Source organism: Antechinus flavipes, chromosome 2 (genome assembly GCF_016432865.1).
Source record: "Antechinus flavipes isolate AdamAnt ecotype Samford, QLD, Australia chromosome 2, AdamAnt_v2, whole genome shotgun sequence".
Taxonomy (NCBI): Eukaryota; Metazoa; Chordata; class Mammalia; order Dasyuromorphia; family Dasyuridae; genus Antechinus; species Antechinus flavipes.
Window position 1 is genome coordinate 132,777,873 of NC_067399.1, and position 133,331 is coordinate 132,911,203.

The window sequence follows — 133,331 nt, forward strand, 5'->3', positions numbered from 1 at the left end:
TAAGACCTTTTTAAAAGCTAAACTCCCCTTTCTGGAAGCAGAAAAAAGTAGGATTGACTAAAGATTAAGTTTCTCTTTCCAGTTGTAGTGGATAAGTTCCCCTATTTTCTTGAGCTACACATTAAGTATAAATTAGGCAGTGTAATCTGAGGTTGGGTTTTCCTTTCTGACAGTTGAAGGATGGAGAATAAATATTAACAACCCACTACAAATCACAAGTTTCCCTTTCCCAATCTTAGTTACCCTTTATTTGAACTCAAGTAGATTTTCCTCTTTGGTAGCTGAAAAATAAGTTATTTTTAAATGTGAGATGCTACAACTGCAGGGCAGATTCCTAAAGGCAATCTTACTTTGACAGACAAATTGATAGATATGGGCCCTAATCCAATAGGATATCAGATTTAATAGTTGTCCTACTCTAGGAACTTTTCATTACACTTCCAAAATGTCTAGCAGCCAAACATTGCAAACTATACTTCCCTTTTCTTGTAAATCACATACCTCTTTTCTGTTATAAAAATAAGCTCGGTAAATCACTCTATAGTCTCTGACATTTGAGGAATTAGATTACTTGATTTGATGTGCAAATGCTAGCTTTGCAAATTAAATCATAATACTCAGAAATCTTGTTCCTCTGATTCTTTTTTTGTTTCAAATAATTGATGTTACTCATATTAAAGTTCCATAAGCAAGATATTTCTAGAATAGTTTTCTGTTCCATGCATTGATTCAAACTAACATTCATGCCTGGAATGCTCACCATTTTCATCTATCAGAATTCTTATCTTCCTTTAAATGTCAGATCAGGGTCCACCTCCAAGAAGCCCTCTTTGATTGATGCCCCCAGTGGTTTGTACTCTCCACTTCTTCAAATTATCTTTTTTCTATTTATCTCTTTACATGTTTCTTTCTTCCTCCCTTCAGCTCTCAAAGGGAAGGCCTATCTTTTTTTTTTTTTTTTTAATTACCTGTAGTCATTTGATAAAGAGAGGGGAGTCTTGTAGTCTCTTGGTACAAGATCTAGAAGAGGAAACAGGTGGACCCATGTTGGTTCTGAGTTAGGGGCAAAGGACATAGGAGGGACATTGTTAAGGTATGTATAATAGATTGAATATGTTGTGTGAGTTAAAGTAAGAAATTTAATATGAATCCAAGATGAAACTAGGTGACTAGCATGATTATAATGTTCTTGACAATAATAGGAAAGTTGAAAATAGGGAATGGTTTTGAGGGAACAACAATGAATTCTATTTGGGACATAGGGAGTTTTCAGATGCTTACAGAACATCCAGTTCCATATGTCCAAAAGGTAGTGGATGATTTGGGATGATTGCTTAGGAGAGAAATCTCCTGAATATATGGACTGATTATGTGTATAGACATATGACTACATATAGATATGAGAATAATCTACAGAGAAATGATGATTAAAGCCATGGAAGTAGATGATACTTCTAATAACAGTGTTTATGTAGTGCTTTGAGATTACAAAATGGTTTACACCTTTGGTAGTTGTTATCCATTTTACAGATGAGGAAACTGAGGCAAACAAAATTAAATGACTTGCCCAAAGTGACATGCCTAGTGTCTGGGGTTAGATTTCAACTTATTTTATGGACTCAAAGCTTAGTGCTTTATCTACTGTACAATCTAACTATCTCTAAATGATATAGTAAAAAAGGAAAAGGAAAAGAGGACCTGGAAATGAATTGTGAGATTCCACCTACTGGGAATGACCTGAGGCTGAGACAGATTAGACAAGTGAGGGAAAGTGAGGAAAGTAGGAGCTAATGGTGTCATAAAAACATTGAGAAGAAAATATCCAGAGAGGATGAGTTAATGTGAAAGACTGCAGAAAGAACAAGAGAGATACGGATCAAGAAAGAGCTATCACGTTTGTCATTTAAAAAGTCATTGGTAATTTTGGAAAAGAAAAGAAATTTGAAAGCCAAATTACAAAGAGTTTAGAAATCAGTAAGAGGTGAGTAAATGAAGCATTCTGTATAGATAGATTTGACAAGGACTTTAACCAAAGGAAGCAGATGTATGACAGCTAGCAGAAAAAGTCCCAAGTAAGAGTTGTGTACAAATGAAGAAGACTTGGGCATGTTTGTAGACAGTGATTAGAAAGAAATTGAAAATGAGAGAGCTAATGAAGATGATAGAGGTAGTGATCTACTGGATAAGACCAGAGGTGATGGGATTAGGATGTTAATTGAGAGGTTTTGCCTTGGCAAGAAGAAAGGCCACCACCTTTTTATCAGAGGTAGTGTGAAGGAGGTAGGTAAAGATGTCTGAGTAAAGAGGACATAGATTAAACCACTGTGGAGAAAAAAGGCTTTAAGGAGAAGAAAACACGAGAAGATGACAAAGTAAAAGGAAGTAGTATTGCCAATCTACCCTCCACAAACTTCACCAAATAGATCTAGAAAATAGTACAGACTGAATCTTGATGGGAAATCCAGAAAAAAGTCATAAAGGAGTAAGGAGGTTGGAATATACTATTCCAGAGGCAAAGGATAAAAGGTTTAAAATTATGAATAACTTATTCAACAAAACTAAGTATAATCATATAAGGAAGAAAAAATGAAAAGACCCAAGTTATGTAGAAAGTTTAAAGTTCAATCACTGGAGCTAAGAGACAAAAAAAAAAAAAAAAAAAAAAAAAAAAGATACATATGAGTGAACAATAATAAAGGCCTAAACAAAGACCAACCACTTACATTAAAAAATAAGAGGGAGATGATATATCCCCCTTTTTATCTTAATCATCAAGGAGTCCAGTTAAACAAAGTCTAGGAGTGATTCTATTATGTCTTGATGATCTTAAGGAAAAAAAATGAAAAAAAAGAGAAAAGAAATACATTGAAATGGGACCAGAGTAACAGAATTTTAAGGAAAATTATCTCACATAATCAGGCTGCACAAACCAGGGTGGTGCGATGGGATAAGGAGGAGCATCTGACACCTGAGCCTCTCATAAATGGGCCAAAGGAAAAAAAAAAATGAGAGCTTCCATATTCGTACACTCCACTATCACCATCACCATCACCACCACCACCACCACCACTACCACACACACACACACACACACACACACACACACGTAAAGAAATACATTTCATTTAATAGAAAAGAAGGAAAGAAAATAAGCAGGAAAGGTAGGTTGAGGGAGGAATTACTTTTAAAATTGCAAAGAATTAGAAAGAATGCTGAATTATTTCATTTGGTTTCAAAAGCTGCCACTGTCACTCATTGCTTATATGAACTGGGAAAATGATTGAACTTCTTTGGAATGCAATTTCTTTATGTAAAATGAAGGGCTTGGATTAAGTCTATGAATAAAGCCACATTCACCTTAACCAATTTAGTTAGCAGACATACAAAGGTCTCACATATAAAAATATATCAGTAAACTGACAAGCATTTATTAAAACCTCATTTTTTGGCACTAGGGCTACAAACACAAAAGTGAAGTATGGAATTCATATTTGATTGGAATGGACAACATGTACATTTATAGATACAAAAATAAATATGATTTTGGATGGAGGTCACAAACTGAATCTGGAAGGAAAGTAGGGCTCCATGAGACAAAAGAATACTTTAAGAGCATAATTTATCATTTTCATTAATAAAAATGAGAAACAATCAATCAGTGAATTGGACATATAACTAAAAAAATATTAGAGAACACCAACCAAAGCTAAAAAATAGAAATTCTGAAATCAAAAAGGTAACAAAATTGAAAACCAAAACCAAGCTAAACCAAATCAAAATATTGAATTGATACAACTAGAGGCTATTTTTAACAATAAAACATTAGCTAACCTGATTTTTATTATCAACATTTAAAAAAATTCAGAACATGAAATTTAAAATGTATATTAGAAGTTATTTTACCCTTTCTCTGCGAAAGCAAATGCAATAGAATAATATTTACACAATTTTGAAAAATCTAAATTAGAATATAAAAATAGAGAATTATAAATCTCAGATTTTCTTCCAAAAGATTGTATTACCCTTTTTACATTTAGTCTGGATTAACAGTTTCACCATCACTTTATTAAATGTAGACAATCAACTAAACAACAAATCAAACTTCATTTGTAACAATTGCTGATTGCCAAAGTATAAATGCTCATGATGAAAATTCAAGAACTGGGCTGAGCTAATTCTGAACTGATTCCAGTGCATCTTGACAACCAAAGGATTTGGGTTTAAACTCTGCTTCTGCCATTTACCAACTGTGTGATAATGGACAAATACCTTTACTTGGGCTTTAGACTCCTCATCTATAAAATGAAGGAAATTAAGCTCAAGAACCATTGAAGTCCTTTCTAGCTCAGCTAGAAAAATCTAATGTTTTATACTTATTTTCCTTTTATTTCACAAGGTAAGGTACTTTATCTGATATCTTTTTTAAATTTTTTATTATAATTTTTTATATACAAAACATATGCATGGGTAATTTTTCAACATTGACTCTTGCAAAAATTTCTGTTCCACCTTTCCCCCCCACTCCCTTCCCTAGATTCTCTAGGTAGTCCCATACATGTTAAATAAGTTAAAGTATATGTTAAATACAATAAATGTATACATATTTCTATAGTTATATTGTTGCATAGGAAAGATCGTATTTAGAAAGAAGGTAAAAATAACCTGAGAAGAAAAAAACAAAAATGCAAGCAAACAGTAACAGAAAGCGTAGAAATGCTATGTTGTGATCCATACTCATTTCCCAGTGTTCTTTTTCTGGGTGTAGCTGGTTCTGTTCATTACAGATCAATTGGAACTGATTTGGATCCTCTCATTGTTGAAGAGAGCCATGTCCATCAGAATTGATCCTCCTATAGTATTGTTGAAATGTATAATGATCTCCTGGTTCTGCTGATTTCACTTAAGTTCATGTATGTCTCTCCAAGCCTCTCTGTATTCAACCTGCTGGTCATTTCTTATAGAACAATAATATTCCATAACATTCAATTTATTCAACCATTCTCCAATTGATGGGCATTCATTCAATTTCCAGTTTCATAGTCCACTATGAAAAGGACTGCCACAAACATTTTGGCACATACAGGTCCCTTTCCCTTCTTTAGTATCTCTTTGGGGTATAAGCCCAGTCAGAACACTGATGGATCAAAGGGTAGCACAGTTTGATAACTTTTTGAGTATAGCTCCAAATTACTCTCCAGAATGGTTGGATTCATTCATAACTCCACCAACAATGCATCAGTGTCCCAGTTTTCCTACATTCCCTCCAATATTCGTCATTATCTTTTCCTGTCACCTTAACCAATCACTTTATCTGATTTCACCTTGATGTATCACCTCCCCAGATGAGGTACTTACTAAATTTAATTAGATCAATAGTTCTTAACCCTTTTGTATGTCACAGATCCCTTTGATAGGATGGTGAAGCTCATGGATCCCTCCTCAAATAACATTTTTAGTAATTGAAGGAAGTGCTAAATTTCAGGTTAAAATTAGTTAAAATAAGATGCATTTTCCCCACCTCATTCTTGCCAATTAAAGGAGGTCTTATCTCCTCTTCATATAGTTTGCTATTCCTTGTTCACTGTCAGCTTCAGGATGCAACTAAGTCCTACAGATTCACAAAACATTCTTTTAAGATGGAAACAGGTGGCTTTCATCCCTCATATGTGCTTGCCTTTAACATAATCAATCATGATCTATCAATCCCATAATATTGCCAGTTCTATAACCAATAATACAGTGTTCTTTATTTTCTGCTTATAAAAGCAAATTACATCTTCACTTCAAGGTCTTTGGCATAAATGGAGGCAAGCCAATGATCCTTTCATAAAATGTATGGCCATGATCTGAAAGGTAATTTCTTTTTTTGATCCTATAATTTCTTTATGATGTTATCTTTTATGGCTGTCACATATGCATTTGAAGCTTATTTTGATATACTATGTGAGACATTCCTTTCTATCTAGTTTCTGCAAGGTTTTTTTCTAGTTTTCCCAACAATTTTTTCAGAGTCTTTTAAATTTTTTTTTAGTTAAGGCTTTTTATTTTCAAAACATATATATATAGTTTTCAACATTCATTGTTGCAAAACCTCGTATTTCAATTTTTTTTCTCCCTCCCTTTCTCCTACCCCCTAAAAGGCAAGTAATCCAATATATGTTATATGTGCAGTTCTATACATCCACAATTATCATGCTGCACAAGAAAAATCAGATCAAAAAGGAAAAAAAAATGAAAAAGAAAACAAAATGCAAGCAAACAACAATAAAAAGGTGAAAGTACTATGTTGTAAACCACACTCAGTCCTCACAGTCCTCTCTCTAGGTGCAGATAACTCTATCACAAGTCCATTGGAACTGGCCTGAATCACCTCATTATTGAGAAGAGCTGCGTCCATCAAAATTAATCATTGTATAATCTTGCTGTTGCAGTGTATAATGATTTCCTGGTGCTGCTCATTTCACTCAGCATCAGTTCATGAAAGTCTCTCCAGGCCTCTCTGAAATCATCTTGCTGATCATTTCTTATAGAACAATAATATTCCCTAACATTCATATACCAGGACTTCTTATTCAACCATTCCCCAACTAATGGGCATCCACTCAGTTTCTAATTCTATGCCAACACATAAAGGGCTGCCACAAACATTTTTTGCACATGTGGGTCCTTTTACCTTTTATATGATCTCTTTTGAATACAGGCCTGGTAAAGATACTGGCCTTATTCCCATGCATTTAGGATAACCTCTATTTCCATGTATTTTTCACTGAGTTTGTGAACCCTTGTTATAGAGTAGCTGGAGAATACCAGCCCTGAAATCAAGAGGATCTGAGTTCAGGTCAGACCTCAGGCACTTAACACCTCCTAGCTATGTAAGCTAGGCAAGTCACTTAGCCCCATTGCCTCATAAAAAAATCCTTGTCATGCATTTATTCTTTCAAAAAAGATTTATTAAGTATTTTCATTCAATGAACACTGCCTACATAGTACTGTATTTGATGGTAAGAGTCACACAAAGTTTAGTTAAGATATGGTTTCTGTCCTCATGGAATTCACAGCCCAAGAGGTAGAACAGCCATACACATATATGCAGCATTCTATTAGACGAAAGTTAGAAAAATCTGAAGTGTTCTATGATATCCTGGGGAAGTTTGTTACAAAACAGGAGCAGTGAATAAAAATATCAACCAACACAAACTTATGAAGTATATCTTCTATGTAATAGAACCTGGGAATACAAAGACAAAAATGAAAAAGTCCTTGCTCTGTAGGTACTTAGTTTCTCTTGGAAGAGATAGTATGGACATATAGAAGCAAATAAATAAATAAATAAAATAAATAAAAAATAACGGGTAGCGCAATGTACTTTGGCTAAAGATCCAGGGAAAGTATTATCCAGAAGGTGATGTTTTGAATTGAATCCTAAAGAAAGGATTCTAAGAAATAGAAGAAAGAAAAAGTACTTTTTAGGCATGGTATAATCAACAACAAAAAGACAGAGATAATAGATTAAACATTATGAGGAATGTCAAGAATGCTAATTTGACTAGATCATAGAATATGAGATGTGAGTAGTTGGAGATTTGCATCTTTAATTGCCTATTGAACATCGTACAGTAGTTATTTATTGTATCAATTTTAATAAATTCAACAGGTCTATTGTATGGAACTATCTGCATCCAGAGAAAGAACTATGGAGACTGAATGTGATTAAGGGGGAAAAAAATCTTTGCATCAAATTTCTGTGACAAAGGTTTTGTATGTGAGATATACATGATTAATAGCTATCATCCAACCGACAGTCAAAGGATATAAAGTTTTCTTTTTTTTTTTCAAAGCATATAGATAGGTTTTTTTAAAAAATTTTTTTTATAAATAACTTTTTATTGATAGAACCCATGCCAGGGTAATTTTTTTTACAGCATTATCCCTTGCATTCATTTCTATTCCGATTTTTCCCCTTCCTCCCTCCACCCCCTCCTCTAGATGGCAAGCAGTTCTTTACATGTTGAATAGGTTACAGTATATTCTAGATACAATATATGTGTGCAGAACTGAACAGTTTTCTTGTTGCACAGGGAGAATTGAATTCAGAAGGAAGAAATAACCCGGGAAGAAAAACAAAAATGCAAGCAGTTTATATTCATTTCCCAGTGTTCTTTCTTTGGGTGTAGCTGCTTCTGTCCATCTTTGATCTGAATTAACTCTCTTTATCGAAGAGATCCACTTCCATCAGAATATATCCTCAAACAGTATCGTTGTTGAGGTATATAATGATCTCCTGGTTGTGCTCATTTCACTTAGCATCAGTTCATGTAAGTCTCACCAGTCCTCTCTGTATTCATCCTGCTGGTCATTCCTTACAGAACAATAATATTCCATAACATTCATATACCACAATTTATTCAACCATTCTCCAATTGATGGGCATCCTTTCATTTTCCAGCTTCTAGCCACTACAAACAGGGCTGCCACAAACATTTTGGCACATACAGGTCCCTTTCCCTTCTTTAGTATCTCTTTGGGGTATAAGCCCAGTAGAAACACTGCTGGATCAAAGGGTATGCACAGTTTGATAACTTTTTGAGCATAGTTCCAAATTGCTCTCCAGAATGTCTGGATGTGTTCACAATTCCACCAACAATATATCAGTGTCCCTGTTTTTCCACATCCCCTCCAATATTCCACATTATCTTTCCCTGTCATTCTAGCCAATCTGATAGGTGTGTAGTGGTATCTCAGAGTTGTCTTAATTTGCATTTCTCTGATTAATAATGATTTGGATCATATTTTCATATGTCTATAAATAGTTTCAATTTCTTCGTCTGAGAATTGTCTGTTCATATCCTTTGACCATTTATCAATTGGAGAATGGTTTGATTTCTTATAAATTAGAGTCAATTCTCTATATATTTTGGAAATGAGGCCTTTATCAGAACCTTTGATTGTAAAAATCTTTTCCCAGTTTATTGTTTCCCTTCTAATCTTGTCTGCATTTGTTTTGTTTGTACAAAAACCTTTCAATTTGATATAATCAAAATTTTCTATTTTGTGGTCAATAGTGATCTCTAGTTCTTCTTTGGTCATAAATTCCTCCCTCTTCCACAGGTCTGTGAGGTAAACTATCCTATGCTCTTCCAATTTATTTATAATCTCATTCTTTATGCCTAGGTCATGAACCCATTTTGATCTTATCTTGGTGTATGGTGTTAAGTGTGGGTCAATGCCTAGTTTCTGCCATACTAATTTCCAATTTTCCCAGCAATTTTTGTCAAATAATGCATTCTTATCCCAGAAACTGGTGTCTTTGGGTTTGTCAAACACTATATTATTAAAGTTATTGGCTGTTTTGTCCTTTGAACCTAACCTATTCCATTGATCAACTAGTTTATTTCTTAGCCAATACCAGATGGTTTTAGTAACTGCTGCCTTATAATATAATTTTAGATCTGGTACAGCTAGGCCACCTTCATTTGATTTTTTTTTCATTAATTCCCTTGAAATTCTTGACCTTTTGTTTTTCCATATGAACTTTGTTGTTATTTTTTCTAGTTCATCAAAGTAGTTTTTGTGGAGTCTGATTGGTATAGCGCTAAATAAATAGATTAATTTAGGTAGTTTTGTCATCTTTATTATATTTGCTCGCCCAATCCAAGAGCATTTAATATTTTTCCAGTTGGTTATATCAGACTTAATTTGGGTGGAAAGTGTTTTGTAGTTTTGCTCATAAAGTTTCTGATTTTCCCTTGGCAGATAGGTTCCTAAATATTTTATACAATCAGTAGTTACTTTAAATGGACTTTCTTTTTGTAACTCTAACTGTTGGGTTTTGTTAGTGATATATAAGAATGCTGATGACTTATGTGGGTTTATTTTATATCCTGCAACTTTGCTGAAGGTGTAGATTTTTTCTAATAACTTTTTGGTAGAGTCTCTGAAGTTCTCTAAGTATACCATCATATCATCAGCAAAGAGTGATAATTTGGTTTCCTCATTGCCTATTCTTATTCCTTTAATCTCTTTCTCAACTCTTATTGCCAAAGCTAGCATTTCTAATACAATATTAAATAGTAATGGTGATAGTGGGCAACCTTGTTTTACTCCTGATCTTATTGGGAATGGTTGCAGTTTGTCCCCGTTACATATGATGCTTACTGCTGGTTTTAAATAGATGCTACTGATTATTTTAAGGAAAAGCCCATTTATTCCTATACTCTCAAGAATTTTTAATAGGAATGGATGTTAGATTTTATCAAATGCTTTTTCTGCATCTATTGAGATGATCATATGGTTTTTGTTAATTTGATTATTAATGTGGCCAATTATACTGATAGTTTTCCTAATATTGAACCAGCCCTGCATTCCTGGTATAAATCCTACTTGATCATGGTGTATTATCCTGGGGATGATTTTCTGTAGTCTTTTTGCTAATATCTTATTTAAGATTTTAGCATCAATATTCATTAGGGAGATTGGTCTATAATTTTCTTTCTCTGTTTTCAACCTACCTGGTTTAGGTATCAGTACCATGTCTGTGTCATAAAAGGAGTTTGGTAGGACTCCTTCATTCCCTATTTTTTCAAATAGTTTATAAAGCATTGGGGCTAATTGTTCTTTGAATGTTTGGTAGAATTCACATGTAAATCCATCTGGTCCCGGGGATTTTTTTTTTTTTTAGGGAGTTGATTAATAGCTTGTTCTATTTCTTTTTCTGAAATGGAACTATTTAAGCAATTTACTTCCTCCTCTGATAATCTGGGAAGCCTATATTTTTGGAGGTAGTCATCCATTTCGCTTAGGTTATCAAATGGCATAAAGTTGGGCAAAGTAACCCCTTATTATTTCTTTAATTTCCTCTTCATCAGTGGAAAGTTCTCCTTTTTCATTTTTAAGACTGCTAATTTGATTTCCCTCTCTCCTTTTTCTAATCAGATTTACCAAAGGTTTATCAATTCTATTGTTTTTTTTCATAAAACCAACTTTTTAGTTTTATTTATTAGTTCAATAGTTTTTTTTTTTTTGCTTTCTATATTATTAATTTCTCCTTTTAATTTTAGAATTTCAAGTTTCGTAATTGATTGGGGGTTTTTAATTTGGTCTTTTTCTAACTTTTTAAGTTCCAGGCCCAATTCATTGATCTTCTCTTTTTCTATTTTATTCAAAGCCTCTAAGGATATAAAATTTCCCCTTATTACTGCTTTGGCTGCATCCCATAAATTTTGATATGATGTCTCATCGTTGTCATTATCTTGAGTGAAATTATTAATTGGGTCTATAATTTGCTGTTTCACCCAATCATTCTTTAAGATGAGATTATTTAGTTTCCAATTACTTTTTGGTCTATTTACACCTAACTTTTTGTTGAATGTAGTTTTTATTGCATTGTGATCTGAAAAGAAAGCATTTACTATTTCTGCCTTCCTGCATTTAATTTTGAGGTCTTTATGTCCTAATATATGGTCAATTTTTGTGTAGGTTCTATGAACTGCTGAGAAGAAAGTATACTCCTTTCTGTCACCATTCAGTTTTCTCCAGAGATCTATCATACCTAATTTTTCTCATATTCTATTTACCTCTTTAATTTCTTTCTTATTTGTTTTGTGATTTGATTTATCTAAATCTGAGAGTGCAAGATTGAGATCTCCTACTATTATAGTTTTGCTGTCTATTTCTTCTCGCAATTCTCTTAACTTCTCTTTAAGGAAGTTAGATGCTATACCACTTGGTGCATATATGTTTAATACTGATATTGCTTCATTGTTTATAGTACCCTTAAGCAAGATATAGTTTCCTTCCTTATCTCTTTTAATTAGATCAATCTTTGCTTTTGCTTGATCTGAGATAAGGATGGCTACCCCTGCTTTTTTGACTTCACCTGAAGCATAATAGATTCTGCTCCAGCCTTTTACTTTTACTCTGTATGTATCTCCCTGTTTTAAATGTGTTTCCTGTAAACAACAGATTGTAGGGTTCTGACTTTTGATCCAGTCTGCTATCTGCCTCCTCTTTGTGGGAGAGTTCATCCCATTCACATTTACAGTCAAAATAACCAATTCTGTATTTCCTGCCATCCTAATATCCCCAGATTATATTTTTCTTTTTCTTGCCCTCCTTCCCTTCTTCCCTAGTATTAAACTTATTGGTCTCACTAATGTCGCACAGCTCTCCCTCTTTAGTATCCCTCCCTCCTCCCTTTGAATCCCTTCCCCTTTTCTTGTTCCCTTCCCTTATTACACTTTTTCCTTCTCCCTTTTCCTCTCCCACTTTTTAATGAAGCGAGAGAAGAATCTGTATAAAACAAATATGTCAATTGTTTCCTCTTTGAGCCAACTCTGATGAGAGTAGGATTCCCACAATGTTCCTCCCCCTCTCTAAGTTCCCTTATATATGATAGGTTTCCTTTGCCTCATTGTCGCATGTAGTTTCCCTCTTTTAATCTCCCCTCTTCCCTTTTTCTGACACTATCCCCTTTCCATTTCTACTTCCCTTTTTTATGTTATATCAGTAAAATCAAATTATACATATGGTTTTTATGTATATCCACAACAGAAATACAGTTCTCAAGAATTCCTTTTACTTTTTTCTACTTCTTTTGATTCCTGTTGTTGGAGATCAAATTTTTTGTTTAAGTCTGTTTTTTTCCTTAGAAACAGATGGAATTCCTCTATTTCATTAAATGTCCATCTTCTTCCGTGGAAAAAAATATTCAGCTTAGCTGGGTAATTTATTCTTGGCTGCATTCCAAGTTCTTTTGCCTTTCGGAGGCAAATATCTGATTCCAGGCCCTTCGATCCTTTAATGTTGAGGCAGTCAGATCTTGCGTGACCCTTATTGTGGTATCTTGGTATTTGAACTGTTTTTTCCTGGCTGCTTGTAAAATTTTTTCTTTAGTCTGAAAATTCTGAAGTTTGGCCACAATATTCCTCGGAGTCTTTATTTTAGGGTCTTTTTCAGAAGGTGTTCGATGAATTCTTTCAACGCCTATTTTCCCTTCTGGTTCTATTACTTCTGGGCAGTTCTCTTTGATGATTTCCTGTAAAATAGTATCTAGGCTCTTTTTTTCATCATAATTTTCTGGTAGCCCGATGATTCTCAGGTTATCTCTCCTAGATCTATTTTCCAGGTCTGTTGTTTTTCCAAGTAAATATTTGATATTTTTTCCAATCTTTCATTTTTTTGGTTTTGCTTGACTGATTCTTGATGTCTCAATGAATCAGTCATTTCTATTTATTCAGTTCTGATTTTTAGTGAGTTATTTTCTTCATTAGCTTTTTTTACTTCTTTTTGTATATATCCAAATTGAGTTGTTTTGCTCTATGGAAATTTTTTCCATTTCACTAATTTTTTTTTTTTTTTAGTGAGTTATTTTCTTTTTCCAATTCACAAATTCTCTTTTCCTGTACTTCTTGGGAGTTTTTTACCTTTTCCAATTCACATTTAAGGAAGTTGTTTTCTTTTTCCACTTTATCAAATTTTTCTTTTAGTGAGTTATGTGCCTTTTCTGTGCTCTCTTGCATAGCTTCTCTTTCCTTTCCCCATTTCTCTTCTAGCTCTCTTTTAAGGTTTTGAATAGTCTCTTCTAGGAGAGCCTTTTGTATTGGAGACCAACAATTGTCTGGAGATTGTCTGCTATAAGTCTCTTCAGGGTTGAAAAGCTGTTCTCTTTCTGTGTAGAAACTATCAATTTTTCTTTTGATTTTTTTACTCATTTTGTTAAAGCCTGTAAGGTCTGCCTTTAGAGCCAGGAGATTACCAGCTTCCTCTGCAGAGCAGTGAAAGGTATATGGACGGGTAGCTGTCCTGCCAACCAACTACAAAAAGCAGCGAGGTACTGGAGTGCTCTGGGAAAGAGTTCCCCACTCAAAAGTAACTCAGGCCTGCAGGGCTGGGCTGGGAAAGTGCCCTTCAAAGAACCCAGCCCTGTGAGATAACAACTGCCCTGAGGCTAGACACTTAGCAGTGAGAGTTTCACTGCCCCAAGCCACACCCTACCTTGGGGCTGTGGGTATTAGCAGCTGAGCAGTGAATGGATTTGCAGGGACCGGATGTGTCTGCCCAGGAAGCACAGTCTGCTGGGGAGGTTCTATTGCCCCAGGCTGAGCCCCACTCTCCAGATTAGAGGCTGTCCAGGCTGTGGCTCCCCCCACCCCCCAGCCGTGCAGATTAGTAACTGCCCCCGCAAAAGCCCCGAACTGCAGGATGTGGCCACAGGGCTACAGTAAAGTCTGTCTTGAGTCACTTCCGGGTTTGAGGGGTTACAGCCAGATCTCGTTAGGTTCTGGCGTTTTTTAGAGTACCCTCTGTTTTAGGCTTTAATTTCTCTGCCAGTTTACTGCTTTGTAATCAAGGCAGAGCAGTTAGCCTATAGCAGAGTCGTCTCTATAACTTCTTTAGCCACAGAGATCACCTCCGCCCCTGGTCTGCCCAGGATGCTAGTCTCTCGCTGCCTGTGCTAGTCTGTTCCTGGCCCCTCAGGACAAACCTTTCCTGGCGAGCTTCCGGATTGACTTTGACTGGTGAGTTGTTGTACTTCCAATCTTCATGAATTTAAGCAGCGAAGAGCTATTTTTGAGGCTGGATTAAATAGTTGGTTATGAGGGTAATGAGAGGAACTTAGAGAGTCGTGTGTGCCTGCTCCACCATCTTGGCTCCGCCCCCAGGATATAAAGTTTTCAAAAGAAATGCAACCATATGAAAAATATTCCAAATTATTAATAATTAGAGAAATGCAGATCAAAAGAACTATGAGTTTTAACTCACATCCTGCAAATTTGTAAAAATGAAAACAAATTTTAACAGTAAATATTGGAGAGGTTATAGTTATGTTAGGCACACTATCTTATATTGTTGTTGAAGCTGCAAAATTATTTTGCAAAGCAATTTGGAATTATGCAAATAAAGTGATCAAAACATCCATACCCTTTGAACTAATAATTTCATTATTAGGCTTTTATCCCAGGGACACTACTGATAAAAAAAGGAGTTGCAATATTTCAAAATACTTATAGCAGCACTTTTTGTGAGAACTAAGAATAGGATACAAATTACATACCCATGCTTTGGCAAATGGCTAAACAAATTGAGATACATGATTATAATAGAACTACAATTCTGTAAAAAATGTTATGTGTATGGAATTCAGAGAAGCATAGAAAGATACATATGAACTGATGCTGAATGAAGTAAACAGAGTCAAGAAAACAATATAAACAGGGACTACAAAAATGTAATTGGAAACAACATCCCTCACCCAAAAGCAAATGTAACAAAATTTACAAAGAACAAGTGGAATGAAGAAATGTGAGAGGATATCCCCAACTTATACCATTGTGTAACTGGAAGATACACAAATGCTACATATTGTACATGTTTTAGTTCTTTCTCAAAGTAATAATCAATTGTGCTGACTTTTTTTCCTCTCTTAAAAATATCCCACCATTTGTCATATGGGAGGGCTCTTAGGGGAGGATAGGAGAAGAATAAATGAGATATAATGATGATATAAGAAATAAAAAATATTAACTTTTTAAAAGATAAAGGTAATTTAGCCAACAACTTCTTAAATGGTTGTGGAGAATTTTCAGTAGTAACTACTATATCCTTCAGGTGATGATTCCCTTCCCCCCAAATAAAGAAAAAAAAAGAAAATGCCCAATTTTGGAAAATAGATTGTTTTGTGCAAGGTACAGCAAGAAGGTGACTGCCACTGAATTACAGACCATTGGAACTGGCCTGAATTACTTCATTGTTCTTATAAAACAAAAGTATTTCATAACATTCATATACCATAACTTAGCCATTCTTTAACAGTAAGTTTTCAGATCTTTGCCACTACAAAAAGGGCTGCCACAAACATGTTTGCACCTGTGGGTTCTTTCCCGTTTTTATGATTTCTTTGGGATACAGACCCTGTAGAGATACTGCTGGATCGAAGGGTATGCACAATTTGATTGTCTTTGGGCAAACTGCTCTCCAGAACAGTTAGGTTAGTTCACAATTCTACCAACAATGTATTAATGTCCCAGTTTCCCCACATCTCCTCCAACATTCATTATCTTTTCCTGTCACCTTAGCCATAATCAGAAACTTTTAACAGGGAGATTAAACATCAGATTGTTGCTATAGTTTAAGAGAAAGGTGATGAGGACTTGTACCTGAGTGGTGACAAGGAGAGATGATGATGAGAGGTGTGTATATAATTGTTTGTCTGTTGTCTTCCCCATTAAGCTCAGAGCTCCTAGAAAGCCCAGACTGACATATGTACCTGACACATAATAGGCTTTTTTTTTTTTTACTAAGAATCTTTATTCTTAATAGTTACATTTGATTATTTTAAAGCATAAGTGACATACAAATAATAAAACAAGAATTTTTACATATACGTAAAAATATTTTCAGGAATACAATCCTCACCATTTGTGAAAAATACAAATTAAAAACAAAACAAACAAAAAAACTCCTCTAAAACCCAATAAAATGTGGACCAGGAAGAGAGAAATACAGACAACAAGCTATTCTCATTTTCTTCTTCCAACACCACTAAAACATCACATGAACCATGGTTTTTAGAATAGCCTATAAAACTCAAAAACTCAGAATTATTTTCACTGGCTTGAAGTAATTCTACTAAAAATTGTACTGGTGAACTACCAAAACTAGTTTCTTCTTTTGCAGTAAGAAATTCTGTTTTGTCCTTTACATGTAATTTGATAGTTTTCTTCTGACTTTTTTTGTTTCTTCCTAATTTAATGTTTACTTTTCTGTGTAACTTCCCAGAAAGTAAGCTCTCTCTACTAACAAAATCCATTTCTTTGGGCTCTTCACCAGGAAAACTATAGAATATTAATCTAACTTGACCTGTAGGTTGTTTTGGTGAATTGCTAATGACTCTAAGATTAGAACTATGTAGGGAACTAGTGCCTTTTTTTCTTCTCGAAAAAGTGTGCTGAGACACATTTTTATTTTGTTTCATTAAAATCAGAAATGTGCATAAATGTCTCTAGGACATATGAACACAATATTTCATTTTTAATTCTTCTAAGTCTTTTTCATTTCTAGTTTCATTATGATCAGAAACTTCAGGAGTATATTCCTGGGTATCAAATTTCAATTCAGAAGTAGCTGTACCAAATCCAACTTAATATCCTTCTCTATTCGATTTATTGTATGATTTTCTGCAATCCAAATGTTCTACAAGTTTGCTTTGAATTGTAAGGACATGGACAAACAAATCCAAGGGCTTTGAACTGAAGGAAACCTTCTGTGAAGAACCTCTGCTTTCTTGATATTGGAAATCCTGTTTTATCATCTGTTTGCTTGGATTTCCCTGAGAGTCATTTGGGGAAACAGTACTGAGGTGGTTTGGCTTCCATAGGAGACAGCAATGATTTTGAGAACCTCTTACCTAAGAGTGTTTTTATTCTAACATTCCTGTTTGGCAATAATTGTAGAGGAATATAATGACATTTCTTTCCTTGGATTTTAGGGAAGATGCATTAATAATCAGAAGGCCCTCTGACCTAAGTCCTCTGGCCTAGGAATGTATTATTTCTTCCCTTAGATTTTAGGCAAGATATATTAGTGATCCTGAAGCCCTCAGACCTAAGGGTGCTCTTGTTCTAACAATCTGTCAATGATTTCAAAGTCTTCTGCTTAAGAATAGTCCTCTAAACATTACTGTCAGATAGATAATCTGTTGGTTAGAAATAAACTAAGTTCCTGAGACAATAGTGAATAAGACCACGCTTCAAACCTACTTGAAAGCCATAAAATTAGCAAAAAAATAACATGAAACTCTGACCAATTTTGCCCTATAAATCTATCCCATGCTCTTAGGTCCCTTGATAATTTCTTTTGGAACTTAGCCCACTGCAATTGGTATTACAATTACAATAAACTTTGCCCCTTCAATTGGATACAGGTTCAAGCCTGCAAATTATTTTGAGACACCTTGCAACACTGATCTATGACAGCACAATTCCAGTTGCTTTTCAGGTTCATTCCTTTTAAAAAATATTTCCAACAATGGAGACAAAAGATACAATACTGCATTTTACTCTTCTGGATTTATTGTTTTTATATGCTACAAAGTCATACATCAACTTGAATGTGATATCATCAACAACTTGATACTGAGTACTTTGTGTAAAGTTTCTGTGTTATTTGCTTAGAAGATGGGTTTGGAATGCCTTGTACTTCTGGGAGCAGCATTCAGAGTAGCCCTTTTTCATCTTGTTCAACTGGAGGTGGGGCTGTGGGATAGAGATCATCTGCTTTACAATTCGTTCTATTCCTTTGTTTAGCTGGTGTTTGATTTTGCAGACTAGAGGTTTTATCCAAATCAGAAGAACTACAGCGCTTAGGAACAGAATATATGTTGGACTTCTGAAGGTAAAATGATCTGTAATGATGGCTTGACTCTTTCACCTTCACAAATGATTTTTTGGGCCTTCAAGCTTTTGTTTTTTGAACACCTAATCATTTTCCCCCTCTCTTAGTCATATGCTTGATTTCTTGATCAGATATAATTCTTTTTTCTTTTGTTCAATATAGTATTTAATATCAATATGAAGAATTTTTACTCCCCAGCATACTATTTGAAGAGACACATTCATGTTCCTTCATAGTTTTTTCAACTAATAAATTTCCTCTGCTAATACATATTGGATCTAGAATCTTACATCACATTTAAGATGAAGTGAGGTATTTCCTCCTGTAGACATTGATTCTGTACTTGGGACAGGAAAAATACACCTCAATGTCTGAGGATACTTTGCTTCATTTTTACTTGAAATTAGGTAACATACCTTTGTTAAAACATTCTTCAACTTTCTTTTCTAATTCCTTGAGATGCTTTTTCAGTTTTTCAGAGATCACAACAGATGGCAAATCAGGATTAAACTTTCCCCCAGAGTAGCTTTATATATTCGACTTTTCTGATTTGTTATCAGATTTCACAGTTTTCAAAGATGGTCTGTTTTCCTCATTTTTTATTTAGATAACCACCAACTGATGGCCTTTGCTGTGGCCTTAGTCCATATGCTAGGGCCCGCTATCCATGCTGCTCTAGCAGGAGACCTGTATCCTAATCGGCTGCCTCCTTTATGGGGCTGGGAAATATTTAATTTAAATAAATGCTATATTGCCAAAACAAACAAAATAAAACAAAAAACCCAAAACACTAATCCCCAACAACAACAAAACACACCCTGGGCAAGAACTAGTCTTCTTTAAAACTACTTTAAAAAAGCCTAATTCTCCATCCCCAACTATTTCATTTTGCAAACAGTTGCATTCAGCATTAACCCTCATTACAGGATCCCAGACTTGGAGGGTTTACTCCATAGTGTACCTTTAGAAAAAGTGGAACAGCTAGAAACACCTCCCCAGTGCACCGCGGGATCATTAACGACTCTAGTGTTTCACTATTTCATGGGCTTTCTGAGTTAGAAGGACTGCCGTGAGGACACCTAGCTGCGAGCCACCACTGCCTTCTAGGACCTGCCGGGATGTTACCAAGGAGACACTACTTACAATCTTTCCCTGTGACCCCGAGCAGCACACTGCCCATTTATACTTAGCCTTGGTCACTTTTGTTAACAATCCCAGAGTCAGTGCTCTGTACCTTCCACGCCCCTTTTCTAACCCAAGTTAACAGTATAGCTAAAACTTCCTCAAAGTCCCTTATCACTAATTAGCTTCCTCAGCTAACCGATCTGAAACCGCCCAGCCCGCTTCTGCAAGTGCCTGGGCTTCGCCTGCGCGCGCAGGTCCCCATGTGCGCAGGCGCCGTGGGGCTGCGCACGGAACTCCCGGCTCGTGCTGGGCGTCGCCCAGCCTTACTCACTTGCGCACGTGCGTATGATCCTGCGAACAGACCCTAGAAAGGGGCCAACGGCTGCATGGTCAGACCTACGGCGTCGCCCCACGGCCACAGCGGCGCCATGTTACTTCTGCTGGTGCTGCTCGGAGTTTTTTATGCTGGGCCAAGTAAGTGTTCCCGTCATCGCCTAAACTTCTCGCAGACTTTCCTTGGGGGCAGCTGGAGGGGGTGAGGGCCGAACCACTCTCTTCGAGCAGGCAGTTTTGCGACCCGAAGAAGAAGGGAACGTTTTACAAATATGATCTCCGTTGATCTGCACCACAGCCCCCTGGGTGAAGGGCGGTGTTATTACACTCATTTTATAGGAAACTGACGCAAAAAAGAGGTCGTCCAGGGTCGCACATGTAATCAGAAACCAACTTTGAGCGCCATTTTATGACCCTTGGTCCAGGAACCTGCTCCATCCAGAGATTTAGCGCAGCCGGGAACTCCAGAGACCCTCTGAGGCCATTTTGCAGAAGAATCAAATGATGCAAATTACAAATGATCCATATTTCATTGAATTGATGCAAATCATGTTATATAAAAGGGGAAAGTGAGGCCCAGAGAGGGTAAAGGTAGTTAGGGTCAGAGTTGGAAGGCAGAGAACCATGTGTGGACCGGGATCACAGTTCCCAGAATCGGAAGGGGTCTTGGAGGAGATCATTTAGGTGCTGACAAGTACCCTGCATATGTGTCTTATGTAAACCTTCTGAGAGAAATCCCATTTCTTCGTCTCTTTTAGGAAAATTACCTTCACTATAAAGCTGAAATCTACCTCCGGTTTGCAGTTTCCACCTGTAATTTTTAGTTCTGAGTTCTGCAGAAGAACATGTGCAGTTCTTTTTCCAAGTGACAGAATTAATAAAAGCTTGATTATAGTTAGGATTCTTCTATCTCTATTCCCACCTTCTATTTTCCAGGCGAGACATTGCTATTTACTCCAGTGATAGGATATTAAGGCATTTTACTGTTTTGGTCTCTGTTCTCTGCATGCACTACAACTTAGTGAACCTACAAAAATATCTGACCACAATCCTAGAGAGTATAATGGGACTGTTTTTCTCCCCCATTCTGGACACTATGCCTCTCTAGTGATTGAATTTAAAAAAAAAAAAAGAATTAAGTATTTGCTATAGGTAAATCAGTATGCTTAGCGTTGCAGATGCAAATTGAAAAATGGAACAAAGAACTTACATGGTATGAGACTATGAGTATATCATATAAAACTGTGAATCATATAGTGGGAAAGCAGGACTAATGATAATATGAAGCAGGAGGAAACAGCATCAGAGAACTGGTTGGTCTGGGGAGGGTAGTTTGGAATGTGTATCTATAAAAGAAGGCAGGGCTAGCACAGAACTTATTGGTTAGACTCTCTAAAGGGAGAGGTTTGTTTCCTCACCGTTTTAGGACCCATAGAATACAAACACAACTAAAACAAAACAATCACTCAAGGAATTTTTATAAGGGGGAGAACAATAACATAAAACAGGGCTAAAATTGGGGAGAGGATGTCTTTGCCATCCAAATTTTTATAAAAACAAGAATAGAAACTTGGAAAAAGATGCAAGCTTCCCTGTATCCGGTTTACCAGGACCCACACTCATTGTACCTAAGTGTGTGGGCATCACATTCTGTTTCATACAACCCAAGTCCCCTGAACCTGTCCTGGTGGACAACAATAGCTTGTTTTTCTGCCCCTGGCCCTTATCTACAAATGGGCTCTATTGTGGCCCATTCCAATATGATGCTATCCTGTGGTTCTTGGAATATAATAGCAAAGTAGATAATAATACGCTTTTAAAAATGTCATTTTCACTGATAAAAACCATTTGTGTTTCTGATGTTGAACCATTTCACAGTACCAAGTTTTCCTTCTTTTCTGGGTCTTTGGTTGCTGTAGTTGTTGAAAGATCTGCTGAAGGTTAGGGCTGAAAAGCACTAATTGCTTTCTTAGATGATGACTGCAAGGGTTGAACTGGAAGCAGGTTTAATGACGCTGAGTACTCATTCCTGAGGCTCTTAAGGCTTCCTGTCAATGAAGGATAGCATTGGTAGTGAGGGAGAAAGTATATTTCTCCACAGAGATTACTCCTTGAATGTTAGCTCTAGGAGACAAGAAGCAGGATAGGTGATTTGGACTGGTATTGCCATTTTGGGGGCTTTTGGAAACTCAGCTACCTCCAGCTGGGTTTGAAGGAAGGTGGTCGTAGTTTGATTTGCCAAGAACATGCCACTTACTTAATGAATCTTCCTTAGGATTCCTCACTGATCCACCCCTAGATCACAACAATCACATTTCTGCATGTGATTTGCATAATTCATAATAAATTTGTACTCCACTAAAACTCCTCTAACTTATATATATATGTGTATATATATTTTCTTAATGAATCTATTATCTAGCCTTATGTCTAACTATAATCTTTGTTTAAACCATTGTTGGTGGTAATGGTGATTGTTTTGAGCTCAATTATGGAATTTATAGTCACAAGTGAAAGCTCTGGATTTCTCTGCTACTTTCTTTACGAGTTGGTTGCCTTCTCCTTTGATTCCTACTCATTTGCATCCAGCTGCCTTTATTTGGAGGAGAAACTGTCTCCTTGAGTTCTTTCTTGATAGTGAACTGTTTCCCTAGTCCACAATTTTAGGAAGAGATTCTGCTATGCTTTCACTTCACTCACTGTTCAGTTCTCCATATTTCTTCTACACAGCCTCCTCTTCCTTTATCAACAGTCTAGCACCCAAAGACATCTTCCCCAATTTTAGCCTTATTTTATGTTACTCCTCTCTTATAATGTAAGTTTTTTGAGTGATTGTTTTGCTTTGGTTTTATTTGTGTCCTGTGAGTTCCAAAATTGTTCAACATGTAAGAAAACCCTTGAGGCAGAACTCCAAGCCAAAAGCATGTTATTAAAGGGTCTGTGGTCCTCCTCTAATGAAGTGGAACTCACAACTTCTTCACTATTTGAGATGTCTCCTTTCTGTGTGGCATTAGTTTTATAGTGCTTGTTATCCAGACAATACAGAAGCCAACTAAAAATACAGAATCTCATTGATTGATTTATCTTATATTTGACTCTTCAGGAGATTCCCATTGACTGGCAAATGATCTGATGAGCAGACCTTGACAGACTCTACAGGACCTTTCAGGAAGTCTGTTAAGCTGAGGAGCAGACAAATGAACTGAGCTGATAAACAGATGTCAAAACATCTATGTGGGCTGATGCACCAGTAGAAATGCAGACTATAAGCTGGCAAATGGGGCAACTTATTGGCCAAATGCTCGTGTCCATCTCCCTATATTGAACAACAGAGAGATGACAAGAAACAGGAGGGCAAAAAAAATGATTAGGGATGGGCGAACTTTCCATGTCATTGAGTCACCTCCATCATATTGGGTTTGTTCATCATAATGGGAAAACAAGAGTGGAGGTTCTCTAGATAGCTTCCTGTGATAAAACATAGAGACCTAATACATATAGATGTTAAATTCACTATCCCCTTAGAATCATATCACACTGATTAATACTGATTGGAATAAAATCGGGGTTTAATTAATCATTTATCCAATACCAGCACTTAGTGCAGCAGCTAGCAAGTAGTAACTGATTAATAAATGTTCTCTATGTGTCTATTCATACATCTGTTCGAATTAAATATCTTCTCTTTTTTTAGATTTAGCTAATAATTTATTTTTGCTGAGGCTATTGAGGTTAAGTGACTTGCCCACAGTCAGATAGTTAGGAAGTAGTGTCTGAGGTTAGATCTGAACTCAAGTCCTCCTGCCATCAGGGCCAATGCTCTATCCGCTGTGCCATCTAACTGCTCTCAGCTAATAATTTAGTTTAATGAGATCTTTATAAATACTAAATGTGTTGGTCAGCATGCTAGTCATACCTTTCAGTTTTCCATCATTGTAGATTTGATAAACATACCTGCTATGTCTTCATTCAAAGTCCCTGATAAAATGTTGAACAGCACAGGGGCAAAGATATTTGCATTGGAACATTCCCCTATCTTCATTCAAGTTGCCAAACTCTAGCATTATCTATCTTTAATTTTGTTTACAAATCATGAAAAACTTTGTCAAATGTTTTGTTGAAATCTAAATATACTATGCTGATTTGAGCTCCTACTGCAGCAAAATAATTCTCCTAAACCTCTCTAATCAATGTGGTGTTCTATTCATCATAAATAATTATTGCATGCATTTTCATCCTTGTTCGAGCCTTTAATGGGATCCTTTCCATCCTCCCCACTTTGGCTTAGGATCCTGACTCATAGTTTATTAAAAAGCTGAGCCTATTCTTTGATACTTCCTTTTTAAAAAATTACATATTTTTCCCCTATTATTTTTTCTTTGCTTCTTTATCTTTTATGAAAAGATGGCTCTTTTCCTTTCCCTCCAGGATCTCATCTCCCATTTTGAGCAGGTGGTTCCTTTTGCTGATATCTAAAATTAGCCTGTACCATCCTTTTCCTTTAAAAAAAAATGCTTCAACTCATCTGACCATCTCCACTAGTTCTTGTTGTATACCTCTATTCTCCTTTTTGAATAAAGTCTTTGAGAAAATTGTGAATACTAGGTATGTCTACCTTATCATTTTAATTACTACTGCCTTCTCCAAATGACCTTTTAATTGCCAAATCTAGTAGTCCTTTCTTAATTCTTGTCCTTATTGGCCTAACATTCTCTCCATACCAATTTTAATGTTACCTAACTTATAGCCATACAGTAACTCTGTTAGGATACTGACATTTAAAAAAAAAACAAAAACAAGCTTTTGTTTCTGAGAAAAGCTTGGGGTTTTGCATCAAAGGAGTTTTGCAAGTTCTATAAGATAATCCAGTCCACGTTCCACTTTTTGTTTGAGGCCATATTCCCCTATAGACAGAGTGCCAAGGCAGGTTATATAAAAAAGAGAATGAGAATTACCTTTTTCAGAAGTGAGATTTAGACATTTTTTAGAAAATTAGGTGAAGAGCTGAGCTACAGAAAATGGAGAGAAATGGTGATTACTTTTACTAATCTTGCAAAAACACCCAAAATACTTTTAAATTCCATTTTGAGGGGGGGAAATCTTGAACTCAGAAAATTAATATGTAGGAAATTAAAAAAATAAAAACCAAACCTACTGTTGTTTCAGTAACAAGCTAATGTGTTTGCTTGTCTTGACAGTTTCAAAAGTCAACTTTTAAAGGAGAGAAGCAGTGCATAGATATGGTAACTTAGCTGGATAACATCAATTGTACAAGTGTAATAGGCATATTAATGCTACCATGGCAACCAGTCCTCATTGCCCTAGCTTAAATTCACTCAGGAGCTCCTGGCAGGCAATTAGCCCCATCTTTCTTTCAGTGCTCCAATACCTTTTCTGTAGTCAAGCCCTTATGGCCCAGTCTAAGTGAATATCAACAGTTACCAATCTAGATATTTTCTTTTCTCTTCATGTAAAGCTATACATGCAACAAGTATATCCCAATTTCGAATATTAGTGTGAAGAAATAGACATTTGCAAGCAGTATTCCATTATAGATGGCATCTTTAGCATCTGAAAAATAAGAGCAAATACAAAGCAAAGATATTAATTAAGCACATCCCATTACCTCATTCCATTTCCCCTCCCTTTTTTTAAGTTAAGAAAAGGGCATGTGCAGAAGATGGAAGTAAGGGCAAATTTTATTATTTCTTAAATAGACCTGTAATTTTACTGGTGTGGGGAGAACAAAGAGCTTGCTTTATTAATCAATCAGCACATTCCTTAAAACTTAGTATTAGATATATAATTCTACCATATTTAACATCTTAGGAAACACAGTGTGGTATAATGTTAAGAGTCCTGGAGTAGGAGTCAGAAAAATCTGGTTCAAATCCTACCTTGCCATCTAGGGGAGGGTGTGGAGGAAGGGAGGGAAAATTGGAACACAAGGTTTTGCAAGGACTAATGTTGAATTGTCTATGCATATATTTTGAAAAACAAAAAGTTTTAATAAAAAAAAAAGAAAAAACCTTAGTGTTAGATCAGGTAGCAGGAAAAAAAGTCAGCATATATATGTGTGTATGTATATATGTATATGTTTATGTGTATTTTAACCATGTATGGCATGGTTCTGTATATCAGGAAGGCTAAAGCTTATGATGAATTAAGTCAGAAGAAAGCTAAGAATAATCAGAAAATGTTTTTAAAAAAGCTTTATTGGGGAAAAAATGAGGGTCAAGGAGGGATAGGATTGCTGCTTTGGGTATATGGACCAGCTTAATGAAAGGAGAGAAGAAACTATTCAACTCTTAATCTGCTTCTGTGTTCATCTTCAAAACATTTTTTTCTATTGGATTGCCTGTTTTGGTTAATATCTCCCTCCTTTCAGTTACTTAGGATGCTAGTCATTTTTGACTTCTCCCTCTCGTCCCTTATCCAGTTATTTATCAAGCCTTATCATCTTTATACCTTGAGTATTTCTTTCCATTCCTACAATGAGCATTCTCACCCAAGTCTTCATCTCTAGATAACTTTTTATTCCTTTGAATACCCTCTTAATTTTTCTTTATTTCAATTTCTCCTTCTCTTGTACTCTTAGGAAACACAGTGTGGTATAATGTTAAGAGTCCTGGAGTAGGAGTCAGAAAAATCTGGTTCAAATCCTACCTTAGACATATACTGGCTATGTGACCCTGGGTGAGTAATTTAACCTGTCTATGTTTCAGCTTCCTCATCTATCAAAAGAGGACAATAATAATATCTGCTTCACATGATTTCTCCGAGGCTAAAAGGATATAATATACACAAAGCAGTTTGCAAACCTAAAAGTATGATAGAATACTACTTTTGTCATGTTTCTGTCTTGCTTAGATAAAATCCCTAAATCTTTTCTACTGTCCACACCAACCATCCCAACAATGTAAATTCCTGCCAAAAGATTAGAATCTCCTCAAAGACAGATGGATCCCCCTTTTCATCTAGGAAATGTTATCCATATAAATCTGTAAATTTTGATTGAATTTTAAATTGAAATGAAATATGCTTGATGAATTACTATAAAAAGAATTAGAAGACAACCAGGACCAATTGAACCATTCATACAATACAATTCCAGTAACTAAAAGAACTGATTTCTTTATTTTTGTCTCTTTTATATCTCCAATATTTAGCCCAATATCTGCCACATAGTAGACACTTAATAAATGTTAATTGATTGGTTCATTGATAAATGTGAGCTGTCCATTTCACTGGGAAGCTAAGATGAAATAGAGGGAAGGGAGAAGGTATTTCTTAGGCACAAAACTAATAAGAGAAGGGAATTCACAAATTAGAACAGACATCTAGTTTTAGTTGGTGTCAAGTAATTTCTGAAGTGAATGCTTCTTAAAAAAAAAAAAAACCTTGGGCTGGAGTGAAAAAATATTAAAGATGTTCAATAAATTATTGTTCAGTTGTTTCAGACTTTTTGTGAGCCTATTTGGTTTTTTTTTGGTAAAGATATTGAAGTGGTTTTACCATTTTCTTCTTCTGCTCATTTTGTGGATGAGGAAACTGAGACAAACAGGGTTAACTCACTCACCCAAGGTTACACAGCCAGTAAGTGAGTTAGATTTGAATCAGAAAGTTGAATCTTTCCGACTCCAGGCCTGACACTCTATTTATTGTACCATCCACCTGCCCCCCCTTTTCAATAAATATAAAATACCTTATCTGAGGGGGAAAGAAAAGAGGAAGGGTCTCGGGAATAGAAGACTTGACTATCCAGTTCAGTGAGGGTATGAGCTATCAACATTTGGTGTCATTTGATAAAACTGGATCAGGTATTAGAAGGGACTAAGTCTAAAAATGTACTCTTGCTATGCTCTCCTTTCCCCTTGGTGAAGTAATTGCAATGTTTCTTTGGTTATCCATGGTGTAGTAGACAAGAGTATTGGACTTGAAATCATGAAGACCTGCATTTGAATGTTGCCCAGGACAGTTATTTTTAGATTGTGAGCTCTTTTAGAGCAGACACTCTTTTTCCTTTTATTCTCATTGCTTAACATTGTCAACCTATAGCAAAGAAAACAACCAAAGTAGCAACAAAGGATCAATGGGATTGCAATTTGGGATACCACTTGGAACCAAAGTATGGGGTATCCAAAAGGGGCAGAAGGTGTGGGGTTTAAATAGTTCAACAGAGAGAAAGTCTCATGGGGGACTTTCAAAGCTATTCAAAGCTTTTTCAGGAGCTGTTTTGCAAAATAGCTGAATATCCATAAAGAAGTTTTTTGGGGCTGTTTGGGAATCTTGGGTAGTGGTGACATCTGATCAAAATAGTGGCTCTGGGACAGTAATGGAGAGTTTCTAGAGAAACCACAAAAATGGATTCCAGTTAGTTCAAATCTGCTCTATGATCAGATTATAAGATACTAAGTAAAATAAATGTTTAGATTCTCCTTAAAAGAGTAGAAATAACATTTACTAACAAGTTTTTACAACAATCCTGTTAAGTAGATAATGCTAATGATTATTACTTAATTTACAGATGAGAAAACTGGAGATGGAAAAATTTTTCTGATGTCACAGGACTAGTCACTCCAATTCCAGTGCTATTTCAGTATACTATATTGAATAGTAAATTAGAGAAAAATAGTAAATTAGAGAAAAATAGCATAAAAAAGAAATAATAACTTGGAGAAATAAGGTAACATTTTTAAAGAGAACTGAATTAATTTTAAAATTAGACTTGCAAATGAAGGATAATGCTGTAATTTGAAAGATGTTAAGATATTAAAACTTTTTTGCTTATTGCAGGTTTTCAACAAAACCCACTTCAGATTACAGTTCCCCGGAAGATTTGGTCAAATGCAACTGAAGACTCAGTGGAACAACATGTAAATGAGAAGTAACTATTTTAAAAAACTGAAAATAATTGAAAATGTTTAATAACGTATTTCTTTCAATTTCAATTTCCTTCAATAGCTATGCCACATGCTACAAAACATTTGTCAGAATCAGTGTGTCTATATTTTTGTGAAAGTGCTAATATTAAGGTTTTTGTTTTTGTTTTTTAATGTGAGGCAATTGAGGTCAAGTAACTTGCCAGGGTCACAGATAATAAGTGTCAAGTCCCTGAGAGCAAATTTGAACTAAATTCCTCCTGACTCCAGGACTGGTGCTGTAGTCACTGTCCCACCTAGGTGCCCTACTAATACTGAATTTTGTTGTGGTAGCTGTAAGCAATGAAATAGATTTTAGATATTAAAATATGAACATTTAGCAAGCTTACATTTATTTCAAAAGACCAAGATATGATTATAGTTTATATAGAAATGTATATACAGTCAACTCAGTTATCTTTGTCGTTTATGTTATTACTTTTTTGTATTACCTAAAAGTTTACATAGTATGACTTTGACTAACACAAGCTGTTGTAGATATCTATTTTGAAAGTTCCAAATTTAGGTGATAGAAATTTCCTATTTAATATAGTATTTAGTAAGAACTATGTTTTTGATTTATTCATTCATTCATATATACATAGTTGTCATATCAGGGTAAATCCAGTAATTTGTTTTCTAGATCTCATCTTTTGGATCTTTCTACTACATTTAAACTATGATTTCATAGTTTTTTTATTGTAAGGGGGTGAGTGGACTGGCCTGGAGCCAGAATCTTAGGATACTGAAATGGATGAGAGAGCAACTGGGATCTAATTGTAGGTTTTAATGTAAGTCCACTTCCCATACTTTAATAGAATAAATGGGAGGTGTGGAAAAGAGATACTGAATGAACTCAGGGTCAGTAAGCATCTGCCTTTTTTTTTTTTTCCTCTCTTAACTTTCTTTTGGATTCTGGAACATCTCGACTACGGAAACAATTGAAGTTGTTTTATCTTTGATGTGTAATTTCTGTTTTGGAGATTTTTGAGAAATAATGGAAATCAGAAAATTTCTAGTTACTCATGTGACCTGGACTTTTTAGGTATGTTGTAAGTTTGGAGTGGACTAGATGGTATCTGAAGGCCTTGCTGATTCTTGACAATTTGTGATATGTCACAAATATATATTTGTGATAAATATCTAGTATTGATAACACCTTCATTTTTAATTTTCAGAAATTTATATTCTATAAATATAAGTATGTATAATTAAATTTATATAAAGTATTTATGAGTATAAATTCAGATTTTTTAGTAAATTTGTCAGGAAAAAGAATAAATTGTACTTTGTAAATTTCTGCTTTACTGTTTATTATCTACCTTCCTGTATACTCTTTGTTACAGGTGGCATATATAATTACAGTAGAAGGAAAACCATATACTTTACAGCTCCAAAAACAGTAAGTAATGATTTTTGTTTCCCATCCTTGGAATCTTGATTGCTCTCAGTTTCTTCAATAACAGAGGCAATATAGTATATTGGAAAGAACACCAATCTCAGAATCAGATTGATTTGAATTCAATACAGTTTTACTGATTCTGTGATCCTGGGGGATGTACCTTCTTAGTACCTTCTGAGATCTATAAAATATAATTTACAGAATGATGATTGATCTGTTCTCATAGAAGAATTACCTCACTGGGAGCTCAACATTGACAAAATTAATGCATAGGGCATATGATACAGAAAAGAACTAGAAAACATGTTTTACTTTTAATATAGTATAATAAACATGGGTAGCACAATCTGAAAGAAAACTCTGACCTGGGAGTCTAAAAGCCTCCATTCTACTTCTGCCTGGCTCTGTGAATCTGGACTGGTCCTTCACCTGTACTGCATGATTATAAACATCATATGTTTACTTTGCCTCCTTAAGAACCCAACCTGAGAAGCAGAATAGCATTAGATAGTCTCTTGATTCAGAAACATCTGGATTCAGAGTTTGTTTCTGATATATTATAGCTATGGCTTTTGGCAAGCAAATTAACCTCTTAATGGCCCATATAATTTTCTGAGACTACAAAGTATAGACAAGGCCTGTAGGTAACTTGCACTTCCAGAATTTTCTGTAAGATGAAAACATGGGTGTAGACCAAAACCTCCCAAAAAGCACTTAAAGCACTGGGGATGTACTTAGGATGGCTTTTGGGAGGGGGAGTGGAGGAGGGAAGGGAAATGTGAAGTTCAAAGTTCATTTTTATTGTTATAAACAGTGCTATTTATGCTCTTTATTTTTTAAGTTAATTTTCTCTTTTATGTTCCATAGAATATTTTTACCCCAGGACTTCATGGTTTATACATATAACAAACAGGGTGTCTTTCATTCTTCTTCTTCTTCAAAAGTTATGGTAAGAATTAATTTTAGTTTTGTGTTTCAAAAAAATTGAAACTAGATGTGTTAATCTATAATCTTGTATGTTAGAAGTTCAGGTTTATGCTTTGTTTAATCTCTGAGAACCTTTCAGTATCTTCCAAAGCCCTACCTAGAGCTCTGTTTTGTCATAGATACACTTCTGGGTACCTGAAAGCAGTGCCAACAAAGCACATTCTCTGAAGATTGTCACAAGGTGGAATTTTTTCTGGAATGAGTTCAAAGACAAGTCTACTTAGTTTAAAGATTATCACTAGAAAGTTGACCATTAGATGATGAATTTTTGAGATCACAGCAACTCAGGAAGACTCACTGCTTAAGAAGTATTGTGATCAGCTTTGCTAAACAGAATGCATAGTGACAAAATTATGAACTTTTGAAACCAATTTTGAAGATAAATCTCCTAAATTGACCACTGTGTGGAGGAAAATTGTGAAGCACTTAGAAGCCACCAGTTTTTTAGAAACATCTGATATTGGTATGTACATTTGTAGTACATAACAAAAGCATTACCTACAATGTCAGTGCTCCAAAAGATCTGTGACACAGTATCTGGAAACTTCCTCCATTGATGCAGATCTCAATCTATACACAAATTTCTTTTCTTTTTTTCTTCTTATTTTCTCTAATTTACATGTAAATTTTAAAAAACATTTATTATTTTTTTATTTTTTAAAACTTTTAAAATTTTTATTTAATAATTACTTTATATTGACAGAATCCATGCCAGGGTAATTTTTTTTACAACATTATCCCTTGCACTCGTAAAAAACATTTATTTATTAAAGTTTTGAGTTCCAATTTCTCTTCCTTCCTCTCTTTCTTTTTGCCTCCTTGAGGAGGCAAACAGTTTGCTTTAGATTATACATGTGAAGTCATGTAAAACATATTTCCATATTAGCTATGTTGCAAAAGAAAACTCAGACCAAAAAAAACCCCTTATGAAAAATAAAGTAAAATTAAATTTAAAAATGATGCTTTGATTTGCATTTAGACTCCATCATTTCTGTGTCTGGAAGTGGATAATATTTTTTTTTTATATCATAAGTCCTTCAGAATTGTCTTGGATCATTGTATTGTTCAGAATAGCTATATCATTCACAATTGATCATTGTACAGTATTGTTATTACTTTGTTTTGCTCTCTTTGCATAAGTTTACATAATCTTCCCAATTTTTTCTGAAGTCATCCATTTCATTTGTTCTAGCATAATAGTATTTCACATCACAATCATGTAACAGCTTGTTCATCCATTCCAAAATTGATAAGTATACCCTCAATTCTTTGCCACCACCAAAAGAGCTGCTATAAATACTTTTGTACATGAGTCATTTTCCTTTTTCTTTGATCTGTTTGGATATCTACACCTTACTAAGTGACATTCATGAGTTGCTGTGGCCAAAATTCTTTGGATAGTCTTAGATAATGAGCCTTTCCATACTTAGATTGCTTCTTGGAAGACAAACATTACTTGTCCAATATCTTGTACTTTTTTTCATGCCTCTTGATGGCATGGGCTCTGCTAGGCTTTGAAAACCTGGGGTCATGAAAGTATGAGACAACAGGATTCTAGTGGCAGATATATATGATCTATTTATGGCCCAATTGGATCACTCTCAGCTCTTTGAAAATTTTGAAATATTTGAAATAACCTAAAACAGAATGACATATTTGACAAACAACTTATTTATGTGTACTATTTTTCAGATGCAGTGCAATTACCATGGATATGTTGCAGGTTTTCCAAATTCACTCGTGACACTCAACACCTGTTCTGGACTCAGGTCATGACATATTCCTTAGAATATGTACTGTACTGGAAAACCTTAGAATACTTTTGTGATAATTGTTAGTAGTTAGAAATCACATGGAAGCTAGAAGAAAATAGAAAGAAAAATAAACAGAGGAAACTGTTCCCCCCGATGCTTCTTTCTTTTTTCTTTTATGTTTTCTTCTATTCCTTTGTTTTCTTTATATTTCTATTCATATTTTCTATCACACTGGTTGGTGAGGGGGAAGGGAATAATAATGTTTGTTATCTTTTTCCATTCTTTTGGAATTGTCATGTCTTTGAATTATCTTAGAAATCACTCCTTGGGTGCTTTTAAACTTTTGACATGGTTTTCAAAAATTTCCTCAGGTATTTTATAAGGTCATCTTTTCTTCTCAATTTCACTTTTAAGCTATTTCTTCTTCATATCAGTCACTTTTTTTGTCCAACTTTCACCAGTGATCAGAATAAATCACTGGCAGGCATTTCACTTCACATCCATATTTTCTTTTCTGTTTAGGTTCATCTATAAAATTTCTTGGGATGCCCTCCAATATTTTAATGTAGAAGCTGCTAAATCTTGTATTATTCTTATTGTGGCTCCACTATACTTGAATTGCTTCTTTCTGAATGATTGCAATGTCTTCTCTTTGATCTGGGAGTTCTGGAATTTTGCTATAACATTACTGGGAGTTTTCATTTTTTCAGGAGCTGATTGGTGGACTCTTAATTTCTATCTACTCTCTGGTTCTAGAATCAGGACAGTTTTCCTTGATAATTCTTGAAAGATGATGTCCAGGCTCTTTTTTTGATCATGGCTTTCAGGTAGACCAATAATTTTTAAATGATTGCCCCTGGATATGTTTTCAGGCCAGTTGTTTTTCCAGTGAGATATTCACATTTTCATTCTTTGGTTTTGTTTCTATTTTTTTTGACTTCTCATAAATCATTTTGCTCAATTCTAATTTTTAAAGAATTATATCCTCAGTGAGTTTTTGTACCTTCTTTCCCATTTGGCCAATTTTGCTTTTTAAGGCAGTCTTCTCATTAGCTTCTTGCATTTCCTTTTGCATCACTCTCATTTCTCTTCCTAATTTTCCTCCTATCTTTTTTACTTGATTTTCATAATCTCTTTTGAGCTTTTCCATAGCTTGAGGCCAATTCTTATTTTTCTTGGGGGCTTTGGATTCAGGAGCTTTGACTTTGTAATCTTCTAAGTGTATATTTTCATCTTCCTTGTCACTATAGTAACTGTCTTATAGTCAGAATCTTTTTCTGTTGTTTGCTCATTTTCCCAGTCTAGTACTTGCCTTTTAACTCTTTGGTAAAGGTTGTCTCCATTTCCAGGGGGGAAGGTGCAATGTCCCAAGCTTTAAGGACTTTTTGTGTATCTGTTTTCAGAGATCTTTTTAGGGACTCATACTGTGAGCCAGCACTGCAACAAAGATCCAAGTAGGGCAAAGTAGCAGAGTCCTGTCTTAGTGCCAGCAAAGAGGCTTTTGCTCCTTTACCTGTGGGCTGAGATCTCCAAAAGCAGCTACTATATCTGTTGCAGCAGTTGCTGTTGCTACTTTGGTAGCTCCCAAAGCCTACTCCTGGTTTGCTGGTGCTCCCCTCAAATCCTAATGTGATATGCCTTTCCTTAAATTAACTCAGAGTACAATATCTTAAGCTAACCATTGGCTGTTGCTCAAAGCCCCACAAATACCTTGCAGCCTGAATGGATCAGTAGCAGTTATCAATACCACTATGATCTCATGTTCAGCATTTTCCTTTGGCTCCTATGTTCATCTAGTGTAGGAGATGAAATAAAATATTAAAGATTAAAACATGAAATTTATTATTTATATCTGTCTCAGAACTCCCATCTCTTGGGGGTTTTCTACTCTTTATGTTTATTTCCCAAGACACTCATAGATTCACATAGGATATGTAGCGATCACATAATTTTTAATAACAAAGAATAAAATGGAGAATGAACACATGAACTCTTTTTGCTGGTCTAATAAGTTCTCAGATCTCTGTATGGAGAAGAAAGCTTCCAGTCACAAACTCTAAAGACCTATGAAAAGGAATGAAAATATGAGGGATATTCGGTCTCCTTCCCTTCTGACTCATGGATTAAAGGGAAAACAGGACAAATTTCATGTCCTTAGCTTCCCAATATCCAATTAGATGAAAATTCATCGTAGGTATTAGAGTTCACTTGATACTTTCAGATGCTGATTTTTGATGTGACTCTTGCTATTTAGAATGATTTGAAATCTCCTACATCTTGGTTACATTTTTCATGCATCTGTGCTTCTTTCAATCTCTTTGATATTGCCAAAAGCAAAAGGAGAGAAAGGAAGAGGGGAAGAGAAGGAAGAGGAGAGGAGAGCAGAGAAGTGTGGTGATTTTCTTCTTTTTAATATGATAGTTCTCTCTGTAGGAGAAGGTTTCTCGAGGAGATTTTTTGGAGGCAGCCTTAGTATCAGTTCATATCAACAATTACCCCAAATTTAGCCAGCTGGTAAAAATACAAATGTTTCTCTTCCAAGTCTTGTCTCTTTCCTTGGGCCCGGATAGCTAGATTCTTAGAGGCCTATCTTTCTGCTCGGTTCTGAGAGCTCCTGCAGCTTTGTCCTTTGCCTCTGCTCCCTTCAGCCTCCAGCCAGCACAAAGATGAATGTGTCTCTCTTGCCTTCTGAAGTAATTCTCTCCGGGCTCTAGCTCAACTCCGACTTGTGGCTTCTTCTGACTTGACTCTCCCCTCTCCATGTAATTTGACTGAATTCCCCCACTGGGCCTCTGCTTTCTTCTTATATACCAGAGAGAGGGATTATGGGTTTTCTCCCATAGTACTCTCTGGCCCTAAGAGCTTCAAGGGAGGTGTGAATTCACAAAGTTACACAGTTTACTTTGTGAATCTCCCATACTTGTGAATTCCAATGAGTAAAGGTGTAAACACAAGCATTGTATTAATTAGTTCTACTTAGTATCTTGTTTCAGGTTCTGGCCCCAAACATCAACTCTAATGAGTTAGCAGTTTGTAAAGATTCCAACAGGGAAGTAGTCTTAATTCTTTACCTATCATGAAAAGAGTGGGGATCTCAGATAAAAAGAGGCCATTCTTTTCTGTGTCAGGGTCCTAGAATTACTTTGGCATTCACTTTCTTTGTTCTTTGTGCTTCATTTTCTTGAGCTCAAAGGAAAATATAAATTTAAAAGAGATAAAAGGGTAAGGCAAATTCTGGGCAACACATTTTGCCAGATATAGCTCAAAAATAGTTTAACATGTCAATACCTTTTTGATTTCTGTCTCATTCAGTGTCTTAAATATCTTAGGTTTTGTGTTGTCTGCCAATTAGATATGCCTTTAACTAAATATTTGATGACAATATTAAACAACAAAAATAATGTCCAGAACTCTTGATAATTCTACTCCCGGCTGTTTTCTAAGCTGATATTGACACATTAAGATGTTAGAGCACATTATTCAACTAGTTCTGAATCTACCTATTTGCATTATTTTTAATCTTTGTCTCCATCTTGTCCATAAGAATAGTATGAGAATTTTATTAAATACTTTGCTGAAATCTAGTTAAACTATATTTACAATACAGATTTGACTTATCACTGCCAGAAAAGGAAAAAAGATTAATCTAGTAATGATCTTCATGGTGTCCACTAATAATGCTCTGTTGCCATGACAATATTTAAAGCTTTTCTAACTTTCATAAGGGGAAAAAATATTTATCAAATATATTAAGCTGTGTATTAGGCACCATGCTATAAACCCTTTACAGTTTTTATCTTATTTGATCCTTATAATAGCCTAGGAAGTAGGTACAATTTTCTTTCCCATTTTAGTTGAAGTAAATGAAGCAGAAGAGGTTAAGTAACTTGCCCTGGTTCATAAAGTATTAAGTCTGAGACCAGGTTTAAACTTAGGTCTTCCTGATCTCAGGCCCAGTGTTCTAGACATTGTGGTACTTTAAATGCTAGAGTTTGTAATCTATGATTACATATGCTAGAGTTTATATTTTTTTAGAATAGCAGATAATCTTCATGCTGTAACAAGAAATTGGAAAAATATTTCATGGAGGTATATCTAGATTATCTTTAAACATTGTTTGTAAATGGTCTAAAAGCTAAATGATTTTATTATCCTTTTCTGCCAACATCATTGTGGAAACAAAAAAAGGGCCTTTTACATGTATAAAATTTTATGGGTCAAATAAGCCAAAGCATTCGTTAGTACCCAGTCCTCATGTTTAACTAGTCCTTTCTGCTTCAATTGTTTCCTTGGATCATCTGTCACTGGGAACTCAAGGTAGTATACATATTTATTTAGTTTACTTTAATAGAACATGCCAGATCTTGTGCTCTGCTATTAACGACTTTTGAGAACAGAGGATCATTTCCCTACCTTGTTGGAAGACATCTATAAAGTGCTTTTGTTAAGGTACAATCATATTACTCAGAAAATTTCTACACTGGTAAGGAAAGGATCTCTTCCCAATAAGCTATACCTGTAGTTAACCATTACTACTATAGCTATAGAAGCAGCAGGTTGGGGAATGTTTTCTACAGGTAAAATAGGAATAGTGTCTGGGAATGGGAACAAAAACAAGAAAATAATTAGTATTTGTGGTATTAAAAATAAAAGTATGCACTTTAAAGTACTTAAATTTGATTATAATTTGTCATTAGGTCATTTTCTGCTTTTGTTATTTGGATATTCAGGGGATTGCTCCAGTTTGAAAATATCAGTTATGGAATTGAACCCTTGGAGTCTACTGCAGGATTTGAACATCTTATTTACCAAATAAAAAATGAAAATATCAATGTTCCTCTCTTGGAAGAAAATGATACAGATATCTGGTATAAAAACTTGCCTTATAAATCTCATATAGATTTAGAAGTAAGTATTAACAAACTTTAACCTTCACTATGAAAATTGTTTTACTGTTATACTTTAAAATGATAATTTAGAGTCTTAAGTTTTAAAAATCATCAGAGAAACTGCTGATTCATCTTTGTATATTTACTATACCTTTTAATGAAAGTACTTAGCTACTTCTAAAATGTTTGGAGCATTAATTTATATAACCTTCCATACCATTTGATTGAGGCTAAATATTATTATTAAGAAGCAGAAATTCTATATTTTATAGAGTGATATTTAAAAAGGTTTAAGAGAACTAATTTGGGTAATTTAATCATTGTATTTACTAATGCCAGGATGCCTCTTTATAAAAGTTTGGTCATTTGGCTATCTTTTAGACCAAAGACAATTGTGGTGACAGGATTGGAAGAAAGGTGTTCTTGAAGTGGCAATCAATTCTGATTGGTTAACAGTAGTAGAATGAATATTATAATGAGTGGCTAAGAATAACATCTCATTACTTTTAGACAGAATGACTATCCCAAAACCCAGACCATCCCCAGTGCTGGGCAATCTAGACAAAGACTCTGTGTCCCCCACTGAAGCCTCAATTAGTTGGATGTAGTAACAATATCCTGAATGAGGAGAATTTTATATTTTATATCCCTGTCCTTGAGATACTGGACAAGGAATTAGGATAAAAAAAAAAAAAAAAAAAAAAAAAAAGCTTGGATTTTCCAATGTGAAAGAGAAATAATCATTTCTCTCAAGAAAAAAAAAGTAATTAAAATCTATATGAAATTTGTTCCTAATTATTAGATTTATATAAGCTTCTTAATGTACTTAATAAAAGAGATGATAAACTTGTAGTTTCTTAATCAGAACATTTCTTCAGTATTGTGCTTGCTTCTAGGTACCTTGTTTTATCAAAAGTATGTATAAGGTATGATATTTCCAGAGAGGAGTATGATGTAATATGAAATTCAGGTTTATTTTGCAAGGAGAAGAGCAGATTTAAGGGAGATATGATAGATATCATAAAGCACATAGAGCAGATAGTTGTTTAGGCTTGTTTTGTTTGGTCCTAGGAGGGGATACTCGAGCAGTGGTTGGATATAGCAAAGATCCAACTTCTTAGTCTTATCTTGAAAAATATAACAATTAGCTATATCTAAAAGTGGAATCAAGTTGAGAATGGATCCTCATTTGTAGAAATGTTTATTTGTTGTTATTATTTGTTCTTCATTCTCACAGAGGACCATGACTTCAGGGAGGTGATATGTAAGTGAATTGGGTTTCAGCGAGGGAGGGCTGTGTGAAGTCACCAGGCCCACTTTTTCCTGTGGAGCCATTTGAGTCCAGTGGCATGGTAAAGATCAGAATGACTGGAGATGGTCCTTAGTATTTGTTTGGGTGTGAAGTGCAATAGGTGAACTGAAAGAACCCTTGGAATTCTTAAGATTCTATAACTTTGCATTTCAGGTAAAAGTCTTTTTGGAGGGAACTGAATTACATCAATTTTTTGCAATATAAACCTTATGTCCTTGCTAGTCATGGAAAGAAAGATCTTATCAAATGGTATCTGGTTTATAAGGGTCATATGGTTATTTAGAGCTTGGTAGCATTAGGCCTTAGTAATACTCTCTACAGGTCAAATAGTTTTCCTTTCAATCTTGGCAAAAGGATACCAAGGCAATCCTGTTAATCAATTATCTAAAATGTGTCTTCTATTGGTTATAATGTGTCTTCTATTGATAAAATTATATATATATGTGTGTGTATGTACATATATAAAATTGATTATAATGACTTCTTTTTTGTTGTTTTTAAAAAATGACTCAATGTCATCTGCTACAAATGTAGTAAGATGATATAATATAGTATCTTAAATCTTTTCATAATCTTGAGATATGGCTATAAATTTGCCATGGAGATGGTGGCAAAATCTTAGGGAAAGAAGTCAAGTAGAAAGTTAATATAATGCTATTGTGAGAACACTACAGTACCAAGAAAAGCAAAACTCCATCTTTTATTTTTCTAGTAAAATCTGAAGTGAATTGCATTTCTCTGTGTTTTCATCAGCCACAATGGCAATTCTTAGAATTTTTAATAGCCAAAAACAGATTTTGAAATAGTAGCTTCTGATTTACATCTAAATATAAGACAGAAACTTGGTCATATATTTAGTGATGATCCCATTTTTTAATCTTTGGAATTATGTAATCTTTTGAAGTTATTACTAACCTCAGAAAGTAAACATTTTAAAATTCCTCAGTATTCACATTTTATGTATTTTAGGAAAAAATAATGGTTTCACACTTATTACCTCGATATCTGGAAATGCATGTTATTGTGGATAAAGCTTTGGTAGGTAAACATATTTGATTTTAGTGTAATTTCAAAGGTGTGTTAAACGTTGCCTCTTCTTTGTATTATAGATGTATTTTGATTTTTGTATCAGATTTATTTCCTGAAAGTTATGTATACATCAAATTTTTGTTAGCCAAATTAAATTCCAAATCAGAGATCTCGAGCATTTTGTGAGGAAGAGCTAGTTTGATTTTCTAGATTTCTGAGATTAATGAAATGGGGTTTATCTGCAGATAGAAAAGACCTTGAGTGCTTAGGGGAAGGGATAATTTAGTTGATCATTTATAAAATGCTTACTGTGTATTGGTACAGTTTTAAGGATTAAAGACAAAAAAGAAAAGCAAAAAGCAGCACCTGCCATCAGAGAGCTCAGTTCAATAGGGGAGACAACATGTAAACAATTATGTACAAACAAGATATAGAAGATAAATTGGATAATCAAGAGAGAAGACACTAGCATTAGGGGGATCATGAAAGACTTCTTGTAGAAGGTGGGAATTTAGCTGGAGGAAACCAGGTAGAAAAGGAGGTAGAGGCAAGTAGAGAGAATATTTCATACATGGGGAACAACTAGTGAAAATGCACAAACTCTGGAGATGGAGTGTCTTTTGTAAGGAACAGTAAGGAGGTCAATGTCACTGGATTTCTTAGTACATGGAGGGGGAGAGTAAGATGTAAGGAGAAGAAATAAGTAGAAAGAATGATGAAAGACTTTAAAAGTCAAGCAAAGAATTTTATATTTGATCCTGGAAGTATTAGGGAGGCACTAAACTTTATTGCATAGTGGGATGAATGGTTAGAATTGCGATTTTAGGAAGAATACTTTGTGAAGAATAGGTTGGAGTAGGGAAAGACTTGAGTTAGACTATTAAATTGTCAAGATATAAATTGTTGAGGGTGTTAATATGTATGTGTGTATATATATACACATATATATATATTTGTGGATATGTATGCACACACACATAATATTAAGGCAGAAACAACAGGAGTTGACCACTAATTGGATGAGAGAGTATGAGAAGTTGAAGATATCACTTAGGTTGTGATTCTAAGTGCCCAGGAGGATGGTAGTGTCCTGGATAATAAAATAAAGACATTTGGAAGTGGGGAAGGTTTTTTGGGAAAGAGAATGAAGTTTGCATTTTGATATATTGAGTTAAAAATGTCTATAGAACATTTTGAAATTTTTAAAAAGTTGTTGAATATAGAAGGCTAAATGTTAAGAGGAGGGTGAAAGATAGATAAATAATTTGAAAATCATCTTCAGAGAGCTCATAGTTAAATCTTTTGGACCTTATGAGGTTTCCAAGTTAAACAGCATAGAGGGAAAAAGAGGGCATACATAATTATGTAAGCATATATGGTTAGTAAGTATAACTTGGAAGAAGATCTGTTAAATAGGAGGAAAATCAGGATAAATTCACAAAAATTTAAGAAGAGCAACAAAGTGTAATCAACAGTGTCAAAGCTGCAGATTAAGGATTGAGGGATTAAGGGTGTAGCAGCAACGTCTCATGTTCTCTCTTCTGGAAAAAGATAGCAGAAAAGAAAAGCAGAAAATCTAGGAAAAGATGATCTATAGATCCTCATCTTCCAAGTGGGGATTCCTATTCCAAAGGCTGTAAAATAGTAACACTTATTTGTAATTTTGTATTTTATTGGGTTCCCAAAATAAGACATTATTGTGGTCATGTATGTTGGTTAATAAACTCAGTTGAAAAATAAAATGCTATATGTGATTTGGGCTTGACTTTGTTTTGACTAAAACCCCTGAGGTGCTTTTAGACCATTTACTGTCTACAATACCTCTTCCTAGTTCTACCCTCAATTTTCCAGCTGCTCCAAAGCTCTAGGATTCTTATGTGTGTAGCAATTTTAAAACAAAATTGACTGCACAATTTGTGGTTGGGTACAAGAAGTGGGAATTTGGGGTATCTCTAGGGGAAAATGGCTAGAATTAAGGCTGTGCTTTGAAATTATTCTATGTATGACTAGCTTTCAAGTATTTCTCATTATTTCCCTTTACTTCATAGAAAAACAGTGGGCTACTTTTCCTATATCCTCATTTATTTCTCTTTTTGTCATTTTGCTCTCTTGGTCCTCATTTGTTGTTTAATTGTTTTCAAACATGTCTGACTCTGTGACAACTCTGGAGGTTTTCTTGGCAAAGATACTAGAGTGGTTTGCCATTTCTTTCTCATTTTACAGATGAGGAAACCTGAGGTAAACAGGTGAAATGACTTGCCCAGGGTCACACAATTAAGAAGTGTTTGAGACAAGATTTGAACTCAGGAGTCTGAGTCTTCCTGATTCATGTCCCAGCTCTCTCTCTACTGTGCCACCTAGCTGCCCCTTCCTCATACTCCTTTGCTAAATCATCAAGCATGTCATGCTCCAAGTCTCTTTCCAGGGTTTTACTCTCTTTTCTCTCAATTTTTTTATATGGTGAGCTTATCAATTCCTGCAACTGCTAGGTGACACAGTGGATAGAATGCTGGGCCTAGAATCTTCCTTCAAAATCTGGCTTCTGATACTTTCCAGATTTATGATCCTGGGAAAGTCAGTGAACCCTGTTTGCCTCAGTTTTTTTTTTTTTTAATCTATAAAATGAGCTGCAGAAGGAGATGACAAAGCACTCCCGTGTCTTTGCCAAGAAAATCCCAAAATGAGTTCATTAATTCAGACATAACTGAAAAATGACTGAACAACAACAGTGAAAAGCAGTTCCTGTTATTTCTGTGAAACTGACTCTCAGATCTATATATCTATATTTGTCCTCATTATTTTCTAAATATGTTGTTTGCTCATTTAGAATAGAATAAGCAACTTAAGAGTAAGTCTTGTGATTTTTTTCCCCTCTATTTATGTCCTAGAAATATCCACTAGCAGTCAGAAAGAACTGAGTTAAAATCTGGCCTTTGGTACTTACTAGTTTTATGACTTTAGACAAGTCATTAAACTTGTCTGCCTGTTTCCCTGTCTGTAAAATAGAGATAAAATAGAGATTTTAGTGAGCATCAGATGAGATAAAGTGCTTAGCACAGTGCTTGACATATAATAGGTGCTATGTAAGTGTTTATTTTTTTTCTTGCCTGTCCTACTAATTAATCAGACTAAGTTAGTATTTCAAAGAAAATGTAGCATCATAATTATTTTCACTACTATCTGAAATCTGTTTTCCAGTATGATCATATGGGTTCTGACATGACAGTTGTAACACAGAAAATTATCCAGATTATTGGCCTAGTTAATACTGTAAGTTTTTGCTTTTCTGAATTTAAATAATTTATAAGAATAATTTATTTGAATTAATTTAGACATTATTAAAATCATATACTGCTAAAGGTAGAAATGTTACTGAGCAGTTTCGTCCATCCATATCTCCCAAAATATTCGTTAGCCTCTTTATTATTTATGGAATTTTGATATGGTATTTTAGGTTATTGAAACATTTATCTTTTGTTTTTAGATGTTTACCCAGCTTAAAATGACAATTGTATTGTCTTCCTTGGAATTCTGGTCAGATAAAAACAAAATTTCTACTATTGGAGATGCTAATGATTTACTACATAGGTTTTTGGCATGGAAGCAAAAGTTTCTTGTCCTAAGACCCAATGACATGGCATATTTACTTGTGTAAGTAAAGAATTTGTATTAAAAAATTCTAAATAAAACTTTTGGAAATAATTTGTTTTAAGAAGAATTTAATTACAAAAATAGTATAAATCAAGATAATTGTCCCTAAGGATTCATTGAGACAAAAAAAAACCTTTACAAAATATTTAGAATGACAACATCTAAGTGGCAAGAAGAGCTAGAGGAATTTAGCTGTGAAGCTGTGACTTACATAAGATGTACATATACCTAGGTTTAAATGTTACTATTTAACAAAATTTTGCTCCTTGTTTTCTTTATGTCTTCTTGTCTGTGTAGTTGGACCTGAAGATAGTAAGTCTTGAGTTTGAATGTAGGCTTAACATACTATCTGTGTGACCTTGGGCAAGTCACTGGACAACTTTTTGATTTGAGTTTTCTTATCTGTAAAATGGGGATAATAATAGCATCTAATTTTCAAGGTTTTTGTGAGGATAAAATGGAGATATATATAAAGCAATTTACAAACCTTAAAGAACTAAATAAATTCTATTATTATTATTATCCATTTTATATTTGCAGTTTTTAATAAAAACTATATAGCTCATATGGGGTTACATGTCTATTCCTTACTCTGCCAAATTGGGTCCTCATAGTTAAATCTCATTCTCAGGGCTGAATGGATAATGAATAGATTGAAATGTCTTTATAATGCTATCAGCTTGAGCTCTTATCCTACTGTATGCCCTCCAATATATTTATTTTTTTCATTATTATTATCCAGCACTAGCTTAATATCCTTAAGGGGATATACAGGTGTTCAGAGAAGACTAGTATCTCTGGTATGAGGGCTGCTAAACTCTTTTCAAGGCACTTTTCTACCTTTGGTGTCCATTTGCTACCCAGAGCTGGTGACTCCAAGAAGCTGTATTATGCACAATGACCATACCTTGGTGAATTATTTTGGCAGGTAGGCTAAGCCCGAGTTGAGGGTGACTGAGGGGTCCTAACTCCATTGGTGAGTTAGGTGTCTACTCCAAGCATGGGAAGACTCCCAAGAATGGGCAAATGAGAACTGTTTGTTCCAGTGACCATTAAAGCAGCTGAAGGAGATTCCATGGAGCATTTAGAGTTTGGTTAGACAGTGAAAGCACTGAGGTCATCCACTGCACCTGTTTGTTTTGTCCCTGAACTTCAGTCACTCTAGAAGAGAGAATGAGACCTTCAACATTGTACAATTCTGCCTAAATCTAATTTATGGGCATGTCAGAAGTATCACTCATTCCATTTTTATCATTTTTCTACCTCAAAAGTCCTGTGGCTACAAACAAGTGATAAAGCAGCAGATATAGATGAACTAGGAGCTGTACTCAAAATCCTGCACACAGGCTGCCTAGGACATAGGGTTGGCTTCTCACTGGACTCAGCAGTGGGATTTATCTTGGGTACCTGAGCAGTCTTTTTAAAGTACTGTACCATTTACTTTCTAGCTTGAAGAATGGGCTAGAAAGAATCCCCCCCAAATTGTCTGCTTCACCCAGGCGGGGATCCTTCCTTGTAGTTGAAGCACACAAAAGTTTACAAACACTTTTCTGAAGATCATTCCATTCACCATCGGTACAGGGAATGTGCACATGCTTAGGGACAATACATTATCCAAAAGACAAGGCTAGCAAAGAAAGGCTAGCTTACCAAAGTTGACGCTGGCATAGGTTTCATAACCAAAATTAATGTAGACAACAATCTTGTATACCTAGCAGAAGGAGTGAGTGACAGGCTTATGACAACGCAATCACCACTTGCAAGAAAGTACCACACCACCATTGCCAATGCAAAGGCTCTTCCTATGACAAACTCTGATGAGGTCAAAGGAAATTTTGCAAAAACCTGGAAACTTCATCAGTGTGCTCAAAAGAGGACAGTCTTATCATTGTGAGTCACTTTACAGAGGAGCCACAAACTATCAGACATGATGGGGAATTCTACTTTCAGGGATCCCAAACTTTGCCATATAATAAACATTCATTTTTTTGAATACAAATGTCCTTTTGGTGAAAGTATATTACTATAAGATATGGAAATATTACTTGAAGAAGTATTCTTGTAAGTTAGCTATTGGCAATGGAAAAATATGGTGGGTGTAGGTGTGCTGTAATATATAGTCAATGATAACTTACATACCAGAAGTGCCTAAAAGTTATCAAGGAGATGTATAATTAGAAAAGAATGTGGATAATGTAACAAGCTTCAAGTATGGACATTCTTATTGCTGCACCAATATGCACCTTAAAATAAGCATTTTGGTTGGAGGACATATACAAAAGTTGTACAAAATAGGAATATGAGAATTGTTTGTAATCTGTACATTAAGAGTAACTACATTACTGAGATCACAGGACCACAGAAAAAAGAAAAATCTTTAGAATAGAATCCTTTCCTGAATAGTTAACAAAAAATTTAGGTTTCAGTAACAAACAAAATATAGACTTAAAAGGAAGAGTTAGGAAGAGTAAGGAAGGTCAAGCCCCAAATGGTCATTGTTTGGGTCCAGTGTTGATGGAAATAGCAGTCATTTCTGTTTTGGAATTCAGTAAGAAGAGTTATAGTGGAATGAAGAGGACATTCTGGGCACAGAGAACATTTGAGGCAAGGCCTCAAAGGATATGAGAAATGGAAAATAGAACAGTTTGTTAAGTGCATAGGGTATCTCGTGTCAGGATTAGTATAAATAGAAGACAAAAAGCATTCTCTTACTTTGGAAGATCTTGAATGCTTGGTTAAAGAATTTGAGCTTCATTTGGTAGAGAAAGTTACTGAAGAGTTTTGAATAGAGGAGTGACATGCTCATGAATTTAAAAGAGGGAAAACAAACTAGAACCTAGAATAAAAAGTGTACTGATAGGTGAGCTGAACATTTAAAACATGCTATTTTAGCCAATCTAAGTAAGATATTGAGTGGATATAAAATTGGTAGAATTTTGGTAGAACTTTAAATTTAAGCTTTAAGGAAGGCAATTTTTATTAGGAATAGGAATTATTTTTAAAAATTAATTGAAAACCTTGTGAAAAACATGTTTATACGTAATAGAATGATTATATGCTTTAGTTATAGGAACCATCCTAACTATATTGGGGCAACATTTCCTGGAAAAATATGTAATAAAAGCTATTCTGCAGGAATTGCTATGGTATGTAATTGTTATAAATATTGTCTTTCTATGTGTGTTTATATTGCCAATATTTTCCTTTCATGCTCTATTTCACATATGTTTATTATCTATATTGTTATTTTTAGACAGCCTTTTTAAACCTTAGAGAATTAAGAATATCATAAAGTCTTACAGAAGAAACCACTGTGTTTTGGTTTTTATGATCATGCTTTTTTTTTAAAAGGTAATTTCAGTATTAGGAATTAAAGCTTAAACTTTATATATAAGAATATTAATTAAAAAAAATATATCGAAATGATATTTTTTACTTTGATTTTTATAGTATTTTATTTTTCCAAATGCATGCAAAGATAGTTTTCAACATTCACCTTTGCAAAACTCTGTATTCCTAATGTTTCTCTCTGTTTCCCAAGACAACAAACAATCTGATATGGGTTAAACATATGCAGTTCTTTTAAAGGTATTTTCATATTCATCATGCTGCACAAAAAAGATCAGGTCAAAAGGGAAAAAAAAATGAGAAAAAAAATAATAAACAATTATATATAGGAAGGAGAACCAAGAAAGAGCCTGAATCCACAGTCGCCCAGAAAAGAAAGAATAGAAGATATCTATGAGATTTATAGTTAACAGTGTTAAAAGGTACAGAGAGGTAAAGGAAAATAAATACTAGAAAAAGGCTGTCAAAAAGCCAAGAAATTATTGGTAATGATTGAGCAGGGTCATTGAAGTGCTGTGGATAGAAATCAGATTATAGATGAGAAATGAGTGGATGGTAATGCAAAAATAGCATTGAAAGAGAGGAGAAATATAGGGTGATAGTTGGAGGAGGTAACACAGTCAAATGTTAAAAAATATCTTTAGGGTACAATTTTGAATAAAAAAATTAATGTTCAAATAGGTCTTGAGGTGTGGAATAATAGAGATTTGGTAAAGTAGGAGACAAAGGATGGTTTCTTGCTTGAGATAGTGTTTAGAATTTAGGCAAGACAAGGTTAGGGAGGGACTGGAATAGAGAGAACTTTTTTGAGATTAAAGTGAGTTTATACTGCATCCAATTAGTCCACTTGTGGTTTGCTCCAGTACTATTCAGGAACTTGAGAGTAAGAGCAGTCAAGCACTTGAGGTTGAATCCATGATGAAAATGGCCAAGGATTGAATGATGGTAGGATATGGGGCAGGAGCCTTAAGTGTGGAAGACAATATATAGTTGAATTGGGTTAGCTATAAGGTTAAGATTTTGAAAGGAATAACTGAGAATCTGTAGAAGTAAAAGATTGGGAGAACAAGAAAGTCACAGGATGAATATTTAGGAGGAGTATAGATGGGAAAACGTGGAAGAATAGAAAGTTAAGATCAGGGTAGATTTCCAAATATAAGATCATGAGCTCTAAGTTAATATGGTAATTCATCTCTGTGAGTATCTAGGAAGGAATGAAGACAGACAAGGGAGTTGAGATAGATAAACTTAGAAGCAACATATTCTTAAGGACAAAAGTATGTATATTGAAGTTTTTAGGACAGGAGTTGGCGTGGAAAGTCTGAATTGGGTCTGATGGATGATTCTTCAGAACTTTGTTGTCTTTAATTTTTAGTGATCTTATTGACCACTGATTAAACATCTGCTATGTGCCAAGTACTGTGCTATGTGCTACAAAATGTGTACTTTGTGATACAAAAATAAATTATTGATTTAATACACAGTTTGTCTCATCTATATTTTCTAATCTTATCATTAGCTTGAATAAAAAAGTTTTGCAGGTTTTTCCAAGTAATTTTCTTAAAAGCATTTTAGCGGAATGAGGAAAATGGATAAACTATGATCACAAATTCTTGACAGGAACATAAAAATTTGATCATACAAATTTTTTCCTATATAGTTGAATAAAGTTTTCAGATAATTTTTTAAAACTATTTTTAAAAATTTTATTATAGCTTTTTATTTACAAGTTATTTGCATGAGTAATTTTACAGCATTGACAATTGCCAAACCTTTTGTTCCAGTTTTTCCCCTCCTTCCTCCCATTCTCTCCCCACAATGGCAGGTTGACCAGTACGTTAAAACTATTTTTTTCCAATTTAGTATCCAAAAGCAGTAACTCTGGAGACATTTTCAGTTATTATGGTACAGTTGCTTGGCCTTAATCTGGGATTGACATATGATGACCTCAACATGTGTCATTGTTTAGGAGCAACCTGCATAATGAATCCTGAAGCAGTGTAAGATATTTTCTCTATCAATTTTCCATCTTTTATAGGGGTGGGAGGGGAGTTGTATTTGGAATATTCTAGGATCTATAATCCATTAAAATCCAACTAAATACTAGCAAGATGTAAAGAGAAATGTGCAAAAAGGGAGGTCAATATACTTTAAGGTTCATTGGAATAAATTTCTTGATTGAAAGTGATTCACTTCCCTAAGTATTCATGGCAAGATTTTTAGAAGTACTAAATAGTTACTGAGCACTTGCTAAATGCCCAGAATAAGAGTTAATTCACTCCCCAAGTTTAGTGAGAGCCCTAAAATGACAGAATTATCCAATGGGAAGGAGGAAAGAATAGGATAATAAGGTGTAGATTAATGAAGTGATATATTACTTCTATTGTTGATCCTGTATATATATTAGTCTTAGAAAAGCCAATAAAAATCCTCATTGTTCTCTTTTCTAATTACATTCAACTACATATCTGTTTGTATTGTACATGTAAAATGTTCCTTTCAACTCAGAATAATTAAAAGAACAAATATTGTAATGAAAAGTCTTAATTTAATATTTATGTCAGATGCCAAGCAGTGTATACCATCATTTTTTTGATTTTTCTCAGGTTCTTTGCCTTTGGATCTAGGATCCAAAGAGAAAAGTACTGTTGGTTTCAAAGTACCAACTTTGCCTCTGCTATTAAACTTTAAAACTTTTAAAATTTTGGGAAACATTACTAATTATGTAAATTCTGTTGAAATTTTCTGTGACTACATCATTGGAAAGAATATTTTTTCCTGGGAACACTTAGAAACTTTTTGTTTCCAGAAAGCAGAAAATATTTGTGTACTTCTAAAAGTTTATATATATATATTTTCTGTCACTTATTTGTCTTGTGTGAGCAGCAGAAATTTTGTCATCTGCAAAGTGAGATATTTAAACCAAAAAAGAGCAAGCACCTCTGGCATCTGTGCATAATAGATATTTAAGAAACTTGTATTGTTAGCCATGCTGTACTTTCATACTTGTACTTTGTTTATTCACTTAATGCTCTTCTGTCAAAACATGATCATGTGTGTGTTTTGCTATTGGACCTATGATTTTATTGGCATTGAGAACTGCTATTGAGGAAACTCATTCTGCCAATGCAGAATAGAAAGTGCTCTGAAATGGAGAGTTTTGGTTATTTGGGGGACTAAGAGGTTAAGTGACTTGTCTATGGTAACATAGTCAGTAAGTGTAAGAGATAGGATCATGTTGTTACTACTATGTCACCTTAGGTTGTTTAACTTCTCTAAATCCCAGGTTTCCCTTATATATTTTATTTCTTTATATGTATGTATATTTATCTATCTATGTTGATATTTACAAGTACATAAATACTTTTAGGCTTAGAAGGCTATGATTTTGTGATTTTCTTGTAATAGTATACATACAAAAAGAACTTTTTTGTGTTTGTTATGAAATGTTATGTCTAAATTTCTTAATTAAGGACATCTTTCATCCTGGAATTTTGAATTAAAGTTGATATTACACTGGACCAGATTGTAATTTTTCTCTTGGCATTACTAAAATTTGTACATATAAAAATTGATTAAATGAGAACATGTTAAATATTCAAATAGATTAAAACTAAAATTAGATTATGGATCAGAAGGTTTAGTTGTTTTAGCAGAAAAATATAAGTTATTAGGATGTCTATTTTGTATCACTGTAGGTAAAAGACAAAGCAGAAAATTGATCTGTCCTTTACAAATGGAAGTGAATGACAAACTTATACTCTACTGAGTACTTAGTAATGTGATAAATTTCTTAAGCAATATCTTGGAGAAGGTTGCAGCAAAATTGAATTTGATATTAATTATAAAATAACAGGTCTTTACATGAAATTTTTCATTTTCTATGGAAGATGTTATTGTAAATTTTGTCATTATCACAGACATTTTTCTGTTTAGTTTTTTGTGTGTGTGTGTGTGTGTGTGTGTGTGTGTGTGTGTGTGTGTGAAGGTAATCCTATTTCCTTACTTAGAAATATAATTTAATTTTAGGCATTCCAGTGGTATAAAAGTTTTCAGTAGCTGCAGTCTGAATGACTTTAAACATTTCACTTCAAAGAGTGGAGTTGAATGTCTTCAAAATCAGCCATATGTGACACCAGTTTACAAAGAAGATGCAGTATGTGGAGATGGTTTTGTGGAAGGTGATGAAGAATGTGATTGTGGCCCTAAAGAGGTTAGTAGTAAATATTGGAAACTTAGTGAAAAGGTTTCTATTTGTATTTCTCATATGTACATGTAATAGTTGAAGTAAGAGATAGGGTCATTTCTTTTAAGGTTGTAAAAATAAAAGTGTATTCATGTAAGAAGTAAGCATATAACAAAAACTTTAGTGAATTCCAGATAGCTGAGAAATTTAAATCTTTTAAAAAGGAATTATAAAAAAGATGGAACCAAAAAAGAAATTATATATGACAGTTGTATTGGGGAGATGACTTTTTTCCTAGTCAGCAAAAAGATATAATTATTAGGATGAGATACTCACCTACATTAGATAAAGCATTTCTGTAGACCTCAAAAAAATCATTACAAGAAAATAACAAACTGTGATAAATATTTATTGCAAATTTTATACATAAAATTACATCTAATTACAATATACATCTAAAATATATGAGGAATTGTTAAACATTTATAGATAACTTGTAGTTCATAGTGGGCAAAGATATAAAAATGCTTTTCAATAGGGAAACAAATTGTTTATAATCATGTGAAAAAATGCTTAATCCACTTAAAACTATGAGAGACCACTTTATCCCAACCATATGGAAAAAAATAACTAAGAGCAATGAAACTAATTGCTAGTAATATTGTAGAGAAATATTTATTTTCATTCATTTCTAGTGAGATTGCAAATTATAATTTTTTTGGAGAGTAATCATGTAATATATGACAATTATAGTTCTTTATATAAAATAAAAGCAAAATATAATTTAAAAAACTAACTTTTCAAAGATAATGTTAATAGCATTATTTGCAGTTATAAAAACTAAAAACGATTTAAAGATCCAATAATAAATTGAAGATGTAACTCTGAAGTCAGGTAAGTTCAATGTGTTCAATTTTCCCTCAGTCAATTTCATACTTTTGTGATGCTGGGTAAATCATTTCATTCTTGGAAATTCAGGGTCTGCATTTGTAAAATGAGGAGACTGAACTCAGTAGTTTTAGCCTGAAGTTTCTTTCAACTCTGAATGTATGTTTCCATTAATCTGTGATCCTAAAAAATGGACTATTACAATGCAGATAAGATGGACAAATATGAGGAATATGAAAAATACATTTATGAAATAATTCAAAACAAAAAAGAAAGCATAACAATCTTTGGTGCTTTTGTACCCTTGTGTTTTCAGTAGCAACATTGAAGTAGTGGCTTTAGTACCTGCTGAAGCATCTGTGAGGGTACGTTTCCACCAGGATTGCAAAGACTGCGCTAGAAGCAGGACTTGTCTAGTACCAAACCTCTTAAACTGTGGGTCTTTACCACATAACGGGACTGTATAACAGAATATGGGGATCGTCAAAAAACTTGGCAACAAATAAACTGAATGTTTGACTTCGTGCAGCTTCAAATATTCTGCCAAGATTTAATTCTTTATGTAAAAAATAAGCAGGCACTTAGATGTTGTAAGAAACAAGCATCTTATCAAGAACCCATGAAGTTGTTGGTGAATAGGAAAGGATCTTTATTTTTTTTTTAATTTTTATTTAATAATTACTTTATATTGACACTCGTTTCTGTTCCGATTTTTTTTTCCCTCCCTCCACCCCCTCCCCTAGATGGCAAGCAGTCCTTTATATGTTGGATATGTTGCAGTATATCCTAGATACAATATATGTTTGCAGAACCAAACAGTTCTCTTGTTGCATAGGGAGAATTGGATTCAGAAGGTATAAATAACCCGGGAAGAAAAACAAAACTGCAGATAGTTCACATTCGTTTCCCAGTGTTCTTTCTTTGGGTGTAGCTGCTTTTGTCCGTCATTTATCAATTGAAACTTAGTTAGGTCTCTTTGTCAAAGAAATCCACTTCCATCAAAATATGTCCTTATACAATATCGTTGTCGAAGTGTATAATGATCTCCTGGTTCTGCTCATTTCACTTAGCATTAGTTCATGTAAGTCTCGCCAGTCCTCTCTGTATTCATCCTGCTGGTCATTTCTTACAGAACAATAATATTCCATAACATTCATATACCACAATTTACCCAGCCATTCTCCAATTGATGGGCATCCATTCATTTTCCAGTTTCTAGCCACTACAAACAGGGCTGCTACAAACATTTTGGCACATACAGGTCCCAGGAAAGGATCTTTAATGGCAACGTTCTTGCCAAAGCTGGTGTCCAGAATCATTGGGCCATGCTGTAACAAATCACTTTTATTTCCTATTCCCGTTTTGCATTTCCCTACCTCTTCTACTTTAGCTGGGCACTGCAGGGTTTACAGTGCCTACCTATATCCCCTACCTGAGTCTCCGAACCCACACTTCAGAGCCCCCTTCTTATTTTAACTCAGTTTATTCACAGGCGTCAACAATGGGGTTTGATTAGCCACACTTAGGGAATTTTATGAAATCTAAGGAATTTAAAGCAGTCCAGACTCTTGAATTGTGGCCTGAGACCCTTGCTGGGGGAAAGCTGGTTCCTTTTCTGGCCTGCATCAGCCACATCTCTCCCCCAGAATTGGCCAGAAGGTCTTCCTGAAGCAGTTAAAGAGTTCCTTGGTTATACAAAGAGACAATCACTTAAGGAAACAAAATAGCATCAAGGCCCTTGTCCTGACAAAGAGGCAACCAGCGTTATATGTGGTTTTTATATGTGGCAACATTTCCAAAATTTCCTACACAACTCATTGGTAAGCAAATTTGCTTTCATCTTTAATAAATGGAAAAAATTATATGTATATCTAAGAATTGTTTAAAATTTTTTTGTGTGATTTATTATTGTTGGAATCTTTACAAACTGTTAAGTCATTAGAGTTGATAGAGACAATAATTATCTAATTTAGCATGGTTCAGTGTGATTAATCTGATCCTACAAGGAGATGTTTTGGTCCAGAACCTGAAACAAGGTACTAAGTAGAACTAATTGATACTATGCTTGTGTTCACACCAGTACTCATTGGAGTTCACAAGTATGGGAGCTTCACAAAGTAAACTTTGTAACTTTGTGAATTCATACCTCCCTTGAAGCTCTTAGGGCCAGAGAGCACTCTGGGAGAAAACCTATAATCCCATTCTCTCAGAAGAAATCATATATAAGCCCAGTCAGGAGAGTTCAACTGAATTAGATTGGAGAGGAGCACTCTGGTGCAGACACAGAGCACTCAGGGAGATTGAGAGCTAGAAGCCCTCTCTCAGAGGAAAGACAGACTCAACTTGGAGCTGAATTGGAAGCTGAAGAAAGCAGAAGCAGAAGCAAAGGACAAAGCTGCAAGAGCTCTTGGAACCAAGCAGAAAGATAGACCTCAACTAACTGGGCTATTTTGGAAGAAGAAAATAAACATTTGAACTTTTATCACCTGGCTGCATTTGGGTGATTATTACTTTTGACTGAAACTAAGGCTGCCTCCAAAAAACCTCCCCGAGAAACCTGCTTTCTCCCAGAGAAAACCATCATATTATATTTTAAAAGAAGAAAATCACCACATATTATTAGTAAATGTTTGGTTTGTATATGTTTTATATATCTATATACCTGAGATTATGTAAAAATTTCTCAGATGAAAAAGAATTGCAAGTGGGAATTTTTAAGAAGCCCTGGTCTAGGAGTCATTGCAATTGTGAGAGCTCTTGGCCTACAAGTTCATCTTAGCTTTTGATTAATGGTTGGTGGTGCTGCTGTTGAGGAAAGTGATCTCCATAGAGCATTACTTCCCTTAATGACGTTGAAGAAGTCCAAACCAGAAATAGGGCTGTTATTCGACTGGGTGGGCACAGTTGTTTATAGGGCTTTTGTATTCAAATAAAGTCAGGGCTATTTCCATTGGTAATTGAAGGAAGTTGGTAATCTTAGATGTGGTGATAATTTCAGTCACTTGGCTTATATTATTTTACCGTCTTTTCCCACAGGGTACTTTGTGAGGGAGATTAGAAGACAGAAGTATTGTTTAGTGAGATTGGTGGGAGGAAAGGGAGATGGGACTGCAAACATCCATCATTAGTGGGTATAACTGGGCAAAGATCTGGTAAAGAGATAGAAAATGAATAGTCAAGTAGGAGGAAAATCAGCAGAGCAGAGTAATAACAATTTAAATAAGATTTGATTAATAGTTTCACTTATTATAAAGTGATTAAGAGGGATCAGGATTTTTAAAAAGGTGGTTTAGGAGGAGAACTGGGGCGAGATGAAAACTTTTGAATCAGTTTCTTTTGGTTACTATTATAGATGATTGATTTGGCAGAAATAGAATTCCACATATTCTTTTAGTGAAAGTCAAACAGCAAAAGTATAAGGAAATTATATTAACCTTAAAAGAAAATGGAAATAGATATGACTTCAAACATGTGAGCAAAGAAAAATATTATTAAATGGATATAGTATTAATATAAATTTTCTTCTATGCTTTCAAAACTTAGAAAGGACAACTATTCTTTACAATATTTGAATCTTTTGAAATTGTTGAACAGTGCCATATTATGCATACAATATTGGAGGATCAAGATTATTTTATGTGGATGATTCTTAGTGGGGAATTTAAAATGTATTTTGATTTCTTTCAGTGAAATTGAAAAGGCATTTTACTTTTAAAACGAGAAAAGGTTTGTTGAGTACTACATATTTTTGTAAAGATAGTTTGGTTTTATCATTCACAATAAGACATTTAAAATGAAAAATTATGGAATATAATACTGCAGAAGGATATAGCTGGTGAAGAAAAGCAACTTATGATGCTTTAGAAAAGTTGTGTGTCACTTTTGAGATTTAATTTTGGATCACTTTTTAATGTCTTAAAATTTTTATAATGCCTAAAACCAATTTTATTTTGTTAGGGCTTGCTATCTTTTATGTTGAGGAGCTAGAAAATCAAGCACTCATGGTAAAAGCAGAATAAGACCTAATTATTCTCACAAATGCTAATGCTCTAGGTTCCCATAAAATAAAGTCTTTAATAAATAGAAAATTTTATTATCTTGGAATGTTCAGAAATATTACACACTTATCTGTGGTACACAAAGGACTAGTTAGGTAGTGCAGTGAAGAGAGTGCTAGGAAGTCAGGAAGATCTGACAGACTAGCTGTGTGAACCTGGGAAAGTCCTTTATCCTTATTTGACTTAGTTTCTTCAATGGGGTCACAGAGAGTCCAACATGAATGAAATGACTAAACAAGAACAGTCTATGGAATTTAGATGACAGATTAATGACTGGATAGACAAAACATTATTCTAATTCTATTACCTTTTTTCATTTTGAGTGAAAGATCATTTCATAGCCATAGGTTTTCATGAAAATATCTAATTATTCTGAATGACTAATACAATAGATGCCCACAGAAGATTCCCAATAAATTTGTATCCCCGTTATTCTGTTTTTATTTGTTTATTTGTGATATGAGGCATCTCATTATTAAATAATTGAAGAGTTTAACCTGAGGGAATAGTACGACTGATTTCTCAAGTTGTCTCAAGTGTTTATTCTTTGACTCCTTATGAACTAGAATTGTATTTAGAATATGAAGTTTTATAGAAAAGATTTGCTAAGAAAATAGATTTGTTGTGTGGAACTCTATATATGCATTTCAGTTATAACATTAAAGAAACAGTTTTAAATGTTGCTTATGCAAAGAATTTTATTCAAAGGAAAATATTAAAAAGATACAGAAAAAAAGAATTGCTGGTAGGGAATATTGCTTATTGAATGAGAAGCCTGGGGCTCATCTGGATTCAGTCTTCTCCTTTTAAAGGTGATGAGAGGAGGCCTAATGCCAAAGCCCCTTCTGAATGCTGGGCAAATCACTACCTGGTAGAAGGAAGCCATTGTTGTTGTCCATAAAATGGGAGACTGGATTTGGTGTCCTTTCAGGTTCCTTCCAGCTCTAAATCTAGGACATAATAGGCTTTACAGGAAAAGGTCACTAGCCAACATTTTTGAATTAATGAAGGATACTCTTATCATGGGTGAATCCTGTCCATTCATAATTAATGAACAGACAAACATGGAAACTCTGTACTAACCCGACTATGCCAGAGGCCAGAAAATCCTCATCATGGTAACAGAGTCCTCATTGAATTCCGTCTTCTATAACTTTTCTCATTCTTAGAACAGTTCAATGATTCATATTTATTTTACTCCTCAATCTTGCCTACCGTTTTCTCTAAATTACAGAATGGAATCTGTCTGATTTTTATTTCTTTGGGCATGAGAATTGGATTTTGCTCTTTCATGACTCCACTGTCCAACTTCATACTTTGTACAAAAAATGATGTCTCTTGATTCCTGAGTTGTCGGTGGTTTCTTAATCAATGAAACTTTTCATATCTCACAAACAAACTGACAAATACGAACAGAATAATGTGGATACCAATTTTTCTTGAAATTTTCTGTGGGCATCCATTGTTCTACTTGCCTAGAAATAGTAGATAATGTTTTGAATGTCCTAGATAAGTCAAAAATAGTGATTATGACCATAAAGCTGATTTTCTGAAAAGCAAGAATACATTTTGAGGAAAATAGTTTTGGCCTTTTTTTTGCTTATTAATTTCACAGAATCTCAGAGGTGGGATCTCAGAGATTTGAACAGCAATCCTCTCAGTAACCATGCTCAAGTAATTATATTCAGTCTCTATTTGAATAGGTACAGAGAAAGAGAATCTCTTCCTCCTGAGGCAGCCCATTCTATTTTTTGTACATTTCTAAAATACTAGGAAGAGTTTTGTTTTGCTTTGTTTTATTTTTGGGGTCTTTTTCTTTTAAACATGGTACTAAATCTGTTTTCCTGAAACTTTTCAGAAAGACACTATGTTACATAGTTGGTTTATTGCAACTCTATATACTTCACTTCTAGTGCTTAGCACAATGCCTATCACATAGTAGCACTTAATCAATGTTTATTGACTAATTCACTCTATATTTATTTGTACAAAAATACATTTATATGACATATATGTCACAATAATAGAGATAATAACGAATCTTAGTAAAAAAACATTATTTCGGTGAGTACATTTTAGAAAGAGCTTTATAAAAAATGTTGAAATAGAAAGATTTGGAATATGTTTTATGTCCTAAACTACTTCCTCCAAACTCAGCCATATTGTCTCATTTGTTGATAATTCCAGATACTAAAAGTTTTATTGCAATTTGTTTTTTAGAATATTTTTAATAGTATAGGTAGAGAGTATATTTAACAAAGTATTAAATCACTACTGACTAGGAGCTAGTCATAAGTGAAGGCATTAAAAGGGGGAAACTGTCAGTTTAAAAACAATGTCTAGAATCAAGAATTAATGCATAAGGACCCTTGTAAATATCAGGGCTTCTTAAACTTTTTCCACTCATGATTCTTTTTTGCCTGAGAAATTTTTACATGACACCCTGGGTATTCAGGTATATAAAATGAATATGCAAATCAAACATTTACTCATAATGGGTCATGACTACCATATTCAGTTATACAACTCCATATGAATTCATGACTCACAATTTAAGAAGTTTTGGTTGGTGTTTTTTTTTTTTTTTTCCAATTTTGATTGAATCTTAATGACCCTATTCGGAGTTTATTGGGTTTTTGGTTTTGTAAGGTACTGGAGTAGTTTGCCATTTCCTTTTCCAACTCATTTTACAGATAAGGAAACTGAAGCAAACAGGGTCAAGTGACCTGCTCAGATCACACAGCTAGTAAGTGTCTGAAGCCAGATTTGAATTTAAGAAAATGTGAATTTCTGACTCTAGGTCTGGTGCTATATGCATTTTAGCTTCATTTAGCTGTCCATTCTGCTTATAGTGTAACAAAATTTTATTTAATTCAGACTTCACTAATTTAGAAATCTGGACAAAGATTCAACTGAATTTTATCTTTGTTTTGTCTTTAAAGAAAGGTTATAGTATGCCTGTAAAATCTGTTTCTGAGGAGGGTGAGGCTGATATATTATTTAATGAACTCAGTCCTTTTGAGCTGCTGGGTCTTTAAGTTTCACATTAATTCCGAGAACTCCCACAAGAGGGAAGCCATCAGATTGCCTAAAGACAAACTGCTCCAGATCTTAAACAGAGCTAGTCAGTGTTCTGCTGGTTAAAGTGGAACTTGGCATATATGTGAATAGCATTGAATGAAATATGGAGACCCAGTTCTTAAAAAAAAAAAAAAGTTTGCTAAGTAAATTAATGTAAGATTACAGGCAAAGATTTAAGCTAAATAAGAGACAAATCTTGAAACATTTTAGACTTAAATTTATCCTTTTTAGCCATTTAGTAAATTAGGTCCTTTAAGGATTTCAGCTATGGAAAACTGTTAGTTTTATTATGTGTGTTTGAAATAATCCATATATTGAACAGCCCTGAGCTATAAAATCTAGCAGGAGAGGAGTTTATGAACTTAAGTAATTCTTAGTATTTTAGAGAAATCCTGTGAACTATTTCTCCCTCTTTCCCTGCATGGTATGAAATTATGCTGTTTATTTAAACAAGTTTAAACTTGTGTTTATTTCTAGGAATATCCCATGTGTAAATTTAAAAATTGCTGTGTTATGGAGACATGTAAATTGAAACCATCAGCAAAATGTGGTTTTGGACCATGTTGCTCAAGTACTTGTCAGGTAAGATCAAGATATACATTCTAAAAGATTTCAGTATATACTTTTCATTTGATTACAGTAGAATATAAGCTATAGAGGGGACTGATATTTTTTCATCTTTGTATCCTAGCATAATGCTTAACATGTAAATAGGTCCTGAATAATGCTTTTTGAATTTTTAATTGAATTTGGGAAATTATTATTTAACTATGTCCCCAAATCTGTTGAGTCCCAGTATTCTTGAGATCTTCTTATTACTTGTCCATATAATGTCTGTTAAGTAAAATAAAAACACTTTTGTTAGATGTTAGGAAGAGAAAGCAAGAGATGTAAAGGTGCCTAATGAGGACTATGAGACATATAGACAGACTATAGGTAAAATTCTGAGATTGATTAGAAATGAAAATAACTAGCATAGGTTAAGGTTAATCAGTGGACAATCAGTGGAGATTTAGCTCAGAACAGACATATAAAAATGATCACAATAAAAACAAAAACCATATTCTTAACAATAATCTAAGAATATGGCACAATTATTTCTGGAAGGAGGATATATATAAATATTTATATATACATATTTATGATTGTATTCATATATTGTATTTTATAATTGTATAATATTTATTACTATTAATTATAATTAATATGTGATTTATAATTATATAATATTTACATATTGTATAACATTTAATTTACACATATATTATGGGATTTTTAAATTATAAACTAGAATTATATTATAAATGCTGTATAAATATATATTCACATAATTTATTATATATGTAATAAATAAACTAGCAGTTTTTATGTGTCTGCTATGTCCAGGCACTGTGCTAAGGACTGAGGATACAAAGAAAGCCAAAAGACAATTCCTTCTTTCAAAGAACTCAGTTTTGGGAGGGAAAAAACATACCACATAACTTGTAAAAACAAGATATATAGAGGATAGATTGGAGAGGGCCAAAAGATAGGAATCTCTGTAATTAACAGAGGTTATGAAAATGTTCTTATAAGTACAGAATTTTAGTGGAACTTGGAGAAAACCTAGAAATGGAGGTTAGGAATGAGAGCATTCCAGGCATAGTGGATAACCAATGAAAATATCTGAAATTAGGAGATGGAGCATTTTGTTTGAGGAAAGAAAAGGAGTCTGGTAAATTTGTATGTGTTTGCACATTTCAGACTGTGTGTGTGGGGGTGGGGTATAAGATATAAGAAGATTGGAAAGGAGTCACAGATTATGGAAGGTTTTGCAAGCCAAACAAGATTTTACATATGCTTTTGAAGGTGTAAAGGAGACACTGTGAGGGGTCATTGTCAGACCTGAATTTTTAAGGAGGATTACTTTGGCAACTGAGTGAAAGATGAATTAAGTGTGGAAGAGCTGTGGCAGAAAGACTCACCTTTTGGCTATTGCAGTAATCCAAGCATGAAGTGATGAGGGCCTGTACTAAGATGATGGCAGTGTTGGGGGAAGAAGGATATATATGATGAGTGGGGTAATCAAGGTAAAATCAGCAGACTTGGCCACAGATTGAATAAGAGGGGTGACCAGTGAGGAGTCAAGAATAACACCTAACATTGTAAGCCTTAGTGACTAGGAGGATGATGGTAACTCTTTTTTTTTTTCCTGAGTCAATTGGGGTTAAGTAACTTGTCCAGGGTCCAATAGCTAGGAAGTATTAAGTGTCTGAGGTCAGATTTGAACTTAGGTCCTCCTGACTTCAAGGCTGGTGCTCTATCCACTGCGCTACCTAGCTGCCCCAATGGTAACTCTTAATAGTAATATGGAAGTTAGGAAAAGGGAAATAATTTGTTCAGTTTGAAGTATATTGAGCTTATAATATATATATGATGTTCAGTTTGAAATATCCAAAAGGCAATTGGAAATACGAGTCTCTATGTTAGCAGATAGGTTAGGGATGGATAAGTAGATCTGAGAATCATCAGCATTGAAATGATAATTAAGTTCCTGGAAGCTGATGAGATAACTAAGTAAAATAGCATAAAGGAGAGGAGAACCATGGACAGAGCCCTGTGGGACACTCATATTTATGTATTTGATTTTGATAATTATCCAGCAATTGAGAATGAGAAGGATTATCGGGTAGGAGTAAAAGGAAAGGAAGTTAGAGGTATCTATGGTAGATGACTTTCTCAGAGAGTTTTGTCACAAAAAGAAGAAATATGGGATAATAAGTAGGGATGGATGGATAAAATGAGAGTTTTGTTTTGTTCTGTTCTGAGAATGGGGTATATAGGTTTGCTTATTGGCAGTAGGAAAGCAGCTGATAAGGACAGACTGAAAATAAGTGAAAAAGTGGGTATGTTAGTGAAGGCAATTTTCTGAGAAAGAAGGGATGGAATGGGATTACTTGTGCAAGTATAGAGATATTTTCCTTGGCAAAGAGAAGGGTCACCTCATTGTGTGAAATAGGGTGAAGGAAGAGAGTAGCTGAAAACAGCTAATAGGATATGAGCTGAAATGGAGGGGAGAGGAGGAAAACTCTCAGAGAATCACTTTGGCTGCTTTGTAGAGAATGTATGGGGGAAGAGAGACTTGGAGAAGGGATATTATTTCATAACTCAGGGGAAAAGAGTTGAGACTAAGGTCATTAATGTAGTAGTGACTGTGGATAGAGAAATGTTAAGTATAAGACATTTGGTGGAGGTAGAAATGATAAAATTTGACAACCATTTGGATAGATGAGATGAGTGAAAGTGAGTAGGGGAGGGGAGGATGGTGCTGAGGCTATTAGTCTGGCTGTCTGTCATGATGGTTATATCTTTGACAGCAATAGGAAAGTCTGGAAGAATAGAAGGTTTGAGAGGAAGAGAACAAATTCTCTTTTGTATATTTTGAATATGAGATGCCTGAGCACTTCCAGTTAAGAGGTAGTGGGGTGATCATGACTTTCTTAAAAGACAGAGGGGGTCTGAATATAGAAGTTTGGGAATCATATGCAGAGATGATAATTGAACATCTGGGAGCTGAGGAGATCACCAAGTTTGATAGTGTAAGGAGAAAGGTTTACTTTGTGAGGAGCCTGCAAAATGAATTTCTTTTAATTTTTCTTGGATTTCTTGATTGTTGTTTGGTTAGTCCTCAGTGTTTGGCATTGCTGGAAGAAGGATATCTGAGCTATTCAGCTGGCACTCATTTTCCCATCTTGGGGACATCCTTTCACTGCTCTTTTAAGCAATGGACTTTTGTTGATAAATTGTTTTAGGTCCTTTAAGGCTTAAAGTGTATCTTTTGTCTTTACTTGAAAATGCTAATTTTGAAGTGATAGTTTATATTTAAAAAAATAAATCCTTTTGCCAAAGACTCTTTCTAGGTATACAGTTCTGACTTCTCTGAGTCAATGCTCTGAGCAGTAATGGAACTTTGATCCCTTATAAGCATTGAAAGATTACCAGACTCAAAACTCTATTATAAATTTTATTTAAAGATTAAGAGAAACCAACATCATATCAGAGCTTGTAGAAAATAACAGTACTCACTAATGATCAATTCTTCCACAAATCTGTATAGTTTCAGTTATTTACAGTATTATGCAGGGTAGGGTTTTAACAGGGAAAGCTCAAATCTTATCATTGGGCCTTCCTCCTTGGCTCATCTGGATAACTATGCATCATGGCTTCTTTTGCAGCTTAAACCTTTGACAGCTCTTGCAGATAATTCTGATTTCTATTTTTTTGTATGGTTCTTTCACCATCTACCTTCTTCCTACATTCTGTATCTCTTGTAGTTCTCCTTATAACTGATGGCAGTTCTATTTCTTAGGAAATGTGTTCTCCAGGTTCCCTACCTAAGTCTCTTTATGTTGGAGTTCAAAAAATGCTCTAAGATCTTCATTTCCAAAGCCTTTTCTCATATTATGTTTTCCAATTGTCTAGTATGCATAATACTAAAAGCAATTAGTGGTCAAATGGAAAATTGTTTAGTTCATCATACAAAAGGGACTTCTTCCTCTCTACCTAGTTTTCCACTTTTTCATTTATAATTAAATCAAATCTGTCATTGATTCCGGACAAAGTATGTCAATCTAACAGGCTACGTCTAATCTTTTTTCCTCCTTGTTATTTCCCATATTAGAATGTGAGCTCCTTAAGAGCAATGACAAGTATCACTTTGGTATTTTTATCCCCAGGACTTAGCACATAGTAGGTGCTTAATAAGTGGTTTTAATTAATTTTAACTTATCTTCATTTATATAAACTATTTAACTGAAAATTGATAATTATATTTTTCTGTATCTATATGTACCTAGCATCTTCTCAGTAAAAGATTCTTCTTTTTTGTAATTATTGGATTGGTCGCACAATCAATATAATAATGCTAACAAAAATCATATAATCATAATTTCAAATCAAAATATAATCATAAAATCAAATTATTTATTATTATTTTCTAGACACTATTTAATCAATGAAAGTATATATCAAAAGTTAAAAAAAAAGTCCCTTTCAGTTAGCTCACAGTCTAATGGGGAAGACAACATGGAAGCAAAAATGTATAAACAATATATTTGTGTGTGTGTGTGTGTGTGTATACATATATATATTACAAACATGATATATACATATATATACATACATATATATGCATATATATACATATATATATGTGTATGTATGTGTGTATGTGTGTGTGTATATATATATATACATATATATATATATGAAAGAAAGATTGGAAAAGCATAAAAGTCCATGAGGGGATTTTATGTTTGATCCTACAGAGACTGAGCATTGGTGTTAATGAATAGGCAGAATGACATGGTTAGGCCTCTGATTTAGGAAATCAATTTGATAGTCAAGTGGAAGATGGACTGGAGTGAGCAAACACTTGAGATAGGGAGAGTAAGCAGAAGGTTATTGCATTAATCCAGGTATGAGGTGATGAGGACCTGCATCAGGAAGATGGCACTGTCAGAGGAGAGAAGTAGATATATATGGAAAATATTAGGAAGGAAGAAATGATGACTTAGCAACTGATTGGATAAGGGAAGGGAGATGGTGAGTGAGGAGTCAAAGATGAATGCCTAGCTTGAGTCTAAGTGACTGAAAGAAGGGTGATACCTTCAACAGAGAGAGGGAAGTCAGAAAAATAGGATTTTTGTGAGAAATAAACTTATGGATGCCAGTGTAACATTCAGTTTGAAATATCCAATGAACTGTTGGAGCTGTGAGATTGTAAGGTCAGCAGAGAGATAAGGGCTTGATAGATAGTTTTGAGAATCATCAGCATAAAAATTATAATTAAATCCATGAGAAATGATGAGAACATCTAGTGAAATAATATAGGAGATGAGAAGAGGATTTTGGACAGAATCCTATAGGACCTCTATAGTTAGAAGGTAAAAGAGACTGAGGAGAGTTCACACAGGGAGGATAACTGCTAGGCAATAACGTCAAGAAAACTAAAAAGAGACTGAAAAGAAGAGGGTGCTCCTGGGTAGCACCAAAGGCCTGCATTTCTTTCTTGTCCAATGCTCTTTATACTTCAACACACTTTTGTTTCTTTAGAGATATGGTTTAGAGTTTGAAGTGACAGGTTCCCTCAGAACAGCAAGTTGAAAAGACATGAAATAAAAGATAAACTGGTTTCATCATAAGCTGACTAAAAAATGAAGGTGATTATATTAGGTTTACTTCAGTGATAATTAAAAGATATTTTTAACCATTATATCATTGCTCCAATGCCGTATTTCTTGTTTTTCTTTTTCCTGTTAGTTTTACAAGAGAGGTAAACTATGTAGGCCTAAAGCAAGTGAAGAATGTGATTTTAATGATTTTTGCAATGGAACATCTCACGAATGTGTACCTGATACTTTTGTACAGAATGGTGAAAGTTGCCGTAAGAAAACTGCCTTTTGTGTTAATGGACTATGTGCTAACATAAACGACCAGTGTAAGGCTATATTTGGATCAGGTAATATAGGTTTCTACTAAATTTAGGTTCTGAAGCCTGTATTCAGCATAATTTGATTATAGAAAAGGATTGACTTAACCTTCTGAAGAAAAATAGAATTCAGTAGGTTGAATGACTGTAAAAGCATATATTAAGCACTGTGTGCCAAGTACTTTGTTAAGCCCTGAGGATACAAATACAAAAGCAAAGACATCCCTGCCCTTAAGGAGCTTACATTTTTATAAGTAGAGACAATACACTTAGGGGAAAGCTAACCAAAGGAGGAGTACTTGATTCAAATTGTTAAGTTTTGTTTTTGTATTGACAACTGGAGCCTTGGGGGAATAGAAGGATCACATCTCATGAATGTTATATTCATTATGAATATGATGAATTCATAATAAGAACAGAGATGATTTGATCTTGGCTCTACACTTGATGTGTGAGGAGAATTGGAATGAATGTAGAATGTAGAAAGGTTAGGAGGGTGCTTGTTCCACAACAAAGTGGCTATCTAGGATATAGAAAACATTATTGGGTAGTAGAGAATGAATTGAAGCATGACTGAGGCCTACCAGAAATGGTGAGCCAAGTGAGAGTCACAGTCAGAAAAGCAAGGATCTAAAATGGTTAAGAATAAAACACCCCAAGATATATTTTTTGGTTTGAACAGCAACTGTTGAGAAGACGGCCAGTAGAGAATGAAGTGAAGCATGATTGGTCCACCTGACATAGTAGACCAGGTGAGGTTGTTGAGTTTGGGGAAAGGGGACCCCAGAAGTTTGGGATCCCAAACTGGTGTTGCAAGGTGTCTCAAAAGAATTTGCAGGCTTGAATCCATTTCCTAGTCAAGGGGCAAAGTTTATTTGTAATTATAATGCCATTACCAGTGGGCTAAGTTCCAAAAGAAATTAGCAAGGAATCTGAGTGAAGGGGATAGATTTATACCAAATTGGATCAGAACTTCATGTTATTTATTTGCTAATTTTATGGCTTTCAGATAGGTTTGAGGAGTGGTCTCAAGAAGTTGGTCATTACAGATTATCTATCTCTGACAGTCAGTAAAGTTTATAGGACTATTCTAATAAGGTCAAAAGATTTTGAAATCATCGACAGCTTGTTAGAAAATGGTCAGAGATCACTAATATATCTTGTCTAAAATCTAAGGGAAGAAATATTACCACATTTTAAAATTACTCTCTTAATTTAATTTAATTTAAAGCACTCTTAGGTCAAAATGGCTTCAGAGTCACTGGTATCTCCCCTACATCAAGGTCTTCACTAATCAGGTCATCTGGGCCAATCAGTAAAATTTGGGGAGCTTTCAAGCCTCCAGGGCACGATTTATGGTCTGAGTGGTAAAGCTACTGGTGAAATTGTGAAGAAATTGGTCAAGAAGCAGGGAAAGAAGTGAAACCTTGGTGGTGTTTGCCTGTAATAGTGGACCAAAGCATGGTTTACAGGCTGGACAGGTTTGAATAGAGCCAGTGATATGGGTGATATAGATACCAGATAGATGGTAGGTACCAAAAGTTAGGGTTTGATCACGTGAAGAATTCACAATGGCCATTCTTTTTGACAAAAGGTAGATTTAGGAGAATAGGTTACAAACAAAATAGGTTACAATAGACATCAGGAATAGTAAATATGAAATAAGAGTGGAAGGACATAGAGGAGTTTTTCCAGGAGAAAGGAAATACTCCATGATGTTGGGGCATGCCTTTAACTGGCAGGCTAAATCTGAAAGGGATCCTGAAAGATTTAGGTAGCTATAATGAGGAGAAGTGGGTCAGGTTCAAAATGGCTTCAGAGTTTGAGGTTCAAAAGAAGACCCCAAGAGATTGGGGTTGCAGACCAGGTCGTGAAAATTTGCAAGCTTGAACCCATCTCTAAGTCAAGGGGCCAAGTTTATTGTAACACCAATTGAAATGGGCTAAAATCCAAAAGAAATTAGCAAAGAATCCGGAGCAAGAAGATAAATTTATAGGAAGATAAGAGAGATCAGGTGCTTCATGTTATTGATATGCTAATTTTATGGTTTAGAGGTAGAATTCCCTATTAGGAAAAGCAAAAAAAGGGTTTATGATAATCTCGGAAGAAAGGACATCGCTCATCTGACAAGTTGTTTGTCAGCAAAAGGAGTGCCAAGCATAACTTCGAAACACAAGATCAGTTATTCTGAACACAGAAGCTCCCACTCCTCTCTGGCCTTTTTTCTCCCATTGTTTGGGGGAGTCTGAGCTTACTTTCTAATCTCAGAACTCTAACCCAGAAACAAAAGAATACAAGTCAATAATAATAAACTCTTAATGTAACTTTCCCTAGAGAACTGCTATAGATATAGATTTCAAATATAGATATAGAATTCAAAGCCATCATCACCTTTAAAAGAAGTACTTAAATGCTAATTGAGAATTGGTGGGGAATAAGAGAGGGCAACACCTATAACTTTTTAGCTTAAAAAAAATTTTTTTTTTGTTTTATTTGTTATTATAGTCACAAGTCACAATTAAAGTATAATTTAAGGCTATCTTCCCATGAAAGCATCTTCACTCAGTTAATTCCACACATCTAGGAGTTGATTCCCATCAGCAAGACATCACAAGGCATAGTGGGGTTAGGAGAGACCATGTGGCATGGGAGAGGGGTAAGGGGAAAGACACCATGAGACAGAGTGCAGGGCCAGACTGACCCAAAGGAGGGTAGCCAGGAAGCCATGTCCCAAAAGTACATTTAATAGGTAAAATTTAACATATGACTGGGGTTTTTTCACAGGGCATGGCAAGTGCAGCTGCCCAAGGCCCCTTTAGAGCGTGGACCTCGGGGTTTGACCTAACTTGGATTTCTGAATGGACAGTTTCCCCAGAAAGTAGGATCACAGAACCAAACTAATTTCTATTACTGTCTTCTCCCTGCCTGCCCTAGGGAATAATTTTTATCAATTCCTCTGCTAACTACATTGAAGCCCTCATCAGCAGGCATTGGGCAACAGAGACTCTGGGAAATCATGTAGATTCCACATTTTAGTGATTAGAAAGTGACTTGGAAACATCCAATAGGGAAAATGAGTGTGATTTGTTTCTTGGTGGCAAAAAAAGTCAGGAAACTCTTGTGCATGCAAATCCTCATCATTGCCAAAGGAAAAGCAGTGTTGCTTGTCCTTTCTATCTGCTCTTTCCATTACTCTTTTCTTAATGCTTTTTCTCTTTAAAGTTGGTCCTCTTGTCCAATTTGTCCTAATTTTACCTATAACAAATTATATTTTGTTTAGCACTTTATGATTTACAAAGTGTTTTCCTTATGATAGTCTTGTATTAGAGAGCTGACATCTCAACTTAAAATATTGCCTTTGATTTTATTCAGATAATTCTTCCTTTTTGTCTTTTTTTTTTGGTGACATTTTAACAGTTAATCCCTTATACTTAGCATATTTTTGTTTAGAATAAGATAGGATAATAAATGCTCTTTCTATATTTTTACAGAATTTGTATTTTATAATTTTATAATCTGTATTTTAGAGAAGGAAAAGTACTTAGATTTCAGTTCAGTTTAACAAGCATTTATTAGAAATCACTTAGCCTAATTTTTTAAACTTTAAAAGTCTTTGATGTGATCTGTGCTGTGGGTTTTGGTGCCAAATGATGTGATTTGAGAACCAAAATGATGTAGGTGATGTAGATACCAGATGATAGGAGGCACAAAAAATTTGGGGTTTGGTCATGTGATGAATCCACAATGGCAATTTTCTTTGGTAGATTTATTTAGGGGAAGGGTTACAGACAAAATGAAGGGATGCAATAGACACTGGGAATAGTAAATATGAAATAGAGTTGGGAGAGCATATAAAAAAGTTCCTGAAAGGGACATAGCACCCCAAAAGCATTAGCTAGCTATAAGGAGGAGAAGTGGAGTTGGGAAGCATAGTGGAGTTAGGGGAGATACCACAAGGTATGAAGGGAGGGGAAGGGGAAAGACACTAGAAGGCAGAATGCCTTAATAAGAGTAGAAGAACATAGAGGAGTTTTACCAGGAGAAAGGAAATACCCCATTATGTTAGGGCATGCCCTTAACTGGCAGGCTAAATCCTGAAAGGATTTTTTGGTTGAAAAAAACTTTTTTTTAATTCATGGAACAAAAAAAGAATTTCCACAATAAGATACAATACAATAAAAAAGTTGACTGCATATGTAACTGAAAATCTACTATGTACAAAATACTGTTCCTTCCAAATATACAACCAAGTTATCATGTACATTTTTTCCCTTGTTTTTTCTTCCCTCCTTCTCCCTCATTCTAGCTATGACTACCATTAGACACTAAAAGGCATATATATATATATGTAAAATTATTCTGTACATATTTCTATTTATCAGTTCTTTCTCTGGATGCAGATGGCATCTTTCTTATATGACCTTATATGACTATTTTTTTAATTTTAAAGCTTCTTATTTTTCAAAACAATTCTTCAACATTGGCCCTTGCAAAACCCTGTATTCCAATTTTTCCCTCCTTCACCCATGCTCTCCCCTAGATGAAAAGTTGTCCATATATGTTAAATATGGTAGAAATATATCTTAAATCCAATATATGCATATATATTTATGCAATTATCATGCCACACAAGAAAAAAAAAAGCAACGTAAAATGCAAGCAAGAATGAAAATGCTATGTTATGAACCACACTCAGTTCTCACAGTCCTCTCTCTGGGTGTAGGACAGCTCTCTTCATCACTGAACAATTGGAACTGGTTTGAATCATCTCATTATTGAAGAGAGTCATGTGTGACCTTTATTTTTAATGCATGTATTTATAATAGTGAAAATAACTTAGTCCTTGAAAATCTTTCTTTCCCCCTCTACTTAATAGTATTTTATTTTTTTCCAGTTTTCCAAAAGATAGTTTCCAACATTCCCTTGTTTTTTTTTTTTTTTTTGAGTTTCAAATTATTTCTCCCTTCTTTTCTTTCTTTCTCCTTCCCCAAACAGCAAATTATCTGGTATATAACCCCATCATTTACAAAGGAAGATCCTGAGGAAGTAATGTGCTAAAAAAAATGCTTGCTGATTGATTGATTGATTATTGATTAGTTTCTTCATCTTGTACAACTAAGCTGTGTGAAGCTTAATCCATAAAGGCATACAAGAAAATAACAGGCATGTGTTTGGAATGATTTCTAAAATTTTACTGTTATATTTATAACTACATATTAATTAATAAGCTTTTATTAAGTACCTAGTATAAACCTGATGTACTAGACTCTGAGGATTCAAATACATTGAATGAAACAGTAGAGGAAACAATTGCATAATTATGTATATAGTGTAGAAAGCTTAGGAATGAGGAGGCCACTAGCAGATTAGCAAAGATATCAGCATCAACAGTTTCAAACTTACAGTCAAAATAAGGTAAACAGTGGCACAAAATTCCAAGCATGACCAATTTATTAGTAAAGGGTCAATTTACCAATAAATGGGATTTCAGCTTTTTTAAGCAATAGAAAGGCTTTAAATGAGGGAGGCATCTCCCTTTTTTTAATTTTTGGAAAATATAGAATCAAGAACATCTGAATTTCTGAATGAAGTTTGTCTAATTAACCGTGATTTAGGTAGTAACAGGACAAAATCAATTAACTATAAATAGGATCAATTTTAAAAGGACACAGGATCCACTCTCATCATTTCAAATCTCAAATAAAAATGGATCCCTGTGGACCACATATTGACTTAGAAAATCGCAACTTAATATTATCCATTTTATATAGTGTTTCTATTTATTTTGTTAAGCATTTTACAATTAAATTTTAATCTGGTTCTCGGGATAGTTGGGAAGTTTTGTGGGCTGCAAATGACTGGGAAAGCTATAAGTTTGACACCTCTGATATAGATAGTAGTGTTTGAGCTATATCTTGAAAGAAGATTCTATGAGATAGAAGTGGAAGAGTATACATTTCAGGCATAGTACATGGGCAGTGGCAAGATATGGAAATGGGAGATGGATTAGCTTATATGAGGAACAGAGAAGATAAATTTGGTTGAATTATGGAATGCTGGAAGGAGAATAATATAGAATTAGGATTGCAAAATAGATTGAGCCAGGTTGCAAAAGGTTTTAAAAGCTTAAGTTTTATCCTGTAATAAGAATTGATTTTGTAAATGAGGGACATGGTCAAATATATGTGTAAGGAGAATCACTGTTGGCAGCAACATATGGAATGGAATGGATCAGAGAGTCGTGAGGCAAGTAGACCATTTAGGAGATAATTTAGGCAATTGCAGATGAGAGCCTAAATTAAGGTAGTAGGTGTGTGAGTAGAGAGAAGGGATCATATTGAAGAGATTCTGTGGAGTTAAAAATGGCAAGATTTGACAACTAATTGGATATGTAGAATAAGGAAGAGTGAGAAGTTAAGGATAAAGTTAAAGTTATAAACCCGGGAGCTTGGGAAATGATAGTTCTTCAGCAGAAATGCAGTTTGGAAGAGAGATAAATTTTGTTAAGGGGAACCTAATGGGTTTGATTTTGAATCTGTTATGTTTGAAATATCTCAGAGGACATCAGTGATATGGTATTAAAGCTCAAGAGGGATATGGGCTGAATATATGGCTTATGAGAGATGAGGCTCATAGAAGCTGATAAAAGTATAGAAAAGAAGAGAGAAAAGGACTCAGGACAGATCCTTGAGAACACTCTAGAGTTAAAGGATATGATATAGAGGTTGAACCAGGAAACTGAGGAGACATCAGGAAGAAGAGAATAAGAAGAATATCATTAAAACTCCGAGAGGAAAGACTATCCAGTAGGAAAGAGTGATCATTAGTATCAAATGTATCAAACAGGTCAAGAAGGATGAGAACTGAGAAAAGACCCTCAAATTTAGCAACTAAAAGATTATTGTTAATTTTGGAGAAAATCATTTTAGATGAATGATGGGTTTGGGAGCTAGATTACAAAGTTTTGAAAAATGAGTGAAAAAGGAAATGCCTATAGACAGATTTTTCTAGGAATTTGATCTGGACAAGAAAGGGCATTTAAAATTGTAGTCTGAGGGGTTGGTAGGGTCATATGAAGATTTTTAAGAGAATTGGACATGTTTGAAAACAGAAGGGAAGGAACCAGTAGAGTTTGAAAGGAAAACCAGAGAGAGTTTGAAGGAGAGAGAGAGAGAGAGAGAGAGAGAGAGAGAGAGAGAGAGAGAGAGAGAGAGAAAGAAAGGGATAATTGTGGGAATAGTGTGTTGAAGATGGGACAGAAGGAGAACAAGAGAATATATATTTATGTAAGTGGTGGTAATGCCACTTCATGGTCAGAGACTGTCCATGTCCCATTATTGTCAACTGTAGGATATCTTCTTATTGACTAAAGGAAGATATCCTATGGTTATGTTAAATTTCACTGTGTCTGAAATATCTCATCTTTCCCCCCCAAAATTAAATCACCTATTATTCCAATTTCTATCAATATATCCCTACCTTTTCCTTCCAGTCATAAGCTAAATCCTTCCTCACCTTCTTTCTTCTTCTTCACTTAGCATAGCCATTAAATGGCCAAGTCTTGGCATTCTATTCCATGATATATCTCTTATGTGTCCCTTCTCTCCATTTATACCACCTACTACCACTCTTAATTTGGGCCTTCATCACCTCCTTCTCTCTCTCTCTCTCTCTCTCTCTCTCTCTCTCTCTCTCTCTCTCTCTCTCTCTCTCCTTCTTATCTCCTTTTCCCCCTGAGACAATTGAGGTTAAGTGACTTACCCAGGGTCACACAGGTAGGAAGTGTTAAGTGTCTGAGATCAGATTTGAACTCAGGTCCTCCTGATTTCAAGGCTGGGGCTCTATCCACTGTATCATCTAGCTGCCCCATCACCTCCTACTCTCAATAATTATTGCAATAACTTTTCTGCTCCAGATAATTTTCCTCTCCGATCTTCCACATAGTTGCCAAAGTAGTATGTCTAAAGTATATAGGTCTGATCATATTACTTACTCAAAAAGTTACAGGGACATCCTATCATCTCTAGGATAAAATATAAAGCCCTTAATTTCCATAATTTGTGTTTTGAACTGCATTTCCCATACTTTTTATTCATTCGATTCTTCATATTCTAGGCTACTTTTTGGTTCTCCTTCACAGTGTTTCCTTTCTGATGACTTTTGTCCTGTCCTTCAAATGCAGAATATACTCCTTCCTCATCTCTTGTCTCTTAAAATCTCTAGTTGTCTAAGAAGTGTGAATTTCCTGATCCTCTTCCTCTCCACACCCCATATTACTCTCTATGTAATTTGTATATATTTTGTGCTTATTTACATGTTGTTTCCTTCTGTAGACTATACATTTTTTGAAGGTAAATACAGTTTCATTTTTATCTGTGTATCCCCAGGGCCTGTCACAGTGCTATGTACATAATAAGTGCTGCTTAAATGCTTATTGATTGGTTTTGTTTTTTAAAACTCTCAAGAGTTCACTGGACTAGGAGTGACCTAGGCTCTAGTCCCACTTCTGTTGTTCTAAATGTGTGACTATGAATAAATTATTTAACCTCCATAGGCCTTTGTTTCTTCATCTATAAAATTAAGTGTTTGGACTTAATGACCTCTAAAATCTTTATGGATCTGTGAAGTCTGTGGTTAAATTGGGTTCAGAATTTAAATCCGCCTTTCTCTTTTTATGTATACAGGTTCCAAAGGTGCTTCTTTTGCATGTTTTGAAGAAATGAATGGCAGAAATGATAGATTTGGAAACTGTGGTGTTAAAAAAAATTCATTTAAACCCTGTCCATTTGAGTAAGTCTTTAAAAACAATGAAAAGGTAGTATTAGTAAACTTGTATTCCCATCAGGTTGGACATCTTTCTCTGGGCCTCTGAGCCTTTGTTGATAAATAGTTATATTTGGTTAAAAGAGGATTGGTTTAAAGGGACTAAGAATTTGAACTGGGGAAAGACAAAGAGCACCTGACAGCTGTTTTGAAGACCTGTCATGTGGAAGAGGAATTATATTGGTTCTCTTATATCCCTGAGGGAAGAATCTGAAACAAGAACTAGAATTCATAAAGAGGCATATTTAATTAAACATAGCAGTTATTGCTACCTCAAAATGAATAGGTTTTCTTCAAAAGTGATGGAGTATTTCTCCTTTTAGATCTTCAGCACAGGTTGGCTGGCTACTTTATTAGTAGGATTAGTAAGGATTCTTTTTTGTGAATCTATTGGACAGTATGGGTGCTAAATCCCTTCCAATTTTCATAGTTTTTGGTTCTTTGAAAATGAAAGGATTGGACTAGATAACCTTTTACAATCCTTTCTATCTCTAATTTTGTAATCTATTGAGAAATACTTATTTTACTGAATAATGAAGACTATTGTCAGAATATCAATCATATGTAGGCAAATAAACCTAATGTACTCAATAAGTTGATATGTTATACTTAGTATTAACATGTTTTTAATTTTTTTCCTTTGGTATAATGTTCTAAATCAAAAAAATTGAAATATTTTCTGTTATCAGAGGCATCTTATTTGATTCCAAATACATGTGAATAAGTATCAAATGCTCTCAAATCAAGAATTGTTTATTTAGTACCCACTATATGCCAGATACTGTGCTAGCTATCAAAATATTTAACTGTCTTCTCCCTGTCTTGTGTTTGTAGGGATCTCTTGTGTGGAAAATTAGTTTGTACTTGGCCAAAGCGAACATTGTTCTTCAGAAGTGATGTATCTGTGATTTATACACGTGTTTATGATGATATATGTGTATCCCTTGCACACAGGATTCCAGTGCGACCAGGGCACCGAGATTTTACATTTGTAAATGATGGTTCTCCATGTGGTCCTAAAATGGTAACTAAATATCCGGAAACATTATTCAATTTTTCAATTATAATTCTAACATCATGCTATTTAATTAGGAAGTATAGTTGCGTCTTTTTAGATCTTAAGATTTTTCAGTGTTTGTACCCTAGCCATGTAAATCTTTAAGAATCATTAGAAAGTAGGAGCAGTACATGTGTAAAAGGAAATCCTTGGCAGCAGATCTGTGAATAAAGTAAATCTGTCAGTGCTAAAAATGTCAATACTAGAATCTGTCTGATCCCCATATTAATGCAATTTTCTATGACCCTGCCTGTAAATGAATCCCTCTCTCTCTCATCTACTTGGCACCAACATTGTGACTTAGCATTTTTAGGTAACTTTTTTTTTTTTGCTGAGACAATTGGGGTGAAGTGACTTGCCCAAGGTCACACAGCTAAGATGTGTCAAGTGTCTGAGGCTAGATTTGAACTTAGGTCCTCCAGACTTCAGAGCTAGTGCTCTATCCACCTGTGCCATCTAGCTGCCCCAATATTTAACTTTAATTTTAATTGTCTTTCTCTACCATCCTTTAACCTTTCCCTTACACATAAGCTTTTCCAGCATTAACTCAGATCATCTAATACTTTGGATTTGTATTTAAGTTTTCTACCTAATTCTGCCTCCCCCATCCTCCTCCCATAAGTAAGGCATAGATAAAGCTATTTTCAATTCACTCTAGGTCCCTTTCACTTGTAGCTGAATGTTAGAATCATAGACTTAAGACTAGAAGGGACTTCAGAAGTCCAGTTACTTCATTTTTAAACATAAGGAAACTGAGTTCAGAAGATTAAGTCATTTGCTTTAAATCATAGGTGAGGGAGCTAGGATTAGAACTGCTGTTTTCCTATTCCAAATCCAAATCTTATTCCTTGTCAACTAGGCCAAAGTTTCTTAAACTGTGGGTCACAACACCATATGGAGTCACATAACTGAATGTGGAGGTCATGAAAAATTCAGCAATAGTAGAAACTTTCCACATACAACTACCCAAAATTAATTCAAAATCAAATGCATAATGAATCTGAGGTATTTCTGGCAGCTTGCTTGTGTTGTTGCGTGACTTCACTATAACTTTGGTTCTGAACAAATATACAACATGTGTAATTTGTGCTGTCACAATAATATCTTTTTATTTTCAAATATATGCAAAGATAGTTTTCAGCATCTACCCTTACAAAACCTTGTGTTCCAAATTTTTTCTCTCTCCCTTTCCTTCACTCCCCTCCCCTAGATAGCAAGTAATCCAATATTTATTAAACATGTGCAATTCTTTTATACATATTTCCTCAATTAGGATTAAATTGTTTATTGAAAGAAATGCCATCCCCTTTCCCTGTCTTCTTCTTCCATTCCTTCTATAAACTTCTGTCTATATGTCTTTTGATCTCTCCTCCTTAACCATAACATTCAACAAGAGGGAAATAGCATCACAAAGTAAGAGGATCACTGACACAAAGACCTTTCTTGTAGTTTCCCTCTTGTTGAGATTGGATTAAGTTTCCCCAATAACTCAAGTATCCCAAGTGCAAAGTCTTTATATGTACAGAGGCCTCTGGAAATAATGGATCTTTTTTTGGATCTTAGTATAGATATGAATTATACTTGAGTTAGTGGAAATGGTCTACTGGTCTAGATGAGAATGAGTACCCATGAAGTAATACCTACTCACTCAAACTGAGTAGTTCACTAAGAAACCTTTATATTGAATGCCTTCAGCTTTTACTTTTTTTCTTTTGAAAGGTTGACTTTGCATATTATCTGTCTTATGTGGAATTGAGAGCATATTATCTTTAACTCTTGCTGTGTCCAAGTCTGTATTTAAAAATAGGAGGTAGAATTGAAAGCTTTCTAGATAAATAGAGAAACTTTGGGTGTAGAAATGCATTTGAAATTTTCAGTGAGTCTGCTACTTTCTACTAATTTAGAAATTCCCATTTCCTAGGACCTGTTCAACTGGATGTGGTAATAATGTAAGGGCTGAAACTCTTAGAAGGTGTGCTTGAATCAGACAACCGAGCACTTAAGGCTAATTACCTATTGGACAATGATTCTATTAGCATATATTTGGAAAAATGGGCCTTATCACTGTCGGTGTTGGCGCCATGTTTGGTGTATACAGATAATTGTAGGAAGAATTAGAGGGTAGTGTAAGACAAGCCAGACTCACTTTGTGGCAGGAAGAAGGAGAGAAGTTGGTGGTGAGCCTTGTGGCAGTTTGTCCATCTCCTTTACTTTTCCCCGTAAAGACCAAGGACTTTTACTTATCCTGACTCTGGCTGTTCTTGAGGGCTCCAGGGAGCTAGCTCGGACTTTACATGGTAATATCTTTATTTATTTGATATTTTCATTTATTCCCATGATAACTCCAAACACATGAAATCAAGCTAGTTGCTCCTAATTTATCTGACACTGCAGGGAGATCTTTTTCCTGTTCTACTTATTCTAGTCACAGTAATCAAGACAATAAATGCTATAGTTACTTCCAGAAAGACATGTCAGTTGACTCTTCTTTGGATTAGTTTATCATCCTTGTGACTCAAGTTCATAGATCATTGATTTAGAGCTAGAAGGGATCTTTCAGTGGCTAACTAGTACAACTCTAATATCCTTTTAGATGAGAAAGATGATACTCAAAGAAGTTGATCAAAGTCAGTTCCCAGAATAAAACTCTATGGTCATTTATTCCATGTATTTGTTTTCTCTCTTTTAGAATATATACTACTTTCCATTTTCTTGTACATAAACTTTTTAAAAAATTTTCTTATTTTTTCCAATATGATTTTATTTTTCCAAATACATGCAAAGATAGTTTTCAACATTTCACCTTTGTAAAACCTTGTGTTTCAATTTTTTTCCTCTCTCTCTCATTTCTCCTCTCCTCAGGACAGCAAATCATTGGTTAAACTTAAGAAATGATTTTCATTAATTCTGCTGCAAATGAATGTGACCCATTAAGGGAGATGCTATATTAAGCTAGGAACCCTTTTAAACTATCAACATTTATTTTTATAAGATTTTGAGTTCCAAATTTTCTTTCTTTCCTCCCTTCCTTCTTTACTTTCCTCTTCCCAAGACAGCAAGCAATCTGATATAGGTTATACATATACAATAATTGAAAACATATTTTCATATTAATTATGTTTTAAAAAGAAAATCTGAACAAAAGGGGAAAACCACAAGAAAGAAAAAATAAACAAATAAAAAAAGTGAAAATATAGTATGCTTTGATATACATTCAGTCTCCATAGTTCTCTCTCTGGATGCAGATGGCATTTTCCATCCCAAGTCTATTGGAATTGTATTGTTTGATCATCACTTAATCTTGCTGTTACCTATATACAATGTTCTTGTGGTTCACTCAGCATCAGTTCATGTAAGTCTTTCTGAAAACAGCCAATTTGTCATTAATTTTTCTTTCTTTTTGACATTTTAAAATTGTTATTTATTTATTTTAAATTTTCTTTTTAAATTTTGAGCTTCAAATTTTCTCCCTTCTCACCTGCTGAGAAGGCAAGCAATGATCAAATATGCATGTGAAATCATGTAAAACATTTTCATATCAATCATATTTCTAAGAAAAGCAAGAAAAATAAATTGAGAAAAGTATACTTCAATTTGCACTACATCAGTTCTCTCCCTAGAAGTGAATAGCATTTTTTTTTCATTATGAGTCTTTTGGAATTGAATTGGATCATTACATTGACCATAATCACCATCATGACCATCTTTTTATTGAATTGAAATATGCCTCCATGAAATTTTCAGTCTTTGATCTTAGTTCTGTCTTTTGGGGCCAAGAGAAAAAATCTAGTCCTGATGCACCATAATCTTCAAATATTTGCAGCTATGATATTGTAATCTCTTCTAAATTTTGTCCACGAAAGATCCCTTAGTTAATCTTCATAAAACATAGTTTTGAGATTTCTAACTTATTATTTATGCCCTCTTCCAGACTTGTTCCATCTTTTCAATATTCCCCTAAAATATAATCTTTACAAATGAAAACCATGGATCAGAAGAGAGAATATAAGGACCTCTTTTTTTGTGGATATTTTACTTCCATTGTTGCAATTAAGATCATGTTAGCTTTTTTGGCTATCACATTATCTTGAGTTTATACTCAAGATTCCCGTATTACTTAATGTGATCTATTGTCTAGCAATATTTCTGTCTGCTTCTGCTTGGTGGCAGCTATTTGCCTGATTTATGAGTAAGGAGCTAGAAGGCAATGAATTTTAAAATTTTATATTGGGATTGTGGGTTTTATTGGTGGCAAGGTTATGTTCTAATGATGATGTTATGAAATAATAATGGTTTGGATTAGTGTGATGTTGGAGATGCCTGTATAGATCCTTACCATTATTTTTTTTTTTTTTAGGTGTGTTCACACTTTACTTGTAGAGAATCTCGTTTTTTGATGCAAGAAAGTTGTAATGCTACTGAAAAATGTCATGGAAAAGGAGTGAGTAACAGATTAACAGTAATTATTATTTAAAGTAGCATGCTTTGGCCAGCTGCTGTTGTTGTTGTTGGTTTTTTTTTAGTTTTTACAAAGAAATATTTACCTTTAAGATATAACCACAAATATATGAACTTAACTCCTCCAATTTGTGGGAGGCATAACTTTCTCCTTCCTCCCTCCTCCCAAACACCACATTAGTCTCTGGAGAAGGAAAGGGAATCAGGTTCAGCTTGGCTCAAATCCTGCTCAGTTCTAGTTCCAAGTCACAAAACTCCTTTTGGGACTGAGCTTTTCTGGGCTTCTCTGCCAGGCAGGCTGACTTCAGCAATATGTCTGCTATCCTATCTCTTTCAAGTTTGGTGTGGCTTGGGCTCCTGAATTTTGTGTGTTTGGTAAAGATCACTGTCTTTTTCCTCTAGCTGAAGATAGAGGCACAGAAGAAACACAAAATGTACCTAGGTCCATTTCTTGGAAATGAGTAAAAAAAGGGACAGCTTACTAATAATTTACTTACTAATACTTTCCATTAAAAAGAATGAATTGGCAAAGGACAAAGAACCCAAGTTTAGAAACTTACCATGGGAATAGAGAAGATAAGACTATGGTTCATCTTCAGAGGAAGATACAGAAATAAAAAAAGGTTCTATTCCAAAGACTCAATGTTAAATGCTACTTGCCTGCAAGGCAAGTTAAGGAACAGAATTAAAAGTAGAAAAGTTAGGAATAATGTGTGTATATATCTATATCCATATCCATATGTGCATGTGTGTCTCTTCTCAATCTTTTTAGATCAATTCTTTTTTTTTGGAAGACAACAACAGCTTTACCTCGTCTTTTAATAATTTCTGCTGCTTAAATTTGCTTTAAGGCATTATTTTATCTTGTTTGTGGGAGAATTTTGGAGAATCTGGTATTTTCCATTTTATTCCACCTATCTTTTTTCATTGATAATTTGCTTCACTTTTGCAATGTACATCTTTTTGATTTGCATCTTGAGTTTCTTTGGTATTCAGAACACAATAATTTCATTTCTTTATGCAGTTTTTGCCTACTATTTCTGTTGTGAAGGCCACAAATTATTATTTCACTATTCTTATTTCTCTCCTGAGTCATTTATTTGGGAACATAGTTCTCTGGTTCCATATTTTCTTGGTAATCTACAAAATCCTTTGTCGCTTTAAGTGATGATTTATTTTCCTTTATTATGCAGTATTTATTGAAATGTTTAGATTCATTTGATTATCTCTTTTCTTTTATTTTCTTCGCTGTTGGTTTTTCTTGGAGTCTCCAGCACTTCTTGGTGAGTTTCCTTCTTGTTGAAATCTTTTGTAATTTTAATTACTTGTTCTTATATTTCCCTATCACTTAATTTCTTTCTCTTTTCCCTTTGTTGATGGATCCCCAGGGCTGATCCTTAAAGTTTCTCAGCTTTATCCCATAATGGGGCATTCACTTTTCACCAGTCTTTATCCTTTCTTGGAAGACAGAACTATCCCTTGTTAGATGCTAGTTTTCTTCTTGCCTGGTGGAGCCTCCCTAAAATTCACTCCTCCCACTAGTTTTTAAGTTCTTTTGATGAGCATTTCTATTGCACAGCTCATTGCTGCTCTAGGCAGAACATGCTTCTGCTTTCCTATAGTACAACCATCTCTACAGAAGAGTTGGTATGTATACAAGGTTAAGGTTGTGTTTTGTTGCAAATGTCAAAGAAAGGTGGTATTTTCCCTTAATAAGAATTAAAAGAATTAGAAGTCTTGAGGGTATTAAGACAATGAATATTTGCAACATAGAGATTTACCTAATATGTTTATGCAAAGTAAGCACTTGGAAGTATCAGTACTAGTTGAATATATTTGATCAGAGATTTGAAATTAAAAGAGGTGAATAGTTTTCCATTTTTGATGCCCTCCTTTTATATACTAAGACCTTGCTTGATCATAATTTTAAAAAATGAGGTTAATTTAAAAATTTAAGAATTGCTTTATGTTTCAGGATTACTAACTGTGATGAATAATATAACATCTTTTTCAAAAGCCATTTTAATATAATAACCAATTGTACTAATTTATTTCTTTTTTAGCGTTGCAATAATTTCAACTCCTGTCATTGTAATACTCATTACTCACCTCCAGATTGCAAGAGAATGGCTTTCTTGTCAGGAGGAAGTTATGAAGATGGGCATTTAGCAAGGCCTGGTTAGTATCTAAAATACAATTTATGAATCAGATGTTTATATGTAGTGATAAACTTAAAAGTTCTGGCACATAAAACTAAAATGTTTATATACTGGCAATACCCACTTGTCATAGACTCCGATTATCTGAGGGACTAGTAGGGGACAGAAAAAGATCACAAAGATCTTTTTTTTTTTTTTTTTTGCTGAGGTAATTGTAGTTAAGTGACTTGCCCACGATCACAGTAGTTAGGAAGTATTAAGTGTCTGAGGCCAGGTTTGAACTCAGGTCCTCCTGACTTCAGGGCTGGTTCTCTATCCACTGGGCCACCTAGTTATCCCTATCTTGAATTCAAATGTCAGGGTGACTTATTATACCTTTGTCACTTTGGACAAATCTATACCTTTTTTTCCTCATTTTTAATGGGGATAACATCTACATTATTTTTCTCGTAGAGTTGTTGTAAGTAAACATCAAATAAGATACTATCTAAAAACACTGTGTAAATCATAATACATTACGTAAAACATCAGATATATTCTTAGCAATTCTATAAGATTATACATTTTATGCCATTCTGCACTGGTAGAGCAACTATTTTCTTAATTGTGATCTCTTATAGGAATGAAATCATGGGCCTATCAAGATCACAAATTCTACTCAGATGCCTTCTTGTGCTAGAAACTTAGTTTGAATTCTTAGAGATTATTTCAGGAAAACAAGCTCTGGTGCATTCTGCTATAATCTATAGGAGCATAGAGGCTATCCAGTGATATCAACTATCTCAGAAAGATAAAGGACCAAATGACTTAAGTAGAGAAAGAGTTCATTTAGGCATCTAGGTAGCTCAACAAACATAGTGTTAGCCCTGGAGACAGGAAGATCTAAGTTTAAATCCAGCCTCAGACAATTACTAGCTAGCAGTGTGATATTTGGCAGGTCTCATCTCCTGTTTGTCTAAAAAGGTCCCTCTTGGATAACTGCCTTAATATGGCTGAAGGGCTTACATAGATCAGTGAAACTAAGCTATGCTATGCAGGGTTATTTAAGACAGTTTTTGGTGCAGAGCTCTGATCACCTGCCTCCCAAACCCAGGTTGCTAAAAAAAAAAAAAAAAAAAAAAACATGGGAAAAACAGTCCAGAGTAAGACATGACTGAACAACTGAACAGTAATAGAGAAAAGCTAATCAATACAATATTGATCACTAAGTAATGAATATTTAGATCATGGAAACCTATGAAACACATTAAAAAGAAAAAAAAAAAACTCAGTCCTGTGATGACTCCTCCCATTCTCTTTCCATAGTGTTGATGAGAAAGTAGAAGGACAAAAAGAGAATAGGTAATACAAAGAATTAGAGCATTCTTATTCCACCAGCAAACATTAAGTCAACAGATGGTATTGATATTTGAACAATATTTGTTCAAAAATCAATTAGTTTTTATATTACTAGAGAAACTGATCACTAGAAAAAAGTTACAGTGAAGTAGAGGAATGACTTTCAGGTTCCTCTTGGGAAGATGAATACAGAAGTTGGTAGAGTAGTTTTTATCATGTGCCAAAGGACAAGAAAGATTGTCCCTTAGAAGACTGGTTACTTTGTCTTGTTGCATCCTCAAGATGGGTATAAGCAAATAGACCACTCTTAAAATAATTGCTTTTTATATACCAACATCTTTTCTAAAGAAATTTTATAAGCAATTTGAAAAGAATATAAATGAAATGTGAGCTGCTTGAGGGTTTACCTTTTTTGTATTTTGCATTTCCAGTCCTTAAACACTACCTTACATAAAATATGTATTTGTTAAGTTGAATATCCCTCAAACTCTCAACATTTACTTTAATATCTAACTTATATTGAGAAGATGGACACAGAGAGAACTGCAAAAACTATGCAGGAAATACAGTTTAGGATTAAGAATTGGAATATTCCAAAGCTTTGTAGACTACTAATAAGCCATACTCATTATGAATATTTTCTTCATGAAGAGCATGAAGTCATTGAATATGGTGAATCTGTCAACAGTTATCTGCAGAGTGTTCATTGTGTTTCATAAAGTATACTAGAAGCTGGAAGAAGAGCAAAAACACTATTCCTGTCCCCAAAGACCTCACATTCTAAAGGAGGTGACTAACTAAAACTATCTGCCTACAAATTAGAAGGAAATTTCAGAGTTAAGGGTCTTGCAGAGGGAATAGGGAAATCTCTTAGGAAGGTGTGATTTTGTCTGAGACTTGAAAGAGTCCAGGGAATACAAGAGACAAAGAAAGGAACAAGACCACTTGAAGCCTGGAGGATAATCAGTGAAAAGGCACAGATTCTAAATATGTTGTCTTTGTGCCATGAGTAGTACTTTATAGTTGTATCCTTATAGTTAAATAAGTGTCTTGATAGATGGATTACTGAGCATTTTATTCATTCTGTAGTTATTTTGAATGGAATTTCATTTTCTTTCCCTAAGTGTTATTGGCAACATGTGTTAATTCTAATGATTTATATATTTTAGGCTATGTTTTTGAAGTCATAATTATCTGCAAAAAGCAATAATTTGATTTTCCCTTTGCCTATCCTTATTCCTCAATTTTTTTCTTGAATTTTTGCAAGAGCTGACTTTTTTTTAGCACTATTTTAATAATGATGACAATGTTTGTTCTTGATTTACTGATAAGATCATATTTGGTGACCCTTGGTTTTAGATAGTTACCATTTCATGTGTATTTTAAATGGAAATTTATATTGTGATTCATTAAATTTTTTTCTTCATCTATTGACATACTAATGAATTTGATTTTTTTATGAACATAGTTGATTATAATTTTCCTTATACTGAACAAATACTGAAGTTTTGGTATAAATCCTACCTGGCCAAATCTATAGTTGGGTTTTTTTTCCCATGTGTGTATGTCTGTCTGTGTGTGTGTGTGTGTGTGTGTGTGTGTGTATTTAGTAGCCTCTTCTATTTGTCATTTTTTGTATGTACATTTGTTTGGAATATTCTTCTATAGCATTCTTTCTCGGACTTATCTCTGATTTCGTATCAAAATTGTATTTTCGTCAAGTGGGAACTTGATAGGAATTTTGATTTTCGTTTTTTTGGCATATAGTTTATTTAGTATAATTTCTTTGTATGTTGTTATAGAAATTACATCTTTATCTGGTGTTAGGGCTTATTTAAGAGTTAATTTATAACATTCAGTTTCTTTTTTTTTTGAGGTTAAATTATTTCTTATTTTAATCTGCTCATTTTCTATTTTTGTAGACATTCATTTTGCTTAAATTATCAATTTTTTCATGTAATTAGGCAGAATATTTAACAATAATTTCCTTTATTTTATCTCAATTTGATGTGATTTCCCTTTTAAAATGCTTAATCTTGCTTTCTTTTTTAAAATTAGATTATGTAATGATTTATTTGTTTTATTTTTTGAATAGCTCATTTATTTTGTCAATTTAGTGTATTTTTTGGTGAGGCAGATAGGGGTGGGGAGGGAGTGACTTCAGGTCACAGTGAAGTGTCAAATTTCTGAGATCTGATTTGAACTCAGGTCCTCCCGGCTGACTGCTGGGCTGGTACTATTCAGTGTATTTTGTTTGCAGTTTTGTTAATGTCCTTTTATTTATAGAATTTCTACTTTATTATTTAATTAGATTTTTAAAATGTGTTTTTTTCCTACATAATTCACAGTTTTCATGTTAGAGAAGATGTAATGTAGAATGGTTCTGTTTGTAGGGGTTCCTGGACCCAGGAGCACAATGGTTTGCAATGGAGTGTGGGTGTGAGAGATAAATCCCTCCCCTTCTTGCCTAAGGAAAGGGAGAATTTAGGCTCCCAAGGACTTGTAGGTTTACCCCATTTGGAAACTGTATAGATTAATTATAAATTCTGGAACCAGAAGGGTTCCATTTTGTAGGTGAGGAAACTGATACTTAGAGAGTTTCATGATGTATCCTAAAAATTACACAGTAAACCAGTGGCAAAGTTGGATCAGAAAACTCAGATTTCCTGACTCCCCAGGCCAATCCAGGACTTTTACTGTCCTGTCAACTAAATTTCAAAAATCAAATTTTTTAGTCAACACAACAGGTGCAGGTACATGCTCAATTCATTGATCTTTCTCTTTAATTTTTTTGTAAATTAAAGTGTTTTGAGATATATCACCAGGACTGCTTTGGCTTTATCTATAAGATTTTATATTGTTTAATTATTGTCATTTTTAATATAATTTATTATTGTTTCTATAATTTTTCATTTGGCCCATGAATTTTTATAAGTACATATTTTAAAATTAATTATAGCATTTTCTTCAAAAAGCCTTTCAGTATAATTTTATTATATACGATGTATTATATTATATAATATATATATCAATAAAGGATACTTTTAATATTTTTTATTTTTTGTATGTTAGATTTTTAATGCCATAATATTATATAGTCAGTTTTTTTTAATTTACAAGAAATACATTGAAGTTTTCAGGTAATCTAGATTTATTGATGATTCCTATAAATTAACTTTCTATTAAGATTTTTACACCATATCATCTGTTGCATGTATATCTAGTAGTAATATTATTTCATTGTATATGATGCATTCAATCAGTGCAGTTTTTTTGCTTGTAGTAAGTGTTCAATTTTCCCTTGCCTAGTTCAGACAAAAGTGAGGTTCATGTGATTTTTGCTCCTCAACCCTTCTTCTGTGTCTCTTTTTCAGAAATTATATAAGAGAGTAAATTTCACTCCTCTTCTTCATTCTCCCCTTATTCCTTTTTTATCCTTTTTCCTTTTTTTTTTTTCCATTCAAGATCATCAGAAAAGAACAGTATCATAGGGCCCTTGCCTCTTTTACTTATCTTTCTCTATGCCCCTTGAAGATTTTAGGACATCTAGTCTATATAGTGAATATATGCTAATGTTGAACAGATGCCGTATAGTACAGATTCATCCATACAGAAATGAAAAATAAGATCATGAGAACTTATGAGATTAATATCGTAAGGAAACAAAAAAGAAAAGAAGACTCAACTCAGAAGATTGCTAGTCATCCTAAGCTTAAGGTTAAGAAATGAATGAGAATACAATTTCCAATTCTTTGCCATCACAAAAAGAGCTGCTATAAATATTTTTGTTTATGTGAGTTCTTTCCCTTTTTTATGATCTCTTTAAGATATAGGACCAGTAATGGCACTACTGTATCAAAGAGTATGTATAGCTTTAGAGTCCTTTGGACATAATTCCAAATTGCTGTCCAAAATGGGAATGGTCAGTTTACAACAATGCATTAGTATCCCAGTTTTCCTTCACTTTCCCTCCACTATTTATCAGAAAATGTGTTATTTCAAAAGGACAACAAGATTAATAAATTTTTAGGATAAGGAAAAGGCATGGGTATATTTTAAGTTGATGCAAAGGGACCATTAGATAAGTAGAGTTTAAAAATGAATGTTAAAGGAAATTATCAAAAAGAGGAGATGAAAGAATAAGTCATTGAGTACAATTTAGAGTTTTGCCCCAGCATAATATTTAAGAATTTATGGAGAAATTAAATTCCAGCTTTTTAGCCAGTAGTTTCCAGACTCATCCTCTCTCTTACCATTTTTTCCTTTGAAAACTGGAGCATTTGCCATTCTTCGTTATTGCACATTTTTATTATCTATGATTTTTTCAAACATCAATAACATCAGCATTTAGATCTTTCTGTAATGTAATCCATTTGACTGGGATGTTATAGGTTGTTGAGACTGATGATTCAAATTTATCAAGGGCAGATGAGTCTTCTTTAAGTATCTCCATGAATACAGGGATGACTTAAGTAGGCCTCAATTGCTTTGCTTTAACCTTAAAGCTAAAGAATGGAGCCATTGTTTGGGACTTTGATTCTATCTCCTTGCTAAATGAAGATTTTGATTATTCCTCTTTGATAAACATGAATATCCATTTTTTATTGATTACTAACTTGATTTGAGGGATGACTTGAGTAAGCCATCTTATTATTGACTTGAGCTTTATCTAGAGACCTACTTAAACCTATAAAATAAGAGGAGACAAACTGCTAAAAACAAAAATATCAATAAAAACAAGTAAGCAAAGGAGATGGAACCCAATTAGAGACAGATTACCAGAAGTTCTGGTTTCATACTCAGAGGAAGATAGTAAAGTAAAAAAGCCACTCCTGTCTCACTTACTTAGTAATTTGGAATAAGGGTTAGAACTGAGCTGAATAAGATGGTGTATCTAAAAATCAAATAAAAAAATAGGAAAAAGGAAAAAAGTAATCTTTCAAAAATTAGGCATGAAAGGAAGTATTGATACAGAGGAAGAAGTAGAGTGGGGTAGGCTAGTAGTGCTGTAATTTCACTTTCATAGAATCTTGAGTAAAGGGGAAAAACATATACATCTTAAAGGTATAAAATCTTTTAAACTTAAGATATGAGAGGGCATGGGGACAGGTTAAGAGAGACTTTTAGAAGGGCATATAGATTAAGATTTAGGAGAGGGAGAACAGAGTAGATTAGGGAAGGATTTGGGCAGACAAAAACAAAGTAGGTAGTTTTCTGATGAAGAAATCCAAATTTATAGTCATGTAAAATATTTAAATCATTATTGATTAGAAAAATGCAAATTTTAAAACAACCTTGATTTGTCAATTTATGCCTATAAAATTTATTAAAATGATAAAAAAGGGAAAGTGACAAATGCTAGAGGACAAATGTGGAAAAATTGGGATTAATTCACTGTTTTTTTTTTTTAATTTTTTATTTAATAATTACATTATATTGACACTCATTTCTGTTCCGATTTTTTTTTTCCCCTCCCTCCCTCCACCCCCTCCCCTAGATGGCAAGCAGTCCTTTATATGTTGGATATGTTGCAGTATATCCTAGATACAATATATGTTTGCAGAACCGAACAGTTCTCTTGTTGCGTAGGGAGAATTGGATTCAGAAGGTATAAATAATCCGGGAAGAAAAACAAAAATGCAGATAGTTCACATTCGTTTCCCAGTGTTCTTTCTTTGGGTGTAGCTGCTTTTGTCCGTCATTTATCAATTGAAACTCAGGTCTCTTTGTCAAAGAAATCCACTTCCATCAAAATATGTCCTCATACAATATCGTTGTCGAAGTGTATAATGATCTCCTGGTTCTGCTCATTTCACTTAGCATCAGTTCATGTAGGTCTCTCCAAGCCTCTCTGTATTCATCCTGCTGGTCATTTCTTACAGAACAATAATATTCCATAACATTCATATACCACAATTTACCCAGCCATTCTCCAATTGATGGGCATCCATTCATTTTCCAGTTTCTAGCCACTACAAACAGGGCTGCTACAAACATTTTGGCACATACAGGTCCCTTTCCCTTCTTTAGTATTTCTTTGGGATATAAGCCCAATAGAAACACTGCTGGATCAAAGGATATGCACATTTTGATAATTTTTTGGGCATAATTCCAGATTGCTCTCCAGAATGGTTGGATTCGTTCACAACTCCACCAACAATGCATTAGTGTCCCAGTTTTCCCGCATCCCCTCCAACATTCATCATTATTTTTTCCTGTCATCTTAGCCAATCTGACAGGTGTGTAGTGGTATCTCAGAGTTGTCTTAATTTGCATTTCTCTGATCAATAATGATTTGGAACACTCTTTCATATGAGTGGTAATAGTTTCAATCTCATCCTCTGAAAATTGTCTGTTCATATCCTTTGACCATTTATCAATTGGAGAATGGCTTGATTTCTTATAAATTTGAGTCAGTTCTCTATATATTTTGGAAATGAGGCCTTTATCAGAACCTTTAACTGTGAAAATGTTTTCCCAGTTTGTTGCTTCCCTTCTAATCTTGTTTGCATTAGTTTTATTTGTACAAAGGCTTTTTAATTTGATGTAATCGAAATTTTCTATTCTGTGATCAGTAATGGTCTCTAGTTCATCTTTGGTCACAAATTTCTTTCTCTTCCACAAGTCTGAGAGATAAACTATTCTATGTTCCTCTAATTTATTTATAATCTCGTTCTTTATGCCTAGGTCATAGACCCATTTTGATCTTATCTTGGTATATGGTGTTAAGTGTGGGTCCATGCCTAATTTCTGCCATACTAATTTCCAATTATCCCAGCAGTTTTTATCAAATAATGAATTCTTTTCCCAGAAGTTAGGGGCTTTGGGTTTGTCAAACACTAGATTGCTATAATTGACTATTCTGTCTTGTGAGCCTAGCCTTTTCCACTGATCCACTAATCTATTTCTTAGCCAATACCAAATGGTTTTGGTGACTGCTGCTTTATAATATAATTTTAGATCAGGTACAGCTAGGCCACCTTCATTTGATTTTTTTTTCATTAGTTCCCTTGAGATTCTCGACTTTTTATTGTTCCATATGAATTTTGTTGTTATTTTTTCTAGATCAATAAAATATTTTCTTGGAAGTCTGATTGGTATAGCACTAAATAAATAGATTAGTTTAGGGAGTATTGTCATCTTTATTATGTTCGCTCGGCCAATCCAAGAGCACTTAATATTTTTCCAATTATTTAAGTCTGACTTTATTTGTGTGGAGACTTTTTTATAATTTTGCTCATATAATTCCTGACTTTCCTTTGGTAGATAGATTCCCAAATATTTTATGGTATCAACAGTTATTCTGAATGGAATTTCTCTTTGTATCTCTTGCTGTTGGGTTTTGTTGGTGATGTATAAAAATGCTGAGGATTTATGGGGATTTATTTTGTAGCCAGCTACTTTGCTAAAATTATGAATTATTTCCAATAGCTTTTTGGTAGAATCTCTGGGGTTCTCTAGGTATACCATCATATCATCTGCAAAGAGTGATAGTTTGGTTTCCTCATTGCCTACTCTAATTCCTTTTATATCTTTCTCGACTCTTATTGCCGAGGCTAGTGTTTCTAATACGATATTAAATAATAATGGTGATAGTGGGCAACCTTGCTTCACTCCAGATCTTACTGGGAAAGGTTCCAGTTTTTCCCCATTGCATATGATGCTTACTGATGGTTTTAAATATATGCTCCTGACTATTTTAAGGAAAAGTCCATTTATTCCTATGCTCTCAAGTGTTTTTATTAGGAATGGATGTTGGATTTTATCAAATGCTTTTTCTGCATCTATTGAGATGATCATGTGGTTTTTGTTTGTTTGGTTATTGATATAGTCAATTATGCTAATAGTTTTCCTAATATTGAACCAGCCCTGCATTCCTGGTATAAATCCTACTTGGTCATAGTGTATTATCCTGGTGACAATTTTCTGTAATTTTTTTGCTAATATTTTATTTAAGATTTTAGCATCAATATTCATTAGGGAGATTGGTCTATAATTTTCTTTCTCTGTTTTCAGCCTACCTGGTTTAGGTATCAGTACCATATCTGTGTCATAAAAGGAGTTTGGTAGGACTCCTTCAATCCCTATTTTTTCAAATAGTTTATATAACATTGGAGTTAATTGTTCTTTAAATGTTTGGTAGAATTCACATGTAAATCCATCTGGTCCTGGGGATTTTTTCTTAGGGAGTTGATTGATAGTTTGTTCTATTTCTTTTTCTGAGATGGGACTGTTTAGGATATTTACTTCTTCCTCTGTTAGTTTGGGCAAGCTGTATTTTTGGAGGTATTTTTCTATTTCATTTAAGTTGTCGAATTTATTGGCATAAAGTTGGGCAAAGTAACTCCTAATTATTGCTCTAATTTCCTCTTCGTTAGTGGTGAGTTCTCCCTTTTCATTTTTAAGACTAACAATTTGATTTTCCTCTTTCCTTTTTTTAATCAGATTTACTAAGGGTTTGTCTATTTTGTTGGTTTTTTCATAGAACCAACTCTTAGTTTTATTAATCAATTCAATAGTTTTTTTACTTTCAATTTTATTGATCTCACCTTTTACTTTTAGAATTTCAAGTTTAGTGTTTGACTGGGGGTTTTTAATTTGTTCCTTTTCTAGCATTTTTAATTGCAAACCCAATTCATTGACCTTCTCTTTCTCTATTTTATACAAATAGGCCTCTAGAGATATGAAATTTCCCCTTATTACCGCTTTGGCTGCATCCCATACATTTTGGTATGATGTCTCATTATTATCGTTTTCTTGGGTGAAGTTATTAATTATGTCTATGATTTGCTGTTTTACCCAATCATTCTTTAGTATGAGATTATTTAGTTTCCAGTTATTTTTTGGTCTACTTCCCCCTGCTTTTTTGTTGAATGTAATTTTCATTGCATCGTGGTCTGAAAAGGATGCATTTACTATTTCTGCCTTACTACATTTGAGTTTGAGGTTTTTATGTCCTAATATATGGTCAATTTTTGTATAGGTTCCATGAACTGCTGAAAAGAAAGTGTATTCCTTTCTGTCTCCATTACATTTTCTCCAGAGATCTATCATATCTAGCTTTTCTAGTATTCTGTTTACCTCTTTGGCTTCTTTCTTATTTATTTTCTGGTTTGATTTATCTAATTCTGAGAGTGCAAGGTTAAGATCTCCCACTATTATAGTTTTACTGTCTATTTCTTCTTGCAGCTCTCTTAGTTTCTCTTTTAAGAATTTAGATGCTACCCCACTTGGTGCATATATGTTTAATATAGATAGTGCTTCATTATCCATGCTACCCTTTAGCAAGATATAGTGTCCTTCCTTATCTCTTTTAATTAGGTCAATTTTTGCTTTAGCTTGATCTGAGATCAGGATGGCTACCCCTGCTTTTTTGACTTCACCTGAAGCATAGTAGATTTTGCTCCAACCTTTTACCTTTAACCTGCATGTATCTCCCCGCTTCAGGTGTGTTTCCTGTAAACAACATATTGTAGGATTCTGGCTTTTAATCCATTCTGCTAACCGCTTCCTCTTTATGGGGGAGTTTACCCCGTTCACATTTATGGCTAGAATGACCAATTCTGTATTACTTGCCATCTTGTTAACCCCGGTTTATGCTTTCCTCCCTTCTTTCCCCTTTCCCCCCCTTCCAAGTATTAAGCTTGTGAGCACCCCTTGCTTCTCACAGCCCTCCCTTTTTAGTGTCCCTCCCCCCGCCTTAGAGTTCCTCCCCCTATCTTACCCCTTTCCCTCCCAGTTCCCGTATTCCCTTCCGCTTAGCTTATTCCTTCCCTTTCCACTTTTCCCTTCTCACTTTTCAATGAGATGGGAGAAGTTTCACCATAGATTGAATATGTCTTAAGATTTTTCACTTAAAGCCAATTCTGAAGGCAGTAAGATACCCACTATATTCATCCCCCTCCATTCTTTCTCTCAGATATAATAGGTTTCCTATGCCTCTTCATGAGATGTACTACCCCCACTTTACCCTTTTTCTGGTACAATGTCCTTTCCACATCAATTTCTAGAACAAGGTATACATGTATTCTTTATACATCTATATAGTCAAAATATAGTTCCCAAGATTAATCTTTACCTTTTTAGATTTCTCTTGAGTTCTATATTTGTAGATCAAACTTTTTGTTAAGTTCTGGTTTTTTCATCAGAAATAGATGAAATTCGCTTACTTCGTTGAATGTCCATCTTCTTCCCTGGAAAAAGATGCTCATTCTCGCTGGGTAAGTTATTTTTGGTTGCACACCAAGTTCCTTAGCCTTTCGGAATATCATATTCCAGGCCCTTCGATCTTTTAATGTGGATGCTGCCAGATCCTGGGTGATCCTTATTGTGGCTCCATGATACTTGAATTGGGTTTTTCTAGCCGCTTGCAATATTTTTTCTTTCATCTGAGGGTTCTGGCATTTGGCCACTATATTCCTTGGTGTTTTGATTTTAGGATCCCTTTCAGTGGGTGATCGATGAATCCTTTCAATGTTTATTTTTTCCTCTGTTCCTATGACTTCTGGGCAGTTCTCTTTGATAATTTCCTGGAAGACAGTGTCCAGGCTCTTTTTTTCATCATGTTTTTCTGGGAGTCCAATGATTCTCAGATTGTCTCTCCTGGATCTGTTTTCCAGGTCTGTTGTCTTCCCCAGAAGGTATTTCACATTTTTCTCCATTGTTTGATTTTTTTGGATTTGCTTGACTGATTCTTCTTGTCTCCTCGAGTCATTCAATTCCACTTGTTCAATTCTGATTTTCAGTGAAGTATTCTCTTCACTCACTTTTTTAAAATCTTTCTCTAATTGTCCAATTGAGTTCTTTTGTTCTGTGGAATTTTTTTCCATTTCGCCAATTTTGTTTTTTAGAGAGCTGTTTTCTGTTTCCAGTTCACTAATCCTATTTTTCAAGGATTTTACTTCTTTATCCACTCTCTCTTTAACTGACTTCTCCAGGCTCTTTTGCCAAGCCTCCCTCTCCTTTTCCCAAGTTTCCTTCTCCTTTTGCCAAGCCTCACTCTGCTTTCCCCATTTTTCTTCTAGCTCCCTTGTGAGAGCCTTTTAAATCACTTCTATGAGGTTCGTCTGTGCTGAGGAACAGACGATCTCCTCCTTTGGGGAATCACCTGGGGACTGCCTGTTTTTAGTCTCCTCAGGATTTAGAGTCTGCTCTCTATCTGTGTAGAAGCTGTCAAGGGTTAAAGTCCTCTTCAGCTTCTTGCTCATTCTGTCTATTAATCAGAGACAAACTACCAAAGAAAAACAGAAAAAACTGGAGTCTTTCTTTGGGGGGGGGGGCTGGGTGTGTTACCGAGCTTCCTCTACAGACTGCAGGGGGCAGCAGTGAGGCACTAGCAGGACTGTGCTGCGCCTGCGCTCTGAGATCCCAAAGCGTGCTGAGTCACTGGGGGAGGGGGAAGGGGGGGGGGGCGGCCAGGTCCCGAGAGACTCCAGCTGTTTGCGGTTGTGTTCTTCAGCCCCGGTGTTTTTAGCTTCTCTGCTGGGCTGTTGACTTGCTGCAGGTTCCAAACCTGTAGCGAAGCTCTCCCCGCAGAGACGGCTACGATCACTCCCCACCCCCTCTCAGCTCTGCTCCCGTGCTCTCACTGCCGCTGCCCTCAGCCTGCGCCCGATCTAAAACCGCCCCAGCCCTCCAGTAAAGACAGACCTTTCTTGGCGGATCACAAGGATGGCTTCTCTTGGTAACTATTTGTGGGTTTTTTTCAGTCAAGCATTGATTCAGAGGCTTGTAATGAAGTGGATAGTGAGAGAAAGCGCGGAGCTTATGCAACTGTGAGCCTCCTCTCCGCCATCTTAACCGGAAGTCCCGGATTAATTCACTGTTGGTGGAACTGTAAATTAACTCAACCATTCTGGAGAACAATTTGGATTTATGTTCAAAGAATTATAAAACTGTCTATACATTTTGACTTACCAATAACAAAATATTTTTTTCCCAAAATGATTAGGAGAAAAGGAAAAGAACCCATGCATTCTAAAATACTTATAGCAGCTCTCTTTGTGGTTGCAAAGAACTGGAAATATGGGGATTTCCGTCAGTTGAGGAATGGCTAAACAAGTTGTTGTATATAATTGTGATGGAATACTGTTATGCTATAAGAAAGCATGAACTTGATGATCTTAGAAAAACATGGTAAAATTTGCATGAATGATAAAGAATGAAATGAGTAGAACTATGTAAAATACAGTAAAGTAAAATTAATATTGTTTTAAAAACAGTTTTGAGAAGCCAAGTAAATAATCAAATTACAAAAATCCAAATTGCTACAAAAAATCTACTGTATCCAAAGAAAAACTGGTAATAGAAATAGTATATAGTATGGTTATACAAATTTGTATCTAATGGTAGCCATCTATATGTCAGGGGGTGAAAAGGGGAGGGGAAAGAAAGTTACAGCATAATTGTTATATATTTAAAAGGAAAAGCAAATTTTACATAATAAATTTGTGGTTTCATGTGAAATCTTTATTTTTTTCTATTCAACTTTATTGTGGAAAATCTTGCTTTATTTGTTATTATCAGACAACAATAACAACAACAAAACCAGAATTAGTCAAGTGGAAAAAAGAGCTAAAAAAGCTCCCTGAAGAAAATAATTTAAAAATTTTTATTAAAATTTTTTTAATTTTCAAAATATATACATGGATAATATTCAACATTCACCCTTTGCAAAATCTTGTGTTCTAAACTTTTTCCCTTCCTTCCCCCCACCTCTCCCCTAGATGGCAAATAATCCAATGTATGTTAATTTAAACATGCTAAATATCTTGCGACACATATTTCCACAAATATACTGTACAAGAAAAAATCAGATCAAAAAGAAAAAAGATGAGAAAGAAAACAAAATGCAAGCAAACAACAATAAAGAATGAAAAGTCTGTATTGTGATCCACACTCAGTCTCCACAGTCCTCTCTCTGGGTGTAGATGGCTCTTTCTATCACAAGACCATTGGAACTGGCCTAAATCATCTCACTGTTGAAAAGAACCATGTCCATCAGAATTGATCAGAATTGTATAATCTTGTTGTTGCTGTGTATAATAATTGCCTGGTTCTGATCATTTCACTTAGCATCAGTTCATGTAAGTCTCTCCAGGCCTCTCTGAAATCATCCTGCTGTTTGTTTCTTATTAGAACAATAATATTCCATAACATTCATATACCATAATTTATTCATTCATTCTCTAACTGATGATGGGCATCCACAGTTTCCAATAAAAAAATAATTTCTTAAAAATTAGGATTGACCAAGTAGAAGCTAATGACTTTATGAGCTATCAAAAAAACAAAGTTAAAAGAATGAAAGAAAATAGAAGAAAATATTTGGAATATGATACTCTAGAATGCAAAAAAAGTACGACTGCAATGAAGTATAATTTACCAAGCAAAACTGATTATAATTCATCTTAGGAAAATGGATATCCATTTAATTAAATATAAGATTTTTCAAACTCTCCTGTTGAAAAGATCAGGGCTGAATAAAATTTGACTTTCAAAAACAAGATTCAAGAGAAGTAAAAAGTTAAACATGAAAAATAAATCATTATGATTCAATAAGATTGAACTGTTTATATTCCAATATTAGAAAATATTTTAATGCCTAAAAATTTTATCAATATTATGGCTTAAGAATATAAATGATGATGAAACATATCTGTACTCAACATCTATGTGCCAAATGTCATAGCATCTAAATTTATAAAGGAAAAATTAAAGAGTTATAAGAGGAAAATAGACTATACTTTTCGGGGGCAGGTTAGTTCAACATTCTCTCAGTACTAGAGAAATCTAACCATAAAATAAGTTAGAATTTAAGGATATGAATAGAATTTTTAAATTTTTAAAAGTTATGATAGACATGTGGAGATAACTGAATAGGAATAAAAGAAGCATACGTTTTTATCAGCTATACATAAAATAGTGCCTCCACAAAAACTATATTATTGCATAAAATCCTCACAAAAATGCAGAAAGGCAGAAATATTAAATGTGTCCTTTCCAGACCATATTGCAATAAAAAATTACATTCAGGAAAGAGCCATGGAAATGTAGATTAAAAATGAATTGAAATCTAAATTATCTAATTCTAAAGAATGAGTTGGTCAAAAATCAAAGAAACAAATAATTTCAATAATGAGGACAACAATGAGATAACATACCAAAATTTATGGGATCTAGCCAGAGCAGTATTTAGGGGAAAATTTATATGTTCAAATGCAGAGAAATAAAATAGACAAAGAGAAGATCAATGAATTGGGCATGAAATAAAAAAAAAAAAAACACTAGAAAATAAACATTAAAAATCCTCAAATACCAAATTAGAAATCCTGAAAATTAAAGGAGAGATTAATAGAATTTAAAGAAAACTATTGAACTGATAAAACTAGTACTTGGTTTTACTTTAAAAAAATTAAAGTACATTAACTAGCAGTTAATTTGATTAAAAAACTAGAAAAATGAGATAATACACACACATACACATACATATGTGAGTATAAAGTACTTCTAAATTTATTAAGGAATAAGGGGGAGGGAATATGATATGGGGAATATATAAGAGTGTGTAGATTAATGGGAATGGGATAGATATACAGGAGAGGATAAGGGAAAAATCTTGTGGAGGGTGTTGGGAGGAAGCGGGAGTAAGTTAAGTAATAGTAATGCAAGGTAGTGGATAGAAGTAGAGCAGTTAACAGGGATAGAAAAGGAGATACATGTAAACATAATGATCAGGAGTAGAATTTATTAGAGAAAAAGCAGGGGTAGTAATCATTGATCTCAGAGTTAAAGTTAAAATAGATTCACTTAAAAGAGAAAAGCAGGGAAACTATATTTTGTCAACCATATTAATCAATATTGTTATAGATTTTAAAACAACTAGATAGTATAAGGTTGGAATATTGTGTGGTGTAGGAAATTATGAATTGGTAGATTTATAAAAATATGGAAAAACTTGCACCTAATAAGGTTAATGTTATTCACCTTCAGTGGAATAGAGGATAAACAAGCATAGTACAGTCTTGTTAGGGGAATTCTCTCCAAGATTTGACTCAGAGCCTACATGCCACATCAGCGTGGGCAGGGCAGACCTAGTAGGTAAAAAGGGGCTTGGATCCTGAAGCAGGAGGTTGTATTTGCAGGGGTTATAGGAACTGCTAATAGGTTCTTTGAGGTTGTGAGGAGGATGTCCGTTTGCTAGATCTTCTCCTTGGGTGCATCACTCCACATGCCTCCCTTCTGCTCCACCTATGGCAGTGCTGAATGGGCTGGGCACAGGTAAATCTGGGAGGAGAGGAAGCATAGATAGATAGCTTTTAGCAGAACTCGTCCTCTTACTTCCTGCTACCCACACTGAGAGGATGACTGAATAAAGACAGTTTGCACCTCCCGATTGTCTCATCTCCATATTTATCCATCTAGGCTCTGAAAACTAGAATGTGTGGCCCTGCTCCATTTAGGGAGAAGTGTGCTCGGATACTCTGGCACACTTAGCTACATAAATTTATATGAATGTATATATGTGTATATGATTGTAGATATCTATGTATGTATATGTATATTGTCAGTATGTATGTGTGTGTGTGTATATGTATGTGTTTATATATAACACTTAAGTGTAGCCTGTTGAGGGAGGGGAGAGGAGGAAAGAGGATAAAAAAAATAAAGTAAAAAGAAGTTCACAGCATAGAACAAAAGAAAGCCAAAGAGATGCAAATAAAAGATGAACAGTTCTGAATATAATGTATAGTATATATTATACATGCTTTCTGGAAATGAAATTTATTGTTTCATATTTTGAATCCTCATGTTGCACTGTACACCTGACAATTAAAAAAAATTATATTTATCTTAAATAAATAAATACATTCAAAATCCCCAGAAAACAGCAAGTGAAAAAGGTGAACTCACCATCATTGTAGAGAAAATTAAAACAATAATTAGGATCCAATTTTTTTTTTTTGCTGAATTGTATATTAATAAAATAACACAATCTTAAGTGAAATGAATAAATATTTACAAGAAAGTTGTATGATGCAAAAGAAACCTTCATAAACCATTAACATTTATATGTTTTATCAACAAAACTCAGAAGGAACAGATAACAAGAGAAATACTATTCAGAAAGTACAAAATACTTGGGAGATTGTATGCTGGAACATACAATTATTATATTATATGAACACAAATGCAAAACACACTTCTTATATAAATCAGTTTAAACACCTGAAGAAATAATGGAATAGATTAAGTACAGAATATATGGAAGTAAATGAGTACAGCAATTTAACATTTGATAAATCCCCATATCTAAGCTATTGGGCAAAAGTGCATTATTTGAAAACTTGGAAAGCAGTCTGCCAGGACTAGACATAGAGCAATGTCTTGTACAACAAACCAAGATAGGACCAAGATAGAAACATGATTTAGGGGTTATTGTTTGGTGCCTCTTGTAATTGAATAAGACCAAAAATGACATCATTCTTGTTGAGGTCAAGGTACAGTGTGTCTGACTGTGGCCGATCACACCAATACAAATTCAAAAGATCACAGGTAGCCAATGACTTCAAGGCAACAGGAAATATTTTTTAAAAATTCAATAATTTAAAAAAATGGAAAAATGTAAGATATCTAATTAGCAAAAAAACTGACTTGAAAATTGAAGAGGGAAAATTTAGGGGTCATGGAATACCTGACAGTCATAACAATAACAAAAAGAGCCACATTATATTTAAATAAGAAAAACCTTAGAACTATAGGACAAAGTAGAAATATAATCCATTGATCAAACATTAGAATGTAAAATCTCAGAAATGGCCAAAATTCAGAGTTTTCAGGACAAAAAAAAAGAATCTTGCAAGCAGTCAAAAGGAATTAAAAGTGTTGAGGAGCCACATTGAGGATGATGCATGAATGGAAAGTTTGGAAATACAGTATTTTGGAAGGCAGATTTTAGACTTATTGTTCAAATCCACCATGCTTAGCTTTCTTTAAAATCTGAGAGCCAGACATTGCAAGGGGACATCTGACTTCAGTATGCTGTCCAGATTTGCTATTACTTTTCTTTGAAGGAACAAGTGTCTTAATTTCAAGGCTGCAGTTGTTATCTGTAGTGATCTTTGAGCTCTAAAATATATGATCTGACATTGCTTTCAATTCTTCTCCCTCTGCTTGATTGGAAGTGATGGAACCTGTTGCCAAGATCTTTTGATGTTAAACTACAAGACAGCTTTTACTCTTTTCTCTTTCACCCTCATTGAGAGACTTATTATCTCTTCACTTTCTGCTATCAGTGGTCTCATCAACACATCTAAGATATTTTTCTCAGCAACCTTGAATTCTACCTTTTGATTCAGTCTGGCATTTTGCTTCATACTTCATCTTTAGCTGTAAAGTATATGATCAATCTGATTTCTGCATTGAGCATCTGACGGTGTCTGTGTAGAGTTACCTTTTGGGTTTACGATCAATGGGTTATCTTGATAACTTTATTAGGCTTTCTCCTGCTTTATTTTCTTGTGGGTTTTTTATATTTGTTTTATCTCTTTTCCAGTTTATTTAGTATTTTATTTTATTTTCTTTACTTACATATTAAAACAAATTTTTAACATTCATTTAAAAATTTTTGTGTTTCAGATTCTTTTCCTTCATACTTCCCCGGTTGAGAATGCAAACAATTTATTATAGGTTATACTGTGTGGTCATGTAAACCATTACCATAATATTCATGTGGTAAAAGAAAATATAGACAAAAAACCTCTCAAGAAAAGTAAAGTAAAAAAAAATTAGTGTGCATTACTTATACTTTAAGATACAATCTTCTTTCTTTGGCTGTGGATAGCTAGATAGCAGTATCATAAGTCCTTTAGAGTTGTCTTGGATCATTGTATTTCTAAGAGTAGTTATTCATAGCAGATAATATTCTAATGTTGCTATTATTTTGTACACAGTACATTTTATTTGTATCAGCTCATGGAAATCTTTCTAGGTTTTTCTAAGAGCATTCTACTCATCATACAATTGTATTCCATCATAATCACATAGCACAATTCAGTCATTTACCATTTGATGATATCTCTTCAATTTCCAATTCTTTGTCCTGAGAGAAGTATTTTTGGTACATAATAGTTCCTTTTCTTTTTTATGTCTCTCTTAGGATACAGATCTAATGGTGGTATTGCTAGATCAAAGGGTATGCATGATTTTATGATCCTTTGGACATAGTTCCAAATTGCTCTACAAAATGGTTGAATCAGTTCGCAACTCCGTCAATGACTTATTTTCCACACATCCCCTCTACCATGTATCATTTTCCTTTTTTATCATATTAGCCAATTAATGGGTATATGATAGTATTTTATAATTTTTTAAAATATTTATTTCTTCAATAATGAGTTAGAATTTTTTTATATGGCTACACATAGCTATGTATTACCCCATCTGAAAACTGTATTTAACTTTTGATCATTTATCAATTGGGGAATAACTCTTATTTTTATAAATTCTACTTCATTTTTTATATGTTTGAGAAATAAGACCTTTATCAGAGAAAATTTAAAAAAAATTTCATAATTACACTTGCTAAACAGAACAAGGAAAACATTGTACATAGCAACAAGATTGTGTGATGATCAACTATGATAGACTTCGTTCTTCTCAGCAATTCAGTCAAATCCAAGGCAATCCCAATAAACTCTGGGTGGAAGATATCATCTATAACCATCCAAAGAGAGAACTAGGGAGACTAATGTGGATCAACCCAAACTATTTTTACCTTCTTTTTCTTATGTTTTTTTTTTTTTCTTTTGTTCTCGTTTTTCTCTTCCAGCATGGATTCATGGAAATGTGTAAAAATGAATATACAAGTATAACCTAAAAAAAGTTATATTAAAAAAAGAAAATATTGTGTTTACCTCTGTTTATTCTATTCTCTCTCCTTTCACCCTGTCCCTCCTCAAGAGTTTTACTTCTGACTACTCCCTCCTCCAATCAGCCCTCACTTCTATCAGTTGCCCCCCCCCCCCATCCTCCTTTTCTCATATCCCCTTTCCCTCCTACTATCCTGTAGGGTAAGAATGCTTCCTGTACCCAATTCAATATATATATTATTCCTTTGGGCCAGTTCTGATAAAAGTAAGGTTGATTCACAGCCCTTTAACCTCTCTCTTCCTTTTGCCTCTTTTATGTGAGATAATTTATCTCATTCTACTTCTCCATTTTCCTTTCTCCCAGTACATTTTTTTTCCTCACCCTTTAATTTTTTTTTCTGCTATCATCCTTTCACTTGTGCCCTCTGTGTATGTATGTGTGTGTGTATGTATATAAGTATATTCTTTCTAATTATCCTAATAATGAGTTACAAGTATCATCATTGAATATAAACAGTTGAACCTAAGTTTCTTATGATTTCTTTTTCCTGTTTACTGTTTTATACTTTTTTAATCTTGTATTTGAAAGTCCAATTTTCTAATCAGTTCTAGTCTTTTCATCAAGAAAACTTGAAAATCCTTTATTTCATTGAATATCATTTTATATCCAGTTTTGCTGGGAGGATGATTCTTGGTTTTAATCTTAGATCTTTTGTTCTCTGGAATATCATATCTAAGCTCTTTTATTCTTTAGTGTAGAAGCTGCTAAATCTTGTGTTATCCTGACTTTGCTCTAAACACTTGAATTTTTTCTTGAAATATTTTCTCCTTAACCTGGGATCTCTGGAATTTGGCTATGTTATTCCTGGGAGTTTTCATTTTGGGATATCTTTCAGAGGTGATAAGTGAATTCTTTAAATTTTGATTATACTCTCTCATTCTAGAATATCAGTCCAATTTTCCTTGCAAGATAATTTTTTGAAAGATGTTTAGGCTCTTTTTTAAATGATGGCTTTCAGATAGTCTGGTGTTATGGGCCAGAATTTGAAAGAAGGTGCTAAGTCAGTGGAATTGATAGAATCAATGGTTATTTAGTATGGTGCTTAACAGTTTTCTAGTTCAGTACATGTACTAAATACTTAATTAATCCACAAGATTCACACCTATGATGAGAGAGGATATAACCTCGGACAAACTAAGGCTGCCTCCAGGGACCCCAAGAAAACCTCAACAAGAGAACATTATATTTTAGAGAAGAATACTGCAGTCTGGTAATTTTAAAAATGATTTCTCCTGGATCTATTTTTCAGGTCAGTTGTTTTTTCAATGAGATCATTCACATTTTTTTGGATTTTTTCATTTTGTTTTATTATTTCTTGATTTCTCATAGTCATTAACTTATATTTGCTCAATTCTAATTTTTATGGAATTTTCTTCAGTGAACTTTTGTTACCTCCTTTTCCATCTGTCCAATTCTACTTTAAAGGAATTTTTTTCTTCAAATTGGAATTTCCCCCCAGTTTGCCCAATTCTGCCTTTTAAAGAATTCTTCTCCTTATTTGACAGTAATCCATAGTGGTGGTGATAGTAGTGGGAATTATGGCTAACAACTGAGAATTATGTCTATAGGAAAACTTGAGTAAAAATTTAAGAGGGAAAATGAAAATTTAAATTAAATTGATGATTTATAAAATGTCTAGTGAAAAGACAAAATCAAGAGAAATATGGATGGTAAACACGAAGGAACAATCAGAAGAAACTATAAACAAAGTTAAACTGTTTACATTCTAAGAAGGGGAAGTAAGACAAAAGAGTCCCCTCTGAATTCTGTCATCATCAGGTATCATTGAAATAGTTTAAGGGAAAGCATGGTACTGACTCTGTTATATCTTGATGAACTTAAAAACAAACTAAGAGGAATAGATTAGGGCTGGAAGGGAAAGGAAAGTCAGAGAAAATTATCTCCTAATTGGGGTACACGAGTAGAAATCTATATAGACAAAGAGGAAGGGGTCAAGAATACAGTATGTATATTGCTGTTTACCTCTTGATAGTGATGGATATAGAATGCCTATTGACACTTTTTTTACATGGTCAATATAGGAGTTAGTTTTATTTGACTATACATATTGCATCAGAAGTTTTGTTTTTATTATTGGGAATGTGGTTGGTGGGAAGGTAGAAGGCAAAGTTTTGCTGATAGAAAAAACCCCACTTTATTTGAAAAACTATCCTCTCCATATATATCTATATCTATCTCTATCTATCTATCTATCTATGTGTAGATAGATAGATAGATAGAGATAGATATAGATATATAGCTATGTATGGATACCTCATCTGGTTCTCCCATTTGTACCCATAATGCCTTTTCTTGTATTTGACTTTCTTTTTCTGTGATTATTTCTAATAGTATGCAAATTCCTTGAGAACAGAGACTGTTATCTAGACTGTTTTCATTTTTTATTATTTTGTGTTTCTATTGGATCCCCCTATTTAATTTTATACATTGTATTTGTTTAAAAAGTATATTTTCACTTATTCCCATAAATCCAAAACCCTCATTTTATAGATGAGGAAGTTATAGCCAGAAAGGTGAAGTGATTTGTCTAAAGCTTTCCCAAGTGTTAAGGGCAAAATTTAACCTGGATTCTTTGGCCCTATGCTGCGTTCTCTTGCAGTACCATCATGTAAAATATAAGAAGACTGAAGAGAAAGTGATTGCTTTGCATTGTTTATCCCTGCTTTTATCCTTTGGCATGTCCTTAAAAATCATCTGTTTCTGACCTTGTCAGTCACAAGACTTTCTTTTCATAATTGTCTTAAACATTAAATAATTCATTTGATTACGTTGTATATTGCAGGCACCTTTGTGACCACCCAGGTCACTGGTCTCCAGTCTTACCTTATCCCATGTCTTCAGCCGTCTCTAGCCAGTGCCTCGTGGAGCTCTTGTTCAGTAGAGCACCCGGACACAGGAGCTTGTGAGCACAAGTCTTTATTGTATGTGATCACTTCCTGCACTCTCCACTTCCTGGTTCCCACTATTTATATTGGGTCTATGAGGTCACATGCACAGCCAATAACAGAAGGAGACAGCTCCTGTTGATGTGTCCTCAGTGTGGCAGGATTCTGCTCTAGAGGTAGTCCCTGCTAGCTACAAAAGTCACACTCGGGTGTCTCAGGCATCAAAGCCTTTTTACTTCCTTGTTGCACCATGCGAGGTTCCTCTTCATACCCTTCATCCCCTTTTCTTGTTTAGCAAGTGTAATGTTCTCTGATTCGGTTTTGCTGGGGGGTCTCTGGAAGCAGCCTTTTTTTCAGTTCAGTAATCAGCATAAGGATAGCCAGATGTTAAAAGTCCCAAAGCGTTAAAGTCCAAATCCTTTATTGTCTCTTTCAAAGTCTTGTCTCCTTGCCTAGGGCTTCAGCTAGCTTTCTTGGAGGCCTTCTGGTGTATTAGTTTCAGTGGAGAAATTGAGAAAGAGAGCCTGCCACCAGGAGCCTGACTGAAGGTCGAAATGGATCTGTCTCCTTGGCTCTTAGAGCTTCTAGTGAGCTTGTCTTCTCTAGCTCTCTCTGAGCTTTTGAGAGCTTAAGCTCCTGCCTCCAGTTCTCTTGTCTTCTTTGCCTATGAATGAACCTAGCTGAGTTTGTTCATGCTTATATGCTCTCTCTTCATAGGTGTGAATCTTGTAGAACTTATTAAGTACTAAGTACATGTACTGAACTAGAGAACTGTTAAGCACCATGCTAAACTGTAATGACCGTGTATTTAAAATCAGCCTAAGTCAGGAATTCAGGTTAAGGGAAAAATCTTCGATCTTTATTGAAGTGAAGAGGTGAAAAAAGATTGCGATAGTAATATGGGCAAGAAGGATTGCGATAGCAATATGGGCAGCTGCGACAGGAAGCCAGCTAGCAGACCTGAGCTGAAAAGCCATCGCAATGGCAATGCGAGCAGTCTCTCCTTCCCCTTCTTTTTCCACTCCTCTGCCTCCACTCACCAAAATCGTCATTTCCTATACAAAACATCAGGACATGCACAAAGAGTGGGCGAGGGCCATTCTTTCTCCAAGCTTATATATTTATAGAGTATGGTCCAATTACTAATTAGCCTCATGTGCTTGGGACCTCAGTGCATCAACTCAAGCCTCAGCCCATTACACTAAACAACCATTGTCTTTATCAATTCCACTGAGTTAGCACCTTGTAAGAATTCTTGTTTCAAATTCAGAGTTCTGGCCCATAATAAGAGGCCCGCTCATAGCATCAAACTAGCTTGACATCAACAACAGCTTGCTTAATCAGTGAGATTACAAGGCATATAAAAATAGGACAAAGGCAAATAAAAAGTAAAATGGTAAGAGCTGGTCCTTGCAAAGACCAGAACCAAGAAAAGGTAACATGGTGTTCAACCCACTCAAGAAAAGAATCAGTAGCCAAAGAGGATAAAAAAAAATTGGAAGCCTCCTGTGTAATTTCAGCTACCAAGCAGGAAAACTCTTCTATCTGAGAGGTGACATTCCTGACCAGCAGCCTTGAAGATGGTCTTCTATATGTTTCCCGGAAGCACTGGTGAGGGGGGAGGGGAATGCCTGTAGAACAGGTGTGGAATGACATCCAGGTGTTGGGAGTGACTTCCTTACATGGCTTCAGGACTATGGTGGTATTAAACTCTTTGTGAAACCCTAAGATGTCTTGGTCTACAGAAGTCCCTGTACAATTGATGGCATACTTAGCCATATTCAGGGAGGTAGGGTGTTATAAGTCATGTACTAAATGAATACCTGAGGTAAAATTCTATGGTTTCAATTGTATACACCCTTTGGTATCTAGTAAAGAAAGGCACAGAGGAGGGGTGTATACAAGAAAAGTCATATTCTTCAGCACTGCCTCACTAATTTTGGTAGGTGGGTCTGTTGGTTTTTCACCCACTAATTTAGAGGAGTTATCTACAAGTGGAAAATGGAACGAAGTCTTCCCCTCCCCCTCATATGATCATATGAATAGTGGGAGGCTGTGGGAGAAGTGCCCAAGTCCATTGTCTGATTTTGTCAGCCTCTAGGCATTGTGCATCAACTAGGACAGTCCAGTTCAATTGAGACACTAGTGCTGTGTTTGCCATTTGTGGTGTCATGGTCAGGAGGGACATGGCTTTCATTGGCGTCTGAAGGATTGCTGACATCTGGCTGATCTTTTTGGGTCATCATTGGGGACATCATCATTGTTTGGTCCTTCTCTTCTTGATTCCCTAGGTCATAGATGTTTCTGATTGGAATCCGTTCCTCAACTTCTGGAACTGCATCTGGAACAAGAGCATACCCAGGTCCCCAAACCTTGACCCAACCTGGGCCCTTCCAGGTGCCATTGAAGCCCTTCCACATTACTGTGGAAAGGGCTCCTATTCTTGTTGGCCAATCTATTGTTCAACTGTGCCTTTTGCATGTGCCAAAAATTCATTGCTGGAGTAAGATTCACAGAATATGAAAATTGCAGGTAATTGTATGTATATATTGCATCTAAGCGAGCCTATGTGAGTTGAGTGGAGGGTCATGCGAACCCCAATATTCTCTTTTCTTGTTTAGACAAGAGCATCTTGAGGATAAGATTAGCTCATTTAACAATGGCTTGGCCAGTAGGGTTATATGGGATGCCAGTGGAATGGGCAATGCCAAATTCAATACAGAAGGACCAAAAAACAAAAGATGTATAAGCAGGCCCATTATCAGTCTTTATTGCTTGTGGCATACCATAATTGCAAAGGCTTGTATAAGGAATTCAGTGACCACTCAGGCAGTCTCTTTGCTGCAGGTATTGCAAAAGTAAATTCCGAAAAGGTGTCTACCAACATGGATAAATGTAATGACCGCATATTTAAAATCAGCCAGAGTCAGGAATTCAGGTTAAGGGAAAAATCTTAAATCTTTATTGAAGTGAAGAGGTGAATAAGGATTGCGATAGCATTATGGGCAGCTGTGACAGGAAGTCGCTAACAGAGGGGGATCTGAGCTGATCCCTTCTTTTTGATGTTTATTTATTTTAAGAAAAAGTTTCAATTTTCTGTTTGCTCTTTATGACAAACCTCTGTGAAGTACATGTTATGATGGAAAGATTGTTGCATCATATATCTGAGGACCTGGTATGAAATTGAACCCAACTCTTGTGACTTTGTGTCAAAACTTTCAGGTCTCAGGTTCCTCACATTATAAAAGATAGCTTTGGACTCTATGAACTTGAATACCCTTTCCCATTCAAAAAGACCTGATTTCCTCATTTGTCCCAAAAAGCACAAAATGAAATAAATGATTTCTATCGTCGCAATTGCAATTGCAAGCAGTCTCTCCTTCCCCTTCCTTTTCCACTCCCCTGCCTCCATCCACTAAAATCGTCATTTCCTATACAACACATCAGGACCTGCACAAAGAGTGGGCGGGGGCCATTCTTTCTCCAAGCTTATATATTAATAGAGTATGGTCCAATTAATTATTTAGCCTCATGTGCTTGGGACCTCAGTGCATCAACTTGAGCCTCAGCCCATTACAGATAAAAGACAGACGACCAAAAGATTTATAATGGGTTACATCCATTTGCCAAATTTCATTTAGAGAGCATGAGTGTGAATTGAATATGATTATATCTTTTTTTTAAAAAAAGATGAAATTAAGGGGTGAGAGAGGAATGTGCTGGGAGAAAGGGAAAGGGAAAAGTGGAATGATGCAAATTATCTGCCATGAAAAAGAGGCAAGAAAAAAAGCTTTTTAAAATTTATTTATTTTTTAAATAACTTTTTATTGACAGAACCCATGCCAAGGTAATTGTTTTACAGCATTATCCCTTGCACTCATTTCTGTTCCAATTTTTCCCCTCCCTCCCTCCATCCCCTTCCCCAGATGGCAAGCAGTCCATATTAAATAGGTTACAGCATATCCTAGATACAATATATGTGTGCAGAAACGATCAGTTTTCTTGTTGCACAGGGAGAATTGGATTCAGAAGGTAAAAATAACCCAGGAAGAAAAGCAAAAATGCAAGTAGTTTATATTCATTTTCCAGTGTTCTTTCTTTGGGTGTAGCTGCTTCTGTCCATCCTTGATCAATTGAAATTGAATTAGCTCCCTTTATCGAAGAGATCCACTTCCATCAGAATACATCCTCAAACAGTATCGTTGTTGAGGTATATAATGATCTCCTGGTTCAGCTCATTTCACTTAGCAGCAGTTCATATAAGTCTTGCCAATCCTCTCTGTGTTCATTCTGCTGGTCATTTCTTACAGAACAATAATATTCCATAACGTTCATATACCACAATTTATTCAACCATTCTCCAATTGATGGGCATCCATTCATTTTCCAGTTTCTAGCCACTACAAACAGGGCTGCCACAAACATTTTGGCACATACAAGTCCCTTTCCCTTCTTTAGTAACTCTTTGGGGTATAAGCCCAGTAGAAACACTGCTGGATCAAAGGGTATGCACAGTTTGATAACTTTTTGAGCATAGTTCCAAATTGCTCTCCAGTATGGCTGGATGTGTTCACAATTCCACCAACAATGTATCAGTGTCCCTGTTTTCCCAACATCCCTTCCAACATTCCACATTATCTTTCCCTGTCACTCTAGCCAATCTGACAGGTGTGTAGTGCTATCTCAGAGTTGTCTTAATTTGTATTTCTCTGATTAATAATGATTTGGAGCATATTTTCATATGTCTATAAATAGTTTCAATTTCTTCATCTGAGAATTGTCTGTTCATATCCTTTGACCATTTATCAATTGAAGAATGGCTTGATTTCTCATAAATTAGAGTCAGTTCTCTATATATTTTGGAAATGAGACCTTTATCAGAATCTTTGACTGTAAAAATGTTTTCCCAGTTTATTGTTTCCCTTCTAATCTTGTCTGCATTAGTTTTGTTTGTACAAAAACTTTTCAATTTGATAAATAAAAATTTTCTATTTTGTGGTCATAGTGATCTCTAGTTCTTCTTTGGTCATAAATTCCTTCCTCTTCCACTGGTCTGAGAGGTAAACTATCCTATGCTCTTCCAATTTATTTATAATCTCATTCTTTATGCCTAGGTCATGAACCTATTTTGACCTTATCTTGGTGTATGGTGTTAAGTGTGGGTCAATGCCTAGTTTCTGCCATACTAATTTCCAATCTTCCCAGCAATTTTTGTCAAATAATGTGTCTTTTTTCTTTTTCTAGATAAAGTCACTACTCGAAGCTATATTGCTACTCGAAAGAACTGGCTTATTCTAGGCTTCTACATTTCTCTACCATTTCTCATCATCACTATCATTATTGTTATAAAATGGAATAAAGTGAAAGAATTATGCAATGTAGAAGAAATGCAAAGTGAAGGGTAAATTAATTTTGTACACTTTATTTTTTAGATAAAAATTAAAAAATTCCCAACTTTGCACTTGGAGCATCCCAATATATTGCTGAGTAATATTATAAAGTAAACTTATAAAGAGAATGTGTGTGTAAAATATTACATAAAAAAGAACGTATTTTTGTCCCTAGGCAACTTGTTATTCTAGCTGGTGAGATATGATTTAAATATAACCACTCTAGAGAGTGAAGATAGTCCTTTAGCTTTCCTCTATTTCTTGGGATACTCTATGGCAGGGAACCATGATGGCTAAGAATGTTTTGTGATAAGTATCTCAGAATCATAAGGAACCATCAAAAACAACTCTTCCTTTGTTAATGGTATCTGGGAATAAATAGACATAAAAAAAACAGAAAACAAAAAACAAAAAACAAAAAAAAAAAACAAGGAAAGAATAGGAATCTTGGCAGAGACTGAGGGAGATAAGGTAATAGAATAAACTTCACTTGGGAAATTTCCTGGGAGGCTTAGGTTTTTCATTTCAGCAGATATTTCTATCTTCAGACTAAAATTAGTTTTCAAAATATTGTAGTTGTTCTAGAGATTGTAAGACACAATGATTTTGTACTGCCTTGGTAAAGACAAAAAAGGCAATCCACCACCCGAAATCTATGTCTATTTTAAGGACAGCTATGTCAAGGAGACTTTTTGTCTAGTATTTGTACATTTTGATCAGCAGCTTCTCTCACTTGTAAGTATAGAGTTAGGTGGAAATTAGACAGCATTCTCCTACAATTAAGTCTAAATGAATGAATTCTAGTCTATAACTCTTTTTTCCCCTTATATTTCAGCAGCTTCTCTCACTTGTAAGTATAAAGTTAGGTGGAAATTAGACAGCAGTCTCCTACAGTTCAGTCTAAATGAATGAATTCTAGTCTAACTCTTTTTCCCCCCTTATATTTCAAGATACTGTGAAAAGATTACCAAGTTTCCTCTAGATCAGCTCTTATTGTGAGAGCAGTGACATGCAAATGATAGCATGCTAAAAGATCAAGTAAACCAAAGGAATGCTAAGCTAGAAGCAATCACAGGAGAGAGGGTATTAGTCTATGTTTTTGCCATTCTCAATTCTGATTTTAATTATTTTAATTATTATTATTATTATTATTTAATTATTATTTAATTATTTTTATAGTGCTTTTTATATGTTGGCAGTTGTAATAATTGATAATCAACAGGGCATAATGATAGAAGTCTGGCCTTGGAATTAAGTCCTGCCTCTGACACATCCTAGCTCTGCTAAATTGGGCCAATCACTTAGCCTCTCAATGTCCTGTACAACTTTCTAAAACTATAATTACAGTTCGACATGCATCCTTAGGAATTTTCCTTATTCAGTCATTCTAGTTTTGTTTGACTCTTTGTGACACCATTTGGGGTTTTCTTGGCAAGGATATTAGAGAGGCTTGCCATTTCTTTCTTCAGTGCATTTCACAGATGAAGAATTGAGGCAAGTCACTTGATCTGGACCACACAACTAGTAAGTGTCTGAGGCTTAATTGGAACTTGGTTTTCTTGATTCTAGATCTCACAATCTATATATTACACCACCTAGCTGCCTATTTTTGCCACACCAAGGAATTCATAGATTTAGATCAAAAACCTCTGTTTCAAACTATAAATCATTGATATGGGTACAAAAGTATTCAATCTAATTTACTTCTGTTATGAATAGGAGGGAATAAAATTGAAGATAGGAGAGAAGTATTGTATGTTATCTTTTTTTTTTTAGGTTTGGCTACTATGAATTTGTTTCACGAATCTTAAGACAGTCACAGTACAGTGTCCCAATAGTATGCTTCTCATCTTAGTAAATGGACCACCATCTAAAGACAATCAGGCTTTCCAAAAGGGAAAAAAAAAACCTTTTAAACACATTTAAACATGACATATGCTATGAGAAGCTAGGTATAAAGGAAAAGTGGGTATCAGGTATTTGCTGTTGTCTAACTTGTGTTTAAGAATGATAGTTTCTAAAATTTTGCTTTAAGCAATAACTTAATTCCTCAGGATTCTGTATTTTCTTAATTTTAAAAAATCCTTTTTTTTTAATAAATCCTTTTTTCCCCCCTCTTAAAACAGATCTCTATCAGGGGAAAGCAGCATGTCATACAGTACAAGGTGAGGTTTGTGTTTTCTGCTGGACAAGAATTAAGAATCATTATATTGATTTCTCATTCTCCATTCATTCTTCAACCCCTTACATATGGTTGCCAGCCACACCATTGTACTAAGACATCTCTTGCAACAATCACCTTTTAATTGCTATCTGGTTGCCTTTGCATCCTTGACATTTCTGCAACATTTAGTACTTTTGTTTATGATCATTATATTGGGGTCATGTCACAACACCTTACCTTAGAGACCTCTAATTTATAGATTTAAATAAAATTACCTATATTCTAGCATTTAAGGCCAGACTTTCCATAGTCTTGCTTCCAGCCTTATTCTTTCAGTCTTTATATTACTTCCTGTCACCAATTGTATATTATAGTCAAATTGGATTACTGGCTCTTAGATGAAGTTGACGTCTGTCTCTGTATTTATAAAGGCCATCTCCTCTGCTTAGGAATCTGTTTTCTTATCCTCATCCTCTTTCTTTAGGGTTCACCTTCTCTTTGAACTCTTGGCTAATATTCTTTCCCCCTCTTCTGAATCCTGGCTAAAAGCACTTTCTTTCTCAGGTTTTCTTTTTCATATTAATTTTGTCAAATTGTTCTAGTGTACTTTATCTGGATCTCTCCTTTGTCCCCATCACACCCTACCTTTAAACTTGGTATGCACTTCACATTGATCCTATTAGACCATACATTTCTTGAGATTAGAGTCTATGTGGTATTATAATCTATCTATTCCAGCATCTGGTACAACAGGTACAAAATAAAATGTTGTTATATTCAAAGAAATTGTTTTAAAAACTTACTTTTGTTTTCTTTTTTTCAGTTCTATAATGTATTTTATAATGTTTTTTACTTATCACAATCTAGTATTTTATAGAAGGGAAAAGGGAAAACAAGTATGAATAGGAAATGAGCAGTTAGAGATTAATATAGTAAAACCAAAATGAATTAAACTTTTCCCATAGATATTTCTAATTAGGCCATAAATATTTTTCAGGTTCAGTGTATCTTTATTAAATTGGGGATATAAGGACTAGACATTTTTGTACCAAAATGATGATAAGAACTATCTACCACTTGTAATTTAAAAATTTATAATTTATAGCTCAGTTTTCATATTAAACTAGTGTCAACATAACATAAGGCACCATTTAGATGATAAATAATAACAATCTTCAGTCTGTCCTAGTTAAATATTTAATTTTCAATTAAAGGCATTTGTGAATATAATTACAACTTGAACTACATGTCTTTTCCTCCAGTATCTTGTATAATCATGAAGATACTTAATATATTTAGAGCAATCATTTCAACCCAAAGAAAATATTCTAGGCTTCTGAAAGACTCTTACTAGATTAGCATTCGTTTTCTCCCTTTATCTCTGACACAAAACACAAGTTTTGATGGGTGTCATAAAATAAAACCATGTCTTAGGCTAAAATGAGTCAAAGTCTAAAAGGTCTTCTACATTCCAGTAGAGACTAGAATTACTGAAATACATCAGAGATAGACTTGATATTTTTCTGTGTGTTTTAGGTTATATAAAAACTAGAACTTTAAAACTTTCCCCTGATTTCCTTTTCTCATTTCCTTCCTGTTCAGTAATGTCCAATGTAATTTTTCTATCTAGTTATTTTCCCAAGAATTACTAATGGTCCTTAGGAGTTTTAATATCCATTTTTGATAAGATCAAAATTCCTTCCCCAAATTGAGTTAGGCATTAAAGGATCTAGAGATAGCTATCCTCTCCAATAGATCATTCCTAAGGAGGAAAACAGAATGTTATGCTTTAGAAGTCTGGTTAATTGATCTATTTAACAAGACAGAGGGAAAGGGAGAACAAGATAGGCAACTTTTCATATGAACTATACTAATTACATTTTTCACTATGAAATTTGTAATGACTGAATTGTGAAAGTTGTTCCTTGCTAAGTATTTGTTATTTTATTTTATTTTTTGCTTCTCAGTGATCACAGTACCTAAGTTGCCAAAAACTGGAGTCAAGAGTCAGGAAATGATCATACTTTCACAGAAGCCTGACTAATGAAATAAAGAAAAAGTTTGCTTTCTCTTTTTTTCATTTCTTGTTTTTAAAGATATTAATTGTCACAACAATAAACCAAGTGAATAAAAACTTGTTCACTTTTTTTCTAGTCTTCTTTCTAGTTTTTCTCCATTAATGATTAATGATAATTGTCTTAATTTAAGTTCTCTGGCTTCAAAATAAGCTGTTATGTATACATTTTTTAAGACTGAGATGACCAAATGGACCCCGAGAGGATCTGGAATAATTACCTTACTGGCAGATCTGACATTGCCCAATAAATTAGTTAGCCACCATTGGAATCAGAAGAGAGATTCAGCTATTTTGGGCACCAAGTACTATAGTGAAAGGAAATTACAGAATAGATTCATGTACTCCAGATAAATGCCCTATCGTATTTTTAAGTGGAGGTTTCTATTTTAGGGACAGATCTTGTGGATGAGTGAGGGATAGACTTATTAGAGTAGAAATTTGGAAAAGCAGGGCATCCTAATTCCCATTTAGCTATGTAGTCCAGTGACTATCTCTAAAAGGCCAAATAGGTACTGCAAGAAGTCCACCAATATATCTGTGGTTTCATCTTTAATTAAACATATCTTCTATAGGCAATAAGGTAACATCTTTTCCATAAATATGTTAATTATATTTAAGTGTATGTATTAAGATATCCAATAATACTATAATGGCTAATTTAATTTTTACATTAATACATTAGAATATTAGATTATAAGATGGACAAGCATGAAAAACAAAAAAAATCTGGAAAGATTTCTATACGGAATAAAAAATCAGAATGAAATACACATTAACTTTAATTATAGGAGGAAGGCAAGTGATAATGGATTAAACATCTCTATACAAAATAGGAAAAATGTTATATGCCTTGAAATTAACTAATTTAGAGATTTCTGGTTAAGGTGATGATGGTATAGGTTTCTAGGCAAAACTAGCTTCCTAGGGCAAAACTGGCTTCCACTTATTAACAATCATGATGGACTACAGGACAACACAACCAATTTGGCTTCATTCCATAAAGAAAAGCATAGTCAGCAACTCAAGCTAGAGCCACTCCAGGGATTATAGGAGATGTCACAAGGAAACTGGGTAAAGGCCAGTACAAATTTAAAAAAATATATAAAACCATGGGTTTGTAAACTGCTTAGCCTTTTATGTTACTTACAATAGGCATTTTCATTTTTTTTTATAAGCTCTTAATATTCAGACTCAAAAGCATTTCCTCACTTCTGAGGGAAACCTAGCTTGTCTTCTTATGTCATCAAAAAGGAATTAGCATAAGCCCATTGGTTCCTTCATCTTGTATGCTTACCTACCTAGTATGTGCCTACCACATAGTATATGTGTTCATTGATGCAGATTTTGCTATATGCTTCTATTTCCCTTGGTAATTTACTTAATTAAACATCATAAACCTATTACATTATTTGTTAACAATGCTTTGTTAGAAAATTAATCTACATATTTTGTATATGGTAGGAGAGTAGGTTCAGCATGTAAGAATTACCTGGACATGGGACTAGTTTCTCAAAGGAAAAGTCTTTATTGTCGTAGAAAGCAGGATGGGACCAAGCAGCATCAGGGGGTTGCTTGGTTAAGGGGGTACTCTAACATGAATGTTTTATAGGGAAAGAAAGGTAGGAGGGGAAGATGTTTACTCTTTGCTCATTGGTTGGACTCTCTCAAGAAGATGCTCACTTCTTAACCATAGACAATTTTGAGATGAATAAGAAATATAGCAGGATCCAAGTTGTCTTAAAAGGCAACCTGTCTTATAAGGACCCACACTCATTGCATGTAGATGTGTGGTTAACCATGTTCTGTTTACCACAACTCAAGCCTCCTGTACCTGTTCTGGTGGGCAACAACAACTTGTTTTTCTTTCTGTGTCCCTGACTACAAACAGAAGCCTATTCCATGTATATCCATGTTAGCACATGAATCATCATCCTGGTAAGACTTAAAAGTGGAAGCTTTATAGGGCTGGGGGTGAGAGGAGTGCTAAGTCTCTAAAAATTGGGAATTGTCTTTTTTCCCTGTTTTGGGAAAAGAGGAAGTGATTTTCAGAATCAGAAGTGGATAGGAGTTTGTTTTTTTTTTTTTTTTTTTTTTTTTTTTTAATTTTAAATCATCTGGAGAGAGAAGAATGTTAATTACCAAATCTGATTTTAAACTAGCATATACATTTTTCTCAAGATTTAATACAATGTACTAGGGAAGGCATCCAATATGGATAATTTAAAAGTTTCTAAAGACATAAAAGTGCTACAGAGTAGAAATGTCAAACTCATTGAAGCAGATTAAAAAATGTGACAAGTTTAGTGAAATAAAATACATCAGGTAATATTTGTGCTTTCCTAAAATGATACTTGTATCCTATGGATCTAGTTATATTTTAATTTTATACTATTACTCTACAATATTTGGGACTATGATCTTTGTTAAACACACTACAGCAGATTAATGGAGGAAATTTTAACTAATTTATTCAATTCCACCCCACTTTAATTGATAAGAATTTCAATCAACTGCATATCTTTAGAGTAAATGTAGAAGTCTTGAATTGTAGTGATGTTTTACAAGAAATAATTTAAGGGGGCAAAGGGTAAGGGAGAAGAGCTAAGATGGCAGAGTGAAACCATAAAGGTGGCTTGAGCTTTCCCAGTTTTCCTCAAAACCTACATGAAACCAAGCCTCTGAACAGAGTCTGATGGAATAAAACCATTATCCAGTTCTAGATTAGAAGGATTTCAAGTAGATCAGTCCCACTGGGGGTAAAAGGAATGTTCAGTTCAGCTTAGATGGTATCCAGGAAATCCAGTGAGAGGGCCTTAATCTCAGCAATCAACAACTGGGACCTTTGGTCCTGGCTCAGTAGCAGAGCAGACAGTGGGGTAGCCTTCAGTCCCAACACAGAAGGCAAACTGCCAGCCTGAAGAGAACAGATAGGGCTACCACACTCCTGTGAGCAAAACACCAAACAAAGGCCCAAAGTTCAGAGTGTCATGAGAAGCTTGGGACAGCACCTTTTGTATCCAAGGATCAGAACTAGATTTTTTAAAGGCAGAAAAAGGCAAAATAAAGAAAATGAGCAAGAAAGAGAAAAAATCTTAAGCACAGAAAATTATTATGGAGAGGACAAAATGCCCACATGGGAAATCTCAAAAGGTGATATGAATTGGTATCAAGCCCAAAGTGGCTTCTTGTAAGTGAAGAAATGAGAGATATGCAAGAGAGAGTCAATGGCTTGGAAAAGGTAGGACAAAATTTGAAAACAATTCCTTAAACACAATTGGACAAATGCAAAAAAATACTGAAGAAAACATTTTGAAAAGCAGAATTAATCAAATGGAAAAAAGATTGAAGAAAAAAGTGCTAATTGAAGAAAATCATACAATAAAAATTAGAAAAAATAGAAGCTAATGACTCACTGAGATAGCAAGAATCAAACAAACCCAAAAGAATGAAAAAGAAAATGTAAAATACCTCATTGGAAAAACAGCCAATCTAGAAAATAGATCCAGAAAAGATCATTTAAAAATTACTGGTCTCCCTGAAGATCACAACCAAAAATAGAGCCTGAATAGAATTCTTCAAGAGATGATCCAGGAAAACTGCCCTGATGTAGTAGAACCAGAGGGCAAAAACAGTCATTAAAAGAATCCAATTATCATCTTGCAAAAAGAAATCCCATAGGGAAAAGCCCAAGAAACACTGTTGCAAAATTCCAGAATTATAATCCCAAGGAATAATGTTGGGAAAGAAAAATCACAGCAAAATGGGAAAAAACCAAGGAGAGAGAAAAAAAAAACAGAAAAAAGAAGTGAATATAGCATGTATTGATTTATATTCAGTCTTGTTAGTTCTTTTTTTGAATGCACATGGCATTTTCTGTCCAAAGTCTATTGCAGTTGTTTAGATCACTGAATCACTGAGAAGAACCAAGTCTTTTATAGTTTAGTTTATCATCACACATTCTTGCTATTACTTTATACACTGTATTTCTTGTTCTGCTTGTTTTGCTCAGCATTATTTCATGTTAATCTTTCCAGGCTTTTCTAAAGATCAGCTTGTTCAATATTTTTTATAGGATAATATTCCATTACCTTCATGTACCACAACTTCAGCCATTCCTCAATTGATGGGTATCTAACTCATTTTCCCATTTTTTGCCATCACAAAAAGAGCTGCTACTAACTTTTTTGCACATGTATATCTTTTTCTCTCCTTTAAGATTCCTTGGGATACAGATCCAGTAGTAGGCAGATTTTTATAGCCCTTTGGGCATAGTTTCAAATTGCTTTCCAGAATGACTGAATCATTTCATAACTCCAACAATGCATTAGTGTCCCAGTTTTCCCATATCTTCTCCAACATTTATCATCTTTTCCTGTCATCTTAGACAATCTCAGAGATGTGAGATGGTACCTCAGAGTTATTTTAATTTGCATTTGTCTAATGAAGAGTGATTTAGAGCATTTTTTCATATAAATATAGATGACTTTAATTTCATCATCTGAAAATTGTTAATATTTTTTGACCATTTATCATTTGGGGAATGACTTGTATTTTTGTAAATTTGACAGTTTTTAAAATATATTTTAGAAATGAGACCTTTATCAGAAAGACTGGCTGTAAAGATTTTTTCCCCCAGCTTTGTATTTACTTTTTAATCTTGTTTTCATTGGTTTTGTTTGTGCAAAGACCTTTTAATATAATGTAATCAAAGTTGTCCATTTTGCCTTTAAGAATGTTCTCTAGTTCTTCTTTGGTCATAAATTCCTCCCTTTTTCAAAAAGCTAATAGGTAAATTATCCCTTATTCTCCTAATTTATGATATCATTCTTTATGCCCAAATCATCTATCCATTTTGATCTTATTTTGGTATGTGATGTAGGGCTATGCTGAGTTTCTGATATATTATTTTTCAATTTTCCTAGCAATTTTTTGTCAGACAGTGAGTTATTATTCCAGAAATTGCAGTTTGGAAGTTTATCAAATATTACATTGCTATAGGCCATGATTATTATGTTATGAGTATCTAATATATTCCACTGATCCACCACTTTTATTTTTTAACCAGTAACCAAAGGTTTTGATGACTGCTGCTTTATAATATAGTTTTAGGTTATAATTTTAGGTTTGGTACTGCTAAACCATATCCTTTGCAGTTTTTTCATTAATTCCCTTGATATTCTTGATTTTTTGTTCTTCTGGTGAATTTTGTTATAACTTTTTCTAGTTCTATAGAATAATGTTTTGGTAGCTTGAGTGATATGGTACTGAACAAGTAGACTAATTTAGGCAGAATTGTAATTTTTATAATATAAGCTCAGCCCAGCCATGAACAATTGATATTTTTCCAGTTGTTTAGATCTGACTTTATTTGTGTGAGAAGTATTTTGTATTTGTAATTCTTTAGAACTGTATCTTTTATTAGGGCAGTTATATAGAGGGTGTGGATATAAATTGAAATCAATTGTGATGTGATGAAATCAAAGAAAAGAGACTGAGGGGTAGAAAAAGGATTGCACTGAGAGAAGAGAAAAAAAGCTGTAAAATGGGGAAAAGATCATGGGAAAAGGAACAAAATACCTATTACAATAGAGGGAAAGAAGGAAGGGGAATGGACATTTTCTAGAGCTTAATTTCATCAATTTTGGCTCAAAGAGGGAATAACATTCAGTTAGTTGGGTGTAGAAATTTATCTTATCCTATACTGAAGAAAGAGGAAAGAAAAGGGAGGGCCTGGATAGAAGGGAAGACAGAAACACCAGAAGAAAGGGATAAGGGAAGAGGAGGAGTGATAGAAGGGAAGGCAAATCAAGAGAAGTGGGTCAGAAACAAAGTAAAGGAGGGACAGGGTAAAAAAAAAAGAACAAAAGTTCATACGGAGAGAAAATAAAATGGAGGGAAATACACAGCTGGTAATCATCACCGTGAATGTGAATGGGATGAACTCTCCCATAAAATGGAAGAGGATAGCTAAATGGATTACAAACCAGAATCCTACATTGTTGTTTGTAAGAAACATATCTGAAACAGAGAGATACATAAAGATAAAATGCAGGAACAAAATCTGTTAGGTTCAACTGAAGCAGGGGTAGTAATTCTGATCTCATATAAAGCAAAAGCAAAAATAGATCTAATTAAAAAAGATAAAGAAGGAAACATCTTGTTAAAAGGATAACATAGACAATGAAGTGGTGTTGATACTTACTGTATATGCACCAAGTGGTAGAACATTCAAATTCTTTAGAAAAGAAGTTGTCAGTTACAGTTACAGCAAAACTATAGTAGGGAAGACCTTCCCCTCTCTGAATTAAATAAATGTAACCATAAAAATAAAACAAATAGGGTGGTTAATGGAATCTTAGAAAACTGAGACATGAAAGACTTTGGAGAAAACTGAATAGGGATAGGAAGGAATATACCTTTTTCTCAGCAGCACATGGCACCTACACAAAAATTGATCTTATATTAAGGCATAAAAACTTCACAATCAAATGCAAAAGGCAGAAATAGTAAATGCTTTCTTCTTAGATCACAATGCAACAAAAATTACATTTAATAAAAGGATAGGGAAAGATAGACTAAAAACTCTTAAGAAATCAGTCTACTTATAAAGAATGAGTGGGTCAAACAGCACATTATAGAAACAGTAATTTCAGCCTAGAGAATGACAATGAGACAACATACCAAAACTTATGGGATGCATCCAAAGCAGTTCTTAGGGGAAATTTTATATCTCAAAATACTTATATGAATAAAATAGAAAAAGAGGAGATAAACAAATTGGGCATGCAGCTAAAAAAGCTTAAAAAAAAAGAACAAATTATAAAAACCCAATTATATATGAAATTAGAAAATTCTGGTTTAATAAAATTTAAATATTGAACTAAATAAAACTTAAGAGTTGATTTTATGAAAAAAACAACAAAATAGATACTTTGATTAAGTTGATTAGAGAAAATAAAAGAAAAAAACAAATTACCAACATGAAAATTGCCACCAAGGAAAGAGAAATTAAAGCAATAATTAGGAGCTATTTTGCCCAACTGTATGCCAAGAAATCTGACAATCTAATTGAAATAGATGAATAATTACAAAAATATAAATTGCTCAGATTAACAAATGAGAAAATAAATTATTTTGTCTTGTTGTAGAAAAGTAAATTGAATAAGCCATCAGTGAACTTCCTAAGAAAAAATCTCCAAGGCCAGATGGATTTACTAGTGAATTCTGCCAAACATTTAAAGAACAATTCTAATACTACCTAATCTATTAGGAAAAATAGGGAAAGAAAGAGTCTTGCCAAATTCCTTATATGACACAAATATGGTGCTAAGACCTAACCAGAAAGAGCCAAAACAGAGAAAGAAAATTATAGATCAATCTCCTTAATGTTGATGCAGATTTTTAAAATAAAATATTAGCAAAGAGATGACAACAACTTATCAGAAAAATAATACCCTATGATTAAGTGGGATTTATACCAGGAATGCAGGACTAATTCAATATAAGTAAAACTATTGACATAATTGACCACATCAATAACAAAACTAAGAGAAATCATATGATAATCTCAATAGATGCAGAAAAAGCTTTTGACAAAGTGTAGCATCTATTCCTATTAAGAAACACCATAGAGCATAGAAATAAATGAGTTTTCTTTAAAATGATAAATATCTAAAACCATCAGTAAGCATTATTTGCAATGTGAAGAAGTTGGATGCATTACTAATGGTGGTGATCAGGGGTGAAACAAGTATGCCCATCATCACCAATATATTCAAAATCATACTAGAAATGTTGGCTCTAGCAAAAAGAAATTAAATTAGAATAGTCAATGAGATAAAACTATCACTCTTTGCAGATGATATGAAAGCATATTTAAATAAATAAATATATTAGACAATCATCCCAAATCCATTTGAAATAAACAACTTTAGCAAAATTGCAGGATTTCAAATCAGCACAAATCAACATTTCTATATATTACTAATGAAGCCTAGTAGTAAAAGATAAATTCCATTTAAAATAACTGTGGAAAAAAATAAAATATTTGGGTGACTACCTGCCAAGATAAACCCAGAAACTATATCAACATAATTACCAAACATCTTTTACACAAAGTCAGATCTAAACAATTGGAAAAATAACAATTGCTCATGGGTAGGCTGAGGTAATATAATAAAAATTACAATTCTACTTGTTCAGAGCCATACCAATCAAACTCACAAAAAATATTTTATAGCACTAGAAGAACAAATGGTCAAGAATATCAAGGGAACTAATGAAAAAAAAAAAAACTACAAAGGATAGTGGTCTAGCAGTACCAGACCTAAAACTAATATAAAGCAGCAATCAAAATCATATGGTACAAGAAACAGAGTGGACGATCAGTGGAATAGATTAGATATACATGACACAATAATCAGTGATTATAGTAAGCTAGTGTTTGATAAACCCTCCCAAATTGTGATAACTTAGTATTTCACAAAATTGCTAGATGATTGGAAAATGTTAGAAACTGAGCATAAACCTACATCTCACATCTCAAATCAAAAAGATCTAAAAAACCCCAGTGATATTATAAGCAAATTAGGAGAACAAAGGATTTTTTGCCTATCAGATCCTTGGAAAAGAGAGAAATTTATGGCCAAAAAAGAACTTTATGAAAATTATGAATTGCAAAATGAGTAACTTTGATTACATTAAATTAAAAAGGTTTTGCACAAGCAAAACCAATATAGCCAAAATTAGAAGGGAAGCAGAAAGCCTGGGAAAAAATTTGACAGCCAGTGTTTCTGATAAAGGCCTCATTTCTAAAATATGTAAAAAATTGAGTCAAACAATACAAGTTATTTCTCAATTGATAAATGGTGAAAGGTTATGAACATATAATTTTCAGATAAAGAAATTAAAGCTATATTGTCTTATGAAAAAGTTTTAAATTATTGATTAGAAAAATGCAAATTAAAACTCTGAGATACCATCTCACACCTTTCAGATTGGCTAAAATGACAGTAAAAGATAATGATAAATGTCAAGGGAGATGTGGGAAAACATGATATGCTGAGTGATGTGGGGAGAATTAGGAGAACATTGTATACAGCAATAGAAGATTATATAATGATAGACTTACTTCTTCTCAGTGGTTCAAAGGAACCAAGGCAACCCGATAAACACTATCCAAATAGAGAAAGAACAATGGGGACTAAATATAAATCAATACATTGCTATGTTTACATTTTTTCTTTTTCTCCTGATTTTTTCTTGTGTTTTTTCCCTTCGATTTTTCTCTCTCAACATGATTCATAAGAAAATATGTAAAAAAAAAATGTACATGTATAACTAAAAATAATTGTTTCTACATGTAACTAGGGGAAAAAAATTAAAAAGAAATTATTCAGGTAGGCTGAGAAACCTTGGCTACATCGCAGGATTTTCTATAAATTATCAAGTTAGAGAATCAGAAACATTTGAAAGATAGGAGGAAGCATAGCTTTCCAGCACATCTTGGAACTCCTGAGCTGTATTAGAGAAGGTAAATAATGAAAGATCATCAGCCTTATTGACATCTTAGATCATAAGACATGGGCTGATGAGAACCTTGATTAAAAAGTTAAGCTCTTTCAACTTTTTTTTTTTAGTACTTACTGATCTACAGACACTAGAATATAATTTGTTTTGTTAAACATTTCCAATAAACTGAATTCTGCCTCACAAACTAGGAGTTTAGGAATTAAACTAACTACAACCTCCCCACCCCCCATGTATACATGTAGCTACATGTATAGTTAGCATTTAATTTCTTCCTAAAGCTTAGGAATATTCTTAACTGGGGGAGGGAGGGGTGTACAGAACAGTTGTGATTGAACTCATAAATTTTCATCTAAAACAAAGTTCTAAAAGTCAAATAGGACTAACCCTCAAAGACCTAAGCCTCTAAACTTAAATGAATTAATTAATGTAATATAATTACATTTAAATAATTGGAAAAATTTGAATTGTCCATAGTTAGGTTATAAGAGCATAATATATTACCGAAACTAACACGAATTTAGTACCATACTGAGGGATAATTTTATAAGTTTACATAAAGTACATTTTAAAATGCATTTTGGAGAAATGTTAAAGAATTTCAAGGGAAATAACAAAAAAAAATAGGAAAAATGGGGTTTAGTAATATCAGATAGCAAATCTTACTAAAAAGTAGCAATCATTAAAACAAATTTGTCATGGTTTAAAAAAACCCTTTCCTAATAGAAAATTTGATGAGTAGAATAGATTAAACAAGACTCAGAAGCAACTGAATGCCTGACTAGGCTAAAAACTTCTAACTTGACAGCAAATGCTGGGAAGGTTGGCATTATGGCAGAACAAGTTTAAATATCAATTGTGTCTTGAGACTATGACTCCATTTAGTGTTTTCTTGGCAAAGATAATTGGAGTGGTTTGCCATTTCCTTCAGTTAATTTTAAAAATGAGGCAAATCTGAGGTAAATAGGGTTTAAATGACTTGCTCAGGGTCACACAGTAAGTGTCTGAGGCCAGATTTGAATTAAGATGAGTCTTCCTGATTCCAGGCCCAGAACTCTCTATACAGATTACTACCTACTGTAAATTGTATCTCACCATATACTCCAATAAACTCCTAATGAATATATTAAATATAATAGACTATATAATTCATTTTTAAGAAGTTTTACATAAAACAGGAAAAGAGATAAATGAATAAGCATTTAGTTAGCGGTTACTACATGTCAAATATGGTCCTACATCCTGAGAATACAAATACAAAAGCATACTGTTCTGGACCTTGAGGAGTTTGTTTTAATAAAGATAGCACATGTAAGGAATTGAGGGCCAGGGAAATTTTGATTTAGAAAGTTATAGGGAGAATGAAATAATAGGTGAATAGATCAAGATATTCTCTAGAGACAATGGCTTTACTGATTATATTCATAACTACTGTTATGAAGATGACTGGAGAATAAAATGAAGCATGCCTAAAGCTTGTTTAGACATAAGGAGCCATATAAAGCATTCACCAATCAAGATAATAGACCTCCAGGGAGAAGTAATGGAGCTAAAAGGGAGAAGTACTCTCTAGTGCCTGATTTCCATTCTGAACGGTAAGGCTGATGTTGAAAAGATGACCAAGTTGCAAAATGACACATGGGTAGAAACTACCTGTATATAATCAGTCATTTGAAGCATTCACCAAGTAAGCAAAGGGATCCCAGTATTTCAGTTCTGGAGCTGAAAGAATTAATGATTATAAAAGATAAAATTAGCAATTTTTATTACATTATTTTGAAATGCTTTTACATGTCAAAATAAATGCAGTTAGAATAAGAAATAGGAAATTTGGAATTATGATAATAAAATCACAAAATTGTGACCTTTGAATCTGATGATACTATAAGAATCCTGAGCACATTACTTAAACCTCTCAGTCGCAATCATTTCATCTTTAAAATAACGATGATAGCAGCACCTGCCTCTAGGGAAGATGTGTGAATAAAATGAGAAAATTTATTTAAAAACTTTGAAAATCTGATAGTGCTATTAAATGTTAACTATATTATTGCAGATAAAAATTATAACCAACATTTTGTGTATCTCTGATGCTTTTATCACCTCTTTTTGGTCATGTGTTCAGGAAGCATAAAGACTTGGGAAATAAATTTGATGAACAGCTAGGTTTACCCATATTTTCAAGTTTTCAGATCTGACCTGACTTTTAATACTAGATAAGATTTGTAGTAGAGAAAAGATGGAAGTCGATAGAAATAATAATAAAAAAAAATTCCTTATGGATGAACCACAGGGAAGTGTAGGGTACTGTTGAAATGTTGGTATGAGAAGCTCGTCAAAATCTTGTGGTTCCTACACATTGGTACTCTTGGAGAATATGATGACCATTACAAGATGAGAAGCTACAAAACAGTGTTAATTGTGACTACTATGAATGATCTAATCTCAACTAAACTGTCATTGAAGTAAGGCAAATCTTCTTTTCTCCTTCCTCCTTCCCAAACAGCTCCCTATCCCAATTCCCATCACGGTTATTTTCAACTATCTCACTCTGCCCAAGGCTGCCACAGCATCCCATCCCCTCACCCTATTTTCTGAGGATCTTGCCTCACACATATTACACACACACACACACACACACACACACACACACACACACAACTGAGGCATTTGCCTAGCATTCTTCTCTTTCCCTTCCTCTCACATCACTCGCATGTATTTTCCCATAGTCTCTTCCTTCATTCCAGTTTCAGGTAAAGAAGTCATCCTTTTCCTTGCCAGGATATATTGATTTTATCTCTGGCATTATTCTTTTAGAGCAAAGTCAATCATATTTTTCCTTTAGGGCTCAGAAGACTTGTTTCTTCTCTAAGGCCATTGGTTCAAACTACAATTCTTGGTGTGTATTCTACCATTATTAGCCATCAGTGAGTAGTGCTCCAATTTCATTTCATCAACTGTAATAATTTTATAAAAGAGTATTTACTTTCAAGCTATACTAAGAACCATGATGGTAGAAACATTGCCCTCTAACACACTGGGGGGAACCACTCTATCAAATTGTTTTCAGTCTACCAGAGATATCAATCATGAGTCCCACCAGCCCCATATAACCCAAATATTCCTGAATGAGGCCCAAATCAGATTAAAACATAATTGGAATATATATAAAAATTTTTTTCCTCCAGAGTTACACAGCTCGAAGTATCTGAGGCCAGATTTAAACTTGGGTCCTACTGACTTCAGGGCTGGTGCTCTATCCACTGTGTGACTTAGCTATCCTTAATTGGGAAATATTTAACTAATGCAGAGATCTATTTCTATTTGGGATGACACCACCATCCTATACCCTCTTAAGTTTCTGGAGAGAGGGGGCTCAGTCTTAATGTAGTTTACTGTTATCATTAGTTCCATGAAGTTCACATACAAATGAGTAAGTTTTGTGTGTGTGTGTGTGTGTGTGTGTGTGTGTGTGTGTGTGTGTGAGAGAGAGAGAGAGAGAGAGAGAGAGAGAGAGAGAGAGAGAGAAAGAGAGAGGATTTTTCATCCTAAGTCCTTAAGAATAGTTGTGAATCACTGTACTATTAGGAATAACAAAGTCATTCACAGCTGAACATCCCAGAATATTATTACTTTATACACAGTACATTTCACTTTGCTTGAGTTTTATTTTTCTGAGAACATCTTGCTCATCATTTCCCACAGAACAATAATATTCCATGATAACCAGATACCACAAATTATTTAGCCATTCCCCAACTAATGGGACATCCGCTTGATTTACTTTTTTTTTTTTTTTTTTGATCTGAGAAGAGAACTGCTACGATATTTTTTAATATATAGGTTTTCTTTTGGGATTCATGCCTAGTACTGGTATTGGTAGGTCAAAGGATATGCATGAATTATTGTCCTTTGGGAACAGATACCTTTTATCACTTGAGGCATGGCTCAATTTTCTTTTATAAATTTGACTCAGTTCCTTATGTTTGAGAAATAAGGCCTTATCAGAGAAACTTGATTCAAAATTCTTTTTATAATTAATATTTCTAATTATATCCCTCCATTTATTCTGATCTTTCTCCTTTTACCCTATCCATTCTCAAAAGTGTTTTGCTACTGACCACTCTTTCTTCCAATATGCCCTCTCTTTGATCACCCTCCCTCCCTTCTATTTTCCTGCAGGATAAGATAGATTTCTATACCCATATTGAGTGTATATGTTATTTCCTCTTTGAGCCAGTTCTGATAAAAGTAATATTTACTCCTCCTCTCCTCCCTCTCTTCCCCTCCACCATAAAAGCTTTCTCTTGCTTCTTTATGGCAAATAATTTACCTTTTTGCTTTCTCCCAGTACATTCCTCTCATCCCTTAATTTCATCATTTTCTTAGACAAGCTGCAAGATCTAGTGTGCTAAAGCAACAGAGTCATGCCTTACAGGGACTGGGGCTGGGGCCAGGCTGCCCTGGTGCATCTTGTGCTGGAATTGTGCACTGGATTCCTCCCTCCCCCCCCCCCCCCCTCCTGTTGCCACAGACCTTTTTCTGCTGACCTTCCAAATCCTCTCTGGTGTCTCTGGGCCGAGAGCTTTTGAAGCCACCAGGACTGCCACTGATTCAAAGGTTCTGCTTTGCTGGCATGGGGCCAGGACTGCACTGGCAGGGACTGCAGTAGAATGACATGGTCTTCTAAGTTGCCTTCAGCTGAAAAGTGTTCTATTCTGTCTTTTGGGGGCATTCTGACACTCTAAAATATAAAGGAATTTGGAGCAGTTTAGGGGAGAGGTTGGGTGAGTTCCCGCCTTTACTCTGCCATCTTGGCAGTCTTTGACATTGTTGATTTCCCATTTCTTCTTGATAATTTATTTCTAGGATTTCATGACTCTTCTCTTTGCTGGTTCATCTCCTACTTGATCTTCTCAGTCTCCTTAGCTGGATCTCCCTCCAGGGTATACCTGCTAAATGTTGGTGTCCCCCAAGGTTTCGGACCTTATTTTCTCCTTTATTTTGCTTAATGACTTTATTAACTCCCATGGATTCAAGTATCATCACAATACAGGTAAATCTTAGGTCTGTCTGTCTATCCTAACATCTCTACCGATCTCAAATCTTCCATCTCCAAATGCTTGTTGTATATCTCAATTTGTATGTCTCAATGACCTCTTAAATTCATTATGCCCTAAACTGGACTTAACTTTCTAAGCCCTCATCTCATCTTAACTTTGATATTATTCTGTAAGGATACCATGATATTCTCAATCATCCATATTTGTGACCTAGGTCTCATTCTTGAGTTATTATTCTCTCTTCCCCAACCAAAGGAATCCTGTTGTTTCTGTCTTCCAAACCTCTCGTGTACACTTTTTTCATTCTTGCCACCATTGCTACCATTCCAGTTCTCATCATCTCACATATTGAGTCAGTCATCAATCAATGAATATGTATTAAGAGCTACTATGTTCCAGGGATTGTGCTGAAGGCAGCAAAAGAAGTTCATAGTCTAATGGTGTGTGGGGAGAAATACATTTAAACTATATCCAAGACAAATAGGAAATAACTGTAACATTGAAGACTCTAGAATTAAGAAGGATTAAGAAAGCTTATTTTTTAGAAGATATATAACTTTAGTTCAAATTTAAAGGAAGCCAAAGAAGTCCATAGGCATAGATAAGGAAAAAGAGCATTCCAGGCATGGAGGACATATGGATTATTTCAGTAATGCAGGTTGGTCAACTAGTATCATCTTTCCTCACTTTAGTTCTCTATTTAGTTTCAAATTAATCTTTCTAACGTTTAAATCTCCAATCAACTCTAGGAACTCCTTATCATTACCACGATCAAATATAATTTTTAAAAAATCTTTTAAAGCTCCCTAAAACCTGACTTTTTCCTGTGTTTCCAGTCGTCTTATACTTTACATACCCTCCAATCTTCAACATATTCTGCTGGCCTCCTTGCTGTTCCTTGTACAAACATTTTTCATTTTCATTAGTTGTTCTCCTGTATGGAACTCTTACTTTTCATCTTATCCTCATAGCTTCCCTAATTTCCTCAAGTCTTAGCTAAAGTCCTGCATTCTGTAAGAAGTATTTATAAGGTCTCATTAATTTTAATATCTTTCTTCTGGTAACATTAATTTATCCTGTGTATAGAACTTTTGTACCTAGTTTTTTTGCATGTTATCTCCCCCATTAATGAAAGCATACCCCAGACCACTGATCCTTCTTCCAGCTCAACTATTGCAACCGCCATCTGAAAAAGTAACTCTTGTGGAGAAAGTACCAGCTATTCTCATCAACCACTGAGCAACTTCCACTCACAAGAAAGGCAAAACAGGCTAACTAAGGCAGCAAGACACCTCGAGGAAAAGACGAGAAAGCATATGCTGGCAAGTCAAACTTGAAAAGGATGATCTCTAAATCAGTCAATATTAATTTATTTGAGTTTGATTGTAGGATTATTTCCCTTCCTTTGGAAAAGCCAAAGTTTAAGCTAAAACCTAAATTATCTATATAGATTTAGTGAATAAATAAAATTTAATAGGATAACTCATAATAAGAAATATATCTTGTAGGAATAACAATCATAGGATTAAGTTAGACATTATAGGATTCTCTACTAAAGGTTAAGTTCTCTTTCCTGTCTTAAGTGTATAAGTTCTCCTTTTTCTTGAAATAAAGATTAAGTTCCTCTCTTCCTGTCTCAGTTCTCCCTAATAGCAGAAAACCTGTTAGTTTACAAGCCTTTTAAAAAGTAATGCTTTTAATTGCAAATACTACAGCTACAAGGCAAACATTTCTAAAGTAATCTCAGTTTGACAGAATAATAGACACAAGTCCTAATTCAATAGAATATCAGATTTAATAGTTGTTCCCCTAAATGTGTTCCATTAAGCTCAACAAGCCCACACTCCAAATGTTGGGTACAATATAATTGTATGGATTTGGGTAAAGTATCCCTGAAAAAGTAAACTAGACAGATGACCTGTTTGTTCAATTGCTTATGATCTTAATGCCAATTTTTCTTTTTTCTGTTGTAAAATTAAGCTATGTAAATCACTTTGTCTCTGACCTCGTAAGAAGACAGTTGATCTGATTTGATTGCAAATGCTAGCTTTCCAAATAAATCATTATACTCAGCAGATTTGTATGTCAGATTTTTCTATCTTAGATAATATATTTCCCAAACAGTCATTACCACCTTGATCATAATGGCTCCCCAGAAAATCTATGAGTTTGAGTTTCAGCCTTTAGGAGTGGCTTCTTGCCCAACACCCATAATCATCATTGAAGGGAGAAATCATTGTGGAGAAAAAGCTAACCTTAAAACCACCAGCAGCTACTGATGACTAATGACCACACAATAGACAGATAGGCACAGAATCCACACAATAGACAGATAGGCACAGAAACCCTAGGAATTGCAGCACCCTTCAGACTATCAGTCCTTCTTCCAGGAAGCCCCTCCCAGCTCTCCTCTGGGAAGTAACTCTTGTGGTAATGGTTCCAGGTAACTTCAACAGCAAACCCCATCATTTATTTCTTTCCTTTTTCTCTTTCCTTTCTTAATCTATTACCAGTATTTTATTTTATATGTAAAGATACTTTTCAACATTCATCTTTGTAAGATTTTAAGCTCTAATTCTTTCTCCCTTCCTTTTTTCCTGCCCCCTCCCCAACACAGCAAGGATTTTGATATGAATTACACATGCACAATCATGTTTAAAAAACTCAGAACAAAAGAGAAAAACCCGGAGAAAACAAAATACGCAAACAAATTAAAGTAGAATGCTTCAATCTGCTTTCACACCCCATAGTTCTTTCAATATAGTAAGCATTTTCTATCATGCAACCCCTGGAATTTTCTTGGATCATTGCATTGCAGAGAAGAGATAAGTCTATTTCATAGTTGATCATCTCACAGGGTTGCTGTTAATGCTTACAATGCTCTTTTGGTTCTGCTCACTTCACTCAGCATCCCATTTCCCCCCATTTCCCCCCATTTTCTTAAATCTGCCTGCTCATCATTTCTTATAAAACAATAGTATTCTAGTTTATTCGTATACCCCAGCTTATTGAGGCATTTTGCAATTAATGAGCATTAATTCAATTTCCAATTCTTTGCCACCACAACAAATGAGCTGCTATGAAGATTTTTGAACACGTGGATCCTTTTTTTAATTGATCTCTTTGGGATAGACCTAGTCGGGACACATTTCTTATCCCTGGGGTTTTGCACAGACTGACTCTGATACCTGGAATGAACTCCATCTTCCCCTCAGCCTTTTAGATTTCCTCATTTCCTTCAGAGTTCAATTCAAATCCACATTTTTTTACCTGAGGCTTTTTCTAATCCGCATCAACTGTTAAATTCCCTTGAATTTATTTAGCTAAAACTGATAGTCCCTAGATAGAATGCACTCTCCTTGAAGATGGGGCCTTTGAAACTTTTGGCTCAGTAATTCCAGCAGTTGTTTTGGTGTCTCGAAACTCAGTATGTGTCCGAATCTGAAACCTTCCTAAATCCAGTGCTGTGCAGCGCCAACGGTGGAGTAGCTTCTCGGGCCTAAACTTCAAGACTGCCGGGAAGAGATTCGAAACAGCCGGAGATACCTAGTCAAGCTCGGGATGGGAGACTTCAGCGAAAAATTATGCCAAAGGCCAGCACCTTTGAAGCAGGGA

The 133,331-nt window shown here is 34.4% G+C and overlaps 1 protein-coding gene and 1 pseudogene across 1 annotated transcript; one reads left to right on the plus strand and one right to left on the minus strand.

Moving 5' to 3' along the window:
• Positions 1–16,432: 16,432 nt before the first annotated feature.
• Positions 16,433–18,987, minus strand: LOC127546485 (protein DBF4 homolog A-like; annotated as a pseudogene).
• Positions 18,988–19,866: 879 nt separating this feature from the next.
• On the plus strand, positions 19,867–115,152 carry LOC127548250 (disintegrin and metalloproteinase domain-containing protein 18-like). The gene is made up of 21 exons (XM_051975560.1): positions 19,867–19,989; positions 28,645–28,724; positions 30,116–30,171; positions 31,039–31,120; positions 32,851–32,927; positions 37,643–37,820; positions 40,083–40,151; positions 43,341–43,412; positions 43,627–43,793; positions 46,858–46,939; positions 49,005–49,141; positions 51,171–51,354; positions 59,832–59,936; positions 65,655–65,853; positions 74,508–74,613; positions 75,481–75,670; positions 80,061–80,144; positions 82,225–82,339; positions 110,739–110,895; positions 113,011–113,049; positions 115,016–115,152. The coding sequence occupies exons 1-21, from the start codon at positions 19,902–19,904 to the stop codon at positions 115,029–115,031; spliced, it is 2,283 nt and encodes a 760-aa protein (XP_051831520.1). The 5' UTR covers positions 19,867–19,901; the 3' UTR covers positions 115,032–115,152.
• The last annotated feature ends 18,179 nt before the right edge of the window (positions 115,153–133,331 follow it).

Coding starts and splice junctions, on each gene's coding strand:
- LOC127548250 (XM_051975560.1), top strand. CDS start 19,902: ATGGTCAGACCTACGGCGTCGCCCCACGGCCACAGCGGCGCCATGTTA. Junction 46,940..49,004: donor ATTCTGCAGGAATTGCTATG/GTATGTAATTGT, acceptor TTTCCAATTTAG/TATCCAAAAGCAGTAACTCT. Junction 74,614..75,480: donor TTTAAACCCTGTCCATTTGA/GTAAGTCTTTAA, acceptor TTGTGTTTGTAG/GGATCTCTTGTGTGGAAAAT.